Genomic DNA, 115,403 nt, shown 5'->3' on the forward strand with positions numbered 1-115,403 from the left:
GTAAGCATGGCGCAAGAAAGCCAAAGACTTCGCCCATTTCAGAGAGGGGCGTGGTCAAATATGGCCCATTTGCATTTAAAGCTACAAACACAGAAAGCATCAAATACAGGATCAGAGTGTCTCTTTGGCAAAACACTTCTGAGATGTATCTAAAGTTGTTTAAAAGGGAGGATAATATGTGACCTTTAAAAAAAAAAAGAATATAGATTGAAAACAGATTGGAAAAATCTTTAACTTGAGTGAATTTACAAGTGCTACAACTTCAGCAAATGTTTGCATTTACAGAAAATGGTTCCCCAAACTATAAATCTTTCAGGGTTTTTTTTACATGGATCGCAGTCTTTTGAGTGTACTGCACAGAAATACTATATGTGATGCCATCGTTATATTGCATAGGTTAAAAATAACTGTAATCCTTCAAACCTTTCAATCTGCTCCAATGTCAAAATGAGACCAGGAGTTTCCGAAGCAAACAACATGTGATTTTGCGAGCCTTGTTGTCGTATTTCTTGCTCTGAACTGACATAAAGAACACATGACTGTGATCAGCAGGCTGTTGCTTCTGATATCACAAAGCAGAGTACAAACCTTGGCTTTACTGCAGAAAATTAGGAGGCTGATTACATCTCGAATCTCGCTATTTGAAACTGAAGCCAAAAAGAAAAACAGAAAAACAAAAAGGAGATACTTGTGTCAAGACATTGATACATTTGGTGAGTAGTTCAGGGCTGTGTAAACCTATTTTATCAGTCTCTTGACTGCATGTATCTTTGCTCTGTGACTTGTGAAAATGAGGTAAAGTGAGATGCTGAACTTTGAAGGAGCTAAAATATTTAATTGACATTATTCAGTTCTCTCGACAGTTGAGCTTTTTCTGTTCTAGAATAACAAGCTGTCCTCTTGTTGTGTGATGCTTGTTTGGAGAAGTGAGCAAACTTTATGACTGACCAGCAGTCTTACAGAAGTCTTTTATGTCTATTAGCTCAAGAATTAAGGCTGATCATATTTCATAATAGTTTGACATGACTTTCTTATATGCTCTGCTCCTGAAATATTTACCACACAAGTGGTTCTCAACTGGTGGGTCGGGACCTAAAAGTGGGTCACAGAGCCAGTTTCAATAGGTCACAAATACAGTATGTGTATGGAAAACAAATGCTCAGTGGGTAAGCTGCTGCTCTGAGCTTGAAAGATTGGTGATTCAATTCTGACTGGGGCAAAAACATCCTTCTAATAGACTATTCCATGCTCAACATATTTAACATCTGACCTATGTTTCAGAGACTGTATTCGCCCACTGGTTTGATCAAACTGTCATTTCAAGGATCATCATTAACCATTGCATCAACATGTCAAATTAATCTTGCGACAAACTTGAAGGAGAGTTTTCAGGATGTTCTTCAGACAATCATTCTAACAACTTTCAAGTTACATTTCTACATTAAAAAGTAGTGTTGAGCAATGGATTTATATGTTTTCCTCTCAAAGTAAATGTTGTTTATGTTGCTGGTAGTGTTTAAAACATGAGGTAGCACAAGGGGGCAGCGTTGTTGCAGCAGTTTAAGGAACGCAGTACCAACAAAGACCTGGTGAGGGCGCTGCTGTAACACTATCTGTGCTGTGTGTCTTACAGTAAGTACACTACAATAAACTGCAAGGAGAAGGATTGCTGGGAGGAGACTTTTGCTCCCAGTTTGATTAATTGTTACTATATGTGCCAAATAAATTGTTTGCATTTAGTGTAAAATAATGGGTAGGTATTTGAGTCCACTACTTCACATCATGAAGTCATGTATCCTTTCATGTCTCAGTATCTTTGTCGTAGTCGTGGGGCCAGTATACTGTATTTAAGTTGTTTTTAACCTGCACTGGTTGAGTCCTTTGTTTAGAACTGGAATCCATATTTACAGATAATAACTTTTTGAGGCAAAAACAACAAACACACAGCTTTGGACCTTGGACCTTGAAACAGTAAAGTCCAAATCAATCACTGGATTCATGGGTGACTCGAAGTAGACTCTTGGTTCCCTATTTTTGAAATGTCAGACCTAATATTTGAGCTAATTACAACATGCAAAGTTACTTGTAACACCAGAAATAAGGAAAAAACAGTAACAGCATAGAAACTGAAAATATTTGATAACTCAGAGGAACATTTTGTGACATTCTTAGACATTTTTTTCAGGAATTTATATCGAAACTTTCAAGACTTTTCACATACTTTCATGGAAATCTTTTTTAGGATTGTCATTGATATGGAAAACAGCAACACAGCAAGATGTTTCTAAAAGGTTTTCATCGTTTGAGTTTCATCACAGGCCTCGTAAATCTCCACATCACTCCGACGTTCAGAAAACATGTGGATGGACAACCTAACAAATGTGACCAGCTGTTCTCCTCGCTGTGAGAGAGAGAAGAGGAAATGAATGTGGGTTTTTTCATCTCTTTACTCACTTGGCAAAAACATGAATCACCTCCGTCATCATGCTCAACCCACATATGATGCTCTTTATGTCTGTGCCTAAAATGAGGTGTGATATGAGTCCCAGCCTGAGGATAAGATCCTTCATTAGTCAGACCACAAAAAAAACAAGTTTAGTCCATCTTACATACAAAAATACTGAAATTAAAAGTATAACATGAAATTAAGCAACATTAAGAAGCCCCTTATTACATTTAAGAAGCACTCAAGTGGAAGAATTAAGCTCGAAGCCCCTCTGAAAAAGTAAACAGCTGAAAAATGAAGTCATTATTCAAGTGGCAAAAACTGCACTTCATGAAATGACCACCAGGGGTGTCTTAAAAGTGAATAAATCCCCATGCATACTCAACTTTACATCAGAAATAAACAGCTGATCATAATTTGCAGGTATGGTCTGTGTGCGTAATACGTAGTTTGTATATTATGCTGTAGCCAATCAGCATAGGGGGCTCAAAATAATTTTACTTTGCTCCCCAGCAGATGGTTGATAGGATGGATGGCATCCATAACAGTGGATGATACACCAACAATTTTGAGGAAATCCAAGCCCAGGCTCAGAGGCCTGGCCCTCTCATTATCTACTCCAGTGCAGAGGATTCCTCCTGGGCTTGGAGTTGTTGATAAAGCCGCTTCGTGTTTGCAATTTTGGGAAGCTGGCTGCGGTACAAATCCTAATGGCAGCAGCTCGTCTTTTCTGCACATAAACATTTGATCCTTATTAGCAATCGTAATGCGAGAGGCCTATTTATACACATCAGAGACAGGGAGCCGCAGTGGAAAAAGATTCATCCAGCAGCCCAGACCAGGGAACGTAAAACGAAAGAGAGGGTGGCAAAACAAAGGAGGTATAGCGATGATTTGAGAGAAAAAAGGAGGAATAAATAGGAAAGGATTGAAGTAAGGAATCAAGGAGCGAACACAAAGAGATGAACAGAGGGAGTATTTGGGACGGTTATGATATTACAGAAACAAGAACCAGATTGTGCTGGGTAACAGCCATGACTCTGCTCCCTCTAACGATGGATTGCTCATCTGCTGCTAATCTAACACTGCTGGGGCCTCTGGATTGATACGTTCATACAGACTCCAACAAGACGCTGGGGAGGCTGAATCACAGAGCGGAAAGGGCTCCCTGTGTTTCTCAAGACAAGTAGTTATGCAGGCTATGTTTTGGGGTTTCATACAATGAAATATATAGGTCCAGTGCAGGGCTATTGATAATGATGTTAAGACTGTTCGACAGCAGGAAAAGTTTGGCTAATGTCCTATTTTAGTCGTGTTCGATAAAATATTTAAGATATGATGGCAAGACAAGAACAGGACTTTATTAATCCAGAGGGTCGCTCTTGTGTCAGGTTGCACAAGGAAACACTTTGACAGCTTACAGAGAAATAAACGTTTAATCAGCGGGCAACACCTCCAGTTGACATTCCTGCTCCAGTTGCACACTCCCTCAAAACTTTGGCCATCGTTGGCATTTTGCTGTGTGATCAAATTTCACATTTTTGATTGTTTCCAGTTTAAGGCACACCTGCGTAATAATGATGACGTCTGTTTAGCATCTTAATATGCCACACCTGTCAGGTGGATGGGTTGTTTCGGCAGCAGAGCAGCGCTCACAAACACAGATTCAAAACACATTTTTCTGAATGTGAGATGTGAGAGGGACAGGCCTTACATCTAAAGAGAAAAAGTCTTAGAAGTTTGATTTCAACTCGTGAAAAATTGAAGTACTAACATGGGCGAGTCGTCAAGGTTGAGGGTTTAATCCCCAGGTGCTGGAGCCACGTGTGTCCCTGCTGCTTCGTTGGTGGGGTATGAATGGTGGGGAATTAGCTACTTCTGATGGTCTCAATATATACAGTAGCAACCTCTGCTGTCAGTGTGAATGGGTAGTGTGACGTGCAGTGTAAGAAGCTCTTTGAGCAGTCAGAAGAGTAGACTATACAAGCTGAAGACCATTTACAAAAAGTGTTTGTGTTTATATTTCATTAAGTGTCATTTCACGTTGAAATGTGTTTTTTTCTCTTCTCTCTCATCAATCATCTTGTGACCCCTAAAATGTATATTGTGACCCTTCAAAGAGATTCTGTTTTTAACATTTGAAAGCCTAACTTAAAGTGTACTAAAACATCACTACTCTCGCTCCACAGAGTTTTATCCAAACAAATCATTTAAAGCTAGCGCTGCGTTATCGTCATCAGTGCGTTCATTCATATTCATTCACATGTGTATTAACTTTTAGTTTCAGTTAGTTTTCATCTGCGTGTAGAGTGTAAAGGTTTCCAGGAGTGGAAACTCTGAGTGGAGTATACAGTGTGGAGATTGTAAAGATCTTTTTTTTTTTAACAATAAACTTTGTTACTTTAAGTGGTCAACATTAAACACATTAATCATGGAGGATATACAGATGTTCCAGATAGCATGATAGCTGAGGCAAGTGTGTGTTCACTGGTTTGTAATAAAACTGGCAGGCCGGGTTTAATGACTTCCATGCTCCACACATCTGATACAGTTTATCGTCTTACCGTTGTGCTCCAGGAAATCAAGTCGTTTTCCTATTCTTTAATTGTGTTGTGTTTTTTCTTCCTTTTTAAAAAATAAATAAAATAACAGTAGTAAAGATGGTGTCGTAAAATGAGAAGGAGCAGACCTGCTGTGGGGAACTCTTAAAAGGCCAATGGATTGTCTTTCATAAGCGATAATGTGCCAGCTTAAGTAAACACGTATTCACTAGAAAAACATCAGAGACCAAAAAAAAACCCCTTGCCTTATAAAGTCTTTAATTCTGAAAATAAAGCTGAATAAGTGACGTCTGTGTTTTCCATTTGATTTAAAAGAAGGGTGACTTTTTAAACCAGCAGATGTCACCCTTGAGTATGAAACCAAAACAAACTGCTGTTTGGAGACACCTTTGCCATGCTGAAGCCTCCGCTCTCCTCCAGCGACACACCTCCAAACCCCTCTCGACTCAAGTTTGCATGAAAATTATCCTTCGCTCAAGCTTCAATTGCCTGAAGCCGATGTTGTTGTGTTAGCTGGCTGTGTAAAATGAGTCCTTCTTTAAACCATTCTTTCTTTCTATACCATACAGAATCAGTCGGTCTATTAACTGATCTGAAATTTAAAAAAAAAAGATTACCAATGTGGTGGTAAAACCTCTGTCCATACAAGCTTGCTTGTTAGCTGGTTGTAGAACAACATAGACTTTTCTTTAAGATGACTTAAAGAATCGTGGCCGCCCAGCTCAGCATGTGCATGAGCAATAACAGCTGTTGCTCTAAATGTATTTTCCAGCTTTTAATAGGTTTATGGGTCTGATTTTACAGCTTCCTAACTCAAGGAATCTTGCTGAGACAGCAAGTCTTCATTTGTAAATGACTCCAGCTTCTCTGTACCCCTGCTCAGCACACTAAAAAACGACTGACTTGTAAGTCTCTGTAAAAGTGCTGACAGCCTTCATGATGCTGTTTCTGTTTTATTGCCAGCAAATCCTCAATTCTAAACATTTGAATTGAATTGAATTTCCCTCAGGATCAATAAAGTATCTATCTATCTATCTATCTATCTATCTATCTATCTATCTATCATTTTTAAGTAATATCTTAAATCAAGTAGCCTATATACCGTGAGACCATCAGCAGGCAAACATAACCTCTGTGAACTTTATAGATTCTGCAGGTTGCACACAAACATCCGGATGAATCACCATGACAACCAAATCATTGGTATTTCCTGTGTCGAAGCCTGGGTGAAAAAGAGCTATATACACTCTGAAAATGTAAGCTATTATTATCACGGGAGGAATCTGACACACTCCACCAAACCATGTCAAAACAGTGAAACGCTTCCCTCCATTTGAACAATGCATGCTCATGTATTTCACTTTACAGCAAGTAAAAAGTGCTTTACTCCCAAACATCCTCTGTATGTTTTCAGTTGCCTTGTGTCGCTGGCCTTGGCTGAGCAGATTCCTGTGACAGTGAAGGTCTTTGTTGCAGAGGAGAAAAGGGGTGACAGCCAGACCGACAGGCCCACGAGCTGTCTGTTGGGTTTTGTTTGTGTCTGTTGCCATAGCAACTCCAAAGGCTGCAATGGCAGAGGCACTGGCTGAGGCGGACGGCCGCTACGTGATTCAAACACAATGAGGGTGGCCTTGCAGAAAAAAAAAGATTTGGCATAGGGAGCCGAAAAGGAACCAAAGAGGAAGCATCTGGTGGATCTGCAGAGACTCAGCTGTTCTATGAGCCAGTACCCACAATGCAAGAGCACAGGCAAGGTTGATGATTATGTTTTGATCACTGCTAATCACTGCCAACAAAAATGTACTTCTGACACTTTAAAATATTCCGAGCAGGATCAAGTCAATTAAATCTTACTGAAGACCGAAGGTTTATTCCTGACCCTGGAAACAGTTGGGAAAACAAACTCACCACAGAATCAATTTACTTGCTGATCTGGAGCTTACAATCCCAGAGACTCATTTTCCTCAGCTGATGGACTATGACCAGTTGTCATATAATTCATGTACCAACAAAAATCAATTTTCTCCTCAAGGTTTCCAAGGTTAACATTCAGTCATGTTATTTTCAGTTGCCAGTCCTACATTGCTATCAATATGGGATTTTAGGTACGGTTCTCATTTGTATTATTTTAAGGGATTGTGACCATTTTTCATACTGTTGTGACAAAAAATAGTGTTATCCTAGTTAGCAGAACCTGACCAATACAGAAATTACTTTAAGAGTTTAGCTTATTGCTCTTTTTAGTTCTACTGTTGAACACATTTGACATGATGTGTAAGAGTTGTGTGCTTCCATGCCTTCAACATTTTAAAACCAAGAGAGATCCATGACAAAAAAAACAAAAAAACGACTCTGATGTAAAAAAAAAAAAAAAAAACTAAAGCGAAAATATTCCACAAATTTAAAAAGTTTTTATTATGATTTTCCACCACAAAAATACAAAGAGACTAGATGTCAACCTTTTCATCATTGTATCATGGTAATAACCAATCCAGCTATACAAAACAGAAATCATCGAGACTGAATTAAAAGTCATGCAGACAAAATGTTGCTTCTGAATGGGTGCATACGTTGTTTGTTGGTTTTTACTGGGACTCGTGTGAGACTGTTGGCGTCCTCCATCTAGCTCCCAGGCTACAATTTACTGCACCTACAAATGAGACATCAAGTACACAAAGTACAATGGATCTATTTGCTTGGAGTCCACGTCTGTCTTTATCTAAACAAATATTATGCCAATGAATGAGACAAACAAATATCTGCAAATAATTTCATAAAGGATCTACCTTTTTTACTAATATTTGTGACTCTCTGCTCCACCACGTCCAAATCCTTAGTGCAAAAAAAAAAAGAGGGAGAATTACATCAGTGAGGTTATTTTAACTTCATTAATCATGTTTCAAATAAACCAGTTCGACGATGGCCTGGTCTACACATAGAAGACTTCAAGTCTCAGGAGCGATCCTCGCCTCTTTCACTTGAGATAACGGAAATGTACATATGATGTAAAAACTGCTTCACTGTGTGTGAGTTCATAGCAACATTTACAGCCTCGACAAAGTCAGATAAAAAAAAAAAAAAAAAAACCTCTCACACAGGGCGTCGTTCCTGGCGGAGAGCCTCAAAAGAGAGGACAATCATTCACATCAATACATGTTACAATGTAACTTCAAGTTAAAGTTCAGACACGCTGATAGAATTGTCCAAATGTTAGCGTGAGCCAAAAAAGATGGAGGAGAACAATGCTCACCTGTTGGTCCAAACAATGCATTGTAGCACGGGTTGTTACAGTAGGGTTTGCCATCATGCTGCAAGAAGCAAAGACTTATCAGAACTTTTTTATTTAAAGTGCACTAAAAAGAACAATAAAAGTAAAAATGCTGTATCCTTTTAAAATGTTTTTTGATGGCTCATCATAAACACAGAGTCTTACAGGTAACATAGATTCATCCAGGAAAGTTTTGAGGTTGTTGGAAACCGCCCTTTGATCTCAGGTGCCTATTTATCAATTAATGGACATATGATTTTGGGCAACTAGCTAACTCTTCCACCCACAAGACTGCACTTGACTATTAGCTTAGCAGAGTAATATACCGCATGTACAAATTCAGGAGGCTCCTGACCAGAATTATAAATTGCATTGCATTTAGCTTGTGGGTTGTATAAATGAGCAAGAGCAATATCATAGTAAGAGGTGATGTAAAAGCCTGCGCTGTTTTCGATGAAACCCTGAGACCTATATATAATACATGCATTTCAGGTGTCTCACCTCTGCATGTGAGCCTGCTGACAGTGTCTTGTTGCACTTCTCACACTTCAGACAAGGCCTGTGCCAGTCCTTTCCCAGTGATGTCACCCTCTCGGCTGCAAACCAAACCAAAAGACAGCAAATTAATCATAACCACAGAAAAGAATCGCAAAGAGAGCTACTGTGATCTGCAGAGGGGATGTAAGAGTTAACAAAGTCACACACTGATCTCGCCTGTGGTTCATTTGATGAGTCTCACCAAAGTATGAGCTCAAAGTGCTGTGATCTGTTTTAGATGACCAACTTCATGTTTTAGCAGATAACTCTGACAACATTGTTTGGGTGTGGCGCTTGAGGGTGTAAAAGGACTGATTGTTCCTTGGGAATCACTCCTCCTCGTGCCTCATAAACTCTGATAAAGATTGTCTTTATCCGCAGGGCTGATCTGCACAAACGCCCATCCGTGGAACTGTAAAAGTAGAGAGGTGACTGACTCCCTTTAATGGAGTAGATGGACACCAGTTCAGATTACTTTTGAGCCTGATAACGAGTGACAATCTGGCCAAGCGTCTACATGCAGTTGAAAAAAACAAGGGTACTCGGTCAGTGAAAGCATGAGGTCACAGAGCAAGAACAGGAAATGCTGAAAAAAAAATAGAGACACGTTAAGAACCAAAGCTGTTTCTTTCTAACCTAAGATGGAAATAAGCAGCATGAAACTTCATTTACATAAACAAATGTATTTACATAAACAAATATATTTACATAAACATCAGGAAGGAGAGCAGATTTGTAAAAATTACAACTTCATCTATACTCATGCCAAACCCCTGGTCTCCAAATGTTCCCACAATATTAGGATATGATGTCCTTTCTTTCCTAAAATAGCCTGATTTGCGAAGAGATTATGCAACAGCCAATGGAAACAAGGGAAAGTGCTCCAGGGCGAGGTCAGCCACTCAGGCCACCGGCATGAAAACATTTCAGCGAAAATGTGGTGTGGCTTGGAGCAAGTCTAACCCGTAATAATTACAGTAGTTAACTTAGGAAAACAAACTACTAACAGACTTAGTAATCAGGAGTCCTGTAGTTTAAGCTCAAAATCTGTTCTGATTTAGTTGCATTGACGCCCATGAATGTTGTTTTGCTCTTTCTTGTGTGTATGTTTAAAGAAGCATGCTTTTATGTTAGGAGAATTTATTTAACCTGATGATATAACAAGAACTAAGGCAGGACAGACAAGGAGAAAAATCTTAAAGAGCAGGCCCCCACATGTGCCATGTCTTATCTGATTGGTCGGCCGATCTGCTGTCTCGTAATTGGTCAGTCATTCGGCTTTTTTCCTGGATATGTCCCGCTCCTTTTACCGTATTGGGAATGCTACCGTTAGTCCATTGAGTCTTGTGATGTCACAACACAAATGAGGGGGGCGAGGGACCTAGCGTTTCACGCGGCTATTGCTACTGCTAACAGGAGGGCATGGGAGAAGCTGCGCTCCGCAGACTTTGAATTTTTGCTAATAGATGTGCCTAACCATGCACAAGGCACCTGGAAAACACATTAAAAAGAGCATATAAAACCAGAAAAGCATTATATTGGACCTTTAAAAAAGGCTAATTTTTATTAGTTACTTAAATTAAAATGAAAGAACTCACACTACTTTTATGTTTGTTTGTCTGTAGCCTAATTTCAATTCTTCGTCAAAAGAGCACCAATGTCAGCTTATTTCTTGGATAGCAACATGGTCATTTGTTTCTTGTGGAGATTGATATTTAGGTTAGCAACAATTTCAGGTCCTCTTGAAGCTACAGCAATTCACAACGAGTCGTCTTAAAGCTAACACTTCTTAGCTTAGCTCAGAGACTATACAGAGGTAACAGCTGGCCTGGTTTTGCATGTAAAAACATAACATGTCATATCTAATTTTTTGTAAGGACTAAACAAACATTTGACATGCTAGGTTTATAAGCAGGAAAAAAAATGGTATGCATTTAATGCTTATCTAAAGTCATTTGTTCTGCATAGGGACTGCAGAGTAAATACAATATTTTGCATTGACCCCCGGGGATAAATAAAGTTTTTTGAATTTAATTGAAAGGCAGTAAATCAACATGTTTTTTTTTTTGTATTATGGCTTTTGTGTTTTTGGAACTGGACAAAGTTCCCCATCATCAATAAGTGAGAAAACAGTCGTCTGATTGTTTCCATCTGAAAGCTTAGAGATATTAAGACAGAAACACAAGTGGAGGCTTGGTGAGTGAAATGTGGAGGCATAGCTTACTGCAGAGCAAAATTTATGAGGGAAGTTTGTTGGGTAAATAAATATAGACAGACGTTTCCTTCTGATATAATTTTAAAAGAAGAACATTTTTTCTCTCATCTTTCGCAGGAAGGGAAAATATTGGTCTGCTTGTTCTGGCCGAAACAAATGAGGCTACTTATTTTGGCCAAGTGGGGGGAAATGTATCCATGAAAAAAAAGGATGGTAAGCATGGCTCTCCAGTCTCACAGTCAATTCATCTGACTGACAGTCCAAAGGGTTGGCTTTGTATTCTGGTTTGGCCTCAGTCTCAGTGCTCCTCTCTGGGGAAGATTTACTCCATTGCAATACTGAGACGCAGGCAATGTGGTAAATGGATTAAGAAAAGAGCAAAATGGAGTTGTCCCTCTTGCTCCCTGGACACAGTAATTGCTTTGATGGTACCCTCATGAGACAGAGATACAAGATTGGGAGGATGGAGTCATGTATCTTGATACAGACAAAAAAAAAGCTTCAACTGCTTCATGCAGACTTTATCTCCTCCATCCAAAAAGACAACTCAATTCCTGCAGAGTGCAAAAACTTTAAACTCCAAAGTGACTCAATATCAAGGAGGTTTAAATAGTATAAAAATAAAATTTGAGGTTCTTTCAAATACTACAATACAAAAAAAAAGGATTTTCTGTCAATTCCTCAGCTTACTGAATTTTATAGAGCATTTGTTTCCTTACCATTCAGTCCATTGATATATTTTCCAATGAAAGAAAATACTCTATTGGACATTTTGATTTCACATGTATACATAGACATATGTACCATATTTCTTTATCAAATTAACAATTCCATATTACAGAGAAGTTTCTGCATTTTTACCAGTTCTGCTTCATACAAGGTTGCAGCTTCTTAATAAGTAAGAGATCAGCTTTCACTAATTTAAAACTCTCTATAAATAAGACATTATTTATCATTTAGGCCTACTTAACGTTTTATTAAAATAATACCACGCATTTACAACGCTTGCATGCAGTCATGTGCTTGTCAGCATGTCACTCAGCTTCCTGTTTCCTCATTTTGCAGAAAAGTCGCTCCTTTCATGAAGCAGGAAATGCTCTCGTGCAGAAATACGTTGAAGTAGTGAGAAGATATTTGAGACTTACCGAAGTAAACTTCCTTCTGGCACTTTGGGCACTTGGGCATGTTGAAGCAGATGTGTGTGTCTAGCGGAGAGAAAACACGGTGAGGATGGAGGTATCCTGTGGATGAAGTGTGACTGCAGCTGCACTGACTCGCCCACCTGTTAACTCAGATGAACTCTGTTCACTGACTGACCACGCCTCAATCTGAAGTGCAGATGTGCGCTCTGCCTGTATTTATAAGGACGAGAAAACAGCTCAACTTTCTATCTTTTCTTTTTTTTCTCTTTTTTTTTTTTTGAACTGTGGGAGAGGCTTCTGTCCTGACTGTGCGATTAAATGTGCAGGCTGTTTATTTTCAAGCAATATCATTCTTCCTCATCTGTTGAACGAAGCTAAACAAAAATGATTTGAAGAGCTATATATATATATATATATATATATATATATATATATATATAGCTTAACAATTAAAATAGTTAAATAAATAATTAAATTAGTTTGTGTTTAGATATGTTACTGTGACTGCAAGCGTTTCATCCTCTAGTTTACTACCTTCACAGCTCTTGCACAATACAATTACACAGTAAACACTAAATTATTAATATACTGTGCAGAAGCTTTTTTTGTTTATCTGTTTTTTATTTGTTTGTTTTTACATCTGGCCATTTTATGTCTCACCGTCTCCAAGTTCAACAAAGTGGACAATTTTATGCATCTATTCATGATCATAAGGTCACCTAGGGGGTCATCAGCCTATGGTGTCCTTCTCAGAGTTTTACCCCATGCCATGAAGATGATAGACCTACGCGGCTTTGCAAGATCAATGGCACATGTCCAAATGTTAGCGATTCAATTTTAGATTTAAAAATGTCTACAATGTTCAACATGTAGGCCTCAATGCTCAAGGTATAAGTGACTTTAATCAACTTTGAAACTGTAGCCAGTGGAAGTAAGTATAGCTGCCAAGTTTTGGTCCTTAATTATTTACTGTTCGTATTTACAAGTAAGCGGCCCTCCCTGCTGATTTGTTATAATCTATGATAAGTGACTCCACCAATCAATTAACTACTGAATTATAAGATAACCACCCTGATAAATAATCCAACTCCAGGTCAATTAAAAAGTAAGTTTAGACAACACGCACACAATCCTTTTGCGTGCTGTGGAAGTCCTCCCTTTATGTGTGTAACTCTATACGTTTATTTTTAGGACTACGTTACAAAAGAGGTGATAGCTCAGTGACACCTAATCAGGTGTTAGTGTAGCGTTCAAGGCTCTCCATCTTAGTGCATAGAAGTTCCTCACAGGAGCTTTAAGTTGCCGAGATAGAGAAGTGGCACGTGACACATGCGCTGCTACACCAATCATATGCATGCCAGGAAAAAAACAGGTTAATGCTGTTTTGAAGCCAACAGATTATCCATTAAAACAAACACATATACTTGAGGTGGAGGATGCATACACACGTTCCACCATGGCCACTGATAAACGCTGATGTTGCTGTGTTAATTGTCACACCATGTGTCACGTATAGCTTTTTGACCCACTTATTCCAAATAAGTGAACAAATTGTTAAAGTTGTTGACAACAGAAGTATGTTTGAGATTGTTAACGTTGAGATTTAATGGTTGCAGAATCACAATTCAGCCACTCAAAGCGATAAGATAAACTCCAAACTTTATCATAAAAATATCTTTTGGATAAATCAAATCAACACATGAAAAAATAAATAAATATGATTAATCCAGCAGACTACTTGTCACATTGACAGCAGTCTGTTGTTGTCTTTTTTTGTTGATTGCATCACTGTGACAATAAAGATGTCAGAAATCTCTTTGGGTTGGACTCTGTTTTGACTTTGAGCTCATTTAAAGTGTAATCTTTACAACACAAGCAGACCACACCTAACACCTCCATGCTGGGGACTTTGACCTGATCATTAGTTGAAAAGGTGCTGAATCAGATACTCTGTGTGTACATGTTTGTTATTTTATTACATTCACTATTTTATATGCTGTAGGCTTATGTTAATGCTGTTTTCTGTCACAGTTGGGTGACTTTCCAAAAGAAACCTCTTCAATGTTATCAACATGGCAACCAAACAAAAAGCTGAACTTGTCTGTTCAACACTGAACTTTGACTGAAGCAGAAAATAAACTATTTCTCCACTTTGAAAACTTTCTCAACCTCTTTTTTTCAGACAGGAAACATGTAAATGTTTTAATTGAGGGCTTTGTTCCCTATTCAAAGAAACAAATAAGATGCTTGAACAAACAAAACACTCAAAGAAAACCACTCTTACGTCTTTTTTAAAATCCTTTTCCTAGCAGCATTACGCTTTGATAGTAACGTGAATCACTTGTTTTTTTGGGGCCAGCACTTTATGGAAACATTTAACGACCAAGACTAAATTAATAATGTTCAACTATTTTAAGCTCCAACTCTTTTCAGTTTTAGTTTATGGTGACAGATTTACCTGCAGGTTTTTTTGCTGACTGAGAAGAATCTTCAAACATCTTTGGTTGCGAGTGGTGTTGCCTTGTAATTTTCTCTGTGGAATGGTTTCCATTAAATCAGCGATTGCCAGGCAGCTCTGCACATTAATCGGAGAGATAATCTCTCTTGGCCACCCAGGTACTCGAGGGTCACGCCTCAGCAGACCCTGCTCTATCATACTGGCTCTGGTCTGGCCTGTGAGGCTGGCCGCTGACGTTTCTCTGTTACTGCCTTGTCATTATGCAGCATATACCTGCTATCAACCCACCTCTCTGAAAAGATTAACATGAGGCTTTCATGTTCAACATCACTGAACAAATACAGTGAGCACATTGACGGCTCCCACACCAGGACTTTACTGTGCACTGTGTACAAAAGAGACTGACAGGAACAGGCTAATGCTTCTTTTTTAGACATGCAAGAAGACAACTAAACAATTTATTCAACATTTTGCACTTATATAAAAGGATGGAGGAGAAGGATCAGATACCATTAAGTACTTTAGGTCTGTATACAATTCTTGATTTTTTTTAAAAATAAGCTCTGGGGTTGTTTTAATGTCCAAGGGGAATTCATTTTTTATTTTTGAAGCCATTTTTTGGGCCCCTTTGCCTCAACTGGATAGGACAGCTGAAGAGAGATGGGGAACCCCCAGGAGGGGAGAGTAAGCTATATTGTATAGTATAGTAACCTTTGCTTAATTGTGCATTGACATTTTTGAAAGCATTTCATTGAAATAATAGGTGGACATGATAGCAAAAAAAAGCTTACTGAATGAGCTCCAAAATATTGGAACTGAAAGAAATATGTAATTTTTTCCTCAAAGACGATATTCAGTCCTTTTTGTGTCTTTCATGTATATTACTCAAACACACTCTTGCACACTGTGCTGTGACCTTTGACGAGTTGATTTGTGCAATCCACAAACAGTGACTGCTTGGCTTAAATTTCTCAAACACAAAGAAGCTTTTGTGCAAGGAGCTCCTGTGAGCGACTGTCAGATACATAAATTCAGTAGCATGACATCATAGCCCGCTACAGAGTCTTTTTAAAGACTGTATAAAATCTGCTCTCCCTCCTCAACTGTGGTTCATCATCCAATAAAAAAAAACCCATTTCATTTAATGAAGCGTTTCATTTGCAGTAGTAGGAGCCTCATCAATACAAAGGAATTAAGGTGGAGAGAAGTCTTAATTTAATGTCAGTTTAATTGGAGAAAGTCAATAAATGATTTGTAGATTTAAGGTAGCCATGACCATAAGGCTTATGGTCATGGCTCTCAAATTAACCCCTGCTCTGCTTGTTTTAATTGTGACAGTGTGTTATGGGTTTTTATGGGTCAAAGAGCAAACACGCTATGTTGTAGAAAATCAGGGAGTGAATTATAACAATCCCGAGAGGAGTCTCTCCCCATCACTCCTACAGATCTGTCAGATGGAGACACAGAGGAGGGAGATGAAGCTGGGAGGGACACCACAGCCTGTCCAAGGAGGACACTGTGTTCATTGAGTGAAACGCTTGCTGTCAGAGCGGCTCTGTCATGGAGGGAGGTGCTGCAGTTTTACATAACACGGAAAAAAATATGTACATGCAATGTTCAAAAAGTTGAATCAATACTTTTTATGCCCAGTGGCTTACGAGATAACTTGAATGCGCTTTTGCGTTGAGGTTCTTGCAGTTTTTCTGAAACTATTTGTTTTGCATATGTGTCTATGCTTCTAGACAACAACGCAGGAATATGGACTACAACAACAATGGCGGACTCCCTGGTTCTGTTTGTGAAAATGTCAACTAGCATGACTCCCATTCAAAATTTTCTTGAAAAGTACTCACTCTGTATTTTAGGGTCACTTGGAGTAGCAACCCCACCTCATACTCTGTCAACTCAGATGTTCATGAGTTAGCCATTGTTGTATGTTTACACCACACCGCTCACTAAAAAATCATGCCTGGTATAAATGTATACCAGTATAAGTATAAGTATAAATCTCTATATCTGCAGAACACAAGACTTGATCTGGGATCTGAGGCAGATCCCACATTGGTGCACCACTAGTGATTTGGGTTTTATCAACCAGCAAAGATTGGTTTGCCATGACTAGTGGGAAGAGCAACTTTGTGGGACCCGTATTGACAGCGAAGGCAACAGAATCTAAGATATATGGTCGAGCGAATTCCAAAAACAAAAAAGGAAACCTTTGAGATTCTTTAGATAAAAACAGAAACTCGGTACTCAGAGGAATAAGAACTGTGTAGACATATTAAAAGATGGGACAGACAAGAGCTCCACAGATTTAGAATATGATAAAATGCTTTTGTTCTCTTTAAAGGTTTTTCCTACCGCCCAATTTCTATCTCTATTTCTCTCTCAGACATAATCCAGGTTTTTTTTCAAACGCAGTATATCTGTTCTTATCTCGCTCAACGAAAGTCTCCTTTGATTTTGGCCCAACAAAGAAACACTGGAGCATCTGCACTTTGGTGTGGCTTATTAGCAACTGTGCATATCATATTTCGACCAGTAAATAGAAAAAACCCATATGACCTGAAATGATTCGTTCTACCCTCGCTCATCTCACTGACATGTTTGTGAAGTCATTTACAAATTAGTGTGCCTTTGATATCGTTTTGTAGGAGTTGGGAAAGCATGCCCGAGATTTGAACAGGCAACCCGAGATGTGTGAGTGTGTGAACAGGTTTCGTGTACTTTGGGTCTTTTTTTCTTCCCATGGTTGCAAACTATCAACTAAATATTCCAGAGCCTCTGTGCAAGAAGTCAGAGATGGCAGACAAGTTCAAGCTATGTTTGACTTGGACGTCTTTCAGTTGTGGCCCCCATTAATCCAAACAAATACACACACACACACACACACACACACCTACACACACACACACACACACACACACACACACACACACACACACACACACACACACACACACACACACACACAGCTGCATGCACAAACACTGCTGGTTTGGTTAACAGCAGGCCAAGCATTTGGATTATCATGGGAGCTTTCAGGGCAGGAAAGTCCAAATTGAGCATAATTACGAGAAAAAAAGATCCCATGAAAACCAGTCAGATTGCAAGAATTCAAAACTGCATCTAAACCTGCGGTGGTACAGTAAACAATTACCATTAACACTGATTTGATGCATGGGACCTGGCACTAGCTCAACTATTCAAAGGTTAAACAAATAAACACTGTGGTAAGCCACAATTTCCTTAGCAACTGGTAATTGTTTGTCATGGAGTTTGTGTTGGCTGCTATGGCAACAGTGAGTTCCTCAATAACAGGAAATGAGGAGGTTTTTGTGTATCTGAGGATTCAGTGACATCATGTCCTTTAAAAGGCATGAAAGAAAAGTTAAGTGTAGGGTTTATCATCATTAAAAAAGAAGGCTTAGGGAAAGAAAAGAGTAGCTAGCATGGTTGCTAATAATGTGGTATCTATCTTGTTTAAGTTTTAATTTAAACTTAACGATAAAAGTATCAGGAATCAGTCAAAAAGTGAGTTTCTCTACTTGAACCCTGCAAACGTCAGCATATCCATCTAACTGGCTTACATCCTGTTGTGCATTGTACCATATCCTATTAATACAACTAAGGTCAAGTAGCATTCAAAACGACAATGTTTTATTAGCTTAAAGGTTACAAACACATTGGTCTATACACATGTAAAGCAGCTACTAATAGATATAGCATCAACTGTAAATCTGTGAAATAGATGTGTGATAAAACAAGCAACAACGAAAAAAGTGGCCTGCTGCTTGTTTGCTTTAGATAATATATTTCACCCAGGGGTGCCTCTATACCATCAACATCTGCTTTTGCTTGCAGTATTTAGCTTTGCATTTTTCTCAAGAGCCCCATTTTCATACCCTTAGATTTATTAAACATACTTGCCTATTTGTTCCACTGTAACCTGCTTCACATAATTTTTAACTGACTGAAGAGACACATCATATTTCATCTACAACTATGTAGTCTGTCTGGGATTGCAGTCGCAGTTCCACATTCATGTTCCTGCTCACACACTGCCTGTTTGTTGTTTACGAACAAACCTGTTTCTTTGCTTATTTCAGATCCACATTTTTACTCTACCACTTTCAATGTACTTAAAAAAAAATGGTTTGTGGCACCCAGCAGGACGGTATTCTGGATCTTGTTGTTTCATCACTTTAATTTTCCCCAAACAAATGCTTTGCATAAATAGCAGTGGACCTGGTGGTTTGAATGAAATCATAGTGGAAATTTAGTCAGAGACTATACAGAAATATTACATTGACTGATAGTATTAGTGGTTTTGCTGCACTAAATGCAAATACGAACGTCTCTTCTTATATAATTAAAGGTTTATGGTATAGCAAGATTGTCTCTTTTCATAATAATTTGCTCTAAAAGCTGAACTATTACTATTATTTTCAAATAAAAAAAGAAAATGAGAAAATGAGGCACAAACCACTGGTATAGAAAAGTGACCTCAGAAATGAAGCTCTTTGTGCAGTTTCCCTTCTCTTTAGCCTGGCGCTATTTTTAGCTTCTTCCAGCACAGTGTTTTGGTTTTAAGCAAACAACTCTGCATTTGCATACTCTTCACATGAACAGCACAGAGAAAATATTACTAGCTGGTAAATGGCACAAATGAACCGGTCTTCAGCGATGTGTAGTCTAGCTTTCATACCTGCACACTGAATTTTCTAAGTAGCATACTTTCCACGAGTACTTTAAACAATCTCACTTTAAAAAGAACTTACTTGACTTTCCTGGTGTAAAATGAGTGAAATGTTAATAAATGTGGATTTAATTCATAATTATTTGTTGTATTTTTGCGACTACTTGATCACCATGTAGACTTCTTTGGCCAACATGTCTGATTGATAACCAGCGCAATCTGGATTCCATTTGTATCCACAATTAGACAGCCGTGTCAAAAACTCAGTCAGATAAATATTTACACTTTGTTTGGCTTAGCATGGGCGTCCTCCCAAACCTCTGTGCGTTATAATCCCTTCCTTTTTTCCCTCAACTTACTCTGCTGTGTTCACTCATTAAATCTAGTTCCTCTCCTCTGCAGTTGTCAAGGCGTCCGCTGTTTATTTCAACCAGCAGACAAACCTTCTTCCATTAACCTCCATCCTCAACATAGATCATACCACGTTCCACTAAAAGGTGTCAAGTATCTCCTGACCATTGCCCTACAATTTATCACCTGATGACAGTCTCTCCGTTGTTCGTAGCTTTGTTTATGTTGGATCCAGAACTCTAAACGTGTGCTCCATTAGAGCCTTGTAGTGGCTACGATGTCAACTCATGCTGCTTTATTTTAGCCCCGATGAGCCTATAAAAGCAAAGAGATGGTCTTCAGTGAGATTTATATACATTTGGAAATATAAATGGACACACATTTATGCAAGCATGGGATTTTTAGTGCGACTCATTTGTCATTTTGTAGGAACTCAGTGGGTCTTGTCTCACCTCATTGTAGACTTGGCACACATTCAGCACGATCACACGTCTAAAAGCATTTCCCGCTGAGTAAAGTCATGCCGACTTTCTCTTCTTTGTCATGGCCTCTTTAAATAATCTTTTTTATGGTAGGTGAATACATGTTGGACTGCCTCTTCAGGCCCTCACTTTACACAAAGCTGGCTCGTGAATCTATCTTGTGCAACACTTGGAAACCATTTGTATGTCAAAGATTTGTTACAGAGCCAAGATGGGCTTTGATGCTAGAGTTGGCGGAAAATAAGAAGATTTTTTTTTTTGTCTTATGTCTGTTTACCAAAACTATTGAACTGTTAGTAAGATGACAGAAGTACTCAGTGAAATAGCTGCAGTGATTTTATCTTTTCTAATTGGGAGGAAAAACTTGTTCTATTTGGAAGGAATTTGTCAAATTGCACCTCTCACCTTTTACAAGAAAAAAAAATGAAAATCTTAGAAAGTATTTGCAACACAATATTCTCCCTTGCTGAGAATAAGATGAGAAGATTAAAGCCGTTCTCTAGCTCTGCATTGACTATGGAGCAGAAGAGATCTAAAGAAAGCAGTAGAGTGGCGTCAGTGGTGTTTCTAGAGTCTGTTTGGGCAACGGGGGCCAACCGGTGTTTTACTAAAGGATGTTATAAAGAAGATGAACAATCAAAGACAACTGTGAACATATTCTTAACTTCCAAAGTGTACATCAGCACTCTTTTCAAAATAGAAATAAAAAGACATTTTAAAACCTTGTAATGCTAGTGGAAGTATCTCTCCCACATATTTAGCGCTCCACTGTCAACATTCAGTCATTTACTGTTCTGTGACTGAGTGACTCTGTCTCCACTCAGAGATGAGCTCAAATGCACAACCTTGGCTACTTCCAAGTCAGAATTAAGTTATCCTGCAATTGTAGTTTTGCTAAGCACATATCAATACCAACTTTACTCAGTATAGGTTGCTAAAGTTGGACTATCAAAAACTTTTAATGGATAATGTGGGCGTCAGAAGAACTGCCAACGAGAACCAAGAAGACACAACAAATGACTCTTGTTCTGTGTGTAGTTCATCCATCACACACAGTCTTGAAAAACTTGTCAATTTCACTTTTCTGCTGGCACAAAAAGAATGCGCTTTTAAATTGAAGGCCAACACCTATTTGGCTGTTTGTTGTTTCTCTCTGCTTCCAGTTTCTATGCAAAGTCAAACCTTCCTGTTGGAAAACGGCTAAAAAAGAAAAATAAGACTGAATCAAACTTTCCCCCTCAATGGTTAACTAAACTTTAAGGAGGAGTTACCACACACACTTTGACAAGGTTAGAAGGTCTCCACAGCAAGTCTGGAAATTTCTCCTGCAGGAACTTGCCAATCCAAGTGGCTGTCCTCATCCACCGCTCCCAGCAGGCAATTTTCATCACACAGCGGTTTTCTTTTGATTCTTTTAAAAGCTGCATGCTTGGTTTCCATCTCAGCTGAAAGTGCACTTAAATCCTGATTGTTGCGAGCAATCCTCGACCAGAAGGGCTTTAAATAGTTATGTTTCTATCCCGTAAATGCCACATAAAGCCTACTTTAATCAATCACAAATCTAATGATTCACAAAGTGCTGTAAAATTACATGCTAGTACGTTCCCTCTCCTCGTAAGTCATGTTAAGGAGAGGCAGCAGAAACGGCGACAGATTTTAAATTTCAACCACTTCATGATTATTTAATACCTCTGTGTAGTTTATTAGGATAATGAAACATCATGTCACGCGAATACTGTTTTTATTCACACTCAATGTGAAATGACTGGCAGAATGGACTCATTTTGAACCGTGCCGTTCTTTTGTTTGTATCAGCTAACACAACGGAAGCAGCGTGGATGTAGTCAGAACTTAATGAGCCAGCTGTGTATGCAGTGACACCCACATTTACAGCCATTAATGGCGCTTAACTCAATCAAACTTCACCCTGAAGGAATGAGATTTGCTACATTTTCTTGTTTTGATGTAACCATTGTGTAGTTATTATTTGGCTCACTCTTTCCCATGTGCTGATTTTAGGATATGTTGGGTTCAAAGCGGAAAATATTCTCTATGTAATGTGTTTCGTGCAGTTGGAAAGTGAATGAGAGCAAAGACATTTCTGTGGCTCAGTGGTAGAGTTAGTCGTCTCAACTGGAAGGTTCGACAGCTCCTTCAGTCACATGTCAAAACACTGAACCCCAAATTGCTCCCACTGCTTCCCCAGCGGTGTGTGAATGTATATGAATGGATTAGTTAACAGCATCTGCCGTCACAATGTGAATGTGACATGAACACTTAAGTATGACCTGAGCTGTATAGAAGACCAAAGCACTATACAAGCTCTCAAGTCCTTTTACCATTGCATGAGATTTATACTTGAACACTGTTGGAAAAACTATTGGCCTGTCCTTTGGCCAAAATCGAAGAATGCAGTGGATGTCAAATCACAGTCAGAGATCCATTTATCAGAGTGGAAGTCTGTGTTTCCATAAACCCTTCTAAAGTTGGTTTAACATCTGAATGGTATTATGCTGTAGAGAATTGGCAGGGTTAAGGGTTTGAAACGGACTAAATGAAGGTATGAGTTCTAACAGAGCAATGGAACAAACTAGACATTTTATGTTTCTGTGTCCGTCGTGCACCATCTCATTTCAAATCCACAAGCCATAGTTGTTGTGTGTTGCAGTTTTTATGTATCTGTAGCCCTAATGAAACACACAAAGTTTCAAATAATTTATGAAACCTTGAATTTTAATATGTATATTTTGTTTCCAAATGTATTTCCACGAGTATGGTGGGTGGCTGCCTTCTGTTTAAGTTATTCGTTGTTCTGTTCGTCACGTTCGTCCAAGCCCAGTAAATCAAGAGAGGGTTAGAGCTGTGTGATTTAGTGCAGTAATTCAACACATACACACAGAAATGGTTATTTTGCATCAAGAAAATCGTTCACAGAAAAGCATCTGCGAGTCCTGCATTGTGTTTATTTGGTTGTCAAGGTTTTGGTTTTCAAGCTTTAAGTTATTGGTCTGAAAGTACACAGACCAGGAAGGCTCACCTCAGTAGACCCTTTCCTGCCTCTGAGTGAATTGCATTAAGCTCAAATTGGATAAAGAAAGCCCAAAATCTGTGCTGAAGATGTGGTAATTGCTATGAATGATGCAGTCCACATGTGACAGGTCAGCAAGGCCCCCTGAGTGTGCTGTGTGATTTAGCGAGGGATCGAGACGTTACACTGAACACAGCACCAGAAAATGAGGAGTGTTTGAAAGTGGGTGTAGATATAAACAGATTCTGACAAAGTGTAATGTGCAAATGAATCCATCGTGTTGTGTGTTTGCCCTTCAATTATCCAGAAAAGTTTGAATGCATATGTGTGCTGCTGATGACATCATCATTTACATCAGGGATGCGTTTTTGTCTTTTGAAGCCAGTGTGCTTGGACATGGGGGATAAAAACTGAGCAAATGAAGATGGCACATAAAGTTACTACATCACAGAGCTTCAATCTTTCCATTTTTTCACTGTCATATACAACCCCATAACGACAAATCAAAACCGTGGCAGCCCTAAAGATGTCATGTTACTTCCCAGTTACGACAAAAGTAAATAAACAGTAAAAAGCAAGCTTATGTAAAACATAAGTACAGAGAACCTGATCAGCCTCAAATCCTCACAACATTTTCCTATAAACATTGCAGCATAATTATTCTCAGGAAAAACCTCTGTTTTGCATGGGCTTGAAAAAAATCCTGTGGTTTTCCAAGGTAAATTTTATCTTGGACCCGATCTTAGAGTTTTTTGTGGAAGGGGGATTTTTGAACCAAAACACTACACCATGATAACTAGGCTGTTCAACCACAGGGCAGTGAAAAATCAGACTAATAGCATAATGTTTTATAAGATGTATTAACCTCCAGACGTATTGGCATCTGGTGCAGGAAATATTCATCCCACATCAACTCTCATTCCTGTACTGCCCTCGCATCCACGAGTAAAAGATGTGGTCATGTTTTTTTTTAAATTTCTGCTTTAAAAGGTGTTTTGAATGTAAAGAGGCTGATAGAAATAACTAGGAATGCTGCTCGTCTGAGAACGCCGGTTCTCCCTGGCAACCGCCTCCTCATAACACAAACAAGCCCCGATTCACTCGCCAGGCAAAAAAAAAGGCGCTCAAAGAAAAATGTTTTCTCAAGTGATAGGCTCCGGAGGGTCCCTGTGGTGGGCTTTCACAATGTGGGAATGCTCTTCGACCACTGAAGAGATCTGTGGAATCATATCAGGGTAACAGATGGGGCCTTTGCAGCAAAGAATCAAGATCCTTCTGGTTTGCTATCCGGCTGTTGTCTCATGTACTGGAAGTGAGGCTGGCATAAAAGTTTCTAAAAGCAACTGCTGTGCATAATATTCCTTTTTTTTTTTTTAAACGCTAATAAAGCCATGCTGTACTTTCCCAACTCAAATACAAAATTATCCAGTAAAGTCATAGTTTTCACATGATGTCACACACTAATGGAACCGCCGCCCCCGGCGAGAAAGACAGACCGCCTTACTGCTGCACCCGACAGATAACTTGCTGGTCTCAAGTTACCACCTACCTGTTTCAACCATTGACTGTTTTAACTATATATATATATATATATATATATATATATATATATATATATATATATATATTATTATTTTTTTTTTATTTACTTATTTTTTGGGTGTATTTTATTTTTTTTTTTGTTTGGGTGCACTGAAGAGGATAAGAGCTAAAGTATTAATTCTCCAGAATCCCGTCTTCGGCAAACAGAGAGGAGTAGATTGTAAATTAGACACCTTAAGGGAACAAAAGGACCTGCCATCATTTTGTATAACTTTAACAAACACTACAGCATCAGAGCACTGACTTAAAGTGACAGCTGACCATGATCCTGATATGATCGTTGGATAACAGTAAAAACTTTTTACTCTTTGGATTATAATTCTCCCCCTTAAAATATATTTTTTAATTGGAGCATTACTTAACAGTAAAATCTTTCACTGTGGAATTACTATTGTTACTAACGTAGACAACGTTATGCATACGTCTGAATTCTTTTGTGAAATGACTGTAATTGGAGTTTAGCTTGAGGTGCATTTCGTCAACAGAAGACAGTCCAGTTTGATCACTCGTCGACTGTTCATACATTTTTCTCGTTGCCTTTGTTGTCTTCGTGCCATCATGTCGTCGGGTTGACATTCCTGTCATCTCTCAGCCTCCTCCACTGTTGACTACAAGCTGCTTGCAACACTTCAGCCCAGCACCCCTCCTTGCTTGTTTTCCATCTCAGTATGGCGGTCTGCACACTGAGTCCATTGTGCAGAGAGGAGCTTTGCCTTTTTACCAGAAACTGCACAATGAGGACGCTGCAGTGACCTCAGCAGGTGTGGCCTTTCAATTCATGTTGAACATACACCTAAAATATCACATTTTAAATACTCTTTCGAATTCACAGGCAAACCAGTAAAAAATAAGAAAACGTGAACACAGCGTGTGCGTCTGTGAACCATTTTCTCAGCATGCATGAGTGCACAGTGGTTCCAGTTTTAGGTCATTGATTTTATATCCGAGCTCAATTGAAGATTTAGCTGGTGTTACTCACAACTGGTTTCTTTTATTGGTTTTTAAAGCTCTTAATGGTCTTACTCCCACCTATTTATCCCTCATGATTTTAACTTATGAGCCCACTCGAGCCCTCAGGTGTTCAGGAAGTGGTCTTTAAGGTCGTTCCCAGCGTCTGAACTAAAACCTACAGTGAGGAATCTTTTTATAACCACGGCCCCCCGTCTGTGGAACAGTTTATCTACCTGAGGGCAAACACAAAGTCATTGTATATCTCAGTCTTTTAATGATTTACATTATCATCTGATTATAGTTTATCTTCTAGATTAGCTTTAAGGGTTCTATCACCATATTTGTTGTATGTGAATATTTTACCTAGGGCCCTAACAGACCTTAGAATAGTCACTGCAGACAACAATGGGAGCAATAGAGCCAGAAGAGTCAAGTTTTCACTGAGTTTTATCCCAAAGCCTTCCAGCTGGCTAAACAGTACAAACGCACAAAACTCCAATCCACTGCCATATTTTCCTTAAAAAAACCCCACACCAAAGCCTAAACATTTTTCTATATGCATGTTTTATTCTCTCTGTCATTCCCCTCTGGCCTTGACACTCGTAGATCCTGTAGCTCTACAGTATGTACTGAATTAAATATGCACATTGGAAACCTGCGGCAAAGAGCAGAAAAACAGGAAAAGGTGACAAAAGAGGGAAGAGACGTAGGAGAGAAGTGTTGATTAGGAGCCAGACTTTCAGTGTGATCGGAGTAACAGCTGCTTCCTCCCTGTCTGAAAGGTGTGGCTGGACATTACGTAAGACATCTCCCATCACTCAACACACACAAATAAACTTTTATTAAAAAGTTACACTGGGATTTGCCTAAAACACAGCAGAGCGGCCTGCGACATGATGAATCCAAGCAAAGATGTTACAGATAAACTTAAAAAAAAACTGAACGAATCCTAACCACAAAAATCAGCCTTTCACATACAAACAAGCCCCTGTTGACTCCTGCCTGATCTGAAGAGCATTTAACAGGCTCTGAATTTCACATGAAACTTACTTATCTAATTGTATGTTTTTACCTGTTTTGAGCACACGGTCCATTTGCCTGGAGAGACGAAACCTTAAAAATTAATTGTTATGCCATGCCATGCTATTGCTCTAGCTTTGCACTGTGTGATAAAAAACAAACAAACAAACATGGAGATGCAGAAACATGGTGCTTCCAATCAACAGCTTATACAGGGAAGCATTGTGTCTGTTTTAACTTTGTCCCGACCTTAACTGACAAGACAACCGGGAAAAAAAGGGAAACATCCCTGCTGTTATTCACGTAACGACAATAAAAGGAAACATTTTTTTAACCTTCTTATCTTGTCTACAACATGTTTTAGATAGATTAACCAGGGTTGAGCCCCAACCAAAGATAAACCCCTAATAACCCTCGTCATTTAGCGTGATCACACCTCTGTGAGGTAACCTGAGGAGGCAGCTGGTCTCTTTGAGTCACTGATATCTGCTCATTGTGGTATGATAAAAATCCCTTCATCATGGGCTGGGCAGGCCCATAGGGACGAGTGGGACAGATCGAGGGATAGGAGTCAGAGCGTAGGAGACAGGGAGAGGGAGGTCCTGGCTGGAGGCATGCAGGGTGGCAGCCTGCCAGGGTTTCGCTGATGTGAAACAGCAGCCGACCCACCTGTGCGGAGTGATTGTTCATGTGGGGTGGAAAGGGAGAAAGACTTTGGGCTGTCTGGGTAGCAAGGAGGTCCTGGGGTTTAAATGTTTTATCTTCCTTTCGAGAAGTGTTGCAATGTCGCCCTAATCACATCTTAAATCATCTGGCTGTGATCAAGCAGAGACAGGGAGGATGTTATGAGTAGAAGGAGGGAGAGGCAGACTGGATGTCGTGTGATTAAACCATCACATCTGCTGCCGTGGACCTGTTTGACTCCAAATGCTGTCACTTATAATTTCCAGTATCACCGTTGTAATTGCCGGTACTGGCAATAATTCTGTCACTACATTTGCTACAAATACATTTTCATTATCTGTTATTGTTTGTCCATCTGTTTGTCCGTCTCCCTCTTTCTGTCTCTCCCTGTATTTAATTTCCTCGCACATCCAATCAGTTCTGTTCTGCTCAAAGGTTCTACCTTGTTACATATTTTTTCCACTTTTCCCCAAGTGAATTAATGTTGGCTCTTCATAAATATTATTATGAAAACTTTGGTAGATTTTCTGTACATGTAAAGTGTCCTCTCCTTCCAACTTACAACACTCGTGGCTTCACACACATATCTGCTCCATTATGTTAAAATGAGTTTTTAGGTTAAGACATCTGTAGGTTTGGAAAAACCACTGGAAAGTTTAAGGATGAGGATACAGATGGCTTTGTCTCTGCGACAAGGAGGACAATGCTTAAAAAGCCCCTGACGCCTTTTACTAATAGGCAGGATCTGATGTAATTGTACTGTTAAACCAGACTTATGCAAACACCAGGCTTGTGACGACACACTTGTGATTTATTTTATGAAGAGGGAACCTCCCATCAGAAGTTTAGCTGAATTAGATGCTTGGCTTGAGTCAAAAGGTATTGGAAAAATGATAACCATAACTGCAGAGAAGAATGTCTTAAACCCTATAATCTCTGTAGATCAACGAGCTTCCCAAAACATTACAAGTTCATTACCAGGAGGCGCCTCAATAATTCATTTATCCTGGTTTACTGAATGGGAAACACAACAGGGAGTCCCTGGCAGTCCACCGCCAACAGGGGACATCCTGGGTTCGAAGAGCTCAGCTGCTTCACAGTGTCAGAGTCAGTCTGACACTGTGTGTAATTTGGTTGAAGCATAGTGACACTTGATTAAAAGAAGCTTTTTTTCAAAATCAAATTCTAACAATCTAACAATGTTAAGTGTAAGATTTCTTATCTAAATAGTTCACTTTTAAAGTCTGTTTTAATGCTCCAATCAGAATTCAGCAATATTTCTAGAGAATGTGTGATTTTATTTTTCCAATATTTCCAAGATACCCTCATTTAAAATGCCTCAAATCACCTTCTCACAAGCCAGGATTTTTGGGAAGATTATATATGAGCTTCTTTTTTATTTGTTATATTTTCATGCAGAGTGTTTTGATCAATGCAGAAAATTAAGTGTGTATACTTTCTTGATCAACACAAGAACCTTACCATTTCTTTCACCTATGAATGTATAATTTTAAACAACTGTCACGTGGAAGAGTTTTTCTAAATGAACACGTAAAAGTGCAGCGTTCTAACAATGACATTAACATACTGTACATCCATGTACCGTATTTATACGCCATAAAGGCAAAGCACTCTGGGAATGAAAAGTGACTTGTTTATAGAGACTAGCCTACCAGGAAAAGTGACAAAGAGATCCCCAGAGACTCGTCCTGGTTCCAATAAAGTCACCCCTGCATTCCCTCTATTAAAAGATGTCTGGTTTGGTCACTTCACTGAAGCTTTCGGACATCTGGTAAATAGTTTTACTCCATGGAAACAGAATGAGAGTTCTATTTAGGGAATACTGTAGATGGTGGAAATATTGTTTTATGAAGTGAGACAAAATCTCCCTCCCCTCACCGAAGAGGAAATGATCCAAAGGAAAAGAGACACGCTGGGAGGAATTGATTTCCCCCTTTTTTGGAAAAGCATTTATGAAAAATGTTATGTAAAGAGAGGAGAGATTTCTATAGCTGACACCTTTAATGCAGAATACTTCCTCATCTTCAAGCTGGACTGTATTATTTCCAAAGGGATTCATTTATTGGCCTCCTGAGAATCTACAGCATGTTCCTTGTGTGGTGTTTCTTATATTTTCAGTTCTTTTAAAAACCCACCAGCTAAGTGTTCATGAGACACTAACAACTTATTTAACCTTACTGGACGACACAATCTAAAAACCTCGCCCCATTGATCTGAAATGTTAGCATCAGCAGCCTGTTAGCTGTTTCATGCTAACACAATAATTGCTGTTTGGAAATAGGTCAAATGAAAAGGTCTTCCAAATTTTGATTTAGAAGGAACTCATTAAGCTAGCACCTAAAATTGGCAGAAATCTAAACAAGACTTGTGTTTTATGTTTTGAAAGAAACAAAGGCCCAAAGCACGAGAGAACTGTGTTACGCAACTAAAGGCTATAGCAAGGGAAAGTTGTTGGTACTTTGGCAGCTACTTTGACAGCAAAGCTCATCCAAAATTGAAAGAAGAGCAACAATTGAAATGACTTAAAACAAAGTATACATTTATTAGCTTAAACTAAGTGGGCTTGACTTACTACTTATGTCTGATATTTAAAACATCCGACAGGAGCTGACAACTGTATTCGCTTAAAGTCCTGTGTGACTAATGTAGCCTGTAACACATGGTTCCCTTTCATCTCCATCACAGGAGTCCGAGGTGTTTGGTCCCGTCATAACTGATGTGAAAACAATAAAGAGTCCACATGTAGGCGGCTATGTGACGTAATATCAATTTACATCTGTTTGGTTTCCAGGCAACGTTCAACTCCCTGGGCGCTGCCCAAGTACAACGGTCAGAAATGTTTCCACAGAGAAATTAAGAGGGACCAAATGTGGGAAAAAATTAGGGGTTTATTTTATTGATGTTGTGATTAAAATGATGAAACAGCCATGCATACTGTTGAAGCCATAGCCTATGAATGAGCATGAATGAGCATGCAACTGTACCTGGACTACAATTAAATGTAAAGGCATTTTTTATAAGTGATGTAAAACTGAAACTATCCTCAAGTCATTCTTTCAGCTATCAGTCATTATGTGAGTGTCAATGTACTGACTTTTACCCTTCAATCATTTTAGACACATATTGTTCCTTTAGCTGTTTGAACAATGTGTCACTCTTTACCTCAAACAGCACACGGTAATCCCCTTTGTTAGTATGCAACTGAAACTTACCAACAACAAAGAGCATAAAATTTAAAATGTTTTTAGCTGAAGCTCCCGTCAACTTACTCCCTCAACAGGTCAATTTCTTCTGGTTGTAAACTATCAGCTAGTTTTGATGCAAATATAAGACACCTCGTTTTCCAAAACTTTAATTTTACATTATTCTGTGACGTGTTTCATCAGTTCTTACAATGAACTTTATTTTGGAATTAACAGGACAATATTTGCTGTTATGCACTTTTAAGCCATGTTTAAAAACAGCTGAAGCACCTAAAGGAGCAGAAATGGACACTGAAGTTGAAATGTTTTTTTTTTTTTTTTAATACATAAATTACACCAGAATTCAAGGGGTTTTTTTCCCCAAGCAGAGCATTTATGCCTCTCTTCATACCTGATGGGAATAACAAGTAGATTACGTTCAGCGTTGAAACAGCTGACTGTAATAATAAGACACACCTCATATAACTTTATTTTCCCCATGAAGCACTGATGATATAACTGTGCTTTTCTGCATCTTAAAACTCGCTGCATTAGTTAAAAGCTAGTAAACTTGCATCTTCCATATGCAAAAAAAATGACTGCAAAGAGTTTCTGGAATATTTATTTTATTGGGATTAAAAAGACAAATGCAGCAGGGCTGAAGTACAGCGCTTCAGATCTACAAACAGTGAGCCGCGCCGTGTGTACAACAGGTCATAAACAGTAACAGTCTTACGATAATAATAATAATACTACTAGGATGCACATTCTGACAGAATGACTTGTCTGCAGTGTTTCTACGAGCTAAGCTACGGTTTCTGCTAAAATATAACACTTCAAAGAGCGCGTCATCTCTCGGAAAACAACAGCAGGGTTACTTCTTTGAAAATATCAATAAAAATCTTGATCGTAGAGATTTATACAGCTTATATTGCAATGTTTCACTTCTTTCATGATCAGTCCCTTAAAGGGTAGTAGTACGATGTCAGCTGAAATGTAAAGGCCTTCAATTAGAGTCATAAATACAAACTGCTCCACGAATAACAGCCCTCCCTCCCCAAATCACTCACATTCTGCTTCACTTAAAAAAAAAACAAGAAACTTTTTGTTATTCATTAGCAAATGAAATCTTTTAGTCCAGATTTCTGACATAAAACCATTTATTTACATTTTACTCAAAGTAAAATAAATTCATCCTGACTAAATACAGCCTCATGGATGTGCTGAAAATAATGTAACAGTCGCCTGAGAGATCCACGTTCCCTCCTTTTTCAAACAGTATGTTAGGGCACACCTCCTCGAACATGTCAGGAGAGTCATCAGGCAGCCAAACTGTAAATATGGCATTTTTGAACTAGAGATTTTAATTGGCAAAGTGCTCCTGAGCAACACCTGTGTCTGCAACAGAAATTTCCTTCGTGGTTTGTCAACATGCTGCAGCTAAACCCACAATGCACCTCTCCACACCTGAGAAGCCCATCTTTTTTTTCTTTTTTTTGTAAATTGAAAGTAACACCTTTTGTTCATTTGTGGTGACAATTAATGTGTTAACGTACATTAAAATGTGCAAACATAGCAAACATTTACTTGAATGGTGATTATTAGCAATGGAGCTCATGTGGAGGGATGCTGGATTTGGTTGAGGAAACATATTTCACACGTTTAGGGCTACTTGGAATTACTCCTCATGGTGCTAGAAGCAGGTGGGAATGAAGGAGAGAAGGGTCCGGAAGCAGCAGGCTGGTTGTCTCAGGTATAATCGCACAGGTGAAGGAGAGAGAGGGAGAGAAAAAACAAAGGCTAAGACTAATACTGTGGTTGCTGTGGTCAGTGTTGAGTTGAGCAGGGGGATGAGGCTGATGGGAGAGGGTCTAAGGTTCAGGGCTGGGTCACTGCACTGGGCTCCTTCTCATAGATGTAGCTGCCCACACCACCAGTGTTCACGCCTGGAAGAACCACAGGGACAGCAGCAGGGGGTCAGGAAGAGGTTAAAAACAGAGAAGGGGAAATAAAAACAAAGGTTCAACACGAGCAGGAGAGGTTGCGAAACATTTCCTGTACATGCTCAAGAAGCTGCTGTTCTGTTATGATCTGTTATGATGAAATGACTCTTGGGTAATAAACCGTGTGCAGCGTGTGCAGCATGGGTCAAGCTCACAGACATATGACATTCTGTTTCAAGTGTAGCTGACATTCGGTGGGTTGACAGCACCCCCTAGCGGTTACCTTTGGGCCCGAAGAGGACGGCATAGCATGGTTTGTGGCAGTAGGGCTGGCCGTCATGCTGGGAAAATAAAAACGATAAAACTTTAAAACCATGATACAACATGAACTTTCATAAAATAAGTGGAGTGGTGCTGCTGTTTGAAGACAGAGAAGTTAAATCTTTTGGGATGTTGACAGATTGAAGACACAATTTTGTATTTCAAAAAAATCAGGTGTTGTTTGTTTATTCATGTGCATCACATTCACGTAGCTGTTTTATGCTCAGTATGTAACAGCTTCTCTCGGGTCAGAGTTTCAGTTTAGCATCCAGTAAAAAAAAAAAAATAGAGAAGTACACAAAACCAGCCTCAAGACTACTTTTTGGGTCTCCGGCTTCCATTTTTTAATCGGCCTTGTGTCAGTCTCAGACCAGGTGCACTCCGAATTTTAAATCAAGACCACCACTGAAAGGCTATTTTTCCACGTCATCACTGGAATTGGAAGGGAAATGGCTCTCTATAAGAGAATGACTAACTTAAATTCATTTGTAGTTTTTATCTCTTTTTTACAGCCACAACTGCTTCACACAAGATGATGTTTTTTTTATTGATATTTATGGTCTTGGAGCACTCTGGTCTCAGGTGGTGTGGTCTTGACTACAACACTAACAAAAACCACCATACTTGTCTTAGATCACTATTTGTATTTTGTGGAAGAACTGAGTTGTTCTTATTCAAATACGTTTCAATTAATGAACAGAAAACCACAACTTCATAGTAAGGTTTCCCTTTTCTCTTCATCTGCTCGTGAGTAATAACATCTCATACGGTTAGAGCTGCAGGAATATTATGAATTACAAAAAAACCCAAATTGAACAGTCATACCAACATGTTTCACACGTGGCATCAGAAAACAGAAAAAAAGATCTTTTCACAGGTGAAGTTCATTTTCCTGAACACTCTCTTGTTCTCCATGTTTCCTCCTTTCCTCACCTCTGCGTGGCTGCCGGGAGCCAGAGTCTTGCTGCACCTCTCACAGCGCAGGCAGGGTCGATGCCAGTCTTTCCCCAGTGATGTCACCTTCTCAGCTACGATGACACACACACACACACACACACACACCAATGAGACACTATGGAAACCACTTTGCAGGTTTCACACCCTTTCCTCACCTTAATTCCAAGAAGTGTTGAACCACTCACCAAAATACACCTTCTTGCTGCATCGGGGACAAAGGTTGGCCTCTCCAGAGAAAGTGGTGATGCTGCCGGCTGTTGAAACATAACAGACACATGATGTAGTGAAAAGGCAGAAGGTGAGTCAATAAATGAACACTTGTCTCTTTATCCATTACAATTCAATATAAATATAAAGTTGCAGAAATATAATCAAACCAAGAACTGAAGTGCTTTTAGGGGGAATTCTTTAGAAAAAGATGCTCATTTTGAGTCTGTATTCTACCACATGTAGTGCCCTGCTGTGAACTGCAGGTGGCGCCAAAAGTTAAAGACACAGGTATGATTTGACGATACAATTATGCGTTTCCTTTGGTCCCGTGTCATCTGGTGAGTTGATTCAGATTTTAGCCGACAGAAATGAAAAAAGAATTAAGTTCCAGGAACAAAACCAGCTTCTGAAATGTTCGGCTTTTCTGCCATAAACATCCAACTTGGTGTGAAACAGCGACACACAAAAAAGTACAGAGCAAAGAGAAAATCCTTCCAAAGTCTCAGCAGACTTTCACCTAAACGTTCTGATATCTGAGTAAGCAGTCCTCAAACTGAGAGCTTCTCAGCTACCTCAAATCCTAAAGACAGAAGTAGATGAAGTCGCGGTTCAAAATGACCTCGACACATTGAGTAGGATAGCTCTGGCGGTTTCCTCGTGTACCTTTGGATGCTGGCTTGGGTGCAAACACTCGCTTCTCTTCAGTTTTGGGTGCTGAATCCACGCCGGTGGAAGACGGGTTGTTGTTGGCTGGAGTGTCGTACACATAAGAGCCGGCTCCCCCGATGTTCACACCTGAGAGAGGCACACGAGAGGAGATGAGAGAACACCAAGAGCTGTGAGAAGGAGGAGGAAACATCACTATGACAACAGCTTTCAAAGTAAGAGAACTTTAAGGACAGCAAGCTATGACTAAATTAATTCCTATCTCGCCAAACTAAATATTTTAAATAATTTGTCAAAGCGTAAATAAAGTTTGACGAGTGAATATTCAAATATGAATGAATTTATAATTTTTAAAGATATGTGAGTTTCTATTTTACATGTTAAGATATATATTGAATGACATCGAGTAAACGCTCCTCAATGTTCTTTTCTTTTTTATTTAATAATGAAAAACTGACAATAAATAAATTCTGTTGGGGTGCCGGTATCCTTGTGGTTAGTGAGCATGCCTCATGTGCAAAAGGACTAAGTCCTCCATGCGGGCGGCCCCGGGTTCAAATCCAACCTGTGGCTCTTTTCCTGCATGTCATTCCCCGCTCTCTCTGTTCCCAAGTTTTCTGACTCCATTCACTGTACTGTCTCTTAAACAAAAGGCATAACAACCCACTGGTTGTTTTTGTCTTTATGTTGCTGTAACACCTCCATGTGGATCAATAACATGTTATCTTATCTTAGTAGATTTGAAAATAAAGAGTATGCACTTCACCTTTTGGCCCAAAGAGGGCAGCGTAGCACGGTTTGTGGCAGTAGGGTCTTCCGTCGTGCTGTGGGAAAAACAAAAACACTGTGAGATTGTAGACATAACAAACCGACGCTTTGAGCAGGAGAGGGAGTTTTTTTTTTTTAAACTGATGATGCGAGCTGTGACATGTGATCTGAAGTCATTTTTCCCACACGTTTTTTCTGACATCATATATTTTGGGTGTTTCAGTCTTTGTGGTTGTTAAAAGAGATTAAATCCAAAAATGGAGACGTGTGATTTTTTTTCCATGTCAACACAAAATAATGACACCTGCTGTATCCAGGAAACCAGATTCTGTGACACACACACTGGTGTGATGTGATGCATGCTGGGAATGTGACGCTGCTTTCAGAAGCATATGATGAACAGATCAGGGCTGAGGGCCCGGGTGTCCATCGGTCCAGAGCCTGCTGCCCATAGAAGAGAAGAACCAAGTGAACGCCAAAGGCAAGACGCCAGGCCCTGGGAGGTAGGGGAGGAAAAAAAGGGCCAAAATACCCACAATCCCTTCTGCTTTCGCCACATAAGGTGATGGTGTGATAGAAAAGAGGTTTCTTCAGTCACCTTTAATAATGCATAAATGAAGACGGGATCAGCTACTGTTAAAGCAGCCGCGCGCCCCTTTCACACTCCCTGCTTGACATTTATGAAATCCGTGAAAGTCCGATGCCAAGCTGTGACTAAGCACTGATGTCTTTCTCAGGACACACGCACACAGAGCTTCCTTTGTGAAGTGAACCGAGTGCTCCGCGAACAGGCGGCTGTACTACAGTATCTCTGCGGCCCAAGAGGCAACGGGACCCTAAAAATGGATTATCCATCGCTGCACAGCCCACTCTCTTCCCAGCAGTTCACTTCCCACATCCTCACACTGAAATCTGTCTTCTCCATCTCTTCGTCTTCCCTCTCCTTTTAGCTCTTTTTCTCCGCTGCTTTCACCTCAATCTCACTGCTTCTGCTGCCTCACAATAAAGGCGGATTAACTTTGCACACTTTGATTTTGGTCGTGCTTTTATGCATCTTTTACTCACAGCCGAGTCGCTACATAGTTGAAGCTGTTTTCAGAAACACGGAGCGATGCTTCCTTTGTGCACGTCGTCACCGCTGGTACTAAACATGTTCTGTGTCTGTGACTCCTGCAAAACATGACGAAAATTCAACATGTCGTGATTGTGTACGATGACAATGTGAGCTGCAACAATTCAAGAAATGTGAAAGATGCATTTTAGCTTTAACGCTAAAGTTCCTATTTTTTGTCATGTGTTAAGTTTTACAAAGTTATCGTGTTTTAATGTGTCTGCTGAATCCAAAATAATAATTCCAAACACCAAAATCTCTTCAGCAGTGTGATCTCATCTCCCAACCACCAAATTGACACCAATTCATCTGAGCATCGCCGACCACTAGCTTGTATGATCCGTATGCTACCAGGGCTCAGTCTGATAGCTTCAGTGTGGACATGCTGTATCATTTTCTCTTTTATTGTGTAGCAGCCTTTTTTTTTGCACCATCCATCATGAGAGGTCACAATCAGTGGTGATGGAGAATTCACTTTTTTATTTGAATTGAATAAAAAAAAACACAGGATGAATAAAGATGTTCTACGTTTGGGTAAAAAGAAGATATGAAATCAAACTTGGCTGGATGCTGCACACGGTACGCTCAGTGTAAAACACACAACACACACACGCGTGGAAAGTATGCAGACAACTACTTCCTTCCTCATTTAAGCTGCGCTCCCTCTTGAACCACAACTTGTACATTTTTGTCATATTCCCACGTCAACGTCACACCAGGAAGCATGTTCAATCTTTTGAGAGATTTAAGTGTCCGTCTCTGAAGAGTGTCCAGAAAAGGTTTGAGGAAATAACACACATTTACAATCAAACGATCTCATCACAGTATCGGTCATGTACTGTTGGACTTAAATGAAAAATGATTCTTTCATGGAGTTATGCATGTGGTTAGTGCGCGCGGCCCCATGTACAGAGGCCGTGTCACTCCCGGTGGATGACCTGAAGTTTGAGTCCAGCCTGTGGCTCCTCTCCTGCATGTTGTCCCTCTCTCCCTCTCTTCAATAAAGGCACAAAAAGCCTACGGAGAAATCTTTCAAAAAGCTTTCTACTACATGACGCTGCATCCGGAGCAAACAAAGGCTATAAGATGGATGTATGGAACTTTATGAGAAAAAAAAATAAAACTGTGCTAATCCTCTGCTTTGGGTAAATCCACTTGTGATCTTTAGGGGTCAAATTTGACTCCACACATTTGTCTTTTTAAGCTCCGCAGCCACAACAGACCACATCCTTCCCTCCTTTTAAAGAAGCACCGAGTCAGATTTTCTCGGGGGGGTCGAAACCTTTCGCATACCAGGCCTGCAATGATGTCAAACAACCTCCGCTTCAAACCGCAGTCCACTTTAAAAGATGAACAAATCTGCGTCAGACACGTCACGTCTCTCAGCCGCTCTCTCCTTCCAATGAGGACGATCGAGTTCAAGAAGATCGGGGTTTTTTTGCCGGCTAAAGTTGGCGCTGCAGACTGATGAGGATAGATAGAGAGAGAGAGAGAGAGAGAGAGAGAGAGAGAGAGAGAGAGAGAGAAGGAGGCTGAAGAGGATGGTGGGCCTCAGAGAGACTGGGGACTACATTATTGTAACCACGCAGAGATTAAACAGCGGAGCAGCGACGTTTGAGGTCTGCAGGGAAATCGCTTTTGTGTACAAAGACGCTGAGATCACATCCTCTTCGTGTCGCGAGCCCGAGACACAGAAAGGTGATATTCGCCCTCGTACGCTCAGAATCAGAGGGGGGAGAATCGCATCGTCGGCTGGGCCATGAAAGGCAAAAGAAAAAAAGAGGCACGATAAGAAAATCCCTCGGGGTGGAGGTGTCAGATAGTGAGCAGCACGCACAGTTCGGGAGGGGGGGGGGGATTGATTATGTAACAGAGAGGAAGAAAGAAAGACGGCTTAAAATCCCACAAGGACAAACTGACAGAAACAACCAGAATCACTACAAGGCAGCGGCAGCGGGGGGGGGGGGGGGGGGGGGGGGGGAAGATAGACACGCACTCAGCAATTTCCTGTACCCAATGCACAAGATCTTTGATGGAAATGAAGGCAGAGGACATCATATCTCTGCAGACTAAAACATTTGGAAGAGACCTGCTTCCAGCTGCTCGCTCTGTTTATACAAGCTTCAAAACACCAAAGCAAACCGTCTTCATGGTGCTGAAGGGCCCAAAATGCCCTTAATGAGTGAGCCTTCATCGTTGAATTGTATCAGTGGACAGGGCACCAGGTATTATTATTGTACGTGTGACTCGAACAACAATGCAATGGAAACATTTAACTGAAGAGGTTGACACATTCAGTTTTTAGGAGGAACTTCAAATTTAGGAATCACCTCCATGTTTTCTCTGCAGAAGATGTATTTGTCTGGAGACCGTTTTTTTTACCGACATCACAACAGTAGGCACAGCAGGGGGAGAGCGAGGGGGACATCGTTTCTCAGCTGATCACGGACGTGGTCGTTCTCCAGGGTGAAATTTTTTTTCATTTCCCTCCGCTCGTTATCAAAGGAAAACCAGTTTCCATAAGAAAAGAGCCAAAAATGCCCTTGTTATCACATAGAAATGGAGTCACATTAAATGTACTAATACACGTCTGCTTGGTGAGAGTACTTTTTTTTTTTTTTTTATAGCACAAACATGTCACATTGTATGCATTTTAATTGGAGGATTCACTGTGAAGACAAGTCAATAAGTCAATACATGACCAGGCAGCTCTGGCTTCCCTCGGTTGAGATTTCACAAACGCAGTCAATGAACAACAAAGTACGGCATGGAGTTTTTGACCTTTGACCCTGAGGAAAAAAAATCTAAATATTTTCCTGGAAGAGAACTTACATGAAATGAGAAAAGGCCAAAGAGTCAACGCAGGAAGCATAACGGGAGCCATTAGGGAGACACTTGTAGCTGTAGAGCTCCACAGCACCACTCAGTGCATTATAATGACGGCATGAATGGCCTCAGCGGGAAGTGGACTCCTGCTACCCGAGGCGATGGGGGTGACCTGCTAAATGCACACAGCTATGATGGCTACAAATAGTCCATATTACTGCCCTAGATTCAGACTTTAAACACATACAGCCGCTGTGCTCTTGATTTGGAGTTTTACTGTTAAAACATGTTGTTAAGATTTACAGTCGTCTCGACGAGGACGTGTGTTCGAACCTTTGCAGGAGATAAAAAGCAAGAAGTCAAACATTGAGATCACTGTACTAGAAATCTCCTTTAGGTTTGGACTTGTTGGATGAAAAGATCTATTTAAAGAAGTCTTCTATCGGAAACTGTGAGGGCATCTTGACCATTGTCATATTCTCATACATGATGAATTTGAATATAATTATTGACACAAAAAAATCTAATTATTATTATTATTATTTTTTAAAAAGCTAGATTTATGCCATCACTTTTGTCGATTCTTGTTTGGTTGATACTGATTGGAAAAAGCAAAGTGTCTTGTTATTTTTGAAGTGTCAAACATGCCAACGACAGTGAAAGATACTTTCTCTCTGCATTCTTAAAATAGAAAATAGAAACCCTTTTTGCTGATGGTTTACTTTGGTCACACAGGCATTAGTGGTCCACATAGACTGTATAAAACATGGACATAGTCATAGTGATGTCACTCATTGTTTCCTGAAGCAGACTTTGGAAAGCCATTGATGGTGGTCGCCATATTGGAAATGCAGTCTCAAACAAACCTTCCATTAACCTATTAACAGGCAAAGAGCTTTTTGCACTTCTGCATGAGCTTCATTTTTCAACCCTCGAGGTTGCCACATCAAATGTGTTTCGTGACCAGTTTATAAACTACTCATAATGAGTTGTATGTGCAAATGTGAGTACATGTTCGGTCACTGGTGGAGTCTCACTGACCTCAGCGTGGCCTCCAGCGTTCAGCAGCTTGTTGCAGCGGTCGCACTTGAGACACAACTTGTGCCAGTCCTTCCCGAGCGATGACACCTTTTCAGCTGCACATTAAAAGACAAAAGACAGGAAGAAGAGAGGCCAGGGTGAGCGTAAACACTTCACATAAAGCAACATTCATATAGATTACTATGAACAACAGCCTTTATATTCCCCCTCCTATTGTTTCAGGCTCATCCGTCATAATGTGTCGTTCAACCAGTCATCTCAAAGAAATGACGTCGCTCGTTGCTTCACTCCTCAGAATAAAGATCAGCCTGTACTGTGCCCTGAGGGGAACCCTGTTATCGTGCCAGCCAAGGGATGGTCTTTGAAGGGGGCGGGGCGGTGGTTTGGGGGAGGGGGGGGGGAGACGGACACTGGGAATGCATGCATACCACACAGGATGCTGTAATGATGTCATTTCATGGATGGAAAGTGGCGTGAGTCCCAGTCCAGCTGGAGCGGCGGGGGGTGCCCACGTCTAACCCAAATCCTTTGTGTTAACCCCCCATCCAAATACGCACAAACACACCCCTCCCCCACTTTACAGTATACCCATCCTGCTGCCGACAACCCTTCAACCCCATTTCCGTCCACTTTTTTTTTTTCCGCTCTCCCAGACCGACCGCCCCTCCAGACAAGCGAGGGACCCTAATTATACCCTTTCCAATAATAAATCCCTGCTGCTCACACACAATGGGCCCTAAGGAGTCGTGCAGGCAGCGAGAGGAAACACCTTCTCTTATCAAGGCAGGGCACAAATGGCCGGATACTGGCGTTTGTTTCCTACATACCCTCAGTGAAACACACGCGCACACACACATACACATATATATACACACCATGTGTGCATACAATTACTTCCTTCAATGTTTCCTCATTTTAGTTGCTTTGCGACTTGAAACCATGTGCTGTACATTTTTTGTCACATTCCCGTGTCAGTCACATCAGGAAGCAAATTAAATCTTTGACAGATTTATGAGTCCGCCCCAAAAAGATATGAGGAAATGTCAAACACAGAGCAGTAAAATAAAGCATCACTCCATGCCGACGTCACAAAAAGGAAAAACAGGAATTTAATAACTGCTCGATTTAAAAAAACAACTGTTTCGTTTTAATAAGAAAAGTTCAAGTAGGAAATAAATCTCATTTTAATGTTAGAAATCACCACTTACCAAAAAACCTCTTTAGACAAAAAAATAGTGTTATATGTACAAAGTATATTATTATGCTCTTTTAGTTGTGTTTATCATGTTTCTGTTATGAAGTGATTTCTGATCTGATGTCGAGCTGCACGATAAATCAACATTTTATCGCTATCATAAGGTTTGTATTTACACTCCAATCAGTTCAACATTTTAGTTTTACGAAGAACGAGGCCTTTTCGAGAACAGGAGAGGGGTTCGGAGTCAGGAGGAGACGAGAGGAATGCTGGCGTAAAAGACTCCCGGAAATGTTCAATCACTCTTCAAGACAGCGTTTTAAAAGAGCTGAATCCTGACATAAATCACACTTTAAATCAATAACCTGCAATTTAATTAGAAGATGGACCCAGACCTTCAGACAACAACACTGGAATGTAAATGAATAGATTGGATTAGTGTGTTTGTTTGTGTTTGGCGCCTGAGTTTCACTTCAGCCATTAACATGAAGAGCGCAGGACGGGATCCTCTGACACTTTAACTCAAGTGCCGTTTGATTTGAGTGTGTTCCTTTAAAAAAGGCAGAAAAGCAGAGAGGGACGCTGTAAGTCTTCATTAGCATTGTTGGAGTTCATCGCACTGACTGAGACGAGGAGAGCATTCACACGCCAACACAGTGACTTTATTGTCAATGTCGGGCGCCATATTTCCACCAAGTTTAACATCAGGGATGAAACACATCTCATTTGTCGTCTTGGGAACACGAAGCTGCATTTTGAGTAGATTCATCATTTAAATATTTTAACCTCTTTCTGTTTTAATCATAGTTCAAATACACTCCAAACGTACACAACAAACGTGGGGTCGTGAAGACAAAGAGAACCCTTGAGCTCTTGTCGACGGTTCATAGGGACAGTGCAGATTAAATACATAAACATTTGAATATGCCAGACTGCAGATCATCTGACTTCATCTTTTTTTTCAGCTTCTAAACTTCAAATGCTTTAAACCATCTCAGTGCTGGATCTTTAAAATGTCTTAGCGGGAACAGGAGTCAATGTTGTCACTGAGCCTTTTGTACTTTACAGGGAAGCTCTTCAAACACCTTCACTGTTTAGAGGGATTATAAATGGAAGCGGCGGGGGGTTAAACTGTCTCCTCTTGAGTTTAAGTGTGTGTGATTTATTTCCCCCCTAAATCTGAGCACAAGCGTAAACTTCCTGACACCTCGGCAGTGTTGAAGACACAACCAGTGTGTCCTCAATGTGGCATATTTAGTGTTTGAGTCAGTGACACTCATTCATGCGCACACCCTCGGACAGGTTTGAATGGAAACAGACGTCAGAGACTTGCTGGTACGACTTCATTCCTGCGTGTGTTGTTGTCCGTCTGTGTGTAGTAACAAAGTCCACTGTTTAACAGCTCACTGTTTTTAAAGGACTGCTGTTATTGTAAGAGGGGTGAGCCTGTCTGTCTATATTATGTGCTGTTGGGGGGGTGGAGGGGCATCTGCTTCTGGCCCAGATGTTTATATCCCTGGATTCAAGCGTCTATCCCTATCATCCCTTATATAGTCCCAGCTGTGGAAACGAAGCCAGAAAATACATATTTGACATTTTACATACAAAAAAAAATAAACAGAGAAACATACTGAAAAATAAAAACAAGGTAAAGGCCGTGCAAATGTACCGATCAACAGTACCCCGTCTCCAACGCGTGGGCTCAAACAGTGCTGCTGAAGTGCCACCAATCCTTCCTGTACCTCGTTATGGTAACAACCCGAGGGTAAACGCACCCACTCGTGTAAACAAACAAAGCTGCCGCTCGCAGGAGGGCTCTCTCCGGAAATGTCCTTCGACATCGTCAACATCGATGAGGACGCGCCAAATCCTTTTAGTTAATCTGCCGTCTCTCGCGACACTCTGCAATTTCCTCTCACTCAAAAAGCAGACAACAAAGGACTCCTCTGTGCTCGCATGTTAACGGATTTGGCAAATCCCCGCTGAAGATCTTTAGTACATTTTCACCTGACATCTGTGTTTGTTTCACACTTTCGAACATATAATTGTTGAAAGTGTTGCACTGTCAGAGCGGACGGGTGTTGGAGCCTGTTTAATTGTAGCAATTAATCTATCTTATTAATTGTTGTTGCTCTGTTTGTTTGTCCCCATCTGTGTCTCCTTCGCCCTCTCTTTACCCTTTAGTGGCCCTGACACACCAAGCAGATGGTAAAGAATAATGGTGACGAAGGCCGGATCTATCTATCTATCTATCTATCTATCTATCTATCTATCTATCTATCTATCTATCCATTTTCTAGGATTTTTTATTTTGGGGCTTTTACGCTGTTTTTCGAGAGACAGGACAGTGGATAGAGTTGGACATTGGGATGAGAGAGAGAAGGAGGGGAATGACATGTGGGAAAGGAGACATAAATTGGATTTGAAACATTTCACACTTCTTCAGTGTAAAAAATCCCATCAGAGAAGTTCAAACTAGCAACCTACAGGCAGAAAAAAAAAGCTAGCTTTAAAGACGGTTTAATTCCTTCAACGATGCTGACCTTAATTTTTTTTTTTGTCTTTAAGACCTATAGCCTAAATCTTTTCATGTTTTATGTGGTGTTTTTTTTTCCAGGGGATTTAGCCATTTTAATGCCAGGGCTGAGGGCTTAACACTCTATCTGCAGATGTGTCACCAAAACTATTTCCCCCCTGGACACAAATTTACGAAGGTCCCTCAGTGGCATCATGAGCTTAGCACTGCCCAAGATTACTGTAACTGGTTCAAAGTAATAGAAAAACCCTGGAGCTTTCTCCCCCTTAATGCAGGGTTAGGATGGCTACGATAGACCTTTCCCCGGCTCTGGGACAGCGCGGTGCTTAAAACGCTCCTGTTTGTCCAGATTACAAGATGCACTAATCATAAAAGCAGTTGAACGATCATTTCAAGAGCAGAAGACGAGACATTGATCAAGGGTCAACAGATTATCGACCTGGCTGATTATTAGGGGCCGTTATTCGATACTGGCTGATTATCTGTATCTGCATTATATTTCACAATAGATTATATAATAAATGAATGGGAAAAAAAAGGTTGTCTCCACTGCAGGTGTGTCTGTTTTCATGCACCACTCTGTCTCACCTGTTGTCCCGCCCACAATTCTATGTGATTGGCTTGAAGGCAAACAAGCAAAAGCCAATAAACACTGAAGCCTGCTGCCGCTGACATGCGCAAAGACGACAGCAGTCTGTTAAACATTTAAAAAGAAGTCTTAGGTTGGAGTTTGTAATATTCAAAATTAAAAATTTCAACAGATTTTTTTTATTTTTTTTGCATATCATGTGATAACCGTAAAAGAAGTTGAACTGTAAGAAGTGACATTTGTAGTCATTAGACTTTTACGTTTTAAAAGCTTTTAAAATGTTTGATTCAACTACAAGAACTTTAGGCAGGTGATTAATCAAGTAATCAAGTAGAAAACAGAAGTAGCTGAACTGTGAGTGAACTGTGAGAGAATGCATAAGAGATAACAGCAGGGGGAAATGTTGAACCAATGGCAGCGCGTCTTGGTTGCCAAAGGAGCCAATAAAATTAAAAATTATTTTTAAAGGTGTAATAATAGAAAGGGTTTAAAGATCTGTATTTCATGTTAAAACATCACAACCTGTGTTGGATAATATACAGATGCTTCAGAGGTTTTGGAAGCTGAGTTGAATATGTGTCAAACTCAGAACAGACATTCGGCTGTGTCTTTAAAAGAAGTGAAATACAGTAAGTCTAACTTCCCTTATTTATTTTAATTCCAGTTTGACAGACAGGCCGGCTGCATGAACACTGAGCTCCGGCCTGGTCACAGGTCATCATTATAACCATATGATACCTGCACCACTGTAAGCAGCTTAACTTCATTTGTAAATTCCTGCTCTAAGCTCTTCCGTCTGCTCGTGGCCTCTCTGATTGCATCGTCAATATGCTTTAAATCACCGCTGCCGACTCCTCTTCTCGCTGATTCGGCCACAGTGTTTACGAGTGCTCGATTTCACTTCAATCACAGGAAAGGGAGGAAGAATCGATACGTTATTATTGCGTGCCACAATAACTGCTGTGAGAGCTTGCAGGAGTTTGAAAAAAAAACACACACACCATTTTATGTAATTCTGGATGGATTACAGAAAACATGCAGAAACATAACCTCAGGACAGTGGACTTGACGTGGAGCCAAAACATTACCAAACCAGTTCTAATGTAACAAAACTGATTTGACGCCCAACAAAAATGGCTTCACAACTTCAGTGCTGCCACCAGCATTAAATTAAGAGGCAACATCCAATACAAACACACGGTGGATTTTTACCATTCAGAGAACATGAGAAGTTATTTGTGTCTCTACTTTTAACTCTTTAAATGGAAACTGTGCACGGCTCTCTGATTTTGCAAGATTCGGCTTATTCTCAGTCTATGCAGTTACTGGTTCACAGTAAATGCATTTCATAGCTTTAAACATACAGGCGTAGTTCGAACATCCATTTCAGAGAATAACTAAAGCAATAAGGATGTTTTTCCCACACAAACTTGTTTTCAAAATGAAATAAGACAAAGAAAGAAACGTTTTCCCAAGTTTCTAAAGACAGTAGAAGAGGATTTAAGGGATCAACCTTTTAAAAAAAAGGTTGTTTTTTTGTGTTTTTCTCTAATTAAACATATTTTCATGTCTGAGTAATTAGAGTCAGAAGACATGGAATAGGAAGGGTAAAAAAAAAAAACAGACGACTCGTGATTTTCCAGTCGTGCGAGTATCAGTTCTGCTTTCAAAAAGGATAGAGATACAACAAGGAACTTCAAGCCGCCTCTAAGTGAATTGATTTAGTTTACTCTGTAGCTTGATTGAATTACTTTAGATCATATTAAGAGTGAAAGTGATCATGCGCTGCGTACAGGGAGAATGCAAGAGGAGCAGCATGGGAGCGGGCTGAAACAAACGGTCCACAAACACACTGTAATTGGACGGAAGATTAAGCAACAGTAGGGAAAACATTAAAGGCCCATTTCTCTGAATCCCTTAATTACAGTTGCTTCATTATCAACAGTGACGGGGCAGACGCGTCCAAACAAAGAGATTCACCCCGCGCGCCGGAGGAAATGTGTCTCCTCTGTTTAAGTTATCTGCAGAGGATAAACGAGCAACAAATAACGTTTTCGTAAAAGCTGAACTCCCAGGATGCAAAGCGGCAAGAAACTCTTATCGCTCAGTAATTTGATCAGGGTGCAACGGGCAGGCTGGAGGGAAGCGAATGGGTTGGACGACGCCGCGGATGCTGCTCAGCGTGCTGCAGGAGGAGAGAAAGTCAACAACAAGTGCAAAGGATGTGATGTTTAAATACGGCGTGCTTTAATGAAGCACACGATTCATCATCACGGACCTTTTGTCTATACTCTCAATCCGTTTGTCCCAAATAATGCTTGTGTCAACTGTGTCAAATCTGGAGCTCGTAAACAAATCATGATGTAACCAATGTTATTGTAAATATCTCGAAATCACAGTTGGCTGCACTCTGTTACACCCTTTGGTAATTTGTGGACCCATCTGTTCAGCTCTTCCCATCATCAATCCACATTAAACAAACACTGCTCTCTCTCTCTCCTTGTTCTAATTCTCTTCATCCAACTCTGACAGCTGAGTCCATGCGGGTGTTCTCTGTCACAGCAGCGATAACTGCATGTCCTAAAAACGCCATACACCTGACTGACTGTGGGCCCAGAAGACAAACACAGAGGAGGTACATTTTAAAGAGGGGGGGGGGGGGGGGGGGGGGGGGGCTGCTAATATCTCAAGAGAAATGTAAGAATGTATGAGAGGAAATAACAAGCAGCCTGTGTTTCCTTCTCTGCATCCTCTCACGACTCTGATCTCTGGAGTACAAACACCCTCAAGGGTGTGTGACCTCTTACTTCACTTACAGACAATGGCCATTCAACTGGACACACAGGAGCTTTCAACCTCACCCAGGGAAGTGACTTTCAGCTGAGGAGGAAGAGGTCGAGCTTTAAGCACACTCACTGACCACCAATGGAACGACAAGAGTATCCATTACTCACTAAGTGTACATTAATACTAAAAGGAAGGGGACAGAGACTTCATTGATAATCCCAAACATTTATGAATGAGTCCTGATGGTTGTATGGAACGCTTCTCTTCTTTTCCTCGTCGCTGGAGTTGTTTCGATTTCAAACATGATATTTGCAAAGTATTGACAAAATAACTTAAAGCTGTTTTTTTGGCTCTTACTGACTCCGTTTCCTCCTCTTTGGATCCTTTGCTTCTGTCTGATGTACGAAGACATAACAAACATGACCTGACTTACATCATCTTTAAATCTTCAGCTTACATTCTGCATTTGTCCTTTTATCTATCAGATGTAATGCATGTTCTTTCACTTTGTTTCCTGACTGGTAGACGTAGTTTGTTGTCTGACCAACTGCTCAAAACTCAAGGTGCAATGACACGTAACTAAGAAAAGGAGTAAAAACAGACATTAAGAACCGAGAAGCAGATTAGCATTCATTTGCACGAACAAACACCTAGCTGAGAGCTGAAAGGTCATGCTGTGCTGGCTCAAAGGGAAAGTAAAAAGGGAGTTGACCCTGGCAATGGTGCATTAAACCTCAGATTTGATTTGTTCACTGCCATGGCTCTGTGCGGCGTCTCCGTGCCGCTCACAGTGACTGTGCAGGGTGGAGTCTGAAGCCTGAAGAGAAACTAGGAAACATGGATTTGGATCTGTCTGCTGCAGTGGCTGATGCAACCCAGAGGCAAAACTTTGCTCTGGAGGTCGTCTGTCGCCTCAGCCAAGGCGAGGTTTTCTCCCCAGGCCGTCTCCCTCTCTCTCTCTCTCTCTTTTTCTTCCTCTGTGAATAAAAGAGTGCGGCCTCGTGAATCTGCCCAGCTGACGTAAATGGGCTGCAGTTAACTCGCATCCTGTCAGCGCTGGTCAGAGGAGCCTCCGGTGGAGCGCTGCTGCTCCACAGTCGCTGCCTCAGTGACACGCTCGCCCTACGTTAACCCCCCCTGGGACTGCTTGCCCCACAATGCACCTCATCCCTAAGTGGTCAGGACACCATGTCCCGGCTACAGAGACTTCAAAAAGATCTACTCTGCATGACTGGTTACAGAGAAATGGACCATGTCTTCAAAAGAGGACGAAGGACTGTAACACCTTCAGAAGTAGCCAGTGGTAATTGGATAATCAGCCCTGGAGGAGTAGAACATGTGCCGGCGCCATAAATTGTACAAGCCCATTGACAACTTTGAGTGAAATCATCTGAGTCTCGACAAGGTGGCGTTACGAAACTGAGCGTGGCTACATGAGATCATGGTACTTTGTGTAAGATTCAGAAAGTCCCTTTCACACTTTGACTTCTGAAAAATTCCTGATATTGTTCGGGTCACCAGATCTGTACACCCCAACCTTGTGAGGACTTTTTTTTTTTTTTGCCAGTACAACACACTTGGTTTGAAGTTGGGTTGACGTTTTGTGAACGTGGCGAATAAATATGGGACCGGAACATTCCCTGTGAGCGAGAGGGGGAAGTATTAGTATGAGCACCAGGGTCCATCCTGTTTCTGCGTAGGTTCCCAGACAGGTTCATAGTGTGTCATAGGTTGAATGATGCTTTTTTTTGTTGTTGAATTATCGTCTTTTGAAAATCCAAAGTATTGGAGAGGAAACAGGAGTGAAGTTTATCGTTTTCTTTGGTTTTCTGTTCATCCCCGTTACGAGGGGTTCAAGATTCATCCATTTAAAAAAACAATCTGAAACTATTTCATCTTTTCTGATTTGTCACTGAACTTTCTGTGCATGATAACTCCAGGACATTTATTATTGGAAACGTGACATTCAGACCAATGTTTAAAGCAGACAAATGAGGAGATCGGACATGTTGAACTTACTGAAGATTAAAGCTTCAAAGTGTTTGATATTTTGGATGTTCAACTAGTTTTGTTCTTTTATTCCTCTGTTGCTGTTATGTAACAGGTCATTCTGTGTCAGGTACACTGGTTTCACCTGTGTTCTGGGAGAAGAGGGGACGGCCTTCCTTTCAGCGCCGAGCTTAATGCCACCTCCATTAAGGGATCATATTTGTGCCTGGAAAAGGCAGAGAAGAAGGACCCTCATTGACTGGCACACAGTCGCTGGCAGGTTATGCAACGGCAGCGAGCGGAGGCATCGACTCAAGAAATGATGTTACATAAGCGAGGAAGCACATTCACACAGCCCGGTGGGCAGCCGAGTGGAAAACAGGGTACTCAAGCGCTGACAGAAGAGAGGGGTAAAGAAAATAGGGTTTTGTGCGGAGGATGTTTCGGGGTTAGAACGAGGTGTGTGGGAAACAGCGTCGAGGACGAAGTGATTCTGTCTCTCTGGAAGGACAGACGTACAGAGAGACAGAAAGAGCTTTTGTGTGAATAGAGACGTCGATTCTCATTATAATGCATGAGACACTTTGGGAGTCTGTGCAAAAATAAAAGGCGAGCCATCTCACCCCATTCTCTCCCCCCACCCACCCACCCACCCACCCGGTCCTAGTGGCTAAAAAACACAGAAATCCGAAGAACAGAAGCCTGAGGCAAGGTGATTGAAGAGGAGGAAAGAGAGGAAGAGAGAGAGAGAGGAACTGCTGAATGAAAGAAAGAGAAAACTCACAGCAGAGCACCATTAGTTCCCATTAAGTTGTTGCTTATTCACTTTGCTGCACAAAGATGCATCGCCGCAATTTGGCGTGCTCCGCATGCAGGAGCCGTGGCTGGTTCGCTCGGCTGAATTCGGGTCTGGAGTTGGAAGGGTTGCTGAGCCGTGCTGTGTCGCGTTCTGCGTGCACACGCTAACGTTAGCTTTCCACTGACGCCGGGTCACACGCCAGCCAATCCGTCCCTGGTGTATTCCAAGCATCTCTGAACCACAAGAACTAACAGATGTAAGGCCACAATGTGCACCCTGCAAATCTAATTGCAGCTAACCCTACAATTAAAAAAAAAGGAGCATGTTCACATTCCTTTCACACCACTTACAAGTTCCAGTTTCCTGAAGGCGGTAAAAAAAACGTCACAAGCAAAGGGGACGGCAGGCTTACAGTCAACATTGGTGCTGAGAAAGAACCCTCACCGCCACAAAACAGCTGTCTATTAAAGAAGCTTACGGAAAATAATAAAATATTTTTTTTCCCCACAAAACCCCAAAGAATTTCAATCCCAGACTTTGGCGCACCGTCGACCTTTAAAGTGTTTTTTTTTTTTTTTTTTTGCACAGAAGTAAAGCAGCCAGAGTCAAGTGTTTAAAAGCCTTTCCATGCTAAATCCAATATTGGACACCACCAGCTGGAGGAGCAGATGCAGGGTGGGCCAATCACGGCTCCAAATAGCACACCACCAACCATCACCACAAGAAGCAAAAGGGGGAAAAGACAATTTTCTCTATCAATAACACATGTCCTATCGCAGATCTGGTTTTTTTTCTTCACGTTACACTCTTTATTTTGTGACTGTATGTGTTCTGCAGACCTGAGAAGAGTCACCTTAACAGAGGGTTTCTCTACTCTGAGAGGAGGATGTATGTAGGTGGTGCTGCTGAGCTCATTCTGCAATAAAGAACACAGCGCTAACTTCACTCCCACCTCTCCAGAGCTGGAACAGACAACCATTTTTGTCGGATTACCCCATGTACATAGGCTCTGGTCGTCCTCACAGCGTCTGTGGGTTCGAATCCAACCTCTGCCCTTTTGTTGCATGTCATCCCCTTATTTTGTGGGAAAGAAATAGCCTCTAAAAAAATAATTAAAAAAACTTAAAAAATGTCCAAAAAAAATTGATTAAAATACCTTTTAGGTAAGACTTCCTCTGATGTTGTGAAAACGATTTTTTACCAAGCAAAAAGAGGAAATTCCAACCGTCTTAATTACTGTTACAATAACAAATCTTTAAAACTCTTATTTTAATGCACACACACTCATATAGCTTTAAGTAGCAGTATGAAAATCAAGCCAATAACCTTCTTGTTCCGTCCTAAAAAAAAATCCACTGGTTTCAGCCAATTATCATGTGATGATAATAAATTAAAAGTGTCCAGTTTTAGAGGAAACATAACGTAAGAGACAATTCAGAAATAAGCGTTTTCCTACCAATAACATGGATTTTCACACTTGTGTTATAATATGGGGTGGTATTAGGTACCGGGTTATACTCAAGTCTTTGGTCTTGAAGGTGAAAATGATGTTGTACATTCTTCAATCCTCATATTTAAAGGCTACAACTACAGTGTGTCTGAACAGAATACAATTAGAGAACAGAATAAAATTAAACATAAAAGGACCAAAACGTTGTAAAATGGGTTTTAAGTGTACTACATGATGAATCAATTCGTCATTGAAGCTCTACACACATCCACACTCAGCCTCCCGTGCAATGACTGAAACCTCAACTTCGTCATCCACCTCTCCTCACTTTGTCCGTCCTCCCTGCTTTCAGCTGAATACACCCATTCTGGCTCCTTTTTTAAAACCATACATCATCCTTACAGTGGCCTCAGCCCTGGGCTCCCAGCGCCACCCAACAAAGACACACCCCAACCAAAAATAACCCCGCCAGGATGATGCTCAGCACGTGACATAAAGGAAAAAAAAAAAAAAAACATTAATCAGGAGCTGTGACTCACTCTGTGCAGCAAATTAAGGCTACAGCACAAATGAATACTCAGAGAGGCATTCAAAATCAGAGTTGGAGGGAAATACGTGTTTGTGTACATATTATTCCAGGCCAGTGACTCTCAGGGAAACATAGGATGAGCAGCAGCTGTGAGGTTTGCTGCCACTCCTGCTATGTTACGTAAGAGGACTTCCATCCACTCACATAATTGATTCTGACCCCTGTGACAGCTCTGATGTGTGCTGTGAAGTAAACGAAAGATAAGCATTGTAGAACAGACTTTTTAGTTCCCAGGATGCAGCCAAACGTCAACATCATATGATATGTGGCAAAGTTATCTAAAAATAAACTGAGCTGGATTCACATCATGTGTAAGATGGAGATTCAAAGCAGCGATGTAAATGTTTGTTTATCTTCAAGCACTTGAGCTCCTCTAATCCACCGCTCTGGTCTACATTTCTTTACACTGTAAACATCTGTCACAGTAAATATAGGATGCACTTGTCCAGCATTGTTGCTAAGTATGACTGAAGTGCGTGATCTGTTCTTCCATCTTTGTTTACAAGGATGCAAGAGATGCATGTTTTACAGGTTCTCATCCCACTGACGCAGCATGATGTCGCCGTGTGGGCAGTCGCAGCATATGGCATTTTTGCACTCTTGGCGAGGGCTTGAATCAGCTACACTCAAAAGCTCAGCTTGGATTTTAACCAAACACAACAAATTTAAAAAAAAAAGGCACAGATCAGTGTCAAATGCAGATAAATCATTCTTTCAGTTTTTTGAGTGTATCAGACAGAGTGGGCATGTTTGATCTCACATGCATTAAAAAGCATTTAATATTGCTTTAAGGGGCTTTTGTTCACATGGACCCCTTTGTCACTACAGCTTTTAGTTTTCCCAAAGTTTGTCTCTGTGAATCATTGATTTTGCCACCAACTCCGGCCCTTAAAAAAAAGAGAACAGACTAATCTAAGGAACACTGTAAGCTGTTCTTATGTGAGAAATGACTTCACAAAAAGCCTAAGGCAATATTGACATTTAATGAACCAATATTTAAGCAACTGTCAAACAAGCCACTATTCTTCTAAAGGTCAATACAGCAAAAAGTCAAATAAATGATTACACAGGAGATGAGTTAAAAACTTGCAATTTTTACATGTAACTTAATTGAAACTGTGTGAAACGTGGGCTTTGCTTTTTTTTTTTTTTTTTTAATGAATGAGCATGAACTTACGTGCATGCAAAGGGATAAAACCATGCATTTGTATTTTAATGAGCTTCTTCAAAACAGTGGAAGCCGTCCCCAAATGATCGATGGCCTGTAATCAGTATCCTTTGGCGCACGAGCGGGATAAACCATCAGGTTACAAACAGTACTTTTCAAAACGTGGGAGCAGATGAGGAGGTGCGCTACTTACCGAAATACACCGTCTTCTCACACTTGGGGCACTTTGAAGACATCGCTGCGACGTTTTGGGTTCGAGTGAAAGTGATCTGTTTTTTTTTGTTTTTTTTTATTGCGCGTGCACTTTCTCTTCTGCGTCCTTGTTGTTGCTCCTCTCTCTCTTCTTTGCACAGCAAGTGTCCCACTACGCTCAGCTCACACAAGCTGGGAGCATCTATTCAGTCAACGGATCCTCATTTGCATAGCTCCGCCCCCCGCCACGATGTCCGTCCGTGGTGCGACGTTCAGGTGTCGTGGGAAATCCCGACTTTTGTACAGATGAAAAAAAGACAAGAAAAAAACAACACACTTCATATAAATCATCGAGATGCATCGTCTCTGGGCTAAGGACACGGACTTCATGTCAAAGATTTATGACAGACCTTAACAATCCTCATGTTGAATTTCAAGTTTTTAAATTTACAAGCGGTAGGCTACTCAAAGGCAGCATATCTATCCTTATTAGCCAGTCTATGGTCTGTCACAGCACAGCCAGCCCAGACCCGGCGGGAAAGCTTTTGGTGTGCACACACACACACACACACACACACACACACACACAGACACACACAGACACACACACACGCACACACACTTTTTTCCACAAGAGGAGTAGGAGCAGTGTTTGGTTGAATCACAATGCTCTCATTCAGAGTGAGTGACTCGTAGGAATTTGTTGGGCAAAGGAGGAAGGAGAAGAAACGTGGCTCGGGTGGATCAGCTTTAAGGAGGCTGCTGGTTTGTGACGTATTCGGCGGACTGAAGAAGACAGGCGCAGAAGAGAAACAGCTTCTGAATATTTCCCAGGTCGTTGCTACATTCACTTGTGGTGACTAATTAAAACACTCACTTACATCACATATAGCTTCCTCCAGCCGTGCGTCTGTCTCTTTCCACTTAGACCTCATCAGAGTGACTGAGGTCACCTCTTTCACACATTGGTGCTGTCTGATCTGTCTGCCTTGTGACACTGTGCAGAGTCCAGTCCAGGAACAGACACTTTGGTATTTCCCACATCTGTGTTGCGGCTGATTAGCACGGGTTCCTCCTTATCTCTGTGTTATTAAAAAAAACAAAAACACAATCTAACGGTCAGCTCAACGGTCTCCCATCAACTGCACGCATGGTGACTTTGTTTTTGCAAATCCGGATCAGGGAGGTGCCCGGGGAGAAGTTTCACAGAGTTACCAAGAGTACAGATGAAGTTGGAAGTCTTCCTGTCTGTCACAGAGAACACGAGTTCATTATCCGTTCACCTCCAGTTGTTTGCTGTGGTTGCAGGTTTGTTGCCGGTTCAGCTGCAGATCATCAGACTCAAACCTGCTGAGAGGAGAAGAGGAGAGGAGAGGAGAGGAGAGGAGGGGAGGGGAGAGGAGAGAAGGTCAAACATACTACAGAGAGGACTCCGAGACAAAGAGGAGGGAAGGATCAATGTTCTCCAAAAGCCTCGGCTCACTGAACACATGCGATAAAGATGAAATGGAGGAGTATATTAAACCCACTCTCTGTAATATAAAACATTCACCCAAGGCTGTAAAGAAGACTGAAGAATGAGCTAAAATAACAGCTTACTTAGTAAAATTTAACGTTTGGGATCGTTGGAGCAAAAGTTAACATGAGGGGATAAACGCATTAAGAGGCTTGCTTTCTGAGTTTCCAACACTTCTGTGGAGGAACTGGTAAGCATCAGTACACTAAAGAGGACATCCAGGCCAGTAGTTTGACTTCTAACTTGTCCACACTGTTTCTCCAGAGCAGATCAAGAATCCAGCCCCATGGGGAAAGACAGGAATAGACAGAGCAGGCATGCAAGCATACGTCATATTATACACTTACAGATAGTCAAAACAAGGGGGGAAAAGTATGAATGTGTAGGAAATCCTAATCTTTCTTATCGAAGGAGTGTAGTTATCGTAAGCACACAGTTTTGTCTTCGGTTGTTTGGAGGAGCTTTTCTGAGAAAATAATCCTAATCGTGTCAAAGGGACGTCTCAGTTTGACTTGAGGTTTAAAATTTGTATTTGAAAGTCTAGGTCAGGGGTTTCCAACAAGTAGCTGGAGAGCTACCGGGGAGCTGACCGACTGTGCCAAAAAACAAAAATGAAAAATCTGACCACAGTGAATGCGCCTCTTTCCACTATTCATATATTTGGCCCTTGAATACAAGTGTAAAGTCGTCATGTTTTCTTGGACATTGATGTGATTTTTTTTTTGCAACATAGCTCACAATGTGGCAAAATAAGTATAAATTAAAATAGTTTAAAATAGTCATGTCTTTGTCTTGGAATTTGGCATGCTAAAATACAGTACAGGGTTTTACCTTGCTCATTTCATCCAGTGATGAAACTTTAATAGTAAGTGTGTTCAGATCTCTCGTTGGTTTGCAAGACCTGCAAAGAGTCAGTTCATCGCAGCAGACAGTGTTTATGAATGTTAGCTGCACACCTGCCCATAACACCACTCACTGCAACGGCATTATGTAAGCGCTGAGCCCCGAGGTCAGACAGGTGCCTGAGCTGCCCAAGGCTCCAGACAGTGAAGATCCAGTGTCTCTGCCTTCAATTCCTCCCCTTTTCCTTCCTGTTTACCCCACTCCCCCCCCCTTTGAACACGCACACAAACTCACACATTCAGGCTCCATAGATGCAAATGCATGCATAATCCACATGAGCCACGTGACAAATCTTTTCTGTGAGGAGCCCACGGAAGTGACACAGAGCCGGAGCCCAAACCCGAAGACCACAGCAGGCTGCCTCTTCAAGCAAGCATGGAACAAATGTACAGTATATATGAGAGGCTTCCGGATGATTCGGGTGAGATTGACTGTTTCTGAGTCCTCTATTTAAAGTGGACAAACACGTCATTTAAAAAAAAAAAAAAAAAAAACCTCAGACAGCTGTGCGGTAGCTCTGAAAATGTAAGAACACACTGTTTTCATGGAAGACACGTGGTGTGTCTGGCAAGCATGTGCACATCTTTGAGTAAGAGGGAGAACAAAAAAGAAAGCCTGAATTAATTATTGAAATGTTCCCACAGCACACAGTCTAGAGTGGCTCTTTTTTTTTTTTTTTAGAAACAGTAGCCTATGTTTAGCTCTGCTCGGAGACAGGGGAAGATTAAACATGCTCGGCACATGATAAGCTATATGATGGATGACAGACAGACTCCAGAGAGATTTTAATAGTCAGATATTTTTCTCTTTTAGATAAGAGTCGTATTTTAAAGTCTCAAAACGAGATGGGCAATATCTCCATAAAGGATTGTGTCTTTTATTAAAGCACAAAAATATTCAGTAATTATATGGTTAATATGATCTCTGTAATGATGTCATTATCAGTCCTTTCATGCATGCATTAAACAAAAGGGCAGGTCATGCAAAGTGATGTTAATTTTGAGGAACTTACACAAGTGTCTACTGGAGTTGATGTCGTGGCTGCAATGCAAACAATACTTTTATTTGATTTTTTTTTTTCAATGCATAAATAAAATAATTGTGTTTTTAATTCACAGTTTCAGTTTGTATTTGTTCCACTGCGGTGGAGAGAATCCATTCTGAGTTCCTGAATTTGAGTTTGAATGTTTTCCTGTCTTATACAGGAAATAACATGCTTGATTCAATCAAACTTCCTGCACAGTTTTTGTCTGGAGGACTCACATTTTGTCAACATTTAAAAAATAAGATTAAGATGTTATACAGCAACAGCAACATTGTTAATTCTACAGAATTCAAAAAAACTTTCAAACTTGGCACATTCACAGTCAAAACTGAGTACTTTATATTAGGCTGCTGAGAACTTCTAAAGAAAAAGGCACTCTTTGACAAAACAGTTCATTTAGCAAAAAGGGAATGTAGGAACCAATTGTCTATCTTCAGCTTCCTCCCACTCGTGCAGATGTTGGTGTGAAGGTAAATGTGCCTCTCTATCAGCCCTGTGACTGACTGATAAGAGTCCAGGGTTCACCCTGCCTCTCACCCAATGACCGCTGGGATCAGCTCGTGGCCCCCCTGGAGCGTACAGTTCAGATCAATGGCTCTCAACTGATTCATCCTCAGGACCCAACAACAACTCCTCAGTGCAAAATCACGAGCCAAATTACTGATTTTTTTCTCAACCAATCAGATGTATTTATTGATAACTAGTGCAGTCTAGATCTCAGACATTTCAAAACATGTGACAGAACCAAGACTGAACAAAACAAGAATGACAAAACATCGCTGCATAGACTTTTTTGACACCATTTTTTTTCCCTATAGGTACATATTCACAACCTACTGAACAAATCTCCACGACCCACTTTAGGGTCCCGACCCACCAGTTGAGAACCAGTGGTTTAGATAATGGATGACTGAATGGTCCATGGCTTCCTTTCCAGCGTGCTGTTGATTGTTTAAAGTCGGATAATTTGAGATGTGAGAATGTTCAGAGAAGAAGGATTGTTTGCAGCACTCTTTAAAGGACATAATAAAAAGCTTCATTGTCGTCTGGATTACAGCAGATGGCTGACATGTCTTTTTGTGCTCCATAAAACTGTCCTGCGAGCTGCCAAAGCTTGCCGAAACATAAACTTACAAACCAAAACCAGAACGCCTCTGATCTGTCTTCCCTTTCATGTCTCTGTCCAAATTGTCTGTTGAAAAAGATTACACAAAAGGTGCACCCTGTGGGATCGGGGACAGTCCTCACTCTGCGTAAGAAAGGTGCACTTTACTGTTTTGTCGAAGAGAATATGAGGCTTCAGTGGTTTGAGTTTGAAATGAAAATGATGCAGGAGTTGAAGGATAAAGTGTAGTCTGTGTTTCCGCACTCAAACTGCTTTAGGGACAGAGATGAGAGCAGGGAATGTCCCACAGGAGACGTCTTCCCTTTGTGATCTGTTTGATTTGTCGAGCTCAGACAGATGGAGCCTCGTGTCAGCTGATGGGAAACTTCTGAAAACATCTTCGCACAGAAAGGACACTGTGGATTTCTTCTCCCATCTTAGACTCAAACGGATTGTAATTTGTTGGGTTTTTTTTAATGTCAATTTCTTATGAAGAATAACTGAAGAGCTGAACAATACTTTGCTTTCAGTTCCCACAGGGATGTGATGATTCAAAACCATGAAAGGAATAAGCAACTATCCCTCAAGTTCAGAGATAATACAATTATTTCATTATGGAATATTTACCATGTGAGCACAATTTAAAATGAAAAATGTATCTTTCTATTTAATTAGTTATTATTATTATGAATTATATTTCATTTATTTGGAAACAGGAATTTTCTTAATCGCCAGAACCAGTTGATGCTGCTATAAGGAAGGTAATTAGATTATCTTGGATAACGTGTCCTCACTTTTGATTGTGTGGTCGATACAGTAGAGCAATGTTTAGGATGTCTTTATATTTCTGGGCCATTTTCAGTTTATTGGATAAGACAGCTGAAGAAACAGAGAGACAGGGATGACATGCAGTAGTGTGCCGAAGTCGCAATCGAACCCACAGCCGGTGCAAAGACGACGACAGCTCAGCTCGTGCTTTGAGTGCGGGCTCGTGGCAAACATTGGTCCAAGTGTTAAAATGCTTACAACTGCTACAAATGACAGACTGTCTTCCTTCCTTTTTCAGAGCATATGAATGATTCATTTCTGTCAGGACAATAAGATAACTTCAAGCTAAACCTTAATTAAGTGTATCTGGAGAAATTTACCAACCCTGCCTTTAGTTGAATGAAATGTCCAGAAGTTCTGTTTGTTTGTTATGTGAGGTAAATGACCAACCCTGACACCCTGAATTCCTTGCTAAAAATCGACATGTCGTTCAGCCAAATCTTCCCCACATTCAACATTGATCTCTCGAACCCTAAACCGCTACTTGTAAATTCACTGAGACTTTTCTTCTGACCTTGGAGAGGCTTTTTACAGACAGAACTGCAGCCTCTTTATGGCTCCATAACTGTAATTCTAAGTGCGTATGGGAGCGTACTTCTGTGTTTGTTTAAGCTGCAGACAGTCAATTTGGAAGCATTTCACTCCCGTTGGGACTCTCAGGGGTTTAGATTCCACTTGATGCCATTTTTAGTGATGTGGGTGTATTGTTTTAGTTGGCAAACGTCTTTACTGGTCACTTTCAGTCAAGTTCCACTTCATGCACTCTCACTGCTCCCTTGTCTAATCTAACATCCTATTTTTAGCATGTGTATATCCAATCACCCTCCCCACCACTCCATGTTTATGTATGTGCAACATAAAGCTAGTATTTGAGGAGGAAGCTTTTCTTGTTTTGCTCTTCCAAAGTCTGTACTGGAGGTGTGGCGCTCATGCTGGATGCTAGTGTGGGCCCCAGTGGAGGGAGGGTGTGGTGGAAGCAGCTGGCAGAAGTCTTTGGAGGTTCTGATCTCTCTCCATGTCCTCTGATCCTCCCTTTCACAGAGATCCCCATCATGTCCCAGGGAATCTCTTAAGAGAGGAACTTGTTTCAACTTCAAATACAGAGCCCGCCCCCCCCCCCCCCCCCCCCCCCCCCCCCCGTCCTCGTGATAGTCTTGAAACGTTTATTTTATTTATTAAAACATCCTCCGTAGGATGATTCTTAAGAGATCAAATATCGACTTGAAGCTGACCTAACATCTGTAACTAAGCTGATGAAGTCCGCAGGTAAGATATTGGTGCACTTCACTACCTTTCTCCACTTTGCATCGTGAGGCAATCAGCTGAAATTCAGTCTGAAGGCTTTCCTGTTTGTTTGTCAGCAAGTTGTTGAAGGGGAACTGATTAGGGATCAATCTGTCCACAAAGATCTCACTCTGCTGATGAATCAGTGCGCTGTGTGAGCTTCATTCATCAAACGTCAACAGGAAGAGGAGTCAGTCACCACCAGCTGATCAAACCTATCAATAGTGGGGCTGGGAGAAATATCAATACACCATTATATCTTCGTCCCTGACTCGAGTGAGATGTATTGAATTACTGGTGCTAAATGTTGCTATATTAATTGAAGTTAAAAAAAAGGCTTTCCAGAAAGGCAATATGACTCACGACTTCATAAAGCCTTACCGTGCTACTGAAGACATGAATGAGAGTAACACAAACAGAAAGTGTTTGTTTCAAAGGGAGAAGTTGACAGCAGGACAAAAGAAGAAGAAGACAGTGGGATAATGTTGAACAGCAGTGAAAGTAAACAAATGATGTATTGTGTTGAGTATAGGGTCGTATCGTACCTCACCATGAGAGTCCCACGCTCACACAATATAGTTTAGATTTTAATCATTGCATTCAATCATTGCAGGATAACAAATCTTTATCACAAGATGGATACCACTATCACTGCAGATGGAAATGAGCCTCACGCTAACTCTGCTGCAATTCATTAAATGCTTAAATTTATGTTTAACTGCACATAGTCCTTTACATATAAAGTTGAATTGAATTGAAAATGTCTTCATGCTAGACTGTAAATATTAAGGGACGAAGCCTGAGTGACGTCAATTATCTGACAAATTCTTGTAGGTTAGAGTAGGAAATAGTTTAACCTTGATAATGACAGGTGGGGTGGGGGGGGGGGGGGATGTTTTTGCACATCATCCTGAAAATATTCACTAACATTTACTAAATCACAGGTCTTTGAAATGACGTCTGTTGGAAAAGCCAAAGAGAAACTGCCCACTTTCACAAGCCCACAAACTGACAGACACTCCCGCTGCTCCGCCTGTCCACAAACAATCAGTCACTGTGACAAGCTCTTGCCTACTTGGCTCAGCAGCCCAAATTTCATCATAAAAAAACACTGGAAAATATTCTCTACCTCAGCATAAAACAAAGCCTGCTTTTTCTCTCACACAGGCCGGGACATTTCAGACGCAGCTTACTTACGCAGCCTTGGTCCAAGTCAAACCCACATTCAGTTCATAAAAAGTTGGGTGTAGTATTATCTACAGAGGCACAAAATTACCACCATAAGCCAGTCATTGCAAGCGCTTCAAGTACTTTGTATTTGTATCGCGCCAATTCATATCAAACGTTATATCAAGACAGAGCAGGTAAAAGACCTTAATCTTTTGTTATTTTACAATACTGATTAAAAAGGCAGAAACATCAAGCAGAGCTGTTTTTTAAGGTGGACAGGGGTCTGCTTCAAACACTCTGAGCCAACCAAACAATCACATTTTTCAAAGCGTGTAAACCAAGAAGCTGACATGGTGAAATATTCAGTCGAAATCAAAACTTTTCTTTTTATTGGAAAATAAAATCAGTGTGTGAATACATGCATGGGCGAATCAGATATGCAGAACGAGATGCTGAATCTACGTTCCTAAAGCCTTTGACATCCGCTGGTGCAGCTCACATGGTCTCAAACCATAAAATGAGAAGCATTCCTGCTGGAAGGAAATTCAATACATAACTTTGTGATGCCATTTGCCATTCCTGTGATTCCCTTCACGGTGAGTGTGGTGGGTATTTCCCCCACACGGCGCAGCTCTCTCACCAACTGCCAGTGCCTCTCACTCTCTGAAGATGGAGACATGCTTGGCGGACCCCCCAGCTGTTTCACAAAAAAATGTGTTGCATGTGTCTGGCCTGGCGGCTGCTGGCATCTTGGCACATGATCTTATGGTAGTGCTTATGGTAGTGGCTCCTTAGCGGCAGGATTCCCATGCAAGGTGGGGCCAGGAATCTACCAACGGAGTCTTTTCTGCTGCCACACATATTCAGGTCTCTGCAATCGTGTCTGAACAGATCCTTTCTTCTCAATGTCATAGCTATTCCACTTTCATCAAGTAAAGGTCAGAGTATCAATAACCCGCATGTGCAATATTGTTAATCCCTTTGGATTAGAGCCAAGGATTCTTATGAGGCCATCAAAGTATGGCTGAGTGTTTCCAGCCAAGCCATGTCGGCAGTAACAGATGACAGAGCCACACACGTTAAACCTGCTTTCCAGCACACTGGCAGGATAATAAATAATGAGTACATAATGTCAAAACTTGATTTATGTTTTGTCTATGTGTCACTCTGATGTTTCTCCGGCGTCTTCCTAAAATGCACCACATCTCACTGAAGCATCTTTTGCAGTCTGCATCCCGGGCCTTTTGTCCCTCCCACTTCATTACTGCCTAGTAAGGGAGCAGCTAAGGACAAAGAAAGTCTGTGTGAGAGATGACCCCTGGTGTTGGGATGAGGTAAGTGCAATTAAGAGCGTCTTTCTTTTGCAGCAAAGCATCCACACAAAGTGATTTTGGTGGCTACTTGACCACCTTGAACCTTTTAATGGATGTTTTTTTCTCGAGCAACAGAAGATAAGAACATTATATCCAGCGATACACGGCTTCAGACGCAGTTTCCCCTTTATTACCAACCGCTCGTTATGTCAAAAGCAAGACAATAGCTCCCCCTGTTGTGCAACCTTAAGTAATACAAGCAGGTTGTCCTCATTTAAAAAACTACTGCTTCCATTGTGATGGTTAACTGTGAAATCTGTCCGACACTCCCCTCCAGCACAGATGCCACATTAAAAGAGTCAGCGCTGCCTCTTGGCGAAGCTTTCACAGCCATGTAAACATGTAAAGGCCATTTAATCACTGATGAAGTCGGCAACAGACCTGTCACGTGTCACTTTCAAGATGAGTATACAATCCGTAAAACCATCCAATATTATATATGTGACACTTGATAGAACTTTGCTATTGTGAGTGTGTTCTACAAACTGAAGTATATCACGTCTCTTTAGAAAGCGTGAGTTGAGTTGATTGTACACATGTGAGAATGTGGAGTCTCTTGTCAGCTAAATAGTAAAACTCACCATGGCTTTCACCTACGACAAGACTTTGGTGCAACTTGAAAGAAACTGTCACTGACCAGGCTGATTTGTTGGATGCAGGTAGTCAACACCCTTTTCACCCAACATCCAAGCATTAACCAGAGGACACTGACACTTTGTTTCTTATTAACAATGTGTTTTTTCGAACGTTAATACAATTGCACATCTCTGCTAAGTTGTAGAGGAGAGATTGCTTTAACAATACACCCTTTGTTACTGCACCTCCCATAGCATCTCTGGCTCCAAGAAAGAACCCCAGTGAGGGGGCAAATGAGGAAGCACAATCAGAGATATGGAACGGTTTCTGCCAAGAAACAGGTCCAATTGATTTCTGCTTCGTCTTTGTCCCTCCTGTGCATTTTTTTTTGTGCAACATGGAGGGAAGAAAGAAGGTGAGAGGGGAAGAGAAAGTGTTGGAGAAAAAAAAGAGACTCGATCAGAGGTCATCCTCTGGGACGTCAAGCAAAACCAAATGGGATTCTCTGCATACGCTCTGTGTCTTGAGCAAATCCATCTCCACAGACTGAGATTCATCAGGGGGAACACCTGCTCTGCTCCCTATTGTATCGTGTTCTGCCTGCACGCTTGCCTCTCTGTCTTCATGACTGCAGCAACATCTGGAGGAGAGCAGCCAGCAGTCAAGTAAGAAAAAAAAAAAAAAAAATTCCAATGAATGTAGTCACATGCAGGTCCCAAAATACATGGCTCCATTGTGGGACACCGATTTTCCTTTTCACCCAAGTTTATTTGTGGAGTATAAAAGCTTCTTAAAATAAGATGTGCTGAAATACTTTACTCAAAAGAAAAAAACAATTGGGTAACATGGACAAAAATAAAGTGCATTGAGCAGCAAATATAATAATAACCATGTTTGATGCAGCAATGCTACACAGAGCAGCATATTGCTCAAAGGTCAATAAAATGCAAAATGTCCTCAGTGTGACAATTATTTTTAAAGCAGCGTTATAGTTTCCGAATATGAAGGTTGTGATTGAATAAACTCCCTATAATGAAACGACCAGTTTACAAACCCATAAATGAACACACACACACAGACACAGTCCCTCTCTGTTCTTTTTTTCCACAAAGAGCCCGGGGACACAATACAGGATCCCTCCATTGCAGCAGAGCTCCAAGATTGAGGCTGCACACTTGAGCAGGAGTGCGTACAGTAAACACAGGCGATAGGCTATGAGCCGTCATGTGACTGCAGACTGTAGTCCCCTGTGTTAGAAAACAGTAATTGAGGCCTCCATATGGTATAGATCAGATGTAGCCTTCGCCACAGCATTCCTCCAGCACAGAGGCTACCCTGCTTATATCCACAATGAAAGCTGAGCTAATCAAACAACTATTGCCAAAAGACTCCTAAGACGACTATTTGTGCGTTCTGTTTCCTGTATTCACTTAGAAGAAACAGTCTGCGTCACAATATTTTCTATCCCAGAACAAAGCTGCTCATATAAGTATGGTTGGATTATGATGATGCAGCTACATAATGTTAACACATTCAGGGGAATAGCAGTGTGTGTTGTAGGTTTGAAGCGAGTCAGAGCAAAGCAACAGATTTACATTTTCACACATCCAGTTCAGTCTGTACATTTAAATAATATTGTTGAAATGATCATACAGACAAAAACCTCTTGCGATGTTACCTTTGTATCCCATAATATCATATAATCAGTCACTGTGCTTATCTAAATACACACTAAGGACCACATTCTGTGCAACTATTGGCTTTACAGTCAAACTCTAACAGAGTGTGGGCTGATATATTTCTGAATGTGCGCTATGACTCTCAGTGTATTAATAAATAAAACTTGCAAAGCAGAAAAAAAATGATTAATTCATAATGGTCTGATTGAAAATCAAGCTAGCTAAAACAGCATACATTGCCTCTAAAGAAAACTTAAAAAATACTAAACTTCATCGCCATGACACCATCAATTCCTACAGCATTTACATTACTCACTCCTTCTTTAAAGTCTAAGAGAACATAATGCGTAAAATAATGACATAAAGCAGCTTACATACCTTTAATACCAACTACGTCAACATGTCAAACAACCTCAGGCCAGGTAGCTTACATTATCTGTACCTGAAGGATGCACCTGGCATTAGAGATTGTTGTTAAATGCATTAATTAAATATAACTAAGCCTATTAGTCTTCAATGATAGACAATAGGGGCCCTCCTTTAGTGGTTTGTGGTCCTCACTTGACACCACTGAGCTGAGGGATTTGGGATTATTGCATTGTTTAAGGGATGAGATAATAATACACACAAAACACTGATTTGAACTCCTAAATTCCAGATATATCTATCTATGCATGTTTATACTATGTATTGTTCAGGTCAATGTGTTGTCCAGTCTTATCAACTGTGTGAGATACAGTAATTCAAACAATCCCCAATTTGACTCAATCCTAATGTTTTTGTTTAAAAAAATGTTTTACAAAGGTGCAACAAATGAGATTTCCCCTTAAATATTGCAATAGTTGTCTTCTACTGACCAGGATTTATAGCATTTCGAGATGGCATTTCTTTGGCAAAAGCAAGCCCAATTTTCCGGGAAGCAATTGTATTGTTCATTTTATTATGATTCATACTAGTGATTTCAAAAGAAACAGAATTCATGAAATACTAAGGAAACTTTAATTTAGTTAGGTTAATGGGACAATCGTTCAGTTTAGATGAAAGAGTGACATCACTGATGAGGCCAAAGGTAGGCCTGTTATGGTTGTAGCTTTAAATTTACTTTGAACCTGATGGTGGGGGGTCATTTATTTATGAAGTGCACCAATAGTCACTTAGGGACACTTTATCAAGAAAACACCAACATTTCTTCAGGCTGAACCCTATTGGGATGCTAAGATTGGTAAGAGTCGAAGTCCGTTTGGATTTAATCAAACATATTGTATACCAATAAAATTAAAGAAGTTGATTTAAACATGATACATTTAATTAATAAAGTAATATAAATAATTGCAAGACTCAGACAGGTGGAGAAAAAGTGTGTTTGTTGCATTGAAAGCATTGTTCACTGATTTTATGAACACTCACATTTGCATAATTTTGGTTGGAATTAGAGCTCTTCTTTAGGACAAAGACTGGTTTAAATGTTCAATTAAAGGGACAGGATATCTTTTTTTTTATACCAAGAGAGGGACTGACAGCGAAACAATATATATGTTGAACTTGTTTGTTTTTGTGTGGACAATATATTATTCACAAATGTAAATAAAAAAAACAAAAAAAAAACAAAATACATTTCAAAATAAAAATGAAACCCTATCTACAAACACTGCATAGACTGAAAGACAAAAAAGCAAAGAAAACCATGAATATTTGTGAGATATTGTTACTTTAAACCTGTTTTTCTGCTTAATTTGAGCTTTTTTGTTAGATACCCCTATTAGTTGCACATAGATGTATAGTTTGCGTCTTGTGTTGTAGCCTACTTGTATTTGTCTTAAAACAATAATACAAAAACATTGTATGCTCTCAGCTAATAGTCCAAAATTGCAAGCACTTACCAAACCTTTGGACAAAATCCGTTATTTTGACCACTTCTTGTCTTCTGCCGCCAAACTTGGTGCCCTTTGTAAAAAGTGTACTGTCTCTTTAAGGACTCTCAGCTCGTCTGTTTCGTATTGATCAATCCACCATTTTCCAACACACAGCGGCGGCAGTGCTAACACAGAAGAGAGAGCCACCCCTCTACCTGGAGAGGAAGCCAGGGACCGGGGCAGTTATGGCAGCGAACATGTACCGGGTTGGAGGTAAGACTTCGGGGGCGAACATTTCCGAACCTTCCCGTAAAGCTTGGCATGGCGGGTTCCGCTGTGGTTCTCCGTGGGTCTTTTTTTTAATGTGTTTACAGAGCGTGGTCCGTCTTTCCTTCCCTTCTATTATTTCCCCCTAAAGCTGGAGAGCCTTGTGCTTCACAGATGATGATGATGATGATGATGATGAGGATGAGGAGGGTGGTGGTGGTGGTGACTGTGTGAAGAGGAGGATGGTGATGAAGAGTACTGGTTCGCTTACTGAGCCGCAGCTTCATTCTCCTCGTTTCTTTTGTGTTTGTTGTAACTTACAATGGTCCCCCCTAACACCCCCCACCACCCCCCCCAAAACAAGTCACTTCACATCGCCGATGTACCTTCAGCAACATGAATGTTGTTTCCACAGATTTAAGGTCGCGTGGGGGAACTTGTGCGAAGAAGTTGTGCGTGCAAAAATGCAAAGTACTGCCACAGCTCCAGTGTTGAAATGTTAGCACCATGTCCCCCCCTCACCTGTGTGCAGACCCCGGAGACGTGCACAGGGATGCAGCAAGGAGATGCTTTTACAGAGAAAGGAACTTGTCTTTAAAAAAAATAAACTTTCCTCTTAGTTGCTGGAGCTGAGATAAAACACACAGATGAAAATCCTACCACACGATTGAACATGTTTACACTTTTATCCAGGCTGATTTTATTTCTAATTTGTTCAGGCAACTTCAGTGATACCTAATTAAGATTCCCCCCCACCCCCCCCCCCCCCCCCCCACACACACACACACACACACACATTGTTGCACCTGATTCTAGTCCTTTAGGTTCAGTGTCAATACAAACTCATGCAAGTTCTTAAAGCTGCTATTTCAAACTGTTCCCCAACATCTCTTCCTGTCCATGTGACGGGACGTGTTACTAAAAGGAAAGACAGCCGCGGGACGCTTGGTATGAAGACTTGTGTCGAGGGTTCGTGTGTAAACTGAAATATTTGTGAAGTTTCACAGTCGAAGCGTCAGAGCTCCAACGTAAAGATGAGCCGTGACAGGTGCGTTGGGTTTGAGAGATGTGACCACTCAAGAGGACAGTTTCCCTTCATCGTTGGGAACTGGTCAGTTTGTGCTTCTATCGTTCAGATATTTTCAATAGGTAATAGATAGATACTTTATTGATCCCGTTATTTTCTGAAGATCTCCCCGTTATGTTTTGGTATAGTTTATAAGTGAATACAAGTGTGTGTGTGTGTGTGTGCGCTTGTGTGTGTGTGTGTGTGTGTGTGTGAGCAAAACGTAAAACAGGGGAACGTGCTCGTGTCTGATAACATTGAGTGAATATATCAACATGCCATCGCTGATATTTCTGCAGTGAAAGCGCTGATGCTTGGACTCTCCCTCAGAATTAAAAATAGCCTGTTGTGAACGTCATGACCCTCTTATTGAGTCAAATGAAACGAGGCCTACCTGAGTGTGAACAGGATTATGTCCAGAGCAGGGCACGAAGTTAACACTTCATCGACCAAATGACGAGGAATTCATCAAGTCTCTTTGACTGTCTGAGGTGCGAGTCAGTTAAACGAGTGCCTGCAAAACAGTAAAACACACGATTTGTCCGCCTGTCTCCCTGAGGAGCTTTGAAATTTGCATCTTTTCCCCGCCGATACTGTTTACAGCAAAAACTTAAATGACTCTTTGTTAATAAGAATAATACTTTGGCTTTGTGTTTTTATGTGTACAGGACAGTGGAGACACAGAGTTAGACATTGAAAGGAGCTCAAGGTTGGACTAAGACACAGGCCGGGGCAAAACTTATCAACCAGGCCATGAGCGCCTCCATATGACCGAAGTCTGAACTAATAAACCTAAAATAACATGATCCACACCAAGACAACAATTCTCCTATATGTAAATGTACTTGGCATTAAAATCTGATTCTGATCTCTCTGAAAGCTGTTGTGTTCATCAAAAGTCCTGTGTCAACCTGTAAACTCCCAACCGACCCTGAACAGAGCACAATTACAAACGGCTACTTCTCCGACAGAAAGCCACACTTCGCTGGACTTCTGTCCAAAACTTGTGACGCTTTCAATCACGCAATCCCTTCAAAAAAAAAAAAAAAAAAGTATTTCCTTTGGACTCTGATTCTTCGCCTGACTTTAATGTTTTTAAGAAAGTGTTCACACGTCCAGCTCATCTCATCACGCAGGTGCGTACTGCAGGCCGCCAAACTGTCGCATCGAAAAGATACCAAAAAAATCCTGCTGAAGCTTCACCAATTTATGAGAAATGATCACAACGTTTCCGTCTCCCCGAACCTTTGTCAAGTGCGATGCTCGAGTTTAAACAGTGATTGCTAATGGCGTCCCCAAATTCTTAATAAAGGTGTTCAGCGAGTAGCAACATCAAGCCCGCTGCTTTTCACTTGTTAACAGGTAATGCGCGTCGTGATGTGAAAATGCGACCCTTCCCTATCCATGTGTGAAATGGAGAATCAGGTTGACGCAGCGTTTAATATACTGAGCAGACTGTTCGACACAATGTTGAGCATCTTGATTGAACACTTATTGCACCTTCAAATTGTTCCTTTTCCCTCAAACCAACAATACAAGTCATTGTTGGATCCGGATAGGCCAAAAGTTCAACCTCACACGTCTGAGCCTAATCGTGTAACAATCTAAACTAATCTGAAGCCTCCGTGCGTGAATATGAAACTGCTGATTCATCGCTTTTTCACAGTCAGAATGTTTAAAGCTGAAAGTTAAAGCACAAAGTGACTCATCATGTTTGACTGAAGCTTCTCTTAAGAACTCTTCATCTCGTCTTCAGAACAAAGCAGGACCCTTCGGGGGGGAAAAAAAAAAAAAAGATGGCCGCTTCTTTTGCGAGACAATGCTGGATCGTCTTGGGAGAGCGATGACTTCCCTCGTGAGTGAACCGTGGACGAGAGCGGACTCCTCCGACTCTGATGTCTTTGTTTTTACCACGCAGGCCACACGCCACTCTCTTCCTGTTCCAGCAATGCTCCTTCCTAGTGCTTTTCCCCTCCACACACACACACACACACACACACACACACACACACACACACACACACACACACACACACACACACACACACACACACACACACACACACACACACACACACACACACACACACACACACACACACACACACACACACACACACACACACACACACACACACACACACACACAGGAAACGTGTTGGTGACTAAGTATAGGCTGCATCATACGTCTCTCTCATCCCAACAGTGGGAAGGGAGGAGGAGACATGTTTGCATGTCTCAAACGCCAACCAGGGTCATGAGGACTTCCTGTTCTGTTAAAGAAAAGACATATTAGTTTGACGGCTTTGTTTGAAATGCTTTAAGGGCTTAACGTGCGACTTTTTAAATCCAGTCGACGTCGCCCTTGAGCGCCAGCCTGAAACCAAAACAACTCGAGCTGCGTTGTTGTGCTAGCAGGCTAGTGGTAGCGCTCTTTAGTTTGCTCGTAGCTGCACGTTGCATCTACATTTACACAAAATGACCACGATCTAAAAAAGGCTGGCATGACGTTCAAATAAGCAGCGGGGACAGGAGGTTCTTCTCCCGTCCCTCACTGAGCCGCCCGTCCCGTCCCGTCCCTGTGGACACGGCGTAGCTACGACTCAGACAACATCTCAGAGAGCGGGACTCGGGTACACAGCCCTGACTCAGAGATGCTTTCAGAGGATATACTGGATTTGTGCTATATTTACGTGTTCAGCCTTTAAAGGCTCGCTTCACTCTTTTTGTCCAAAGACAAAAGTAAGGTACTCGCATGAGTGCTGGAGCCGGTTTCATTTTCTCCATCATTTCTCCCGGCCATTTAAAGACGAGGGGTTGTACGCACAAGCTGTCAATTAACATTTAAAATAACTGATGGTGATAGATTGTAGGGCTGTCATAATACCAGAAATCTAAGTAAAGCTGAGGGTCGGAGGGGGCAGATCTTGGGGATTTCACTGTTGGTTGACTCTTCTGTCAAATAAATGTTGAAAATTCTTCTCGAGAAAAGATTTTTTTAACGACAACAAAGAACGACCAATAGTGTAAAATGTCTTGTTTTGAACTACCAAGAAATGGAAGGCAAACTCCTGCACGCTGTTTAAATTGCACAGATTTGTTGCCGATGTATTTGTGCAACTTTTTTTTGTTGCTCGTAGCAGCTTTTAGTAAAAAAAAAAAAAAACATAATTTGAAGATCTGCAGGCTGAAGTACTTTACAGTATCTAGTTAGAAAAATAATGGAGACCATGCATTCTGTTAAGCATTAGTATTGCACACTTGTATTATTTAACTCATTTTGTGTTGCACACTTATAAACAGTCATGAGAAGTTGGCGTGAGATAACCAGACTGAGTGATTGACCCTCAGAGGAAAAAAAGAGTTTAATGGCAAAAAGGCAGGAATGACTTCCTGTGGCGGTCTGTGATGCATCTTGATTTTTTTTCCCCCCCCAAGAATAAGAAGATTGTGATTATTTTCAAAATGGAGACTTGTCTTCGTCTGACCCGTCGCGTGTCCTCGAGGTGTTTTCTGCTCAGAGCGACAGTGGAGAGAGGCCGAGGCACCGAGAAGGGAGAGTTTTGTATTTGAAAGGTGTTCACGTGACGCGAGCTGTTATCCTCGCTCGTAAGATTCAGACTCTGTACGTTTGTGACGCTCTCCTTTTAAATAAAACCTCACACTCGGGCCTGTTGGAGTGTGACAGCTCTTGTACAGAACGTGCTAAATGTGTGGCAGTGTTTGGAAAACTTAAAAGGTGACAAACTTTGTAGTCGATGCCCACGTCTCTTTTGGCCGCTTCCTGGTGAGGATTTTCTCGACGCTGCCAGTTCTGATTCGCAGCCTGCTCAGAGGTGTTGTAGTGTTTACTAATTTACAAACTTTTTGACAGTGCACACATTTAGTTTGGCTGGTGGCTGGGCTTCATTTCCCACGCTGGAAGTGTGTCCCGCTCGCAGAGTGAGGTTCTTGCAGCTAGCTCTGTACGTCCTGCCAAATTCAGGACGGTCGGTTAAACAGATGCACGACAGCTCAGACTGCATCCATTACACAAAGTGTCCCCGTCACAGTCTCAGAGGCCAGGAGTCCATCACATTGAACAGAATTTGCTGCTTTTTGGTGTTCGGGATCTGGCTGTTTTAAACCGGTCACATCACATGGGGTCAAAGTGAACGTATTCAAAACCACACTGCGAGAGTGAGAGGCTTTATTTTACGTGACGGAACAGCCGACGTCACCGGCAGCTCGTCCTGTGAGAAGTGTTGTAGAAAGTCCACGCAATCACATTTGAGTCCAAACAAGCTGCCCTGGTGGCTGTGACACAAGTGCTGAACAGATGCATGATGGTACCTGTAGTTAAGATGCTGAAAATGTTAAGGAGGATCAAAATTCCTCGTAGCTCAAAGCAGTAATTCCTTTTGGCGGGTGGTAAAGCTTCAGGTGCATCCACAGAGTTCATGAACAACTCAGAGAAACATATTAGAATTTTACAACTGAACTTCATGTGTTGTGTTTTGTAGGTGGATTATTTATTGGCAGTGCAGCGCAAATTATTTGTACCGCTTTTCCAGTTTGGGGTTGCGTGGAGCTGGAGCCGATCCCAGCTGTCATCGGGCAAGAGGCGGAGTTACTGGACTCAATCTGAGTGTATGGAGTCTTTTCCAATCAAATGCAGCACAACGACAAAAACAACAGGAGCTGAGCCTCCTCCATGGGTACGGGCTAACTGTAGCCCCCCCCCCCCCCCCCCCCATGTATTACCCTTCGTCTTTTTCTTACTGCCACCTATCAGACGGGCGGTGTATTGCAGTGATATCTATCGATTCCTTGTACGTCCTCATGCGTCATTGGCTTAATTTGTACCGCGGTCGGAACGCCAACAACATGGGAAACAGGAACTTAATTAATACCTTAAAAAAAGCCCCTGAGCTAATTTAGTTAAAACAGGGCTAATCACAGGGCCGACATATAAAGACACAACCAGCAACACTGTCACATTCTTAGACACTTCTAGACCGACCGAGCATGTCTTTGGACTGTGGGAGGAAGACGGAGTAGACGGAGAGAACCCACACATGCACGGGGGAGAACCTGCAAACGCCACACGGGAAGGGGATTCGAACCAGGAACCTTCTCGCTGTGCGGCGACAGCGCCGAACCACAGTGTCTGCTCGACTGATAGTGGATGTACTTCATCTCTTTGCAGAGTTTGTGCAAAGATTTTGAGTGAGCGCTGAAATGTTTCCAGATTTTCAGAATTAGGCTGCGGCTCATTTTTGAGTTTGAAAACGACACTTGTGAAAATGCTGCTTTATGTTGACGGACGCAGCTGTGTGTTGTCTGTAAATGAATGTTCACCTTCGTCAGCCCATAATGAAAGTATGGAGGGATGGATGGATGGATGGATGGATAGGTAGCTCCTCAGGTGTGTCAGCTGTGCCCAGGTTGATTTTGCCGTTTAGAGTGGAAGTGAGTGATTTCAAAGTGTGAAAACGAGGTGTGAGATTGATGGAATTACCTGCCATCACCATAGAAACCCCCATCCATACTTTGACAGCCTGAACTATAATCTCGTCCATGGCTGTTGCTCACAGTGACAGACACACCTTTCTGTGTGTGTGTGTGTGTGTGTGTGTGTGTGGGGGGGGGGGGGGGGCATGGACAAGCGTGGGCCGATGTCCCCGTCTCCCTTCATAGTTCCAGCCCTTTTCATCACAGTCATCTCTATGTATTGATATCGTAGTCAATGTGGAGATGGAAAGCTGTGAAGCACGGTATTGGTTGCTTTTATGTTTATGCTTTTTCTGACATCTCATTCAAATGTTTGAAAGGCAGCTGATTGTATTTAGAGGACTTTTAATGATGCAATTAAATTGAGGTTATTGCAATGACAAATTCTTCAAAAGAAAAAAAAGGAGTCCTCTCCGAAAGTTTTGGGATCTGTAGCAAAACTGAAACAGCTTTTTCATTGGTGCCTTTGTGTGTTTAAAAAAAAAAAAAAAAAAAAATCCGAGCATAGAGATGTTCAGTGCTGTGCGAGTTGTTCTTGCTTTGTTGGTGATGCTCCCAGTTTGTGTGGATGCCAGCCAGAACTGGGTGCACTCCCATGAGGCTTAGCTGCTGGCACCGTGTGTATAGCGTGGCAGCAAGTGCGGGAGATTGTGCTTAAGTGGAGACGGTGCCAGGGCAGGTGATCACCAAATGCTGGCAAGATCGTGTGGCTGATGTTGTAACAGGGTTACTTCAGTGAGATATGGACGATATAAGAACACTGCTCAACCTCTTTGGCTTCCAAACAATGCCTACTCACAGCCTGTCTTCACAGAGTGCAACATCGAAAAGGTCCGTTCCCACATAGTTTGAGTTAAATACTTTTTAGATATACCAAGAGAGAAACTTTTTGGTTCATCTCAGGTGATATTTAGTCATTGGAATTATTATTTTTTTTAATTATATCTTGAGTTGAAGTCGCCTTTTAAAAAAAAAAAACAAACAAACATTTTATCATGTGACCCGAATGCTGGGTTCAGACTCGGGATGTCCTTTTGCAGCTAATTTCAAATTCAAAACGCACACGTTTAAATTCACAGTCTCAAGTTAGGAAAGGGTTCAAATGTATCACAATACACTCAGCGTGTCTAAACGCAGGATCACTGTATGTCTAATTGGATTGCCGAGTGCGGCTGACGTTAGCAGTACTAACAGTGGCGAGCCTCTCGCCCTGCTTGCAGACGGGTGAAACGTGCTCATGCACTAACCCAGTGTAACCTGAGACAGGACGCATAACTTCATGTCCATTTTCATCATCATCAAAATACTTTCAGACTTCTACAAGAAGCTGTCTGTTCACTGCGCTGGTTTACATCCTGTTAGTAGAGCATTATTTCATTTGTTGTTTACTAGCGCTGCAGCCCCAGCTAGTGGCCGCTGGTAACATTACAGTTTCAAGTTTCTGGCGATGCTGCTGAATGTAAAGTTTTACCAGCTCGTCTGGCACGACCATAATTCATACATACAATGAAACTAACTGTGATGGTAGATAAGACTTCCTTCTCGACCATTTATTCACATGTATATGTAGTAGTTAATTTTTTAGTGCACACTCTCTACACCAACCATCGGCCCCTTTGCTGCATGTCATCCCAACTCTCTTCTTTCCCTTCTTTCTTTTCAGCTGTTCTTTCCAATAAACAAAGAAAAAAACAACATCTCAGATTAGGTCATTACAGACTGCTACATTTCCAGTGTGACTCGTCGTCCCTCGCCCAATTCTAGCTCGCCGTCTGTCATGACGTGCGTGATGTCAGGTGGATGAAACTTTCAAAGTGACAGTTTGAAATGAAAAATCAGCTGTGACCTTTTTTTCTTTCTGGCCTCGCAGCCGCATCGCCCATGATCATCCGTCTGTAACTCCTCATAGTCAAAGCCTTGTGTTTAAACTAACACAAAATAAGTAACGCTAAAGCATACTCTTGATTTCAACATCTAACATGTTCACACAATAAATTCAAAAAATGATACAATAATACAGTTATTAAGACGAGCTGTAAAATGATCCAAAACAATACTTTAACTGTAATATATAAAGTTGCGTCACTTCTGGGATTTGTGAACCAATGGCGTGGCCCGTATTCATAGAAGTGGCGTTACATCCAGTAACAAACGGCACACACTGCTACAGCCGGCTGTTGTGTTACTGACGACACCTTTGTGATTGTTCTCGGGCCGGTAGGACACAGTGAGATCAAACTGAGACGAGGATCAAATGCAGCACGAATGTTGGGATCTGACACAAACTTCATCCGCCGCTGCTGTTGGATCTCGCATTTTATTTTTCTACAGCGGTAGCTAACGTGAAGGCCGCACGTTGAGCGCAGCTCTAGAACGGATGAAAGGATGAATACTATGAGGGTCAGTTTAAAAAATATATACATATATCAGTTATATTACCAAAAATGAAAAGCTTATAATTCTCCTCTGTCATCTTTGTCTTCTCGTTTGGACTTTATTTCACTCTTACTAACTTATCGTCCCGTTCTGCTTCGCTCGACACACCTTTGCGTGTTTCTTTCTGTCCATGTGTCTCTCTCCATCAGTTCTCCCTCTCTCATCATTGCATCTCTCTGACTGACTCACTCACTCACTCTCTCTCTCTCTCTCTCTCTCTCTCTCTCTCTCTCTCTGGCCTGGTTTGAATCAGCCCAGCAGACTGTCTCTCTTTCGGGGCTCGGTAACATGCCTCGATTGGCTCGCACGAAATTCGACTGCACTGTGACATCATTGGCGCCGAAGCCTTTTCATTGGCGGATGTTGGGAATGGGGGATGGAGAGTGTGGGGGGGGTTATACGCGGATCGAGGTTGGCGGGAGGGCTGATGGGAAATGGAGAGACTGAGTGACGCTGCTTAGTGCCTACAGGCCCCTTCTCTCTCTCTCGCTCTCTCTCTCTCTCTCTCTCTCGCTCTTGCTCTTGCTCTCATTTTGAGTTTCTCTCCAGCTCGCTCTCCACCAGGCTTCCGCTCCTCGCATGCTGGAAACTCCAACATTCAAACGACTCATTCCAGACTGTCACTGAACTCGTTTTCTTATTTTTCTTATTTGGCCTTTTCTTGCACAGGGCGGACACTTTTAATGATGCCATTTTTGGTAACTTAAGTTCTCCGAGCCAGGAAAAAAAGAAGACGCCCATATGGGCCAAATATCCCACCTTCAATATGCCCCCCCCACACACACACACACACACACACACGTTCACACACAATGTTCATCATGTGTCTTGAGCTGCAGTTTGAAGTGGTCATGACGCATTTTGGCTCTCTATTAATGGCTCCCTCAAACTGCCAAAGGCCGCGGCTAACGTCAAACCGTTCTCTCTTGGTTTGTCATAAGACCGACCTTTTTTTTTTTTTTTTTTTTTTTATGTTTTTGATTAATTGGTTTATGTTTTTCTTTTCTACCAGGCAAACTTGAAATCTTTTGAGGTTACAGTTTCTACATTCACTCGAGTACCTGACGAGCAGCTGTCTTAGGTTCTTGAAAAGAAAAGATGCTGCAAACAACTGCCGTTCCCCAAGTGTCCACTTGAGACTGGCAGCAAAAGCCCCTGAAATCACACACACACACACGTGCGCACACACACACACATTAAAGAGACAGACAGTATTTGCAGCCTGGTCTGATAAGAGTCATCTGCTTGATTTTGTTGAGAGTTTCTGGTGTGAGGCTGACGGCCAGCTTCCTTCAGATTCGTCTTCGGTCCGTCCCCCCCTTCTAGCTGTGGAGCTGATTTTCATTTTATCCAATGTGTGTGCTTCCACTGGCTCTGCTACGCTGCTTCCCTCGCCCTATTTTCAGAATAAAACACCCCGTATGTGTGTTCACAGGGTTTATATAGGGTCTTATACCACATACAACATATTATCTCGGGCTGTTGCGAGTAAATCTGTTAATTTGACAGCAGGATTTCCTTTTGTCGTCTCGGCACTCCAGCTGTCCGGCTGTGCTCTCCGTGTGTGCGCTGGGTGTTGACGGACGAGGGTTCACAGAGCCGTAATGGACGCACAATGCACTTTCCGATATTTTCTAAACAAAACAGTTAGACTGAAAGAATGAACGGATTATCTGTTTCATAAATGGTGATAATCAAAGGAGAGCAGAGCTGTATCCTGTCGACTGCCAGATGGACTTCGTTTCACGCCTTTTGTGTTCTTATCCACCAATTCTCTAGACATTTTTTAATTTGGGAAAAAAAAGAAAAGAAAAACAGACAAATTCAAATCAGAAGAGATGTGTCCAAAATGTGTTTGTGCAAGATGAAGCCTCCAAATGTCAAACACACTCAGTTTATGAAGATTTCAGGAAAACATGGAAGCTTCATGGATTTGGGATTTTGCCAGGAAAAAAAACAAATGATTGGATTATCAAAGTAGTCTTCTTAGTTTTGTATGATAAATGTTTCGATTATGCAACGGTGTGCTTGGTTCTTCGATATCGGGGGAACTTCTCTCCCTCGCTTTTAAATCAAAAGCATCACAGTCCAGTCTGGTGATCAGAACCAGTCACAAGCTGGTTTTTGTTTTTTTCCCTCTAACTTTCAAACCTCTGACTCTCAGCCTTCACCCTCCTCTGTATTTTAGAAAACGAGCCAGTCAGACATCGTGTCTTCATTTTCTGTCTCGGCGCCGCTCGATTTTCAACTTGGCCTGTTTGATATTCAGCAGCAGGACGAGGATGTCACAGTGGCAGCGGAGTCTAGTAACAAGCTGTTTCAGGGGGGGGGAAGAGTAGACGGGCACGATGTGTCGATCTCTCCCCGTCTCGCTGCGATGTTGAGTAATGAGGAGAAGCTGTTCCGGAGATTACACTGTACATGCTTTCTGAACTGCTGCTTCTTCGCTTCACCCGCGAGGAGACGACGTGTTGCTTTGCTACATCTTTATGATGCATGCAAAAATATTTGGACGATTTCAATCAAATTTCCTTCTGCTTCTCACTGATAACTTTCTGTTCTAAAGTGAAGTTTCAAAGAAGGGGGCCACCGAGGTATACGAGTGATCCTGGACATAAATGCCCCCTCTGCGTTAGCTCTAGAGCTCTCACTGAGTGGCAGTTTCACTTAAAAGCTTTAGTCCACGATTTCTGTATCGGCGTAGCTCTTTACTAAAGTATCACATTTTAATAAAGGTGTTTTTATTATAAATCTTCAACTGTTCAAGATTCTTCTGCGCAGCAGTTTTGATGTAGGGAGACCATGTTGGGACGAGGACCAAGATAAGCAGAACACGGCCCATTAAAAGAGACATATTATGAAAAATCTCCTTCTACTGTGTTTTTGAACGTTATTTTTTTAGTAACCTGAGTTCAGCCCACACGTTTTGAAATAAGTCCATCCAGTCCTTTGTTTGTGGTCTGCAGAAGTTCTTACAACACAGAGACAAAAGCTCCGTTTCAAATGTCCCTAACTTGTGACATCACAGTGGGATTCTGGTCAGAAAGTCCCCTCCCCTTTTTATCTCCACCCATCGTCAAGAGCAAAACTTTCACGCAGGTGCGTCATTTTTATAGTGGCTACAGAGGAGTGATGTCTACTGGGAAAACTGGGGGCAGGGGGGCTCACTGCATTTAAAGAGACACACACACCAAAATGGAGTGTTCTTGGAGAGCTGGTTTCTACGAGGTCACGAACCTCCTCTGGTGCTTGATTTATGTTACAATTCGACCCAAACAAAGCACAGATGTTTCATTTAGACCACAGGGGAATGTTTGAAAAGCCGGACAATATGTCCTCTTTCACACTATTTCACACAGCAGTCCTGCTAATCCTACATAGTACATTAAACAAGCAGTCTTAATTTCCATTCCTCTCAAATCAGAAACGTTTAACAGAAGGTGTAAGCTGACCTTTTGTTTCATTTATACATCTGTGAAAGTCCTCCAAAAGGTCCTGGAATCATTTTGAGATGTCCATTTTCTTGAGCTGCTTGTGCCTACAGTGTTTGCAGGTGGATTTAGCTGTACAGTCTGGCAGATGTAGCGCTGCACGATAGATTTGGACGTGAGTGCAGATCATGAGTGTGAGAATGATGAGCGCATGCCTCCAGCCAGTTAGTGTTGGACACAGAAGGAGCAGGAAGTACGTGCGCATCACGGGTATGCTGATGGTATTTCAGGTGATCTCTGGCCTTTGCGGTCCCGGCCCTGGGGCAGGCGAGTGGGTGGTGGGAGGTTCAGGGTGATGGGAGGATAGCTCCAGCTCCAGGCAGCCTTCCAAGTGTGGGGTATAATCTGACAGCACTCAGCCAAGACGCATGCAGTGCTAAGACCAGGCACCCTACCAAGACTGGGGCCTGCGGGGACATCCTGGTGAGAGCTAAACCTCCAATGGACCTGGAGCAGAGCCAGGAGCCACACACACACACACACACACACACAAATGCATAGTAAGGTCACACATGCGTGGTAAAGCTTCTCCTTCACACCCACACAGATGCATGATGCATGCAAACCAAAACAATAACACACATGGAGGGGGATGAACAGAGCAGGAAGACAAAAGAAAGCATGAGGAAATACAAGGCTGCAGTCTAAATGGGAGGATTGGGACCGTGTGTGTGTGTGTGTGTGTGTGTGTGTGTGTGTGTGTGTGTGTGTGTGTGTGTGTGTGTGTGTGTGTGTGTGTGTGTGTGTGTGTGTGTGTGTGTGTGTGTGTGTGTGTGTGTGTGTGTGTGTGTGTGTGTGTGTGTGTGTGTGTGTGTGTGTGTGTGTGTGTGTGTGTGTGTGTGTGTGTGTGTGTGTGTGTGTGTGTGTGTGTGTGTGTGTGTGTGTGTGTGTGTGTGTGTGTGTGTGTGTGTGTGTGTGTGTGTGTGTGTGTGTGTGTGTGTGTGTGTGTGTGTGTGTGTGTGTGTGTGTGTGTGTGTGACGTCCTATTCAGTCAGACCTCCCAACTACAACTCAATCTCCTGTGAATGTAACGTTCTCATTGACTAATTATGCTGTCATCATGCCGTACAACTCGATGTCACTCGGAACAATTTGAAGACCTCAAAGAATCTCATTGACTGACGTTTGTTCCCTTTTCTCTTCCTCTTTCTTTTCCCCGCTCACAGATTACGTTTATTTCGAGAACTCGTCCAGTAACCCACTGCTGATCAGGAGGATAGAGGAGTTAAACAAGGTGAGTGAGTGAGTGTGTGTGTGTGAGCTTGAATGAGAGTCCCTGAACGCATCACAGACCTGAAAGCTTTGGAACCGAATTCGAGCCCCTCTGGGATTCTTGGCTGCATCTCTAACACACGCACACACACACACACACACACACACACACACACACACACACACACACACACACACACACACACACACACACACACACACACACTACTTTATCCACATTTTCATTAAATGTTGACTTCCAGCTGAAATCACTGGCTTTATAGTAAAGAGAGAAGAAACTTGACCTCATCATCGTCTGTCCTTACAAACCTTTGCACGTTTGCATGTTTCCACCTCATGGCTCTGCAGGACGAAGAGTATGAGCACATGTGCTTGTTACGTCACCACAAAGTCAAACTGCCAACTACTGGCCGGGCACGTATACTACAATGTTTTGGATTGTTTATGCAGTTCTGTGTGCATGGATACTAAACTACATACATACAGTTGAGACATTGGCTTTTTCACAGCGAAAAGATTTTCTTATTTTTTTTTAATAGAGTTGTTCACTTCATTAGAATAATACTGAGTTTACTTATTTTGAATGTTGGAATTGGGTCTTTCAAAGAGTTCCTCTTCTTCAGACTGTAAAAACCCGACTGTGATGTCACAGGCGTGGTTGCTGTGGAGTCTCTCTCTCTCTCTCTCTCATTGTTGGATGAAAGAAGCAGAAACCCCCCCCCCCCCCGTCTCTGTGGACTGGTTACAGGTGCCCGCTGTCTGTCCCCTGTCCCGGGCCTGTGCTGGATAATATGGAGGCTGTTTCATGTGATTGACAGAGAGTGCAGAGTGAGCCCTCTACTCTGCCTGTCACTGTCAGTCCTCCTGCGCCTCGAGGGATCTGAGGGCTTCTCCTCCATAAGGTTGGAGATAAACAGTGTGGGGACAAGCCTCAGCTGCTCAGAACTACAGGAAACAAACAAGAATTCAGCTGAGCTGACGACACACATGGATGTCTTTCACTTGCTGTGAATGATTTACGATGATAATATTCAACATTTAAGAATCTGGCGCTGTCTAGTCTTTCAAGGTTGATTATGCTGATGATTAATATTTTGTATGGTTACAGAAAATAATGGATGAACACAATGTCCTATAGTGAAAATCAATGCTAGCAGTGTTAGCGTTTAGTTTTGATGCTCAAGACTGACCTAACTTGTTTCCAGATTGCTTAGTCCAAGCCGGAGAACATTTATCATCTTTGTTACTCGACCGTCACGTCATTGGAGATCCCCTTGATGCTCCCGTGTCATAAAACAAGCTAACAGCTCATTTGTTTAGCACACGCATACTCGTGTAATCTTCCTGCTCAAATGCTACACGGTCTGTAGAAAGTGAAGATCGACCTCGTGCTGAGTGTGTTCCTCTCTCTCCATCTCATCTCGCTCTCACCAGTCGGATTCATGAGAGAGTTCCTAATCCAATATTCTCGGCCTCTGCAGACATAGAAATAAGATTGTGAATGATGTGGGACACTTTAGAGAACCACACTTTATCAATATTGCAGTTTAAACTCTATTATTCCATTTTCTTTTGATGGGTGGGGGGAAAAAAAGCTGCTCATCAATTTCTAAATGAGCCTCACTGCTTTTAAGACCTCAGGTGTTTTTTTTTTTTTTTCATTTGGGCTGGTTGGATTCAATGAAACGTTGTCATGCAGCTCTTAATTTAAAAGCAACATAATGATCAACTAACCCGTGTATTCCTTCACAGAAAGAAAGGCTGCAGAGGAACCCGGGCTCTGTGAAAGCTGCGGCACTTCCTGTGATTTTTCGGCGCATTGCCGTAGTCTCCCACTGTGTTTTCAGCCCTAGTTAAGAACTATCATCTGTGTTTTTTTTTGTTTTTTTTTCCATGTGTGTGTGTGTGTGTGTAGGTGCTCTGTGTGTGGCACCACTTGTTGCCGTGGTAACGCCGATTGTCTCTGGTTTGCAGACAGCCAATGGGAACGTGGAGGCCAAAGTGGTGTGTTTTTACCGGCGCAGGGACATCTCCAGCACACTCATCGCCCTGGCAGACAAACATGCAAGTGAGTGACCGATGGAAACCAACAAAACACACACACACACACACACACACACACACACACACACACACACACACAAAAACACGACTTACTAGGACGGTTATTTTCCACTGCAAAGTTGTTGTGCGTTCACATCCAATCAAAGTAGATTTCCCAGAACTTGAAAACTCGACGCTGTGTGTTATCTCCTTGATTGGAAGGCTTGTGTGTGCACCAGTGATGATAAAAAAAAAAAATATATAAATAAATTGAATTGAGTTTTTCTGTTGCCAAGCCGAGAGGATCAGTCCAGACTGCAGTGCAGCCCCTCCTCTGATAGGCCTGGCTGCAGGCAGCATTCGATCTGTTGAGCGTATCAATATGACGACACCTGTGTCTGTGGATGTCTCAGCACATCGTCCTGTTTAAAGTGTGGGCGTGCGGCATGTACGTGCATGTGCTGCCAGAGCTGTTTCTGCTGTTTGTGGAACAGCTGGTAGACTTTAGAAGAGGCTCTGCCTGAAGAGTGTGACCTGTTAATGTGTCGGTACGAGGTGACAAAAAAGGCATTCACACACTGATTGACATAATGAAGAAGGGAAATGAAAAAGAGGAAGGAAGTGGAAGGCGGATACAGAAAGAAGTCGAAGGTCAGTTGAGGGTAGTGGGTGTTAAAAGGGAGAGCGAGAGAGGAAGACGCAGGTAAAAAGAAGTGCAATGCGTAGAATCCATGCCAGGAGCGTGCGTGCGCCCAAAACACCAACATGTTGAGCAGTCAGAATAATTTCAGATGTTTAAAACCGTTCGGACTGATCCACCTGGAGATGTGCACACGCATATCTGCTCCGGCCCGACCCGCATGCCTCGGCCACCTCCACAGTGGCTGGCTGTAAACGATGCCTTCAGGGCACCTCTACAGTGCCTGAATTCAAAGAGTTTAAGAAGGGAAGGGAAAGGAGATTCTCAGACTTCGGGATGTTTCTCTGCTTTCCTCTCCGTCACCTCCATATTCCTCCCCGTATGTTTTACAATCCACATGCATAAGAAATAAGTCATGTATCGTCTTAATATGACGTCTGGTTGATTCAGTACACGGAGCATTGATTGCTTCTCCTCTTTCCTCTTCCTCAGTTCTCTCATCTTTTATTCATATTAACTTTATTTGGGCTGGTTTTATTTGATCCCACTCTCTCTCAAAAGGAGGTTGGTCTTTTTTTCTTCTGCACAGAAAGAAAATTTCTCTTCTGGGTTTAAGAATAATGCTGCGTTCCAGTTGAACTGGGACGTGGGAAATTCCGAGTTCCCAGTCGGAAGTGTCCACCGGAATGTCCCCTGAAGTCATATTTACTAGTCGGAAAGTCTGAGGAAAATGTTGTTGCCCGAGTTAGAATCCAACATGCTGCTACGTGCATCAACCCGTACGTTAACGCTGTACTACAGTGTTTATTCGCCACTTGCTCCTCTTTTTGTGTGATTAAATCAATCACACCCGTAGTGTCTGGCGAGTTCTCACTGCGAGCATGTTGTCATGTTATTTTTGTGCACAAACTACCACGTCGTGTGTTGTTATCGTCTGGCATGACCTAACAAAACAAAGCTACTCCTGGAGGCGTCCATGTTCCTTTTCTGACTGGAACACGCCCAACTCGGGTGTGACGTCATTCCCACCTCCGACTTCCCAGTTTGGTAAATGAAACACAGCATAGATGTCACGATTTGTCTCTTATAAGAAGAAGTTGAGAACATTCTCAGAGTTTTAGATGTCATTGACTCGGATATTGATATTTGATAAGGATAATGGTTTTAATGGTAGCAAGATTATAAACCAATTGAAACGCTAACCTGCCTCCGCGGAGGAGGATCTAGGTTGAGTAGATTGTATTTGATTTGTAATAAGTGCATCTGTCATCGATAGAAAAACCTGACTGTGGGCAGCATCTGTTCTCTCGTTTCCCATCTTCAGATTCATCTTTGTTGGAAAATACCACCACCCACCTCTCACATGCTAGCAGTTAAATTAGTCATCATTTCTGGCCACTTCTTCCGCTTACAAGCAAAATCATTTTAAAAAGCGAAGAAAAAAAAAAAATGGAAGAGGAGAACTGAGATAACAACCCTTGAGTGATTATTTCCAAAAAGGTGCCACCGGCTGACCCTCTTGTGCACTTAAAGGGATCAAAATCTTGACTGGTGGCTGTTGTCAAAGCACGCCAGGTTTAAAGATCACACGCAGAATGTGAGAAACTCGGTGCAGGCTCTGCTCCCCGGTCTCTACTGAAAAGGAGAGCGGCATATTTTTGGATAAAGAAAGATTGAGAAGGTACTTTTTAAAGGTCACACATTATGTAAAAGACACTTTAACATGTTTTTCTAGCACATGTATGTGTCCCCAGTCTGTCTACAAAACCCCCAGTTTATGAGAAAGTCCATCCTCTCCGTTTGCTGCCTGTCCCACTTTTCAGAAAAACGTCAGCTCAAACGGCCCGTTTCCCTTCATGACATCACAAAGAGGAGTAACTCCTCCCCTGGGTGGGTGACACTCCCACAGCGAGGTATTATTCATAAAGGCTATTTCTTTCATGTCATTCCCCATTTTCTCTCTCTCTCTCTCTCTCTCCTTGATTTCTGAGTCTATCCTCTGTACTGTCTCTCAAATAGAGCCATAAAAAAAACCCAAAAAACACTCCTTCCTCCTTTCATGGCACACAGTGAGCCACCCTCTGACCGTTACTCTGACGTAACCATGTAGATGGACAACAAGAGAGAGAGAGAGAGAGGCAATACAATACCTACATGTTCAGCACGTTGACATTTAAACTTCTTACTTAAACTTCAGCAAACATTTGAAATCATGTTCAGTTATATTTATCCGACATGATTTAGCACTGTGACTGTAGCTTCTAATTAAACTAATTAAACCGTGTAGCGCTGCCTCTGACTCACATAACGCCTCGCCGTGTGCGCTGCAGGTGTAGCTGCTCAAAGTAAACACATCTGCTCCGTTAATTTTGCCACGGCGTTGACGAGCACTCGATTGGAGGTGCTGCTGATAGCGGGAATATTCATTTCAAATCTGCGATGAAGCGTCTCCCTCGACTGTCACGCTGATGCGTCTGCGGCGGTGTCGCGTGGAGCCGATCCACTTTTAAATGCAGAGGAGCCACAGACTGCACGTGCACAACGGTCACTTCTCTGACTGCTGACGGCGATATCCGACTTTTATTGGAGATTAGTTGAATAAATTAGTGCAAAAGGGCAGTTTCTGATTAGCATCACAAAACGCTGGCAGCGGCTTCAGGTAGCCTGACTGACACGGCACGCTGTGCGATGTGACGATTACACGTGAACGCATCACAACTGTGTTTGTGATCACAACTGTTTGTGATGCGTTTGTGTGATTTCTGCCAGAATACACAGGATGTGCAAACTGAAGCGCTCAAATGCTGCCAAGGTGAATATGTGCACTTAAATCAACATTTGTTCTGAATGAAGCCTCACATTGTTCATAATGGAGCACCAAGGCATCACAGTCGGACTCATCAGAGCTGACAGGACAGGTTGTAGGCTTAGCTTTTCACAGGTGTGTGTGTTCTGATGGAGCCTGAGACTTTTACGTTGTATGTGTGTGTCGCTCTCTTTGTAAAGGTCTGTGATTATTTGTGAGCCTGCTTATGCTGCTCTTATTTTTATTATTTCATTTTTAATGTTACAGCTCAAGAAGTTTAGAAACCAGACCTCTAAATGTGTTGTTTCAACACAGTGGTATGATATCTGGAGCTGTCCATGGACACAATCCAGTGAAGTCATGTTTGCACGGTGGGCTGTACCTATTCAGGCCTGTTGGGATTTGAATGAGCTCTGCCAGCTGCAGCCTGGGTTCGGGGGCTTCCAGACATTTCCAATATGTAAAAAAATGCATGCCAGGGGACTGACTGAGCGGCGCATGGGTGTGGGCCGTATCCCGTGTGGCACTGCAGCCACACTGCATGTTTCCTCTCCTCAGTGTTTGTGTGTCCTGGCTTCATTTTCCTACATCTCATAATGAACTTGACTTTTCAGCTCTGGGTCCTGTCGCAGGAGTCGCTGAAGGTGTGTGTGTGTGTGTGTGTGTGTGTGTCAGTTAGAATTTGGATTAGCGGAGAATGGAAGGCGTGTGTGTGCGTGTGTGCGTGAGCCCTGGTGTCTTAGTGTGCGTCTGCTGTGAGTCATTGATCAAATATTTTGCTTGCAGAGAGTCGAAGCACTCCCTCAATGGGGCCCTCAAACTCCGGCATTAGCCCCTCCCCTGTGAGTCAAGCAGCCCCCTGAGTGGTCAGCTTCTGTGGCGGACTTGGCATACTACCTCTCCGGCCCCTCCCTTCAGACATTTGAATTTGCCATGACTCAAACCTTTTTTTATTTTGGAGCTCCGATGAACGATAGACAGCGGTGTTGCCAGTTCACTGGTGCACTTCAGTGGAACCAGTGTAATCTAGCTTCATGTTTTGGCTCATGAAGGGGTCATACACGTCTCTTTCTGGATGCTTTATCACATCTCTCTGCAGGATTTTGATCCATTTGTTGAGGATGAATTTTTGCATCGCGGCGTGCAGAGCTTCAGAGAGCCTGCTGTGTCATCGCTCAGCGAAGACTTCCTGTTGTTGTTCACAACAGAAGGCCGCTTTTCTAATAGTTTTGATTTCCATATTCACATCACCAGTTCAAGACTCAATATTTACCCTCCTTTTAGCATCTGACCTTCAATATGAAGGTCACAGGGACGTAATGGTGAAGTTGTCCCACCTCTGTGGTGCCATTGAAGGCATCGCGGGGGCGTGACGGGATCACTGGAAAAACAGCGGCGCCAGCGGAGGAGAGCTGTGATGTGTGAGTGTCTCTCTCCCCCCCCCCCCCCGCTGTCTCTTCACACATCATGTTTCACCTGTCATCGCGCTGTGTGATGTCACCCACTGGGACGTCAACATTCGACTGTTGGGGAATCGATATGAAAGTTCAAAGGCTGAGCTGGGTTATGCCCGTCCTGCACAAAGCGCTCATATCGTGTTCTGGCGTTGTCGTTCCGCAGCAGTTACAGCGCTGTTGCAGAATCGCGGTCTTAAAAGGCAGATTTTTTTTGTGATGATTGTCGGGTAAGAACAAAAGAAATAAGAGATATTCTCCTCAGCTGCATGCACTATTTTTCATCAAGACTTCTGCAAAAGAGGAAAACCAGAATGAAACTAAGAAGCCAGAAAGCGACGGTGAGAGGAGCTTCTGCTCATTAAAATGGCAAAATAAGGTCAATTAAAGGGAAGTTAATGGCAGCTCAGCTTGCAGACCCCGGATATTCTCCGTTACCTTTAAAATAAATAAATAGATAAATCCCTTTATTGACAACGCTTTCAAATCCTGGGTCTGTTAGTTTTAAAGCAGAGGAGACCTCTGCAGGTCATTTGGCTCATGGCAGAACGCCTGTGACCCTTTGACCCTGAAGGAATCCTGATCCAAAAACAAACTGAGTTCCTAGAAACAAGCTGAGCTAATGTTGGAGGCAGCTCAGCACGCCGCTCCTGACACGCTGTGTCTGCTGAAGACGCTCAAAGAGACACGGATTCTTCTTCTTCTTTTGACCGTATATTGGTGCTGTTTGTTGACCTAAAAGAATCCTGCCTTTATGTGTATGTAAAACCAGTGTGACACTACTTTAGTGTATGTGTTCAAACTACTTTTTCAAGTTAACATGTGATATTCAAATAATGCATCTGAAAGAATATTGAAAAAGATTTTATGAAATCTAAAAAAAACAGATGAAGTGCTCCGTCGTCTCGCTCTTCTTCATTCCAGCTCAGAGGACTTCAGGAGACCAGATCCTTCCTCATCAAAAACGGACAAAACCTGCTCAGCGTCACACGGCTCGGTTGTTGTTGTTTTGTTTTGTTTTCCTCGTGACTGTGCTGCTCGTGTTCTTGGCTTTGTTTGGAATTTGCTGCCAATGTCTAAACCATCTCCACAATGTGCTCAGTGAATGTTGTTAAAGTGGGAGGGACACTTCTTTAAACACAGCATCTTGACTTTGCACACTTGTCATGTGACCAGCACAGAACAAACATAAATCTTCATCATGTGATGATGGTTTTTTGTTTTGTTTAATAGGACTATTTTTACTTCTCGAAGAAGTGGGGGCAAAGTGTTTTTATTTGACAGGACGTCAGCGCCCACTCTTCCACCAAGCGGTCCGGTCCAGTTCAGTTCAGTACAGTCACCATTTATTGACGTTTCCACCATCAAAAGTTGAGAATGGTTCCGAAATAGGGAATCTGTACCATCCTAATTTTGGGGTGCCAAGGGTACCGATCCAATCTCCATCTGGCTAACACTCCGCTTATCATATAATGGTACAGCTCGCTGTGGAAACACAAACAAGTTCAGGGTTTACTGTACTGGACTGAACCAAACCGGACTGCGTGTAGGTGGTGTTGGTTAATGCTGAAGAATGAAAAAGCAGGCTTCATGGGTTAAGACAAGTTCAGCGCGTGTAACGTGGCCTAACGCAGTCTCTCAGACGACGTCCTCTGACATCACAGTTTGGATTGTAGATCCATCTCCACAGTGTAGCAGCTAAAACAAGTGGACGCATATTTCCCTCGGTGGTGTTTTTTGAGCACACGTTAAGGCCGTCTCTCTCCACCAGCACCTGAACACAACGCCTTGTCATAGAGGAGCAGCCAGTTTGTTAGAGGTAATAACCCTCTGCTGTGCTCTCCTCTCGCCCTCAGGCCCATCTCTCCTCTCCTCTCCCCTCCGCCGTCTCTCAGTCCAGTAAGGCGACCCATTCATCAATAATTGATAATTGGCTGCGACAGGTGAGATGGAGAGGCAATTTGTAGAGAGTATGGTGCGGGTGCACTGCCAGAAGATTGGCTCAAAGGCGGAGGGGAGGAAGAGGAGGAGGAGGACTGAGGTTTGGGGGAGTTGAGTTTGCTACTCGAGGTCGCACAGGCGGGGGGGGGGGGCTTGAAAGGGGGTCGGCCCCCTCTGATGGACTGCCCACAGAACCAGGCTTGCTGTGTGTGCACATCCATGGATAAGTGCACACAGGTGCAGAGTAACACATGCACACATCTCCACATAGACTGAAGCTGGACCTGAGTCAAGTTTCTTTATAAATAACCTGAAGTCAGACACGGCACCTTTACGCAGCTCGCCTCAATTCTTGCAAAGAAAACCTAAAAAACTTCACAAGAAAACTGAAAGATCAGAAGTTCCTTTCACAAGATGAAAATCACACACTAAGATTTTGTACACACATGGTGGAGACATTCAATTATTTGCCTGCATGTAACGGAACTGTTCTTCTTTGACTGACTTCTTTAAAAAAAGAAAGGACGCTTGATATTTGCTGTGGAGTGAAAATAACTTCTAATTATGTTCACATTTCTCTTATTCCTCCTTCTCTACATCCAGAGGTTCATATATATGTTCCAGGCTCGTTCTGAGTATTAGCAAAAAAGAAAAAAATAATATTAAAAAAAAATATTTTTGGACGTTGGGGAGACGATAGGTGAAGACGTGCACCAAACAGCGTCACGTCAAACCTGTGACCAGTCAGTGCGTCTGTACCCGGCAGGCCGGCTCTGAGCTGAGCTCCAGCAGCAGCGCCTGGTTTTCACTGGCAGGAAGTCGAGCGGTTGTTTGTTTTGGAGAGACGGAGACCTGAGCAGGCGATGCATGATTTAAAAAAAAAAAAAAAAAAAAAAAGAGAGTAATTTTGAGCTCGTCAGGGCATTTTAAAACTTAGTTTGTCAGTGTTTGCAGAGTGACATTAATTGATGGCTCTTCTCTAGGATTGATTCCATTTGTCGACTTTTGGGGGGGGGTCAGCTCTAGATTTGACTAACTCTTCCTCCTGCAGTGAGCCTCGCCTGGAGCACTTTACCAGTCATTTATAAACACCTTTTAGCTTTTTAAATCTGATTCACTTTCGCAGCATTATACATTTGCAGACCCTTATAGAGAACGCTCAACTTCACTACGACACGTGTGCACGCACAGAATGTGTTGACACACGTTTTCATGTATCACGATTAGACATCTTTCAAACACACACGCACGCACACACACACACACACATACGCACGCGACATATCTGCGCCTCACCTTCCCTCAACTCTCCACCTTATTTCCTGTCCCATTTCATCTTATTATTCCTTTTATTAATAATCTCAGCTCATGTTGGGTTGCTTTTACATGACAGAAGATGGAGTGAGAGCTCGTGCTGCGTGTGTGTGTGTGTGTGTGTGCGCTGGGCGCTGAGTGCTGGGCAGAGTGAGCGAGTGAAGGAGTACTTATTGATTTTGGCCACACATCTCTTCTCCTGAAAATCCCTTGATTGCTTTTGTTCTGCTCCCCGTCTCCCTCTTTCTGTCTCGCTTCCTCTAATGAAACTCCAAATGAATTGGAGCACGTAGTGACTGCTCTCTTTCTCTCTCTCTCTCTCTCCCTCTCTCTCTTTCCTTCTCCTCTTCTTCCTCTCTCTTTCTCTCGCTCTCCCCGTTGATTTCTCTATTGCTCCCCCTTCCTCTTTATCTCCGCGTCCTCATCTCTCTCGCTCTCTCTCTCTCTCTCTCTCTCTCTATCTCTCTCTCTCTCTCTCTATCTTTTGCTCTTTATCACTCTCTCTCTCTCTCTCGCTCTCTCTCTCTCTCTCTCGCTCTCGCTCTCGCTCTCTCTCGCTCTCTCTCTCTCTATCTTTCGCTCTTTATCACTCTCGTCACACTTTGTCCCTCTGTGATCGTCTCGCTTGTTTCAGCTGTCCCTCTGTTTTATCTCTCCTTCCTGTCCTCTCTCCTTCCGCCCTCTCTCCTTCATTTCCTCCAGCCTCCTCATCCTCGTGTGAAGAAGGGCTCGTTCAGTGGAGATGTTTCTTCCAGCAGCAGCTCAATCTATTCTTGCAGAATGACGCAGACACATGATGGGGCTGATGGGCCTTCAGCGCTCTCTCCCTCTGTTTATTTCTGCTCGACTGTTTATCTCTCTGTGACTTTGGATTCTTCTTCTCTTCCTCGTCTGTTTTCAGTGTATGCCATCTAGAGCTCGAAATTTATTTTCCTATATTCCTATATTTGTAGGGGAAAAAAAATCAATGCTCGGACTGAACCAACATCAAAAAGGAGGTAAAAATAATAATAATCCAAAACGGTCATGACAAAATTAAACTTATAGAACAGATTCTTCAGGAGTCTGATTTGAAAATGTTTTTTCTTCTTCATGAAACATGTTCTGAGCTGATCAAAGATTCCTCCGTTGGAATGTGATCTCGATCCAGTCATTGGTCCATTCCAAACCCTTCCACCAGCTATTGGGCCAATAATATTTGTACTTATTCCCGCTGACGGAAGAAAACAGAAAAGGCCAAAAATAACGTCCTGGCAGAAAACATTCAAATCGTTCACGTGTTTAGAAATGAATCGATAAACATTGCAGCCTCTCGTCAAAAATAACTCTGAAACTGTTTGTGTGAATTATTAGGACACTGGCATTACTGTTCAGTCAATATTACTTCCTGTTTGTGAGTAGTATCAGGGTCAGCATTTGATTGGTTCATTCCTTCCCATGACTCCCTGCAGAGGAAAAAAAAAGAAAACTGCCTGCACGTTTCTGGAATCCTTCCTGACAGCGCCTCGTTGGTAACACTAATAAAATAAATCACGGCACAGCTCTCTGAAACACGCCGCTGAAGCTGCCGAGTCCGCTTTAAAAACCAAATGAGCTCAATCAACGACTAAATCCTGAAAGCGTCAACGCCAGGTTTCTCACACAAAGGTCAGTTTACTCATCAAGTGCATCTGTCAATGCACCGGTGATAACCTAATTCATTAGCCACTCCAGTGTAGCCCGATCCTAAACCTTAGCTAGTGCTCACATACTCGATTTAAGTTTCCTTCTTCGAGCTTTTTGTTTTACTTGATTAATTTCTCTGGGCTTCCAGTCAAAAAAGAAAAAGTTTAATCTTAATTAAAATATATTTTTCAGGTTCTGTGAAAGAAAGAGATTCAGCTCCCTTTGTGTTGTGAATGAGACATTTCAGAGATGAATATATCCAAGCCTCAGCAAACTAATTAATTTCTAATTCCTCAGATATTCTTGTTCAGGGGCGACTGGGGCTCAGCTGGCAGAGTCAGTGTGTGACCTGCAATGTAAAAACACTTTGAGCAGTCACCAGACGAAAAAAAAAAAGCTCAAGCCCTTTTACCTTTGTTTGACTATAATGAGTACAGATACAGAAAATAAATTACAGCAGATTTCTTTTGGATTTTTAGTGTGAGACTGAAAAAAAGAGAGAATTCGTGAAGATTTCATCAAATTTGTCTTAAAAAACTCAGAAAATAAACCCACGAATGTTGGTCTCTGCTCTTAGTAAGAACGTATGTATATATAAATAAAAAAAAAAACAATTAAAGGACATCAGCTTTCTTTATGGAAGACACAGATTTGACATCATTTGACATTTTCCTTGTTTCCTTTGACTGCAAAGAGGTGACTTTACAGCACCCTCCTTATTCATCACACCCGACTCGTGCTCTTAAAAAGCTTTCATGTTAGATCGAGATTACCCAAGTTATTTAATTTAGGGTTTTTTTTGTTGTTGTTCCGAACATGTCAGCACATATAAAAAAAAAAGAAAAAGCAGCTCCACAACAGGTCATGATTCTGTACACGGTGAACGGCATTTATTTGTCGTTGAAATGATGGAGAGTGGGAGGAACTGATATCCACAACAGAAATCTTCACAGTGATATTTGATTAATATTTTAGTTCTCATGTTGACATCTTCTTCCCAAAAAAAAAAAAAAAAAAACCCCAACTGCATGTGTCTGAACACGTCTCCTGTGGGACTCGATTGTTCCGACTCATCACGTATTCATTCTTCTGCTTGGTTTTCGGATGCAGTCTGTGGATTTGTGATTCCCCCCCCGCACACCGCTGTGTTCCCTGAGGACGCCATTGTTCCACCTCGTCTGATGTGTGTATATTTGACCTTTGCCCTCTCTTTGCCCCCCCCCCCCCCCCCCCAACAGGAGAGCTGGAGGAGGAGATGGAGAACCCAGAGATGGCGGACCTCCCCGAGAAACAGAAACACCAGCTCAGGCACAGAGAGCTCTTCCTGTCCCGACAGCTGGAGTCTTTACCCGCCACACACATCAGGTACACAACCGCTCATCAGCCAATCCAGGAGTCTTAAAGTTTTATATCATGTTCGTTATGGAATCAAAATCCAAGTAAAAGCAGGAAAGGGAGTACGCTTTAAGAGGGGACTGAATCATTAACAGACATTTAAAAGTGTCATCACTGAGATGTTCTGTGCGTTTTAGTTTTTTGACACTGAGGCAATTTTCTCAGTAAATCATCAGAAGAGCAGCTGGCGTATGTGTTCCCAGTGCAGCCAAACGAACACATTGTTTTAATAAAGAAGCAAGTCAATAACAACTGTCCTGCGATGTCATTACATGCTCCCCATCGCCGCCGCGTAAGGAGCTTCCCTCACACGGTCCAGTTCTTCATCTCGTCGAGGAGCTTTTGGGCGTTGCAGTCTGGCGCTCTTCTTATAACGCCTCACTCACATTAGCATTGGAAGAATTTAGAAAATCAGAGACAATTCACCAACAATCATTTGTAAAGAAAAAAAAAAAAACGTTCTCTGTGACAGTGTTTTCACAGTATTAATGTTGCCGTCATGGCTCACTTTGGTGACGACGACAGTCTCACTTTTATTGGACCTTTTACAAACATCACTCCTTGTGCCGCTCGGATTCTCTTTTACAAAACGATGAGCTTCGATATAACAACACGCTGAGCATCTGGTGAAAGGGAGAATGTGTGACTTTTTGATCCAGTAGAAGTCGCCTTCGTTTAGACCCTGACGTTTTTTATTTTCAAGGTTCAGCACCTGTTGCTGTGGAAGCTGCAGGCTTCTTGTTTCGGAGGATGATTTGAGACGTGAGCATGAATTGATTTCCTCGCGTTATAAACCAAACCAGCCAAACTAACCGAAAGAAACGTCGAGCACTAAATGTCAACATGATGCTTCGATTCTGCATAACGGATCCACCTTTGCTGCATCAGTCATCTGCAGACAACCTGTCTAATCATCATCACCACATCATTACTGTGACATTTCTACAGAGAGGCAGAAAGTGAGAACCGGCATCTACTGGAATAAAAAAAACAACAACACTCAGACGTTATTATGATTTGTGACTGAGCGAGGTTACACCACTGTTTGATTTTTACAAGACGGCCAAATTGTGTCCGCTTCAGGCGGAGAGAGGTTGGACTAATTATCTGGTAAATAATTAGAATTCAGACGGCAGCATGGGAAGAGGATGAGTGTCAACACGCTGAACCATGATTCAACAAATAACACGCTGTGCCAGCTGGAGCCAAATCAATATTATAGTTGCAGATTCTGAGATGCATCCTACATCAAAGAATCCTCGGAGAATTGTAGCGCTCCTTCATCTGGTACTTATGTAACGTGCTTTCCCCTGGACTTCAAGTCTTGTTGGTTCTTCTGTTCTCTTGTTAACTATTTTTCTCTTTTCCCTCCTCGTCGTCTCTCCGTCCTCTCTTTCACTTTTGGTTATGATTCCTTTCCTCTTTCCTCGCTACCTCCCCCCCCCCCCCCCCCCCCTCGCTGGACTTCAGGGGGAAGTGCTGCGTGACGCTGCTGAACGAGACCGAAGCCCTGAAGTCGTACCTGGACAGAGAGGTACGTACGCCAGTCGGAATAAGACGACGGGGTTTTCTTAACTGTGATTAGGCGTGTTAGATTTCAGGATCATCTCGCAGCCCGGTGTGTGTGGAAGACTTCCGAGTTCAGAGATTCTTGTTTCCAGATGAATAATTCAGCGTGTTGACCCAGAATGTTCTTTTCACATACAGTAATGAGGAGACGAGAGACTAGCAGAGGGGAAAGTACACACACACACACACACACACACACACGCTCACACACACAGATGCACTCCTTCTCTATCCCCTCTGCGCTTGCCCGCCTCGCTTCCCGTTTCTTTCACTCCCATCCTCACGCCTTCCTGTCTCTTCCTTATTTCCCAGGATGCCTTCTTCTACTCGCTGGTGTACGACCCTCAGCAGAAGACTCTGCTGGCTGATAAGGGGGAGATCCGAGTCGGGAACAAGTTTCAGGCCGACATCACTGACCTCCTGAATGAAGGTACATCAGACTTAAGTCTAAGGGCGTTTTAATTGGCGTGTTTTTATTTACAAGACGGCTCGAACCGTGATGAACCACTCCATCTTGAATGTTTGAATCATAATTCTGTTCTCAGGAACTTTGAGTGCCCTGAACAAAAGCTTCTTTTTCTGATGATGTCTTGTTTTATAAAGTCATCACCATGTGTGCCTAGTCAGGTGTGGGGACTTTGTCCTGGTTTGCAAATTGAGTGAAAACCATTTGGATGAGAAGTTGTGCCGGCACTGAATAATGACATGAACACGAAGTACAGAACAAATGTGCACGAGACGCTTGCAGCATTTCATTGAATAGATCATCTTCAGAAGATCGCCGACGGGATCGGAGATTAAATCCTACCTGAAATCGACTTTATTGGCAACCGACAAGTTCACATCTCGATTCCATTTTCTTTAACGGAACTATAATGTCCGACTCCCTCCTCATACTGGATAACATTACGACTGCACACAGGCAGTCATTCAAACACCTCAACACAATGAACGAGGGTATAAAATCTGAATCCTCGCTGTAGCTTCTGCTCACTTTGCACCTTTGCTGTCATTTCCTGAGTCTGTCTGTTTTTTTGCACACTTCCCTCCCTGTGTTAATATTTAGCCCTGTTAATGTAGCCTGGACCTTGTACTACAGTAGCAGCATGTGGACCTCTGCATATGTTCAATAACATAGGACCAGTAGTTTTGCATAATCAGCAGTGTGAAAGAAGATTTTTTTTTTTTTTTGTTCCACTATTTTTAAACGTTGACTGTTTGTCTGCCAGTTTCAGGGCTTTCACGGTGTTGCCAGCGTTTTATTCTTAGCAGGTGGGAAAACCTCTGAGTTTGCAATTAGGGCACCATGGGACTCTAAACTCTCTAATTAAACTCATGTTAATGGAGTTCAGTTACACGCGTTAGAAGCTCAGGCTGGTTGGCTGGTTTGTTGCAGGCTGGCAGTTTGACAGACACCCAGCTATTCATCTCTGGGATTCATTAGAGCTTCCCATGAGGTCGCTGTTTTCAGGAAGGGAGAAAAATCCAGTTTGACTTTGTTTTTGTTTTTTGTTTTTTGTTTTTTGTTTTTTTGGATGTATTTTTGAAAAGCACACACTCAATAAGGAGCAGAGAGTCCTCTTGACACATATTCTTCTTTCACATTTTATTCTTTGTTGATTGGTTAAATGTTTTAGCATAGTTGTACTGTCGCTGATTTGCTGCTCTGTGTGCCCTTGAATTCATCCCCGGTGACAAATAAAAGTTTTTTGAATTGAATTGAATTGAATTGAATTGAAGAGATGAACTCGTTAACATGAAGCGTGTCTGTGGGCTTTGTTTGTCGACGTAGGTGAGGACGATGAGAGAGACCTGGAGAAACTGGAGGAGAAGATCTGGGACCCGAACAGTTTACTGACAGAGAAGCAGATCGACCAGTTCTTAGTGGTCGCGCGGTAAGTCACAACACGAGTGCAGACGTACACAACCCATGAGAAGGAGAAAGCGTCGAGCTGAGTTGTCTTTCTTCGAGTTAGTTAAGATTATTAGCATCCTTCATTGTGCTTCATGCTTTGTATTAAGAAATGTAGGCTCAGAAACCTACTCCAGTAACTTCAGTTCCTCGGCTTGTATGGGCGAAGCAGAGAGATGTTTGCCCAGTTTATAATCTTCATGCTAAGCTAAGCTAACTAGCTCCTACCCTCCATAGTTAATTCATTTATATCTGGAGTATCCAGCTTTTCCATTTTTTAGGAGAAGTCTTTGTGGGAAGTTTGAGCTTTTTTTTTCTCTTCTGGGGTCAAAAGGACTCAAAAGTTTCATAAAGATTCAGATTTGATCAGCTCAAGCAGCGGCGGGCAAACAGGATGCAATGACAGCGACCAACCAAATACGCTCATCGTAGTCTCTTCTGCTGAATCAGCCGTGTCCTCAGTCTGTAAAGAAACACTCTCTTTCTGAGCGGGTTCTTTCCATAATGTCGTCACACAGTTGGAGTTTAGGGACAGGCGGTCTTTGATGGGTCACGCTGTCCTCTGAGGAGATGTACAGGAGGAATTAAAACCTTTTGTTCCTCTTTAAATAAGCTCTCCAAACATTGAGATAAACTCAGTCCTCAGCAGTATTATGTCCATTCTGAGCTCATCTGCTGGATTGCTGTATCATTTGCTTTGCGAAACTTTATCACTGAATATTTTAGCATGAAGCAGTGGGTTTATAAGTTTTCTAATTCGTCCTTAATAATTTGTTCAGACCAGAATTTATACAGATCTGAATGTTTGCAGTGAACTCAACGGTTATTTCTTGCTCTCTACATCATGTTTGTGTTCTCGCAGGTCGGTTGGTACATTCGCCAGAGCCTTGGACTGCAGTAGTTCTGTTCGGCAGCCCAGCCTTCACATGAGCGCTGCCGCAGCCTCCAGAGACATCACCTTGGTGAGAAACACATCCAACACATCCAAAGCGGCCTTGGGTCAAATCTGCCTCGCTCCATAGATGTGAAGTGTGGTGTGAGTGCAGCCATGTTGATCAAAGAAAGTGTGTGTGTGTGCATGCATGCATGCATGCCTACGTACGTACGTGTGTGTGTGTGTGTGTGTGTGTGTGTGTGTGTGTGTGTGTGTGTGTGTGTGATTGTTGAGGCCTGTGTGTGGTTATTCCTAACAAGCACTTGGCCCCAGAAGTCTGGTGTGGGTCTATTCTGCCCTAGATCTTATCCTCATATATAAAACATAGATGATAGGCCTTCTAGAAACACACACACACACACACACACACACACACCCACACACACACACACACACACACACACACACACACACACACACACACACACACACACACACACACACACACACACAGCCTAGAGCCTTGGACATGGAGCTGCATATAAACTCCATGGACTTGCTGAGTACTTGTACTCCTCCCAACCAGCCAGAGAAATGTTTCACACATTTTCTGCCGTTATCGTTTCAAACCACGATGAGAAGTCCTCAGTCTATGACGTACATATTTATTTATTTGTTTATTATAAACCCGTGTGTTTCAGTTTCACGCTATGGACACCCTGCATGCCACGGGTTACGACATGACTCGAGCCATCGCAGCGCTGGTGCCTCAGGGCGGGCCCGTGCTCTGCAGGGACGAGATGGAGGAGTGGAGCGCCTCCGAGGCCAACCTGTTCGAGGAGGCGCTCGAGAAATACGGCAAAGACTTCACCGACATCCAACAGGATTTTGTGAGTAGCGACCCGACGACAAGCACACGGGGTCAAAGGTTACTTCTGATTGTGTTGTCATAGTTACGATACGTCCCTTCTGTTCCGACGAGTAGGTTGAAGTGATACATTCCTATCAGCTCGCTGGTTTTTTAATGCACCCTGCAGCTGCAGCTAACTTAAAGGATCCCCTTCTTAAAGTCACTGCATGTGCTCACATGCATGAAGAGAGAGACAGGACATGTCAGGAGGAGAGAGTAGGAGATGACGTGCATCAAAGTGCCACGGTCGGATTCTAACCCGCAGCCTCTGTGACGAGGACTGCAGCCCCCCCCTGCACATGCTAGGCTATAGAAGCTCCAGGATCGTTTTTTTGTGTCTTCAGTAAACGATGTTCTTTTTCTTCTAGGTTGAGCTGTAACAGCTGTATCTTCTTCGTCTCTGTCTGGCCCTGTGTGATTTCTTACTGTGTTTGATTTCAGCCTGATTGTTTCAGTGTAGCGGAGATATGTAGGTGGACTTATCCATGACGAAGGAACCACAGAATCAGACGTGTCGGACTTCTTTTAGGCGTTACGCTGATGTTTCGCAGAACAGTTAGGCACCATAGTCGTGTGGTCGGCCAAGATGGAACGTCTTCCAACTAAAAGCACAAAGACCAACAACTCAAAGACGCACGTAACAGAAATATCCTTCAGGAAAAAAGAGCGAGTGCAGACGCCAGGAAGAGAGCGTCTTATCTGCTGTGCTCTCAGCCTCTCTCTCTCTCTGTCTGTGCATCACTCCACCACCTGGTGGCCGGCTGCTGTCAGTGCCTCTCGCTCAGGTTTCCACCCAGACCTCCTCCTCAAACAACAGGACGTCACCGCCGTTATGGGCGGGGCCTCTTTACTCCACGGCTCATTCTGCCTCCAAACTTCTCAGCCGACACTTGACACTGTCACTTCTCCGGGTTGGGTGTATTTTTATGGCTTGTTTGTGTTGGTCATTTAACTGAAGGAGAATACTGTGGTGGGTTTTTTATGTTCATGGTGACATGTGAAGGAAAGTGCTTAAGACGCTTGTGCCAAATCCATGATGAGGTCGTTTTAAGCAGCTTAACTGAACAATGGAGCAGAGCTTGAGAAACATCCATCAGCGGTCAACAATAAAAAATCATGAGCTGATAGTTTGATTCGAAGAAACATGATCAGATTTGAGCTCCTTAAAAAAGGATATCTTCGGGTTTCTTTGGTCGTTGGCAGCCGGACGAGCGACGTGGACAGAAATCAGAGAAAATGATCTGAAGTGTTGGAGAAAAAAAAAAACCTGGTGGACATTTTTCATCAGTTTTCTTGCGTTTCTTAGAACGTTCTACTGACTTTAATGAGATGGTCTTTTTTTTTTTTTTTTTTCAGTGCACATTTTATGTTCCTGTGGAGCTCTCGGGTGCTGCAAAGACAAATCCTAACATATAAACAAAACTGGGGAATTAAGAATACAAGTAACAGATGAATGAATAATCCAAATAACTCTCTCTCTCTCTCTCCCCCCTCCCTCCTGCAGCTGCCCTGGAAGTCCCTGACGAGTATTATTGAGTATTACTACATGTGGAAGACCACAGACAGATATGTGCAACAGGTAAAGACAACATAGGGATTTGAGGTCCACCTCCAGCAGCCATCTTTGTGTTTTCATCATTGGTGTGATTCAGACTCTGCTTTCTGACAGCTCGGTCAAATGTTTACATTTTGTCTGCATGCATCTGCTCTGTCATTAGACCAGCTTCAAATTCAAAAATGAAAATCACCTTTTTATTCTTGTCTTATTATAAACAGGGTTATGTATGTCAGTGACACTCTGAAATATTCCTCCTTTAACACTTCTTCTTTCTAAACGTTGTGCTTGGAGCGGGCCTCTCTAATCTTCTTCCATTCCTCTGTCTCTGCTCCAGAAACGATTAAAAGCAGCCGAGGCAGAGAGCAAGTTGAAGCAGGTCTACATCCCCAACTAGTGAGTACCTGGTTGCTGGTATCTGTGTGAAACATCGGATCTGAATATAATCACCAGAGAGGGCTTTTCATCAGAATAGACGGAGGTATCTCTGGACATCTGCTGCTTTCATTAAAAACACAGACCCCCTCATTCTTAGTCCTGACAGCTCTCCGTTCAGGGTCTGTGCAACTGCTGTCTCGTGCAGCACACTGATGAATGTCGTCTCTTCTCTTTACGCCTGTTCTTTTCTTTGATTGGCTCATCGGACCCCCCCTCCTCTTCTGTTTCTGTGTCGCTCCACAGCAACAAGCCAAACCCCAACCAGCTGAGTAACAATGTAAAGCCAGCTCTGGTGAATGGAGCGGCGGGTGCTGTTGCCCCAGGAGTCCAAGGGGTCCAAGGGGTCCAAGGGGTCCAAGGGGTCCAAGGAGTCCAAGGAGTCCAAGGGGTACCAGGGGTACCAGGAGTACCAGGAGTTCCAGGTGTTCCAGGCGTTCCAGGTGTTCCAGGAGTTTCAGGGTCAGGTCAGATCCCGGGTCTGGGCCGAGCCTGCGAGAGCTGCTACAGTAAGTCTTCATCATTTGAAACTCTGATGAAGACATGAAGAGTCTGTATGGATTAGTGTGGTTAATATGATAACCAAGGATTGTCGCTTCACATAATAAAAGACGCTGCTGCAGGTTTAGTGTGCACGATAGACTAAACGTGGTTGACAAAGACGCGTACTCTCCGCTCTTGAAGTTCTTCATGTGATCATGTGGGGCTCGTTTACATCTGAAGAAAAAACAACGAGAAAACAGTTTCTTCAGTTCCACCCTTTTATTCATCTCACTTACATGTTCTGCATTAAAAGAGCACCAAAGCATCCTCCTTTAAACAGGTGTTATTTAAAGACAGTGTGTGTGTGTGACACACATTAGAGAGAGTGGGATGTGGAGCCCTGCAGCACAGACTGCAGTTATTTCAGTGGTTGTAGTTAATTAAGTGATGAATGATTAAAGGTTGTTCTCTTGCTCACATGCACTTGAGCTGATGTTCAATGTTCATGGCTTTTCAGCAAACTCAGGCCTGTTTCCTAAATGTCAGTGTGGTTATTTATCGCGTGTGTGTGTGTGTATCTGTGTGTGTAGCCAGCAGCTCCTACCAGTGGTACTCGTGGGGACCCCCCAACATGCAGTGTCGGCTGTGTGCGTCCTGCTGGACCTACTGGAAAAAATACGGAGGACTGAAGATGCCGACAAGACTGGACGGAGAGCGGCCTGGACCCAACCGCAACAACATGGTACAAGCTAGCGCACACGCACACACACACACACACACACACACAATCGCATGCATGCTTCACTGTACATTAATTATTTATTCTGCAGACAAAAGCCTCCCTGTTTGACCAAAGCCTTACTTAAAGGAACAGAAAGACTGAATGTAATTTGAACCTCCCGTGTTTTTCTGAGTAATCAAAAAGTCAACACAGTCCAAAAAAGAACCAGCAGAGCGATGACCAAAGCCGCCAGACAACCTCTGTCTCAACCTCACTGTTCTTCTCTCCAGCCGCAGACACTTAAACGCACCTTTATGAGTGTTGTCGCCCTCAGCTAGACGTGCCAAGAACTTCCCGTGTCACAAACACAGATCCATTCTTGTTGTCTCTCCAGAGCCCCCACGGCCTGCCCCTGCGCCACAGCGCCAGCCCCAAGTTTGCAGTGAAGACGCGTCAGGCTTTCTACCTGCAGACCACCACCCTGACGCGGGTGGCACGCCGCATCTGCCAGGACATCATCAGGCCGCGATACCTGGCCAGGCACCCCTACCTCCCTGTGAACACAGCAGCCATAAAGGCCGAATGTAGGAACCTCAAAATCACACGGAGCGCACTTCATGCCAATACTTTAAAAAAAAATGGATTGGGTTATCTTACTCTCTACTTATTTCTGCAGGTGCCCTCCGTTTGCCTGATGGGCCAAAAAAAGCTGTGCCACTGAAACCTGTGGAACGTAAACCTCTGGAGTCTGTGGTTCGGTATTTAGGTGAGAAGAAGCCGCTCACAGACCAACATCCCTGATACTGTTTTTATTTTTTTTACCCAGTTTGAACTGAAGGACATGATGTAGCACACGGCTCGATGGCTACTTTTATTCTAAAGTCAGAGTCATCTGGTAAAGCACTTTGGTACAGACCTAAATATCATCCATTGATCCTAACAACTTATTATCCACAAACTTATCCGACAGCACGAGTTCACATTGGATATGGAAAAGTGGCCGGGTCAGACACATCTCAACTCCTTATCCAATAAGTTCTCTAAAGCACATCAGGCGGTCTGCTCCTGCTCAGGAGCAAAGTTATACATTTGATTTAAAAAAAAAAAAAAACACTGACAGGAGGTTTGGATAATCATTTTACAAATTACCATCAAAATTAAAAGGGAACAAGAAACACCTGTCACTAACAGATGAATGGATGTGTGATGCAGTCTTAATACGATTGGCTCCTCAGCAGTTTTTGGTTCAAGTTAAAATTCAGTTTGAGATCAACTGTCTCCTGTTTGAAAGATGTTTCCTTTTTTAAATATTTTCAGTTAAAAAGTTGCGTATTGTCTCTTTAAATTTCTCAACCTTGAGGTTTGATACCTAAATCTTGTCTTGCTGATGATTTCCCTGACAGCATCAGCCCTCATAAATATCCCTTTTTCTTAGTGGACTAGCATTCGTACACTTTTATTGAAACCTTCCACACTTTGGTCCTGCTCTTATTAGCAGAATGACATTTAGGTTTAAAGCTTCAGTTCATGTTTCTCACAGTGAATGTCACACATCCAGACTCTTTCAGAGTAATTCTTGGCGCCTTGAAATGAGTTTATCATCATCATGTGTTTTAAATATTCTCTGAATCGAAGCGTCTGAGAATAGTCGGTCCCTTATGATAGCTTAATTCCTTCTCGTCCTTTCTGCTTATCTAAAATGAAGCGCTTTTAATCCCTTTCTTTTTTTTTTTCTTCTTCTTGGGTTCCAACCCTCCCTCGGCCTGTTTTTCTCAACTCGTTTCCGTCCTCTCTGTCACCCACAGAAGCACATCCCCGTCCAGCCAAACCCGACCCTCCTCCTCGTGGAGCGTCCATCTCTACAGGCAGCCTGACGCCCATAAAGTCCTCCCCCATCCTCAACAACGGCTCCCCCACCATCCTGGGCAAACGATCCTACGAGCAGCACAATGGACTGGATGGTGAGTGTGCAAGCGCGCGTGTTTGCGTTTCGATTTTCCAGCTCGAAAGTATGACACGAACTCTGAACTCAGCCGCTGAGTCGTGACTCCTTTGTTTCCTCGTGTTTACTTTAATCTTAGTTTCCAGAGAAAGCTGTTTGAGAATATGAGCACAAGGTAAACATCTGTACTTAGTAGAATTCATGTGAAGCTTTGGTGATTTGATTGTAATGAAGGAAATGTCCACAGTTGCAGGTTTGACTTCTTTTCAGGTTTAGTGCACTTTAGTCTCTGAATGCAGATGATGATGTCAGTGGAGGAACAGAACCATGTTTAATTTCAGTCAGTATTTGCAGCATTTCTTTTCCTCTCGGAACAACTTATTGCAGTAAATGTTTCGGTCTTGGACTCACTCTCAACACAGCTAAGATCAGCTGCTGCTGCTGCTGCTTCTGCAGGGTGAAGAGTTTTTGTGGGGGCTCTTTATTTTTTTGGGTTACGTCCCACTTTCCCCGCTCCCCTGTGAAACGAGCGAGGGGAAGAGACGGGCTGAGAGATCATGAGGAGTACGAGTACACCAGAGAGAGAGAGAGAGAGAGAGAGAGAGAGAGAAAGAGAGAGACGAAGAGAGGAATCGGATCGGCCTCGCTGCTTTAGCTGGAGGCTACAGTCTGTGTTGTCATGGTAACAGTGGATAGGAAGAGGAGGAGGAGGAGGGCTTGGTAAGTGTATCCTCAGGGAGAGCATCTTCAGCGGTCTGTGAGCCCACCGCAGGCCCGGGCTGGGATAACACACAGAGGAAGAGCCGGAGAGAAGCCAGAATCTGGTTTACAGGATAACTTTATTTACAACACATCACCCGGCCGTGAAAAAGATGGACATTTTATATCAGAAAGGGTCAAAGGTCAACTTCATTGTGGCATAACAGTGCAGTGCAGAAACACACTAGCAGCTGCTGTTTAACAACATATTTTAGTAGGATTATGACCATATAATAACTGCTGCCTGTGTAACCGGGGTAATGATGCCGTGACACCAAGGATTCTCTTTTTTATTGACCATTCATTCATTCAGATAAATGGCGCAGTGAAACAGAAACTCTTTGTTGATTCTGCTGCCTGCTCCATCTCCAACACAAGACAAATAAAAATAAAAAACAAATAAAGTTCACACAGCATGAAGAGGCTGTGACTGACATGAAAACATTGTGAGTATATAGAAATAACCACAGAAGAAGAAACAGGAGGCGGGGTCATTCCTCAGGGTCAGATTTAAACAGTGAAAGGTCAATGTTGTGTGATCTGCACATCCTCAATTTAGACTTTATAGCTTCTTTTTTTACTGCATAAGAATAAAAAGCGTCAGCCATGACTGCTTTCAAAGTAATCGTCTCAAATAGGAGCTGCATGTTAAAGGTGGAGAATTATCACTGCTGTGTCTGCTTCAGGTTTGGAGTCGCTCAGAGGCTATTAGCGTAGCATTAAGACTCAAAACAGGGAGAAAGCTTTGCTAATTAGCATTTTGTGTTGTGCTTATTTTATGTCTACAAACAGAAAGTTTGCATCGTCTAATGTCTAAATGGTTTAACTTTTCTCTCAGTAGATGTATACAGTGGTAGATAAACATGTCTCCCTATAGTCCGAGTGTTTCATGAAGCTGTCTTTATTATTTTAGCGACAGGGCCTAACAGATGTAGCATGTGCTGCTATTAATGCTCCAAGCTTTGACTGAATATGTCAAATGTTGAGGAAATATTGTGAATGTTCATGTGTGTGTTGCTCACCCAGCTTTGTGGCTGAATGCCCAACATCAAAACAATGGATCGACAAGGAAATGCTCGATGTCTGTCTAACTTGATTTTTGGAAAAAATCCTGACTGTGATCCTTAAATGGAGGATTTAAAAAAATTCGGAGAGGCTATTGACCTTGTGGTGCTTTTTAAAAAAATGTATTTTACATATATTAGCTCTGATGGACACAAGTAAAGAGGAAGTGAATTATGAAAACCTGACATCTGCTGTGCTGTTGAATAATAGTCTGGGTGTTTGATAGGTGGAGTTGGATTAATTGAAGAAGAAGGCAGGAGAAGATTTACAGGGTTCATTATTCACAGTCTTTATTTCTGTAACCTTACTTTAGAATGCAGTACTGTATGGTGCCACCAGGGGGCAGAAGACATTATCCTTTCAGTGGACTGATGAGAGTGTGTCCTCTTCCTCCTCGGCAGGCTCTAAATCCAAAGGCCTGACTCCACAGTGGGACATCATGGCCAAGCGGATGAGCGATTCTGCGCGGCCGTCCGTCTCTCTGCAGGACGAGGTTCATGAGCTGGACTGACCGCTCCTGTGGGAACGACCTTTACTTCACACCCAGGTGAGGAAACACTGCTCAGAGGCTGGGCTTTGTTATGATTCTTCTACCTCTGTAGTGACGTTAAATAATGAGGGGCTCATTCACTCTTGGACTCAAAGTGGCTGTAAGTAAGTTTCTAACATGTTTGATTAAATCGGGGCAAACTGAAAGTTCAGGTAAAGCCTGCAGGTCTAACCCTCCCTGCCTCTAAGGAAGATATCTGTTGCATATTTGCTGTAAATTGTACGCGTGGTTGTAAACTAAGAGGAATGAAAAAGAGTTGTGATTTCAAACAGGTGAGTGAAAGAGAAATAAACTCGATCTTTGACGGGAACGAGCCGCTCATGATCTCTGACCTCTGTGTGTGTGTGTGTGTGTTGACAGCAGATGGGAACATGAAATGGAAGGGCGTTTTTTCCAGCGAGCTAAAGCCGAGTGCAGCTGAGGGAAGTTGAATCTAAAAGGAGACGACGGCGTGGCCACCTTTCTTCAGTCAGCACGGGTCTGTCACACTGACCAATCGATGATGGGTCAGTTTGGCTGCGGTCAATCAGAAGAGGAGCCTGGCTGTACAGGACTGTGTTTATTACTTACATTTTCTCGTTATAACTGTCATTGTAATTATTGTTATTGTTATTCTTGTTATGATTTTTTTTTTTTCTTTTTTTTTTTTTTTTTTTACCAACTATAACTCAGCTTATTGTTTGTCAATCAAACGATGGAACTTGTGAAGTTTCATAAATAATGCTTGCAGAGCCCTGTGGAAAAGGGTAAGAAGGACTGTAACATAAGCCACTCGCATCTTCTATGTTTGTTTCATGTTCGTTCAAAAGTTAAATTCAACGAGGAGACGCACTTTGATTTCAGCGACCTGAGTTCACTCCTTGTCTTTTGTTTCAATGAATTTGAATGCTTTACGGGAAATCTTCTGTTTTGTGAGCCGGCCTTCTCTTGGGCCAGAGAGGTTTAACTTATTGAGAAAGACTTGCTGTTTTTTCTACCTTTTTCACAAGTAATGCATCTATGCTTAGATAATGTAATTAAAAAAAAAAAGAGAATTGATTTTCCCTCTTCTTTCGGTGTCTGCGCACAGACATGTCCAAACTCACACAGGTATGCAAACTGAATTTATGCAACAACAAAAAAAAAACATCCAGATGATTCCAACATGCTTTCTGTTTTGTTCCCTAAAAGTGACCATTATTAGACCGTTGAAATGCTCGCCATGTTTTGTAAGCGAAAGTTAGAAATAACAACCTAAAAGCAGGACTGTGTTCTGCTTTCATAAACATTTTGTCAATGTGTTTATTTTGTGTGTCATGGTGCATACAACTCCTCAGTCGAATAACGCCAGTGAACATCCGCCTTGATGGTCGAAGAAGACGGTGACGTGAGCGGTATCTACAGTGACACATCGACTGACAATCCTTTTGTATCTTTAGCAATTTGAGGAGTGAGCTCAACACTTCAAACTTTTAATTTGAGCCTGACGAGTCATTACAGTTCTCCAAATGTTCAATGATGTCAAGAAACAAAAGAGCGCACATCATAAAAAACGGGGGGGTTTGAGTGGCTTCTCAATTTTTCTGCATTTTTGGAACGTCGTTCTCAGGAAGCGATTCGCAGAGCGAGTGAGGTACGCTGGTCCAGTTCAGCAGACGTCTAATATCCAATAAGGGAAAAGATGAAAAGATGCAGTATGTGTATCACGTCTCTGTGCCTGGAAACACCAACCAACTTTGTCATACAGTGTGAGTATTAAAGGTGTGAGCAGTTAATAAACTGAGTCTCGGGCATGAAGAGTGGAAGCACATCTAGAGATAATATCACCACACTGTTGGACTGTTATATAAACTGCTCTTACATTATAATACAACCATCAAATTAGATCTGTTTCTTGACTTTGGAGAAAGCTATATGTAAGTTATACTTGTAGCTAAATCACCAATACAATGTACACCTTTCAGAAGCAGGCCTCTGCTTAAGAACCAAAATAAAATGGTTAACAGAGATAAATGTACACCTAGTTACAAACAGGTGTGGATCCTTTTTGCCCTCGTAGCTCCCTTATCTTTCATAGCATCCGTTCAAAGTGGCGCCAGAATCGTCCCTGGTGAATTTCTCATCATGCTGACATGATGGTTTCTTGCTGCAGATTTGATCCCCTGCTGATCTCTGACGTGAATTTTCAGTTCCACCCCATCTGAAAGTTATCATTTCTGTCCCTTTTCAGCGGACAAAAAAAAAAAAAAAATGATGCAGTTCCCTCTGGGGTGCCCTTCGAGTGGAGAAAAACATGATGCAGTGAAGAACAGTAGATAGGAGTGCCCTCTAGAGGTGCTTCTGGTTGAATGCCCTGCATGCTTCATGATGCATTGCCCGGTCCTGAGGAGAACATGCTGCAGTGTTAGTTGCCCTTTCAGTGGAGATAATGTCACACACAGTGCCCTCTATGGTGCCCTTCATCCCCGGTGCAGTGCCATGTCGGGGGATGGGGGGGGGGGGGAGTCTGGCTTGATGCTGTGTCCACTCGGTTGCCCTTCCACTGGAGAGATTGTGTTTGGAGTGCCACATACATTGCCCACTTGAGTGCCCTGTGTTTGTGTAAACATGACGCATTGCTTGTCAAGATGAGACAATTTAAAGGTGTTTTTTTTTTTTTTCTAGGGTTGCATCAATCTTTATCTTTACCCGGAGTTTGACTCTTTCACCATGAGTGTGACAGAACTTTTTGCTCGCTTGCCTCAGTCCCCGACTGTGTGATATCCACAGCCAGTCGCGGACATTTCGAAATGGAATTGAATCACAAAGGGAAATGTAGAAAGCATGTCTAGCCTTCATATAAACTCTAGGACAATAATAGACGGTGTTTGCCTGTGTGTTCTGAGACTGGCCTGTATAAACTGAAAAAATACATGAGAGAAGTACAGCAACTGCAATTACTTACAGAAACTAAGGAAGAACATGGCACATCACTAAAATTAAAAATAAATAACACTGGCTGCTTTTACAGCTGTGACTCCTGCTATTCCTCAGTTTTCTTTTTAAATCTTTTAAATCTATAGTCTACCATGTTGTGTGCAACGAATCTGTGGACTACAATCTTAATGCTTGAAATGTTTTTCCAAGATTATAGCCGAGGCTTTGTCTATAGCTACAGCTTAGTCGTGAAGTGCTCCAGTGTTTTCTCACTGAGGGTCTTTGGGGTCATTGTGTTCTCCCACTCCTCTTCTCTTCCTGGGATTGTTTATGCTCTGGAGAAACTAAATATAAATGTCTGTTCGCACAGCGCCTAGATCTATAGTTTCAGGCTGTTCTTTTCACATTCAGTCCACTCATCTGTAGGACGAGGTCGATGCTGATTGCTGGCGTAATGGTTCTGAGCGAGCATCCCTCCTGTCTTCAGGATGCTCTGTGGAAAACAGCATCTGTAAGGTATTTTAGTATCTCCCATTAATGTCCAATTGAAAAAATATCTGGTTGGTGAGTGCTCAGATAACATTATTACAGTGCTCTTTAAATCACTGAGGGACCATCCTGTCTCGTTGATGGGGGCAGTTTTCCTTTGAAGACCACTTAGAAAGACTGGACACGGTATGCAGAGGCGATGCTTTAGTTTCAGCGCTACATCCTGAAAAACATCATCGTATATCATCAGGTTTGAATGGGCCTTTCAGTAGTCTTCTCAGAATTTCCATTCCATTGGTATTGGAAACCCAGCATGGAACAAGTTCACCTGCTAACCCTTTAGCAGCAAACCGTTGTATCTGACAAAAACTAAAGTATGTTTGTATTTGGGAGCTCAAGAGTTGCATCTGTAGTTTATTTTTCTGAACCATCGGGAACCATCAGGTTTGCTGTATGGGTTTAATAGTGTGGGCAAACATGAAACATGAAAATACTCACCTCCCATTACCTGCTCCAAGCTTTGAAGGCAAATATCTTCCAACCATGCAGGCAACCTGAAATATAAACTCCCTTCGGGGAAGTTGTTCTATTTTCACCACTTTAACATGAAATACCAATGTTTTTTTCGATACAGTTTGGCTTCAAGGAGGACATGTTGCAATGAAATGTGAAGAGCTGCAGATAGGAATAAAAACTTGGTCAGATTGATACACAAGAAAAAACTAACTGCTTTCGTGTGGAAATATCACAGAAAGAAAGAAACTAGAAATGTAATTCTTTCCACTTTCTCTTGAAAGTTGGAGAAGTGAATCAAATCTATACTATATTTTCTGAACTAAACTTTAGTCAAATGATAAACACCCCTAAACACTGGAGCTACAAAGCTACCAGGAGGGTTTCGATTTCACTGGTGTGACCCCCCTACCAGAACTTCTTCAAACAGTGTTACAGGGATCACATTCTCCTCTGAGCACAGTTTGTGTTTAGACATAAACCACAGAATATGTACATTTCTCAAGTTTCACATTTTTCTACCAAATCTCCAATAATGCACCTTTAAACTGTTTTATAAAACACAAACATATTTTTTAAACTTGTTTCAATCCCTTTCAATCACATGACAAACACATCGTCATTATGATGCATTTACGTTTTCTTTTTGAGTAATCAATCAGTTATTGTTAAATCCAGTTCCATGTTTTTTTCCAGTCTTGCGGATCCACTGACCGATGGGACTGTCTAAAGATCTGCAGACTAAGGTGCGGCACACAAATGGTTAACAAAAAGATGCAAGAGGTGCGTGAGTCTGACTGAGCATGTGCTGCTGCTGCTGCTGCTGCCGCTGCTGCTGCAGTGAAGTAAAATGTGTCCATTTCCAGCCGGACAGCAGAGACACTGTGGAAGAGCTGACGAGCCGCAGACTTATCAGCGCTCCATCCTGGACGACCTGACCGGGTTAATGTGCCTGATCCGCCGGCCTGTTTACTGAGGGAGACACCGAAGAGCTCCTATCTGAAGGTACAATAAAAATAATAATAATAATAATAAAGCTGCACTGAGGAGGATGATTCATGTCCGTCTGCTGGAGCCGGCTGCTCAGCGACATGCAGCCAACATATTGGGATGCAGGAAGGAGAGCTGTTACGATCAAATCGTGGTGTGTTCAGACATCCTATGAGGGATGTTGTTCATCAGCTTCTGCATTTTGCCCACCCTTTGATTTTTTTTTTTTATGAGTCTTTGCTCGTATAAGTTGGAGCTTTTTCAGTGTTTGTCTGAACTGTTTCCCAAATTAAATGCAATGTGATCCATGCACATTGCATGATTAAATATTCTGTTCAAACACAGATTGCTCTCTCCTCCTCCTTCAGCATTTGTTGTGTGCTTAGTCGTTCCCGTCACACCTGTTCAAATAGAGACAGGACATGCATTGACAGCTATGGAAATAAGGTCCGTAGCTTCAGCCAAGTGTCTAGTTTTAACTTCTGGGGTCCAATAGACCTTGAAGGGGAGTAAAGGTGTTTACTAAAGGTGTTTAGTTAAGTCTTTTGGAGTCTGTTATTATTTGAGGATCGTAAGTGTACCGCACTGCTCAGGAGGAAGGAGGCGTGATGCTGCAGCGGAGTCCCAGCAGCTGGGCCTGCGCACTGGCCCTGCGCACTGGACTGGCCCGGAGTTTTCAGGGACGATACAAGATGACTTTGCCCCATGTAGCGTGATGAGTACAACAACCCATATGGAGTTATTGTCACTGACTTGTGTCGTCATGGAATATCGACACCATGGTCACATTATTGTGAATGCTTTGAAGAAGAAGCTTTCTTTTTCTTGACTATGGGTTGGATTGTAAAAATCCCCCATTGATTGGTTCCATACAAGGTCTGCGCTTCACATTTGAGATTAATCCCTGTTGCTGCCCGGTTATAGCCTATATCCCCCCCCCCCCAGCTTTACAGTGCCTGTATTGACATTTTGGACCTATTTTTAACCCGCACACCATCCCTCACAGCAAGCAATCCCCATGACAGAAGCACTGGTTTTACAAAATTACATCCAGCCCTGCTCCACTGTGTAGACACAGAGCATATATTATTGTTGTATTGAGTAAAAGCCTTCTGCATGTCAAAATGTCACTTTGTTATTCAATAATATTAATACTCTTACCATGTATGGTACATTTGAAGGTTGAAAGGGCATAAAAGGTCATCTTTAAAGTACAGGAGAGGGTACTCCAACCACGTCTCATGTGCAGGAGAGAGAATTCACAAACCACACTTCTTACTTTGGTCATGTTTTTAGTTCAAGTTTTTACTCACTCACAATGCCTTTCATTCTCTTTTTATCCTCAAGAGGTTGCATTACATTTCTGATGAATCAGTGCACTGTAACAACTCTGTCACTTCGTGACAAACGTATCTCCACAATGATTTCTTTTCTTTCTTTTTTTTTTTTTTTTTGGTCATAATTTTGGGTCTATAGGGCGCCACATGATAAGTCCTAAAACCCGGACGTGAGTTAGCATTTAAAGCGCCATGGGGTCTATCCTCTCAAACTGAAGTGTGGCTTTCGAATGGGTTTGACACGTGAAATAAGGTCTGCGGTTAAGAGATGCTTAATTGCAAATAATTTCCAGTCTATTTTGGACTTTCTCACAAAACCAGGAAATAGATAATGGATCAAATGTTAAGAGCAGGTAACAGATATGCACACATAGAAATGTAGGACATACTTTTAGTTCTAAAAGCAGACAGATCAAGGGTTTGTAGATATATTATATCAAACATGCAACAAAACGCTGATAAGTGCCATGAAAGAGTGATCATTCTAAGAGTTCTTGTTATTATATTTTTACAATAATATTGCTTTAGTACATTAGCCCTGTTCACAGTTCTTTAATTATTTTTTCAATTAAAACTTTACTTTTTGAAATTCAAAAAAGTACTGAACTTATGAATTTTAAACCTTGAATTATTTGAGTTTTTCTCCCCAAAAAAAACCAGTCGACAGGATTCACATCAGTCATTTATGTGATGGAGTGAACGTCTTTTCCCTTTAGACTGAAACCCCCCACGCTCCCGTTTCCATGTGACTTTGTGTTAACACGTACATACACTATTTAAGATGCTAAATATTTAACTCTGGTCACAGCAGGTGACTGTTAAGCTCAAACCCTCTTTTTGTTTCCCCAAAGATCTCTGTCCCTGAAACCTTTGCAGAGCAGCCAGCATCAATTATGCATCGTCAGCCATCGATTATAAAGCTTCTTTGTCTGATGACAGATTAACATGCGCATGCATCCCTCCATTAGAGGCATTACTCTCCTCTGCACCATGATGACCATGTCAGTAAATCTCCTGCTTTCCCTCTGTAGCTGCTCCAAGATTTCTAATCTAAGGGGAATGACCCACATGCTATTGAGGACAGGGGGCTTATCTCCCATGTCTTAGGGTCCTTCATTAAACTGCAAAGAGCTGGAGAGCTTAAGGAGTGTGTGGGGGAGTAAATAGGGGAATACACCAGTCTTAAAGAAGATAAGGTTTATATCTTAAAGATGACTCTTTGGAACAACGTTTTTAGTGTATATGGATTTTGTTGACTTGTGGATCATTGATTATATTGCTGCGTTGATCTGTGATTTAAACGTCACCGTCCACACTTTTTAAAGTTCTTTACTTTGTGAAATGTTTTCACTTCTGATATAAAAAAAGAGTGCAGCGCTATGAAGGACTTCAAGTCAAGGTTTTCTCTCTAAGAGTAACTCCTCCCAACCTCATGCTCCCCTCTTTGATGACCGTTTTCCCTCCCTCTGCCTCCCAGTGCGGCCATACAGAACGTCAGAAATAAACACTTCTGACCCACTTCTTATCTAGTCCACTGTTCTAATAGATACCACACTTTTTCATCTGCATCTGAATACATTTTGTAGTCGCAACAATTTTGGGTCACTTTTGATGGAGTTGTTCTACCTCACTGTTATGCCTCACCTTTCATTCATATCAACGACACTGAAGCACTTTTTAATGAGACAAGTTATATTTAAATGTAGCGACAGTATGGAAAAACTAAGTAAGAAAACAATTCATTTTATTGTTGGAAAGTTCAAACCACTACATTTGAGGGTTTGGCGAAAAATCAGCAGATAAACAACGCTTCTATTTTTTCTAGATGTTAGATTAGGGCAAATCCATTTGACACAGAGCAGACGTCAGAAATCGAAACAACATTAAAACAGGTTAATATACACGATAGAATAGACAGAACAGTGTTTTTGAGGCGTATTGTGACATTTAAAAACTTTTATTTCTTCACCTAAAAACCCCTTCAGAGTGCAGCTTCCACCTCTGTTTACATAGAGCCACCCACCCCCCCCCCCCCCACACACAC

At 42.1% G+C, this 115,403-nt stretch overlaps 3 protein-coding genes and 2 long non-coding RNA genes across 5 annotated transcripts; 2 read left to right on the forward strand and 3 right to left on the reverse strand.

Annotated features, from left to right (window-relative positions):
- Nucleotides 1–7,398: 7,398 nt before the first annotated feature.
- On the reverse strand, nucleotides 7,399–12,363 carry crip1 (cysteine-rich protein 1). The gene is made up of 5 exons (XM_079369566.1): nucleotides 12,173–12,363; nucleotides 8,777–8,871; nucleotides 8,258–8,315; nucleotides 7,794–7,839; nucleotides 7,399–7,657 (listed from the first exon to the last, which is right to left on the reverse strand). The coding sequence occupies exons 1-4, from the start codon at nucleotides 12,210–12,212 to the stop codon at nucleotides 7,802–7,804; spliced, it is 231 nt and encodes a 76-aa protein (XP_079225692.1). The 5' UTR covers nucleotides 12,213–12,363; the 3' UTR covers nucleotides 7,399–7,657; nucleotides 7,794–7,801.
- An 18,893-nt stretch (nucleotides 12,364–31,256) lies between these two features.
- crip2 (cysteine-rich protein 2) lies at nucleotides 31,257–54,063 on the reverse strand. The gene is made up of 8 exons (XM_079370414.1): nucleotides 53,786–54,063; nucleotides 40,491–40,585; nucleotides 35,511–35,568; nucleotides 34,742–34,873; nucleotides 34,054–34,122; nucleotides 33,845–33,939; nucleotides 32,874–32,931; nucleotides 31,257–32,593 (listed from the first exon to the last, which is right to left on the reverse strand). The coding sequence occupies exons 1-8, from the start codon at nucleotides 53,826–53,828 to the stop codon at nucleotides 32,526–32,528; spliced, it is 618 nt and encodes a 205-aa protein (XP_079226540.1). The 5' UTR covers nucleotides 53,829–54,063; the 3' UTR covers nucleotides 31,257–32,525.
- A 13,137-nt stretch (nucleotides 54,064–67,200) lies between these two features.
- Nucleotides 67,201–108,166, forward strand: mta1 (metastasis associated 1). Its single transcript, XM_079370407.1, has 18 exons — nucleotides 67,201–67,389; nucleotides 81,036–81,103; nucleotides 83,077–83,170; nucleotides 94,204–94,330; nucleotides 95,831–95,894; nucleotides 96,242–96,359; nucleotides 97,722–97,824; nucleotides 98,704–98,803; nucleotides 99,417–99,605; nucleotides 101,130–101,204; nucleotides 101,518–101,576; nucleotides 101,862–102,124; nucleotides 102,689–102,840; nucleotides 103,214–103,403; nucleotides 103,496–103,585; nucleotides 104,625–104,780; nucleotides 106,987–107,132; nucleotides 107,499–108,166. Exons 1-17 carry the CDS (start codon nucleotides 67,362–67,364, stop codon nucleotides 107,094–107,096), a joined length of 1,986 nt encoding a protein of 661 aa, XP_079226533.1. The 5' UTR covers nucleotides 67,201–67,361; the 3' UTR covers nucleotides 107,097–107,132; nucleotides 107,499–108,166.
- LOC306840843 lies at nucleotides 79,337–81,765 on the reverse strand. The gene is made up of 2 exons (XR_013781377.1): nucleotides 81,163–81,765; nucleotides 79,337–80,316 (listed from the first exon to the last, which is right to left on the reverse strand). It is a non-coding gene; the product is annotated as an uncharacterized lncRNA (long non-coding RNA).
- On the forward strand, nucleotides 83,231–84,881 carry LOC306840842. The gene is made up of 2 exons (XR_013781376.1): nucleotides 83,231–84,796; nucleotides 84,848–84,881. It is a non-coding gene; the product is annotated as an uncharacterized lncRNA (long non-coding RNA).
- Nucleotides 108,167–115,403: the final 7,237 nt, after the last annotated feature.

Source organism: Symphodus melops, assembly GCF_947650265.1.
Source record: "Symphodus melops genome assembly, chromosome: 19".
NCBI lineage: Eukaryota > Metazoa > Chordata > Actinopteri > Labriformes > Labridae > Symphodus > Symphodus melops.

Coding starts and splice junctions, on each gene's coding strand:
- crip1 (XM_079369566.1), bottom strand. CDS start 12,212: ATGCCCAAGTGCCCAAAGTGCCAGAAGGAAGTTTACTTCG. Junction 8,872..12,172: donor CCAGAAGGAAGTTTACTTCG/GTAAGTCTCAAA, acceptor TTTGGTTTGCAG/CCGAGAGGGTGACATCACTG. Junction 7,840..8,257: donor TGCATTGTTTGGACCAACAG/GTGAGCATTGTT, acceptor TTTTGCACTAAG/GATTTGGACGTGGTGGAGCA.
- crip2 (XM_079370414.1), bottom strand. CDS start 53,828: ATGTCTTCAAAGTGCCCCAAGTGTGAGAAGACGGTGTATTTCG. Junction 40,586..53,785: donor TGAGAAGACGGTGTATTTCG/GTAAGTAGCGCA, acceptor TTTAATGTGCAG/CTGAAAAGGTGTCATCGCTC. Junction 34,874..35,510: donor TGCCCTCTTTGGGCCAAAAG/GTGAAGTGCATA, acceptor TGCCTCTCTCAG/GTGTGAACATCGGGGGAGCC.
- mta1 (XM_079370407.1), top strand. CDS start 67,362: ATGGCAGCGAACATGTACCGGGTTGGAG. Junction 83,171..94,203: donor CCTGGCAGACAAACATGCAA/GTGAGTGACCGA, acceptor CCCCCCCAACAG/GAGAGCTGGAGGAGGAGATG. Junction 101,205..101,517: donor CAGACAGATATGTGCAACAG/GTAAAGACAACA, acceptor TCTCTGCTCCAG/AAACGATTAAAAGCAGCCGA.